We start from the raw sequence: 124,565 nt of genomic DNA on the forward strand, positions 1-124,565 counted from the left end.
ATCTTGCTCTATTAGCTTTACTTACTTATTTAATTGACCTTGTCAATACTCACCGACTGAAGAAGACAGTCCTATTGGACTTAGCAAAATTGGTTGAACAATGTATTTTTCAAAAAATTGCACTTATACCATATAAATGGTTGTCTACTGAAAGTTCATGGATCACACCACAACTTGTAGTTGAATTTTAGACGCTTTCACAAGATTGGTTTATAGTAGGGCTGGATCAAAGCTCCAACTGTCCCACTCTTTTGTGCAAAAACTTGGCTTGAAAAGCAGCTCACTCTCGGTATTTGGGAAGAAATTCACACCACTAAACACTTCTCTGTGTGAGGTCACTAATAAGATGTCCAAGATACCAAACTTAGCTATTCTCTTCAAGATACCAAACTTCCAGTACTTTTATCCACCTATAAACTGCACAAGTATAAATTCAAATGGATATCTGATGCCTCGAATGATATTTTTACTAACATTACCAAAGATATCACCCTTTGCCTTGATCTTGTAATTTTAGAACTTGAATCTGTCAGTGCATCTAAAAAAAAACTGCTCTAACTTTCTCCAAATACACCACAACCCTTTTTGGCTAGTAAAAAACTCCACTAAAGTTACTCTGAACCTCCCCAAACAGATTTTCCATCTCTTCACAGTTGATATTACTCAATGCTATGAGAATATACCTTTGGAAGGAGTAAGAGCTGAAAGATGTTCTACTACAAATGATTAAGTTAGCCATTAAACATGCTAGGAAGAATGGTTTTTTCTACATTTCTCTCTTTAAAAAACCTACCTGGATTAAGAAATCACAATCTTCTCATCCTTTACACTTCGAAGAGGAAAAACTATTTAAATATATATCTTAGGTCCTTGATAATTACACTTTTCTCTTCAGAGGATCATGCTTTAACCAACACCTAGGCATTCCCATGGGATTTTCCTGCTCAGCTCTTATGTGTAATTTATACTTAACCTTCTTTGAATACAAATGGTTTCTCAAAACCATGGGTGACAAAATCAAATATCATAAACTTTTACTATTCAAACACACTTATAGATATATGGATGACATATTAAGCCTCAACCATAAAACATTCTCAAAAGAAATTAATCATATTTACCCTAACTGCCTAAAAATTGAACCAACTTATGGCCAAGGGTTTACTACATCATCTGGCTTCTTTTCTACTTTGGTAAATTCCTTAACTTTACAATCACACTTCATAACCCATGTAATGGTGGCTATGACCAACAATTTACTTGGAAGAGAGACCTATTAGATATCCCTCCCATAGAATTCATAAAAAAGAACAGTAATCGACCTCATAAAGCTGCTCTTAGTACTTGCATCAACCTCCTATATTTGATCTTATATTCTTCTTCTAACTGCTTCTTAGCATGGGAAGATATCAAGATACTTATTCACAAATTTTGCCTTGTTGGATTCAAGAGAAGTGACATAGTTAACAAAATCACAAAAACTCTTTCTCAAAATGTCTAGCCTGGATTACAATTCAACCATACTAACCTCATCTCTCAAATTAGCTAGTAGACCCATTCACAATGGGCCTACTATTGACCCATTGTGTATGGTGCCTGGGACAGGGCGAGCACACACACACACAGACACTCACACTCACATTGTAGTACCTTTTTCTCTCTATCTTTTACCTAAAACCACTATGCTCTACATCACACCTAGGTAGCTTTTACATATAGTGCCCTACTCTAATAAAAACCACCCCATACTGTTTTCTTTTTTGTATATAATTCCACTTAAGCTATAGTTAAAATATTTTTTTTAAATGCCAATTTTCTAGGCTACATTAGGATAGAATCCACTATTGTTGGAATTAGGGTTGCAGAGAAACACACACAGCTTGGAGAAGACGAAGGAAGCTCAAGGTACACAATAGAGAGTGTATTCCTTAGTGTGCAATGGAAAGATAGATAGCCCTAGAGTGATGGGCGTATATATCAATGCACGGGGGAAAAAACCTCCTAAAGAGGGAAAAAATGCCCCGGCGGTCCTAGTGTGTTCACACACATCACTACCACATGTATATGGTAACAAATCCCCCCTGGAGTGATGCGGTGAACGAGAGCTGGCACATGAGTAAAGGGAAGTGCCATGCCCTGAGGACAGGATCAGTCCACAAAGGGGAGTAAGCCCAAAGCTTTGCGGAAAGCTTCAAGCTTCTCACGAGACAATGCCTTTGTGAAAAGATTTGCAAGGTTGTCCTGTGTTGGCACATAAGCCAAGCTGATCTCTCCTGCTGAGAGCCTCTCCCTGACATAGTGGTAATGCACCTCAATGTGCTTTGTGCGAGCATGAAAAACTGGGTTCCTCGCAACTGCCAATGCGCTCTGACTGTCAGTGTAGATAGTGTTGGCAGTGTCCTGTCCAACACCCAAGTCAGCCATAAGGCGTCTGAGCCATACACACTCAACCGTAGCTGTGAAGACTGCCCTGTACTCAGCCTCACAACTCGAAGTGGCCACAGTAGGTTGCTTCTTGCTCAACCATGATATACATGAACTGCCAAGCATGAAACAAAAACCACTTGTGGACACTCGCGTGTCAAAACAACCAGCCCAATCTGAGTCCGAAAAAGCATGTAAGTCTGGCGGCAATGATCCCCCCTTGGGATAAAACAAGCCAAGATGTAAAGTGCCACTAAGGTAGCGGAAAATCCTCTTGACAGCCTGCCAATGCTTAGACCCTGGGCTATGCATAAATCTGCTGACCTGCGAGACTGCAAACTGAATATCTGGCCTCGTGTTGCATACATAAATGAGGCAGCCAACAGCAGTTTGGTAAAGAGTGACATCAGCAGGATCGCCAGCATCATGTAGACTCAACTTCAAACCTGTTTCCATGGGAGTGGCAATAGGTTTGCAATCCTCAAGTCCAAACTTACATAGCAATGTCTCTATGTAACTTTTCTGACACAAGGCAATACCACCATCACACTGCTTAAACTGTATACCCAAGTAATGATGCAACAGCCCCAAATCTTTCATCTTGAAAGTAGCATTCAAATCAGCCTTAAATTCAGCAATATGTCTCTCATTTGGTCCAGTGATCAGCAAATCATCAACATAAAGAACCACAATGAGAAATACATCATCCTCACGCTTTACATACAATGTGCTTTCTGTTGGACTGTTACGAAAGCCTCGTTTAACCAAATGAGTGTCAGCTTTCTCATACCAAGCACGAGGAGATTGCTTCAACCCATACAAAGCCTTCTTACATTTGCACACTTTGTCCTCTTGTCCTTTTATGACAAAACCGCGAGGCTGCGTTACATAAACTTCCTCAAATATGTCACCATTCAAGAAAGCAGTAACAATGTCTGATTGATGTACATCCCAACCAAAATGAGCTGCCAATGCACATAGAAAACGCACAGTAGTCATACGACAAGTGGGAGCAAAAGTCTCTTCATAATCTATGCCTTTTTGTTGTGCATAACCCTTTGCAACAAGTCGAGCCTTATGGCGATCGATCTCACCATCCGGCTTGCGTTTCAACTTGTAAACCCACTTCGTACCAATGGCCTTTTTGCCAGGAGGCAAATCACATAAAGTCCATGTGTCATTCTCTATAAGTGCATCATATTCTGATTTCATGGCAGCAATCCAATTTTCTGAATTCTGTGCTTCATCAAAAGAAAGAGGCTCCTCAACATCATGTAAACTAGACACAGCCAAAGCATAACAATCTGATGCATAAGATGCATGGCGAGAGCCTGAACGAGTACGACTAGATAAAGGTGCATCCAATTTACTGTCACGCAAAGTGTGCACCAGCCATTTTGGCATACCTCTAGCCTGCTCATTTTCAGCCCTTTCCTCATCAAGTACATCATGTACATCTGCATCAGTAATAGGCTGTTCTAAAACATTTTCAGAAACCCCCATAGGCTGTACATTTGCCTCATTGGAACTTACATTCGTATTTCCACCACTGAAAAGAGGCAACAAAGTGTCATAAATGTCCTGTGAGCTTACATTACTGTCTCTAGTACATGACAGCAAGGGTTGAACAGAATCTTCCACAAACACTACATCCCGTGAAACCAAAATACGTTTTGTTTGCGGATGATACAACCTGTAACCTTTGCTTTCAGCACTATAACCAACAAAAATACATTTGACAGCCTTATCATCCAATTTTCTGCGCTGCACTTGTGGCACCAAAGCATATGCCAAACAACCAAAAACACGCATGTGCTCAATAGAAGGTTTTCTATCATGCCATGCTTCATATGGAGTAATAGACTGCAAAGCTTTCGTAGGACACCTGTTAAGTACATAAGTGGCACACATGATGGCCTCAAGCCAAAAAGAATGCGGCAAAGCTTGACTTTTGACCATACATCGTGCCATTTCCGTTAGTGACCTGTTTTTCCTCTCAGCAACACCATTTTGCTGAGGTGTATAAGGCACTGTACATTGGTGTTTTATCCCACGACTAGCCAGAAATGCATTAAATTCATGAGACATATACTCCCCCCCTCGATCGGAACGGAGGGTGCCCATAGTACATTTTGAGACATTTTCAGCCATAGCCAAAAATTGTTTGAAGCACATAAAAACTTCGGACTTCGCTTTAAGCGGAAATACCCACGCATGCCTGGAGTAATCATCAATGAAAGTCACGAAGTACAGGTAATTGCCCAAGGACGGAGTTTGCATGGGCCCACAAACGTCACTATGCACAAGCTGCAACCTGCATGTGGCCCTAAATGAACCATCCTTTGGAAACTTAGAACGCTGCATTTTACCCAGAATACAGCCTTCACAAACATGTTTGATAGGTGCTTCAAGAGGCGGCAAAGAAGCAACCATATCAGATTTCTGCAAACGCAGCAAACTGGCAAAATTCAGATGACCAAAACGTGCATGCCAAAGTTTTGCATCTGAAATAGCCCTTGAATCTGCAACAGCATTTGCAAAATTTTGTCCACACTTGTCATACAAAGTGAGCTTATACAGCCCACGGCACAAAAGCCCAGATGCAACAATTTCATCACCAAAACTGAGATCATGAACTGTACATCTGTCATCCACAAATTTGACTACAAGTCCAAGTCTAGCAAGTGCGGATACAGACAATAGATTCTTCTTGATCCCAGGTACATAAAGTGCATCAACAAGTGTGAAGGAACTGCCATTAGCAGCAGTGAGCACAATCTTTCCAACTCCCTGAACTGGATAAGAGGCGTTGTTGGCACAAGTGACTGAATTCCCATGAGGGACAGACTCGAGAGAGGTAAACAATTCACGATGTGAGGTAATGTGCTTTGTAGCACCACTGTCGAAATACCACACATGTGAATCTGCAGCAACTGACAAGCATGCATCATGGACAGCAGGATTGTAAGTGCACTCTGCGCTAAAAGCCCATTCTGCATCAACATCAGCATCACAATCTCCTTTCACAGAAGACTCAACAATGGGTGCATTTGTAGTGGAACCAGCATTTGCAGTGGAACCACCCTCTTTCTTCTTAGCCTCTTTGGCCTTCAACTTAGGACACGACTTGATCAAGTGATCATTGGCTTTACAATAATGGCAACGCATCTTCTTTTTGCCCTTATCACCAGAATTGCCAGACGAAGTGCTACCAGCAGAAGCATTAGGAACAGAATTTTTGCCACTCGCAGCAGAACCATAAGAAGTGGCTGCATTACTGTTACCACCCTTTCTTTGAGAAGCAATAAAAGCCTGTTCAACTGCACGCTGCCTAGTCCTATTTTTTCTAGAAAGTGACTCTTGCAACAGCAATGTGCATAATGCATCAAACTTGACAACTTCAGGATTTCCTTGGGTCATCAGTCTCCAAGTACTAGCAAAAGTCTGGTAGGAATCTGGTAAGGCATCAAGAACAGTCTGCACAAGGGAACTGTCAGAAAGGACTTCACCTGCAGAAATGAGTTGCTCATTGATATCCTTGACACTAGCAAGGAAAGTGTCCATATCATCTTCCTCATGCATAATCTTCGACTCTAGCTCTTTACGCAGCAAAGCAATTTTAGCCTCATTGCGGCTTGCATAAAGACCTGCTAGAATATCCCAAGCCTGTTTTGCAGATTTTGCTGAACGGATGTGAGGAATAATGGTGCGCTTCACAGACAACGCAATCAATGCATGAGCCTGCGCATCCTTAACATCCCAACGAGCTTGTTCTGCTGTAGGCAAAACAACTCTAACAGCTGCAATCCTTGCAGCAAGACCTGCAACATCCTCAATATCGCCTACATCTTCAGAACCAGGACGTACATCAATGCCCTGCACAATGTTCCAGACACCTTTTGACACAAGAACATGTTGCATCATATAAGCCCACATAGGGTAGTTGTCCCCATCCAACCTGTCCTCAGCAGCAAACATCTTGAACACATCTGTGTTGTTGTTGTCAGCCATGGTAAATGCTGCACCTGATGTGAAAACTGCCCGAAAATAGGAGAAATGGAGCGGGAACAACTTGTGCTATATAGCACAAACCGTAGAAGACTATAAGGCACCTGTTATGCAGAAAACGGCACTGACAGAAAATCTGCACAAAATGACGAAATAACCTGTGCAGTACTGCCCGTAGTGGAAACGGAGGCCGAAATGAGCCCAAATCAAAATTCTGAGCAGACCGAGCTCTTCGAGCTTTCCCAAAATATTTGTCGACCTGCGAACGCTTGCCAAAGCTCACTGAAATCGGAGAAAGTGAGCAGGCGTGTGCTGGAGCAGCTGGCGACTAAGCCCGGGAGGACGTGACCTGCTCTGATACCAATTGTTGGAATTAGGGTTGCAGAGAAACACACACAGCTTGGAGAAGACGAAGGAAGCTCAAGGTACACAATAGAGAGTGTATTCCTTAGTGTGCAATGGAAAGATAGATAGCCCTAGAGTGATGGGCGTATATATCAATGCACGGGGGAAAAAACCTCCTAAAGAGGGAAAAAATGCCCCGGCGGTCCTAGTGTGTTCACACACATCACTACCACATGTATATGGTAACAACTATGAGATGTTACCCCTAAAAGGTTATAATTATAATAATTACACCGTGGGCAGTTAAGTCGGCTGCAATAAACGAGGCTTAAACTCGCACTCTATAGTTGTGCCACACACATTGTCTCTTCCCTGCCATGCTAATGGCACGTAGATTACTCTGCTCTACAAAATCGAGCCTCATCAAAGGCAGCTGCTTTTGTTTTCCTAGTTGAAATAGCACCTGGCATACTCAGTGCTTGGAATGATGATGGATATTGCCTTCTACACGCCATGAGTGCTGGGGATCAACCTTCTTCTATTTAAAGAGGTGAGGGGGCATTCCACCTCTCACTTAGCCTTGTGTGTGTTTTATTTGCATTAAGAGAGGACTGTGTGTATTCGTTCTGTGTTGTGTCATTATGGAACTGGATGTGCAACCTACATAGGTCGGTTACTTTATATTCTCTTGGTAATATGGTTATCTCTCCTTGGTATGTATATGTCTAAAGGTGATGTAAACACCTTTGCTTATAGGCATGTGTACCATGTGACTTAGCTTGGTAAGGCCCACTGTGTGGGTGTCTAAGTTAGACTGCGTTTGACACTTGAAAAAAACTTGGTGTGGGAGATTATGGTTTAAGGATCTCGTTATTGTTTCTGTTTATATTTTTGGTTCTATGAGCTTTGCTTAAACAGTTTACTGCATAAAAAATGGGGCACCTAAAGCAGTGGGAATATGGGAAATTGGTTGATTAGTTTGCTTTACAACAATCCTCACAAAAGAGGATACCACCTGGCTTATTGAGCATAACTTAGGAGCATCATGTTTTGGTGAGGTGACCTGCCGCGGATGCTTATTGTTCATATTTTCTCTTGTTATCTCTTTGAAGTAGGTATAGACTTATAAAATGTTCTAGAAACTCTGGTTTTTTGCATATTCAATGAAAAAGGTTTTTTTTGTTTTTTCTCCCTAAACAATCTCATTAGGGCTATCATCCCCGTTGGATTCTTCTACATGGGTTATGGTTTTTATATCGTTCACTTATTCTGACTGAATATCGATGATATGTTGAGGTGTAAGCATCATAAAAACTACGAAAGAATATTGTAGCATTAAGAATGATAATACTGATCCAACTATCAAGCTTAAAATTGGTTATTTTTTGGAGGGTTTAGTAGTACTTCCATCCTAGCCCTAAAAAACTGGAAGGACTGTTTTCCTGAACACAAATGGTACGTTGGATGCTATATCTTGATGGCATAGCTTTGGCTATCTTTGCTCTTGGGCAAAGTAAAGTCTGCCATGATGTTTTACTGGTCTTAAGTCATAAAAGGTTGGATTGGACACTTTGCATAGGATATTGAAGGTCCGGATCTTTTATGCTGATGTGGGTATTAAGACACTTGGATCAGAAGGGGTGGTGGCCTTCTAATCAAAATGATATGTATAATAAATATCTGTTAAGGTCTTTTAAAAAATGGGGCTATATAGAAACCATATGTATAACTATCTCCTTAAATTTTTATTTTTACTTTTACATTAGCACTTTTTGGACATATGTTTTTAGTTAAAAAAGTTGTAAGTTGGACATGGATAACAACTGATATAGTCCATTGACACTTATAAAACACATCCAAGGCTAACATATCTGTTGTTTTGTTTGAATGGATGCAGGTGAGGACTCTATCTTTTCTTGTGTTTTTTTTGGCATAAAACTGATTTTTGTACATGATTACACATACACTTGCCACTCGGGAAGTACTTATGCTATCAGTGTATACTGGAATGAGGCGTCATTCTCATAAACTCTGTACAAAGATAATTCTGACACTGAGTTGTTTTTGTACTTATCATTGATTTTTCTCTAAAGCCAGCTATTTTTTTTTAATGTTAAAATTCAATTATGTCTTATTATTTAAGTAAAAATAACTACCGACACACACACACCTAAGTACTTATAAAACTAATATTAACCTAGTATAAAGGCCGAGTCTATACCTGGTCTGGTTTAGGGTTGGACTTTTTAAATATTTAAACCCCCCCCCCCAACCCCTTATAACAAACTCCCCCCCCTCTTCCCTTGGGAATGGTCCCTCCTACACCACTTTGATCAGTTTTTTTTTGGCCTCTCAAGCATACATGGTCCTTACCCTTCATAGGGTGCATGAAATATGGGACACTACCCCAAAATAGGGTAACTGGTGTTTGTTTTTGAGATATCGGATTAATTGTATTAAGTGACTGTAGTACACATCGAGTATAAGTAGTTCACACTTGTCCTCTTACCCTCTCTACCTCACGAACCCTGTTGCCGAATGATCTCTGTGCACCTACACGTAGCATGATGATATTTTTCTCCCCTCTTCTCTCCCACTCTATCCCCTATGTAGAGGGCCATGGCGGTGTCTGTTTGTAGCCAGCTGTTTGTAGCCAGGCGCTTTGGGAGCCGAGCAGAATTCAAATGGAATCATACACGCAGGTCTTTCTCATCACTCCTTCCACTGATGGAATACTATATAAGGTGAGGATGGCCCTGAGCCCCTTACTTAGTCTTGTCTTTTGCATGGTGTTTTTGTTTGAGTAAAGAGAGATTTGCGGGCTTTCTTGGCGGCTTGCCTACTTTTTATAACCATGGAACTGGTAGAAAAGGATGGTGCTTCTCAAGTCCGCATTCTATTAAAAAAAAATAACTCTTTTACTGGTTTTTTTGCACCAGACATTCTTTTTTTTTAATGCAACCCAATATGATTGATGTTTTATAAAAACTCTTAGCCTTGGTTGCTCACATTATAGGTTGCAAAGTACGGTAATCTTTGTGTAAACATATGTTTCTTGTTGCGAGTATAAATCTCCTTCAAAAAGCATGGTATATGACTCTAATGGGCATTCTTTGCCGAAACTCTGAGGTTGTTGTGTTTGATAATTTGGCTCGGATATTCTCTCATCAATGTGTTGAGACACTTGGGGTGGGTTACCACATCGTGCTCTGATTTTTAAAAGGTATTATCCGAGGCGGACATGGATATGGTAAGAATGAATACTGGTTATGATGATACTGCACTGGCCGAGTTTTTTGTTATAAAAGGGGGGCCAGGATGGTTGGAAGGATGTCTTGCCCTACTTTGGGTGATACTTCTATCAAAAATGCGCCAGTCAAGTGTATTTTTTAGAGTTTGTACATATTTTAGGTATCAATTCTCCATACCCCGCTAGCTCTGACCATCTTCGAAGGTGTGTGAGGTCTTGGGTCTGAGATCGTGAGGGAATTGATGTTGTGTTTAATAAGTGTTTGATTAGTGCTTGAAGCTTCCATCTTCATTGCACTAGCTAGTTATTGAAGGAACACAAAGAATTGTATTGCGAAATGTCTCCCTTGATGGGGGAAACCTATAATACAAAGCCTTTTGGAGGGGGAACCGGCTCCATGTAAATTCGGTCCTCAACTCTTGTCAATAACTTAATTTATCTCTCTTTTGAAGTATTGCTCATGCCTATCTAACTAGGTGTTATGTTTTTTGTTGCTCTCTCCAGCCAAGCAATCTTGTTATGCTAATTAGGAATCTATTCTAATGAAATGCTCACTATATTCATGCTATTTTTCGCTACACACGAGTTACTAGGCCATTAAATGTTACATTGGTATCAGAACACAAGGTTTCTCTTTTCTTGCTCAAGAAAGGAGGTCCTCAAGCTAGCTATAAATGGTTGTTATTATTAATTGCAATTGAGTAAGTAGAATAGGGATTTTTTAGCCTTGCAGTGCACTTGCCTTCGTGCAGATAACAGGGCATCACTGTGGAGAGCTATGGTCTTAATAATGGAGTCCTACGGGGCTTGCCTACGGTTTAACCACTATTGAGCTATTAGAAGCTTGACAAGAGCCGGTGTTGTTTTGGTGTTGAAAGACCCTCTCTTCTATTCCTTGCAATTAATGATATTCGAGCCACGGGTACAGTAGCTTGAGTGCTTTTCTAAAGGGGTAAAGAGGAGTAGCAACTAGGGCTTGAAGTGCTTTTAGGTGTAAACTTTTTTAGTACACCTAAAAAAGTTTACACCTAAAAGTTGTTACAATGGCTAACAATAGTAAAGAGAGTGAAATTAATGTTGATAGCTTTAATTTTGCTAATGAGCAGGCTACTAATGATGCCCCTATGCTTGTTAACTACCTTGTTTCTAGGCTTCAACAAGCCATGGGCAATCCATACCTCCAAACTGAAGTGCAACGGCAGCTTCGTGCTCATGGGATTCTCCAAGCTCCCCGCCATGATGAGAGAGTACCTAGGAAGCCTCCTTGCGAGACTCCCAAAAGAGGCCTCTCTTCGATTCGAGAATAAGAAGACGATCCATACGAAGGGCTCAAAAATTTTCTTCTTGATGATGCATCTCCTTCTCAAAGGAGAACTCAAGAGCCCCCAGTGAAGGAACGAGAAAGAAGTGAGTCTCCTGCCACCTTGGCAGAGATGGCTCCACGAAGACACCGGGCAAAAAGCTCTACATCACCTCCTAAACGGAGATGACCATTGCACACTTCTCCACACCATAATTCAAAGAGGGTGACAAAAAGCAAGAGAAGAAAAAGGCGAGAAAGAGTTCACACTCTTCTCCATCTTCTTCATCCTCTTCCTCTTATGAAGGAAGTGATGGTGCGGACAAAGAGAACCAAGGCAAGAAAAAGGCGAGAAAGAGGTCACCCTCTTCTCCATCTTCCTCAAATTCTTCATCTTCTGAAGAAAGCGATGGTGCAACTTTTGAACCATCAACAAGAAGAGGCCATAGGAAATCCTATGCCGTGGTCTAGCCTACGGGCCAACGATGAAGCTCCACGAACATGGAAAGCTTGAAGAGCTTCCATCATGAAGCAGTTTTTGGCCACCGATGCCAAAGACAAAGTACTCATTGAATAATGAAGCCTGAAGCTCTCTCCCTACGAATCCATTCATAAATATGTAGACAAGTTTTGGGACTTACATCTCAAAGCCACTGTCTTCAAAAAGATGGATTTTGGAGAGCAAAAACAACAATTTTGTGCGGAGTATGTCAACTCCCAAAGGCCATGCACCATATCGATGGTTATACACCATACTCTGGTGGCTTCTCGAATCGACTTCCAAACAGGGGCTAAGAGAAATTCTAAGCCCACGAAAAACAAGGGTTCCAATGAGCCTAAGGGGAAGGACAATGTCCAAAAATCTCCTAAGGGCAATTCCAATAACAACAAAGCTAAGGAGAAGGGAGTTTACAAAGGCAAAAACAAACTCTCTCCTGAAGAGCTTGAGCGTTATCGCAAGGATAACCGTTGTTTCAAGTGCGGCAAGCAAGGGCACGCGTACCACGATTGTCCCCAAAACAACACCCACCATGAGCCTCCTAGAGCTACCTTGGTTGAAATCCAATAAGAATAAGCTCATCACAAAGGATCTCCTCTATGCCATGCTTGGGGAAAGATAAGAGAACATGATGCTTTTATTCTCTTTGACCGTGGTTCTACTCACAATTTCATATCCACAGAGTTGGCCACCAAGCTAAGCATCCAAGACTATGAGATGGGAGATGTCCTACCCGCAAATGGTGCTTTCAAGGGGCAAGGAGCTTCAGTCACTCCCTTAATCGAGAAATTGAGGCTCCATGTCCAAAGCTATGTGGACAAAGAGGATTTCTTATCTCTCCTCTCAAGCATGAGGATGTAATCCTAGGGGCACCATGGTTTGATTGCATGGCTGCCAATGTTAAATTCCCTGAAAGGAGAATATACTTTAGGTTCAGGGAAAAAGATATGTACATAGATGCTAAGGAAATGGGTAACACCATACCCATTGTACATACGCAACCTTTCAATAAGTCAATAAAGAGCTCTATTTTTGTGCACATGATTTTTGTTAAAGATTCTCAAAATGAACCTAATGCTTTAGCAAAAGAAAATATAAACAGCCACAAGGAATTAGAGTTATCCAATTTTCTCAAGGGGTTTCAAGATGTCTTTATTGATGACATCCCTTGTGAACTACCTCCTAAACGAGGCAACGATGACCATGCAATTGAACTCCTTCCATGAAGTTCACCGCCTAATAAACCTCCTTATAGAGTTTCTCAAGCTCAACAAGGTTAGAGGTAATAAAAGAATGGCCTAAACCAAGGAATCATAGAAAAGTTCTCACTAATAGCAGGACCATTACATGGCCTAACAAAGAAAAACGTTAGGTATACATGGTCTGCCAAGGAGAATAATGCTTTCAAAAAGCTTAAAGAAAAGCTTATCTCTCAACATGTGCTTACACTGTCGAATCTCTCAAAGCCATTTGAGGTCCAATGTGATGCTTGTGGTGATTGCCTTGGAGGTGTTTTGCTCCAAGAAGGGTACGCCATAGCCCATGAAAGTCGAAGGCTTGACCCTATTGAGCAAGCTCTAGGCATATATGAAAAGGAACTCCTCGCAATTCTACATGCCTTAGACTCATGGAAGCACTATTTATTGGGGACTCCTTTCATTATGTGGACGGATCACCAAAACCTTAAGTACTTCATGAGACAGACCAACTCTCCGACAAACAAATGAGGTGGGCAAGTTTCCTTTCACAATTTCATTTTCATATTGCTCACATTGCTGCCAAGCATAATCAAATAGCTGATGCACTCTCGAGACGACCGAGAGTGAATGTAGCAACTCACAATGATCTATCTTCTATGATAGATGAGTATGCTATTGATCCCGATTTTAGAGATGTGATTTCAGCCCTTGCACTAGGGAAGAAAGAGGAACCATTTACTTTACAATATGGTTATCTTCTCTATCGCAATAGACTATGTGTTACTAGCTCACTATGTGAGAAAGTAATGTATGAATCTCATGCTCCTCCTTATGCGGGGCATAGAGGGATTTAGTTTACCCTAAAAGGGATTGAAACATATTTCTATTGGCCTACCATGAAAGCAAACATACAAGAGTATGTTTCTAAATGCGGGGTATGCCAAAAGACAAAGTTTGATAGAGGGAAGTAACCTGGATTTCTTCAACCCTTGCCAATACCTAATTCGCCATGGGAGTGCATATCCATGGATTTTATCTTTGGATTGCCTAAGTCTATCCATGGCAATACAGGAATATGGACGATAATAAAGAGGTTCAGTAAACAAGCTCATTTTATACCTGTCAAAAAGACTATCAAAGCCCATCAAATGGCAACCCTCTTCATTTCACAAATTTTGAAGTACCATGGCTTGCCAACGTCCATAGTGTCGGATAGAGATCCTAGAATGACCAGTAATTTCTAGAAGGGTCTCTTTGAGAATTTAGGGACAAGGTAAATTTCTCTTCGGCCTATCACCCGCAAACGGATGGCCAAAGTGAAATAGCTAACCTAACAATTCTTGATCTACTAAAAGCCTATGTAACGGAAGTAGATCAAGGGTCCCAATAGGAGAAGTACTTACCCTCAGTGGAGTATGCCTACAATAACATTGTACATACTTCCACGGGAAAAGCACCTTTCGAGGTAATTGAGGGAAGATCAAAAGTCCCCTGCTACTTAAGGTGTACGGGAAGATCTTTGTTGCAGATGAGTATAGCCAAGACCTACAAGATCTTTTCAAAATATTAAGGATGCTATCTCTATCTCACAGCAAAGGAAAAAGGCTGATGCTGATAAGCACAGAAGATTCCAAGCCTTTAAAGAAAATGATGGGTCTTACTTAAATTTCCCAAGGCTTGATTAAGGTACACGACGGGCAAGAATCCTACGAGACACCAAAAGTACTATGCTAAGTTAGCAAAAAGGTACTATGGTCCCTTCCAGATTCTTAGACCAATCAATGAGATGGCCTATCAACTCAGGTTGCCCAGCCATTGGCTCATACAGAATGCTTTCCATGTGAGCCTACTAAAGCCTTACAAAGGAGACCCACCTCAAGAACCAACTATTGAAGACCCATTGGAAATCGAGGACCAAGAAGAGGTGTTGCAACCCGAGTCCATTCTCCAACATGAAGACAAGGTATTAAGAGGCGGTAAGACTATCCGACGATATCTTATTAAGTTTAAGAATTATCCTTTTGAAGATGCTAGATGGATGCAAGGCATACAATTAAAGGATAACCTAAACCTTGTCAATGCTTACAATGCTTCCCTAGAGTAAGAAAATGTACACATGTTTAAAATGAACAAAGTTTTTGTCTTATAAGACTCTCTTTTTCTTTATTGTACACAAATCTGAAGTAGTATGCATGCTTAGAATCAAGTTTGCCGAGATGACGTCTCCCAAACACCAAGTAGAGCTTGTCACTCTAATAAGAGGTAATGTCATAATAACTAATATCTAATTCTCCTAAATGATTTTCTCGTGTTAAACTATCATTTAATATGGGGAAGAGCTAGGGGAGAAAAAGCTAGAATAGTGGTTAAGCTGGCAGACCGGCCACAGTAGGGATCCAAAGGAAGGAAAATAGGGATCCAAAGGGGGGCCCATCTGCAAAAGAGCAATGTGCAACAATGGGCTTTAAAGACCCTAAGGTTCAGCCCATTAAGACTTCCAAAATTCTAAGGTTCCAAAAATCAAAGGTTGTGTCCAATGGTCAAGCTTATAAAAATTGGATGCTTTGTGTGTGTACAAAAATGTCTTCATGCTTCCTACATAGGAGGGGGCAAGCCCTGTAAGTAGGGGATGAGAGAGAAACACACACACACACACTCACAAGCTTTCTTTACACAAAGGGAATGAGGGACACATGTCAGGTCCCTAGCCCAGATGCCCACAAGGTGCACTCAAATCCTATCCAATGAGAATTAGGCTAGAGTAAATCTAGTTTAATTCATTTAAAAACAGTTAATAAAAAAACAAATAAGAATTAAGCTCTCTAGAAGACTATTGGATAGTCTCCCAAGGGGTCCAATGAGCATTCAGTAGCCCAATGGCTTGCTTGATTCCTATTGGCCAGAAGACAAAGGGGTCCAATGAGAGTTTAGTTGCATTAATTAATTACCTAAAGCTCTCACAAAAGGGGAAAGGGGGACACATGTCAGAAGGCTATCACTTATGCTACTTAATTCTTATTGGCTAAGCTTGGAGAGGTCCAATGGGGTGTCAGCATGCGTAATTTGCATGAGGGGTCGCGACCAAGAGAGAGAGGGGGCTGAATTTCTAAAGGTATTGTTCCACACACACTCACACTAGCTCATATGTGAAGCAAGAAGACTCTCTCTCTCTCCTTCTGAAGCTTTAATGGAAAGCTTATCACCTACTCCAAGCTTGTGAGAAGGGAGGCCTACAACAACTCTTGGCTTTGTGATGCAAATCCAACCAAGAGCCAAGCTTCAATGCATGCTCATCTCCTCTACCATTCTAATTACTAAGCTATGTTATGCTATGCTAATATGAGTGATTATGTGAGGAGATGTACATCTTTCTCGTATGACTACTCCTTCTTCCTCTCAATCTAATCTCATACCCCTCTAGCTCTCACCATCTTCGAAGGTGTGTGAGGTCTTGGGTCTGACACCATGAGGGAATTGATGTTGTGTTTTATAAGTGTTTGTTTAGTGCTTGAAGCTTCCATTTTCATTGCACTAGCTAGTTATTGAAGGAACACAAAGAATTGTATTGTAAAATGTCTCCCTTGATAGCGGAAACCTATAATACAAACCCTTTTGGAGGGGGGACCGGCTCCATGTAAATCTGGTCCTCAACTATTTTCAATAGCTTAATTTATCCCTCTTTTGAAGTATTGTTCATGCCTATCTAACTAGGTGTTATGTTTTTTGTTGCTCTCTCCACCCAAGCACTCTTGTTATGCTCATTAGGAATCTATTATAATCAAATGCTAACTATGTTCATGCTATTTTCCGCTACACACAAGTTACTAGGCCATTAAAGGTTACAACCACCCTCCCCTCTGCTAACCATCTTCATACTTCTTTACCTATCATCTTTCTTCATCCCACCCTCTATTGATGAAAACCAGTTGGAATCGCAAGAAGTAGAATAAGGTACCTTGATTTTTTCGAATATCAATCATGTACTTAATCAAAGTGTTCGATAACAGACCACCCCTAGCCTATTTATAAGCAACCAACCTCATCTCTGCTAACATGCTTGACTACTTTCACCCTAACTCTCTTCCTTCTTCCCTCTCTCTCTCCCTCGCATCCCAGATGTGAGCGCTAGTGCTCACTTTCTAGGAGCATGAAGGAGAGAGTGAGGGAGGTAGAGAGTTAGAGTGAGTAAGAGAGAAAGAGCAAATTAATAAAATAAATTTAATTTTTTTAGTAGCACTAGCTTCAATGGAAAGCTTACCTTGATAGGTCCAAACCTTCAAAATCAATTTCAAGTTTAATAAAAAATCTCCCCCCTCAACAAATTTTTATAGGCACCTATAGTTTAAATAAATTCATCTCTTTCTCTCACACTCTCCGTGACTCTCTCCCTTCTTCCCTCTCTCCCTCTCTCTCTTTATCAAGTTCAAGAGTTGGGTTAGTGCTAGCACTCACCAGCTCTCAAGAGCGAAGGAGAGAGAGAGAGGGAGAGAGGAAGGGAGGGTGAGTGAGGGATGGTTAATATGACCCATATAGTTGGTAGAGCTCTTACATGATGAGTTATTTTAACACTTTGAACATGAGAACATGAGAACTTTTTGCTCTTCCTTCCTCTCTCCCTCACTCTCTTTCTCTCGCCCTCCTTCTCTACCTTGTGCTAGTATTAAACTAAGCGCTAGCACTCTTCCCTCATCAATGCAATTGAAAGTTTCAACTTTAAAGCCATGACATTTATCAGCACAATTCTCTCTCTCTCTCTCTCTCTCTCTCTCTCTCACACACACACACACACTCCCTTCTTTCCCCCCTCTCCCTCTCTCTCTCCCTCTCTACCTTGTGCTAAGTTAAACATGAGTGCTAGCGCTCTCTGGTCATCAAAGCAATCAAAGCATTATCTTTCTTTTCCATCAAGTCTCTCCCTCACACTAACTCTCTCCCACCCTCCTCCCTCTCTCCCTCACGCACATAGAAGGGTGAGTGCTAGCGAGGGAGAGAGGGAGGGTGGGTGGCAGAGAGTTAGTGTGAGGGAGAGAGAGATGGAAAAAGAGATGAAAAACGTGTATGTTGATTAGCAACAATTTGTGAGCGAGATGTACATACCTTTGAAGCTTGATATCTTTGCAAAATCAAACTCTAACAATGATAAAAACTTAACACCAATTGCCTTTTTATAGGCATCTTCTCTCACAATAACTCTTCAACTCCCTCTCACTCACCTTCCAATACGAAAGGAAGTGATGCTCGGTATTTTAAGTTTTCAAAAAGCTTTAAAGCATGATTTTTAGCCCAAAAATCATCTATTTCTTGCTTTTCACTCCCTCTCACACTAGCTCTCTGCCTCCCTCTCTCCCTTGCGCTCATAGTAGGGTGAGAGGGAAATATATGACTTTTTATCCAAAAAGCATGCTTTAAAGTAGTTTTTGAAAACTAAAATACCAAGACTCTATATTCCTCTTTTAATCAACCCCATTCTTATAGCAAGTGATTTTTGATATATTTGTATTTTGAAAACCTTGCTACGAATGCTTTTTAGGTAAAAATCTAACCTACATATTGCTTTTCTACATATCTATGAGCACGAGGGAGAGAGGGTGGGAAGGAGGGTTAGAGTTAGTGCGAGATGGATAGATACATAGAAAAACAATTAAGAGAGGGATTGAGCATAAAATTTGGAACTTACATGTGCCAACATTGCCCAAAATCTGCAAGAACAATCCCTAGAACCCCCACATGTACACCTAGGAAGTAGTCTCTCAAGGAGAGTATGGAAAAATGAGAGATGTATCGATTGAAAGAAGAGAGTCTTCGACAAACCCACAACATTGTGGATAGAATGGGTTTGCAAAACTATTTTGAGCTACTTCCCTACGAAGTGGATTATAGAAGGACTCATGAGCTACTCTTTATCATCATAGAAGAGGCATGGCCAATTCAAATTTAGAAAAGATAGAAGTAAGAATCAAGCAAGATGTGACTGCAAAATCTATAAAGCTAGCACCTATAGGAGAAGCTATGAGGACTTGGAAAAATTTCAATGTTGAAGCACTGAAAATAACGAGAGCAGGTTCTACTTTCAATGGTTTGACAAGTCCAGGTTTTCAACTACCTCAAAGGCTATACCCAAAACACCGAATGAAATACACTACACCTATTCATAATGTTGCAAATATCTTCACTCAATGGAAATAGGCTCCAAGACACAGGTGAACTATGCCAAATATATTCGTGGAAGAATGACCAAAATTCAAAATTTGAGAGGAGACAAGGTGAATTATAGAGGTTGCTGGGAGGCATTAGCAAATTGCAATCTCTCATCATCTCATGCATACCACTGTGTCGAGAGATAGAAGAGATAGGAGAGAGAGAGAGAGAGAGAGAGAGAGAGAGAGAGTTATGGAGAGGATGGCACTGAGAGAGAAAGGAGAAGAGATAGAAAGAAAACTCTAGGAAGAGGGAGGGGAAATGATCCCTCGGAAAAGAGACAAAGATAAAAAGAGAGTAGAGTGAGGGGGGTAGAGAGAGAGAGAGAGAGAGAGAGAGAGAGAGAGAGAGAGAGAGAGAGAGAGAGAGAGAGAAATAGAGAGAGGGGGTAGAGAGAGAGAGAGAGAGAAATAGAAAGAGGGGTAGATAGACAAAGAGATCTAGAGTTAGGAATAAAGAAATATTTGTTAGTGGGAGCAAGATATAGAGAGAAATTGCAGTGGAAGGGAGATAGAGGGAGAAGACAGAAAGATAATGAGCGATAGGAATGGAAAAATGATAGATAAAGGGAGAAATATTTTGGACTAGATGGACATGGATAGAGAGAATGAAGCAAAATGACATGGTGGGAGAATGAAAGAGAGAAGATTTTGGGAGAGAGATATAGCCATGAAAATAGGAAGAGAGTGAACGAGAGAGGGATGAATATAGCTAAAGAGAGGAAAGCAAGGGTTATAGAGATGGGAATGGAGGGAGATGTATGTATAGAGAGAGAGGAGGGAGGGAGGGAGGGAGGGAGGGAGAGTCTTGGAATCAACAGAGAGAGGTCTAAATCTCACCTTTAACCAAAACCCAAACGCGATGGTTGACTTTAAGTGGATCATATTTCTATAAATGTAGGCATTGATATCAACTAAAATATATCTCGATAATCGATAATCTCTAGAAGAATCACAAAGTGATGGCTTTCTCATCGACATGCAAGGTTAGCTTCTTCTTGAATACTCCTAGCGATGACCTTGTGATGTTGGATTGCTCGGCAAAATTTGCTATGGTGTATACTGGGGATTATGGGGGTAGTAGAAACAACGAAATATTTGCCATCAACGAAATGGATGGGAACACATCTTGGCTACTATGGACGTGCGCGCCGTGGAGGATGCCCCCACAACAAAGTTTTGTGATGAAAATGGCTATGATGTCGTTCCTTATTTTGCAGTGAGTGTAATCCAGGAAAACGAAGAGAACCAGACATCAACAAGCTCTCGAAATAAGGAGGAAACAAAGAAATGTGGAGAATCAAAAGATGAAGAAGACAACGAGTTCTATGACTCTGTAGAACACTTCGAGCTTCCAAAAGATCAACGACCCTGGAATCAATGTCATCGCTACACGAATAAAGTGCATCAAAAGTGGATTCCAAAGTCCTCGGTGAAGACACAGCCACCACAAGCATCCTCATACATGGCTCCTAATAAGGAGGCAAAGACTCAGCTGGGAGGAAGACGACCAGAGCAACGAGCTAACAATGCTCTAATCAATGGGCTAGAAAAGTCCTCCAAGAAACTACCACCCACGAGCAAACAGAGAGTAACTTTCCACTACCAGCCAAAAAATCAAGGAAAAGTACAAGAAGTCAACCTTGCTAAGGATAGTAGCGATACTGATGAATCTTACGACATCCCCTATCATCAACTCAGGCCATCGCTATCACCAACCCCTTCAGCAACAACCATGACAATTCAAAAGAACAGTACAACAAGTCAAAGCCAAAAAGCTCGACAAATCTGGATACCAAAAAGCCAGATCGGCCAAAAACAGATATGGATCAAGAAGACAAAGATCTCTAATGACAAATCACAAGATCCAACACCAAAACAAAAACAAGGAAAGCGTGCACAAACGGGTAAGAATATCACAAAGTCGCAAGCTTTCACAACTCAGGTTTGGGCTCCAAAGAAGTTGATTCAAGCACAAAAAAATCAGGAATTCATTTGGATTCCAAAACAACCATAGTATCAACTTTCAAAGCCTGAATCCCGTCACCAACCAAGCGTACAAGGGCTGAAGCAAAGACCACTGTCGACTCACACAACAAAAAGGTGGATCCCAAAGAAGTCTCTTCAAACACAAATGAAGCACGGGCAAGTATGGGTTCCCAAACGAGCGTCAGCAACAAAACAGCCAATAATCGCAAAGAAATGGGTCCCAAAGAAGAACAACAAAACTGCCGTCAGTGCATCGCCGCTTGAATTCTTACAATTCTTCCTACGATTACAGTACAGTTAGAAGAGAGCAAGTCGCTTCAATCAAGCAACGATGCAGGAGCTTCAAAGACCATTACATTGCTTAATATAGGAAGCCTCGCCAACAAATGCCAATAAGCAAATTGCTTATACCCACATCTTGCACAACATAAATCTTTTCCATGCATTGATTGTGTATGCATAATAGGGCTACATTACAAGGCCTGCATAGGCACAACTTTTAATTGCCCAAGCACAACACATACCCTTTGCGATACCCTGTCGTAAAGGATGACTCCAAATAGGAAGGGGGGAGGCATTCTGAATGCGGCCCTAACATTATGACTATTAGAGGGCAATGTTTTGTGAGATGCATTGAATTTTTGCATTTTATTGTGATAAATTTTTTGACGAAATTTAGAGTATATGCCCTCATAGTAGTGTTACAGAGGAGTATGGGGACAAAATCCATATATGAGCCCCTAGGGACATGTGTACAGTGTACATAGCATTTAGATTTCTATTTGAATGATTTTTCTTTTGTTGAGTTTTTTTTAGGATTTTCTTTGTTTATTATTAAGAAAAAATATAACAAATCCATAATCCACATGAAGAAAAGACTGACGAGAGGCCTGAGCACTACAAAGAGAAGAAGGTACAGGAAAACGATGAAACTTCACGAAGTATGTCTCAGCAGCCACTACAACAGCCGAAGAACTTGTCACAAAGCAGTGTCAACATGCAATCGACAAGTCATACAAGTCAGAGTCGAGTAGCTAAGCCACAAACTGAGTGAGGTGTTAGTCCCAAAGCTTCAAGTAATATTCTCTGTGGTCTAAGCGTCTTAGCTATTCTAGGTACTACTCAAGCTGGAAGAGTTGAGCATATTTACGTTGTGTCGCTCATGCTGGTATAGGTGAGCAAAAGAGTCGAAGTCTAAGTACTTAAGTCTGGTGAAGTGAAGGAGAAGGTCCAAAAGACACTCACGTACTGAGCACAGTGAGATACGAGTGGAGAAACTTCTACATCAAAAACCCTTCTTGGAAAGGTGGAAGCTATTGAGACATCTTTTGATGTCACATGTGCTACATTTATTCCTCGAAACACCCATCAACTCCTTCTTTCACATTGCATGCTTTTGTTGACAAATTTCTCATATGCATATAGAGTATCCCATAATTGGCACTTGCATCAGGCACTCTTTCCGTGTTTCACCCAAGCACTCACCTTTCATGAACATGTACTTCACGTTCAATTGCTCGACTCCAATAAGAGCGTATACCAAACGCATTTTTTTCCCACCAGGTTTTTTCCCTTTGGTCATCCAGGTTTTAGACCCTAATCTAAAGACACCTATCACCATCCTCTTGTACATATTCCTTCTACATCAACAATAAGGAAATGCTACTCAAATCAATTGACAAATGAATTGGAGCACCAATTTCAGATCATAGCATACTTCTCCTCAATGGCGAGTCGAAGAATGGCCTACAATGACAAAGCTGCAGACAACACTAACAACATGATTGCATGGGAACAAAGAAGTTACCAATGAAGAAGAGCATATACAAAAGTAATAAGAGGATCTCAAAAGATGAATGGTTACGATGATAGACGTCCTCTCTAATGGCTCATAGTTCTTGCTGTGGTTCGACAAAGTTACAAGTAGTGCAACAGATGAAGCCAAAATGAAAGCAAAGACCACATTGCCATCGACAATCAGGTCATGTCGGGGACGACATGAACGCGGAAGGGGGGAATGTTGACCGCTGGGTCAACAACACGACATAACTCAAGTTTTGTACCAAAGTCTTATCTTTTGCGAGTTATGAAATGTTGCGGATTATGGCTATAAATGTCATTTGTAATGAGTAGTTATTCTATTTTCAGAAGCCGGGGTGCAATGGCACTTCCAAATTGTAAATACAAAGCCATTTGACCCTTTCCACCCCATTTTTGGTTAAACCTAAGGTAGCCTTAGTATATAAGGTACCTAGGTCATTTTGTAAAGGAGGACTTTTTATCATAATCAAAACTTAGCGCTGCCGTCTATTGTGTGGGAGAGAGAAAGAGAGTGAGTGTGAGCTTTATCCTCCCGCTACGCCCGGCTCGCTCAACACATTGGAGATCCAACTGCACCATTGTTGTAGGCTCGAGGAGAGCTATGCGACAACGCCAAGCATTCCACGCGAGACGAAGCGCACACGCTGACGCATCTACGAGCTATTTGTGGTCGTAAGTGTATCAAACGATGTCTGTTTTCTGTGTGCTAGTAGTCTATAGAATCTTGGCGACATAAGCTATGCATAGGTACTCATAAATTTCAGTTTTGGGCACTTTCAAAATTTGGCTCTGTCATCCTACGCGTTTTCCGCAGATGGGTTTAGAGTAATGGTTTTGAGTGTAGAAGCTTAGGGACAGGTGTATCCTAGTGAGGGGATGGTGTTCCTTAAGTTTCGTACGAATCTGGCATGATTAGGTGAGTTACCTTCCGTATGTGTGTATGTAGCTAGTTGGTGTAGTTGGGAGTAGTGAGGTTCTTGATTGTGGTTTAGTTGGCCTTCCTGAGTGTTGTATGTGTAGGATGGTCTCAGCCTGACAAGCTTAAGAGATTTCCTTCGTGTGCCTATCGTGCCATCTGTGTCCTCGATTGACATTATGTTGATCTAGGTAGTGTTTGCATGCACTTCATGGGTGTGTGAGTCGCTTCCTGTCCAACATTGGCGCCGCTGCCGGGGACACAAGGACCTAAGTAGGTTTCCTACTAACACTCGTGTGATGGTTGCTTGATTTAGTTTCGGCTAAAGAGAGCGTTTTTCTTAATTGGATCCGGAAGAGGATATTCCGTGATCAAGTGGATAGCCAGGAAGCGTGTGTCTTGCCGAGGGTCTGCGACTAGATAGGTTTAGTTAGGATCTGTGAATTAGAGTACTTGTTGGTGGTCGAGCGATTTGTGGGTGATAAAAGCGTTTACTAGTCCGTGTGTGGCAGTGAAGCGTTTTTCTACTCATAGATGCAAAACCCCATATGATTTGTAGGAGCAGCTTTAGGTAAGTGATTTGATTCTGATCTAGAGCTATTCAGCACTGAATTATTTGCTAACGTACTTGATTGCATTTGAAATCACGGAAAAGTGTGCTTTTGAGGGTAAAAATGCATTAAAAAAGCTTTTGTGGATATTTTTTTATGACTGACTCATGCTGTGCATTTAAAAGAGCATTTACAAGGGTTCTGTGAAGAAAACCTATAATTCTGTAAACATAGACATCCTACGTGTAGGATGTCTCAAGGGGGTTCTGGAGACCAAATTTGAAAATTCTGACTGCACCAGTGGGTCAGAGAGTAGGTTTTACCCTAGTAACATATTGACTTGGGTGTTTTTCCCTATTTTTGTTGACCAAAAGCCAAAAGGCGGAGTCAGAAAACGTAAAATTTCAGAAAAGGCTTAAATTGAGTGATTTTTGCATGTTTTTGCAATTGTGAAGCATACTTGCACTTGCTGAGAGCATAAGGAAGCATCAGGGACACTTTATTTTGAAAAAATCACCAGTAGACATCCTACGCGTAGTATGTCTACAGGGTGATCTTGGCATTTTTTTGAAATTCTGAGTTGACCAGTGTGTTTAGAAGGTAGTTTTTACCCTATTTTCACCTGGAAAGTGGAAATTTGATCAAATTTTGACAGATCAAAGCCAAAAGATGAGAATTGCCAGACATCCTACCCAAATTGTGTCCAAGGCATAATTTTTGAGACCAAACCATAGGGTGACTTCATGTGCATGTTATACATGATGTTTTGAGTGCATGTGATAAATTTCATTTCAGTTGGGTCAGTGGGAAGATTGAACAGACTTTAGCACTTTTGACTGAAAAAGGCTAGAATAGCTAGTTTTGGGGTCTTTTGACATCCAAACCAAAATCTAAGAATACCACTGGGTTACTGACATCAAGGGGAAGCTGTGGGACAAGTCTGGGGTCAAACAGGCCAAAAAGACATCCTACGCGTAGGACGTCATATGTGTGATTTTGCACTCCAAACTTAATTTTGAGCATACCACAGTGATCAGCACCTTAAGGAGAGTCTGTGGTTCAAATTTGAGGCAATTCTGAGCAGTTAGACATCCTACGCGTAGGATGTCTAAGGCATGATTTAGAGGCCAATTTCAAATTGTGGAGATAGCAGGGTGTTGTATAGCCTTAGGCAAGCCTCCTAGTCAATTTTGGTCCAATTTGGAGTTGATTTGACTGAGGAATTCATCAGAACAGACATCAGGCTTTTGGAACAGATTCTTGATCATTTGACCAACCTATAGGTGTCAGAATCAAAAAGTAAAAATAGCAGTGAGCTTAGCACATCAAGGGGAAGCTACAGTGCAAGTTTGAGCTGAAACAAAGCAAAAAGACATCCTACGCATAGGATGTCTCGAGGCCATTTTTAGGTCCAAAGGAAATTCTGAGCATACCATTGTGTTGCTGGACTCAAGGGGAGTCTCTAGACCAAATTTTGTTAAATTCTGAGCATATAGACATACTATGCGTAGGATGTCTCTAGGCCAGTTTTAGGATCCAACTGTAATGTTGACCATACAGAAGTGTTCACAGTGTCATAGAGATCCCAAATCTTCTTTTAAAATTGAATTTGGACTCATTTTGACCAGTCTAAACTGCAATTCATTGTTTTGGCCATAACTTTCACAAACAGTATCGGATTGGAAAAGTTTTCATATCAAAACGTAGCCTGAGAGCGGCTCTACAGATCTTAGAGCAAAACTTGAACTAAATGATGCCTAGTTCAATTTTGAAAAAAACATATTTTAAGGCCTCAAAATTCATCCGCAAGTTAGGGGTGTCTAAAAGCGACAATTTGCGAGAATTGTGACGAAACGGTTGCAGTTTTGGACATAGTTTCAACTTTTCCCTAACCAAAGCACTTGAGCACAGTGGACTAAGTCTACTTGAACCAAGCCAAAGCTATGAAGCCGAGAAATCATGTCTACCCTAGATTCAAACGCAGCTTACACAAGCTTGGAGATCCCAACGATGGAGGAATATCCTTCCACAATGGATCTTCCAAACTTGCAATTGATAAAGACCCATCTTGTTGAGAGAGTTTGGATGATTGGTCATGAGAGTGAAGGACTATATAGATACATTGACGACAATGAGGTCAATCTTTATAGGTGCTCAGATCCATACCTAGAAGAGATAACGGATTACAAGCTCTTATATGTCTACACATACGGAGTCGACTGTCAATGGAGATCTATAGTTGTCGACAAGTATACACGAGAATACAAAGTTGTAGAAAGCACAAATCCACAGACTGTACTAGAAAGAGGTGGATATTTGGTCAATGAAGGACCACAAATGCCTCCACCAAACACGAGAATTCCTATAGGAATTCCAAGAAGAGAGCCACCAGGATTCCCTTCAAGAGCGATAATGAGAGAAGGATTGGGAGAGTCTCTGGTTAGACTTGTAGACAATCGACGAGTTAGACCATCCCAAGTCCAAAAATGGGTAAACAGAAAATACTCCGGAGATAAAGATCCGAGCGATCACGTAACGGCTTTTAGAAGAGTGATTAGAGCAGAGGAAGTTTCAGATTTTGCGACACAGTTTGCGGGATTTGGATTGACTCTAGAAGATGATGCAGCTACATGGTTCGACTCGGTGGAAAATGGGATTTTGAGACCCTAGATGAGTTGTTTGAGGAGTTTATTGAAGAATTATCACCAAAAGGCATTGCTCACAACACAGTCTCGCAAATCCATAGATTCAAACAGAAAGAGAATGAATCAGTACGCAAAGCATCATTACGGCTCAAGAGATATGTTAAGCTCTGTCCGAGAGCGGAAGTACCTACGCAAGCACGACTGATGCTGATCTTTATCCAGGGAATGAGAGATGCGGGCCTTCAGAAGGATCTGCATATGATAAGGAGGATGACGCTAAACGAGTTGATCAAAGAAGCTCTTTATCTAGTGGATAATTGTGAGGCATACAAAGAAAAGGACTTAAAGAGTCAAGGAGATGACACATCCTCTCAGCACAGTGTTTCACAGATAAGTGAGTCCATTGCCAAGCCAACGGCACCGATTAATCAAGAAAAGCTTATCGACGACTTGGTCAAGAGGTTGATTCCTCTTGTAAGGAGAGCCGAAGTGGTGTGAAATTGAGAGAAAATGGACGAACCCTACGGGGGAAGAGTGCTATTATAGCATGGAAAATGCTAGGGAGAGGTGTGTACAACCTGTTCTAGAAGCACCTACTCCACCTAGATACATTACGGGGAATGCGCCAAGACCAGTAGGAGTTTTAAGGCCACAGCTTGTCTTAGGACAACCTCCTCCGCTGCCAGGTGCTAGAATGTAGGTAGACATGAGATACATGCCAATGATGGAAGCAACAAATAAACCAACGCCAGTACCAGCTACAATGTGGTATAGCAACCAAAGTGAGTACTACCCTTCGGAGCAACAAAATGTGAGAGAAACACATGGAGTGGTGAGGCCGGTACAACCTCCACCTCCTGGGTTTCAGTCGAAAGAAAGAAGGTATGAAATGGACAAAAGGACATTGCGATTCATTGCAAATAGCGGCTTATCTAGGTCAAATCTTGCTTATAGCCAAGAGGAAATGCTAAAAGAATCTCCTCAACCAGAGACAGATTGTCACAAAAGTCGTGACAACCACTTGGTCAAACAATGTCCTCATACGGAGATCACTGAAGTAAATGCCTATTGTCTTGAGTGTGGCATCACTCACTTGATCCCCAATTGCCCGAAAAAACCAAACCAAATCAGGAAAATCACGACAAATGTATCAGGGATTGTTCAGCTCCCTAGTAGCTCAGAAAATGAAAATGTCGTACCAGTTCAAGTGGTTACGAGAGCACAAGCTCAAAAGAAAGCTGATGAGAATCCAGAGACAAAGAACACGGAAAGTGACACGAGTCCAAAGACAGATGATGGACCAAAGACAGACGCACCTAGTCAGAAAACCAAGAGCAAATGAAATAGTTGGAAAGCTAGAAAGACTAGGATGAAAGCACGAAGGGAACGAGAGCAAAAATCCCTAGCTGAGAAGCTTACCGAAGCTGAGGAGAAGATAAAACAACATGAGGAAAAGGAGGCACCTTCTCTTACACAGATGGTTAAACCTCTAGAAGAACCATCCACGGATGAGAAATCGAGAATTGCTAGTTCGGGAGGATCTGTGTTGGCAGAGAAGGTTAATGAGACATTAGATGCCCTCTTGAAAGCCTATGATGTGAGGCTCAAAAACAACCAAACCCAAGAACACAGGTGGATGACATATCCCTATGTGGAACTAGAAAAGCAAAGGTCTGAAATGTGCCAAAAAATGATTCAAACAGCCCAAGCTTTACTAGAACCACCAGTTGCAAAACCTGAGGATGTGATCCGTGTCATGCCTACACACGTAATCCCACCAAACCAGGAACTAAAAGAGCCAGATTCTAGTCATAAGCACATACCAAACCTCAAAGACCCAGCATTAGAACCAAGGATAGTACTGAATACCACGGATAACTCTTCCGAAGGATTTCACCAAGCTATACCTGAGGATTGTAAAGAGATAGATGGTTTTGACGAATTGTGGAAACAAGTTAGAGAAGCCAATGAAGCCGATGACCCAAGAAGATGAGTAGACAAGACTGGTGATGAACGAGGAGTGTTTCTATCACCAATAAAGGAATTTGAGACTGGATCTCAAATGAATCTAGACGTGCAATCGTGTTGGGGCGACAAAGGATCTGTACAATCTATGGATAGTCAACCCCATTCGCTAAGAACACTACCGTCCTACATGGGAGAGTACGAGACCAAGTCAGATGTGGTTGCAGTCCCATCACAGAGACTGTCTCCCAACAAGGCCATCGATTCAAAGGGGCTAGTAGATATTCTATCTACCCCAGTCACCTGTACAATAATGTTAGCCGAGTTGCTCAGAATAAGACCAAACATGTGGGCTAATGTGGGTAAATGTCTAGAGAAATTTGGTGTAAAAACCCCAATGACTCAAATCGAGGAAGGCATCAAAGAGCTTGAAATGCCTCAACTAAATACTAGGCCAGTGCCATTAAACAAGGTAGGCGAGTATTATGAAGGAGAAGACGGAACCACCACCCTTCGTCTAGAATTCAATAATGTAAAAACCATGGCAATCCTTGACAGTGGAGCTGGTGTGGCCATTGCAACCAAAGAGGTTTGGAAAAAATGGGGAAAACCTGCCTTGATATCCACACGAATCACTACAAGAGGTTGTGTACTCTTGTGACGCTGTTAGCGACGAAAATACACTGGGTTTTTATAACCCCCGGCGTCGCTAAAATCGTCGCTAATAGCGTCGCTACGAGAGCATCGCTATATGCATCGCTATATAGCGACGGTCATAGCGACGTTTACACAGAAGTCTATAGCGACGCTCCAGAGCCATAAATAGCGACGGTTATAGCGACGCCCGAGAGAATTTTTTTTTGGTGACAGGGCATTAAATGCCCTGCCACCCATCAACCATATTGTACTTGATTCACTTTTTTAAAAAAGTGCAAGGGTAGATAATAGACCCAAAATAGTCACCCACAAGACGCATTGTTTGCAAAATTGACAAGCCTAAAATTGACAATTGTACACATCATAGGCAAAATGAATTGATTGGTAAATGTAATAATGACAATTGTACAACATCATAGGCATAAAGAATTGATTGGCAAAATGAACTGCGGTGACAAATGTAATAATATACATGGTTCAAAAAGACGTATAAAATCCGTCTCATGATACATAAGCTATGAGAAACCCTAAACTAATGCTATCTAGCTACGGCTAAACTGACGTCGTCTAGTCAGACGTCTCATCGCGTCCAAGCGGCGCATCTGTCGGATTCTGCAAAAAAAGACAATAAGACAGCTTTCAGTAAGTATAAACATATAACGACATTTATAAAACAATACAAAAAATAGAAAAGAGTAAACCCTAATACTAACCATGCCGCCGCGAGAACTGAGAATGTCCATCAGGGCGTTTAAGCCCTTCCTGCCTGCGTACTCGCGCTCGTACGGTGTGGGATCACGTCCTGTCATCGACCACTGTCAAAACATACAAAGATTTCATTATGTTAGAATTACAAAACTCATAAACCCTAAACTATCGAACATAAAGAGCAATGCGAAAACACTTACAAAATCGGCCTCAAATGATGCCCATCCACCGCTCCCCAAGTGGTGCAAGCTCCCTGCCTCTACTCGCGCTTTGGCTGCATCCTTTTGTTGCTTCCACTTGTCGGGATTCTCGCGCGCTGCTTTCTTCGCATTCTTCCAATCTTCTTTGGCCAGCCAATCTGGCATGTTCCACCCATGCTTGATTGCTTTTTGCACTTCGGAACGCTTGTGTTTGCAGTATTCGCGCATTCGAATCTTCATCAGGTCTTCATTGAAGCGTTGATCCCGTGTTGGAACGGGAAACTCATCATGAAGTATGCTGATGACTCTGTTTTTTAAATCACTTGGTGCTTCACTCCATTTGTTTAGTATGTAGTGTCTAAACAGCTGAGAGCAAAGACCACGCATGCGCGAGATCACCTTCTTGCCATCATCATCCATGATGATGACTCCGCTGAAGTCGACGGAGTAAGGCAAGCCCTCTGGCCGGTGACGCGTGAACCTGGGTGTCCCGGCAGGGGTCTCTAGCGGCGTGTCGATGGGGGTACGGACGTGAGGTGTCTCCACCGGCGTCTGGGCCCCGAAGCGAGGAGTGTCGAGTGGGGTGGCTCCTGGCGGAGTAGGTAGAGGTGTGTAGCTGCTAGGAACAGTCAGCCGTGCAAAACCTGGCGTAGATGGCGATGATGTGGCTGGTGTGGGGGCGGGCAAAGAAGGGGAGGGTAAAGAGCCTCGTCGAACACGAGGCGGTGTGGAGGCATCGGTGGCGGAATCCCCACAACAAACGCCACCGCCACCACTAGAGTGCCGGTGTCTAGACGAGTGTGAAGATCGTCTCGTCGACGCTGAAGCTTCGGAGCGCGCCGAATGCTCCGAAAGAGACGGAGATGCGGATGGAGTAGGAACGCGCGATAATGCGCCAGAGCGATGACGCTCCACGTACCATTGTCTCTGCTGCGGTGACAAAGAAGAAAGAAACTCCTCATCATCCATACCTGCATTAAACACACGAATATTTAAACTTAATATTGAATGAATAGAGTAGACAATGACGCAAAGACCATTAAATACAATGACGTAATGACGCATATAAATACAATGACACAATGAATTGAGTGATAGAAGAGGCAAGTCGAAAACTCAGAATTTTCAATCAAAAGATGTGAGCGCGAGTAGAAAAGAGCGTTATACACCATGGAAGGTACTTAGAGAGCCAGAGCTTTTGCAACACGGAGCAAAATTGTTCAAATACAATATTTGTGGCTTTAAGAGATCTCTCTCTCATCCTCGCATAACTCAACATAACTTCCTATATCTATATAGAGCTCTCCGTTTAAACACATATCCTCTGTTTCATTTTGTAGCTCCTCTGCATGCACCCCATATAGAGTAGTAGCATCTTGATGCTCGTCTGGCACCACCGCAGCGGCTTCTGAGTGAGCATCTTCTCTGATCTCCTCCATTGATGCCGTTGTGATTGGCACATGGTAGCCTTCATACGTCCTTGCACTACGAGGGGCTACCTCTATGACGTACCACCAGTTTGATGTAGACTTTGTAGGATGAAATATTACCTGCCAGAGCCACATAACTTACATGAGAGCTTTCAAGCACATAACTTGTAAAAGGGGGATGTTAACTATTTACATACTTACTTTTTCACAATGCTCGGATAGTACCAAAGTGTCTCTTAGGTCAGTCCATTTCTTAGTAGAATCCACCTCAAGAAAACCAGACTCTCCTCTACGCATAGTAGCGTTGCGACCCTCCATGATTATCTTGAACCATTGCACGTCGAACAAGTCGACAAAAAATCCTCTGTAATCGATCCTCAAAATCTCTTGTAGCGTGCCGAAGTAAGTGAGTTCCGCCACCACAGGATCTGCATCAGAGGAACGTCGTCGACTAGACTGTTCAAATTTTGCCATGATTCCACAATCTTGAGTAAAATGCTTTTTGTCGATCCGTTCCACCCTAAAATGTCGACCTTTACACCATGCTGCTGTGTATGACTTATACTACAACGAACAAAGATTATGAGTGGCCGTTCAAACGTTTAGAAATAAAGTCACTAGCTAGTCGTACATTGCAAACTTACCTTGGTCGCGCAACCTCGAGAGTACTCCCACTCTTCCTCAGTCACTTCGTCACCGCATTGTTGTGCGCTTTTCAATTGGTTGTGCAACCATCTTAAGCTCATGAATGTTGGTAGGCTCTCCAGAACCGTCGGATAGTGCATCGGTGGTCGTCTTCCCCGTCTCCACTCGATTCGTGCCCTTTGTCGCTCTTGCTTTGCATCCTCATATTGTGAAATCCACTTTTGCATCGCTGGATTGTGAAGCATGCAAAATCGGTTGATTTTAGCCTCTAGATCTTCCGTCATCTTCTTCTCAACACCGAGATTGCACATGACAATCCCAGATATGCGCTCATTATCTATGGTTCGCCATAGCGTGTCCCGGGCTTTATCAAATCCGTCTAGCCACTCTCCAATGTACACTAGGGACTCTGATACCAACCAACCTTCTGCCATGCTACCCTCCGGACGTGCCTTTTGACGCACATATTCCTTAAGCGTTTTCATGAAACGTTCTAAGAAGAACATCCATCTGGAATGAACTGTGCCAGGTATTTCCACCTCATCAACTATGTGAACAAGAAGATGCACCTGAATGGTTAGCATGGTAGTAGGAAAATGTTTCTCAAACATGCACACAAGCTCCGCAGCATTTAGTTTGGTGAATGGTATGGAGTCTACATTAATCTCCTTTTGTGAGATCCATTGCACCAGCTTTGCAAGTTTGTAGATTGTGTTACGGATGTCGAGAGACAAACATCCCTCAATGGCAACCGGTAAAATAAACTGTAAAGTATGTGCAGCAATGATATTAAAGTCCACATTTTATGCAATGATATTAAAGTCCACTATGAACGTACCTGACACATTTTATGCCAATCGTGTGACTTCAAACCGGTAAGCTTTCCTTCTTTAGTAAAACACGTTCGGAGCGAGTGCATTACGCCAATGGGGGTCCGCAAAGATCGAATGGTCTCTTTTACTTTGCGTTCTTGGGCTCCTGTGAAAATCCATGGTGCTTTAGGGAGTTTTATCGATCCATCAGACGCTGTTTGCGGCCAATATTGCTCCATACGATCCACATTTCTAAGGTCAACTCTGGCTCCCAAAGTATCTTTCTTGCCGGTCAGATGGTCACATAGTAGATTACCCACATTCTTGAATATGTGCATTGGATCGAGCAAGTGATTGATCATGAGTCGGGGCCAGTATGGTAACTCGTACCATAGAGATAGTCTCTTCATCCCTGGAGGCAATCCGTCATCGCACATCTCCTTCTGCTCTAACCATGCTTGTGCAGACATCCTTGGTGGCTCTCTTCCCAAAAAGCCGTCGCGTAACACATGATTCTCTGGAAGATACGCTTGATGACCTTCGTAGATTTGCTTCTTCAGTGAGGGCGCCCTACGTGCATTCAGTCTAGGTCCACATGTGACACATGCTCTATATCCGCTTGTTTGAAGCCCTGCATGTGAGGGGGATCGGGGAGCACCACAGACGGAGAGTGAGAGAGAGAGAAGGAGACACACACACGATGTGGGTGGGGAGACTCCAAAGAGTGAGCAGCCCCCTATACACTTATGCTATGTATAAGGTATACAAGTCAGTGGGCGCCCAGACTCTGGGCGGCCGGGCAAGGCACAGGCGCCTATACCCCAACAACCTCCCACTTAAAGGCGACTGTGCCTTTAAGCAAGGGAACCTAGTCTAAAGACTAAAAAAGGCGAGAGAAAACCGCTCTCAACCGATGCCCACTGGCTGGCTGTGATCGTGTGCATCCGGCTGTCCTGCTCCCGTGTAAGTCCATACACCACCAGACGTACCGCACACGTACTGCAAGTATGTACGCAATACCTGCATATCTCCCTCGTGCATCCCATCATCAGTCAACAAACGACTGACAATCCCAACTACATATGCTCCCACTGTAGCTGCGATATCCGGTCTCAAGATCAGCATCTCATACATGAGACCACCGAATGCCGATGCAATGCTAGCGGGCCCTGCTAGCTCTACGGAGCATGCATCAACATATATATCCCTGGCAATAGGCATCTCTGACTGACAAGGCGTGTCAGCCACATGCATCTCCTGACTGTCCACAAAAGACGCATCAACTTGTCGTGCAACCTCAGAGCAAACCAGCTGCTCTAGGTGTTTGCTGGAAGACATATCCTGCACAACTATATCCCCATGCTCACTGTCGAGCATAGAAAGGAATGACTGCATAATCGCTGACATCTCAGCCTCCTCTGCAATCATCCACTGCAAACATGACCACTCAATCTGTTGTGACTCACTAGAGCTCTCATGCTCTAACTCCGTATGCATAGACTCTTGCACAACGTCCTCCTGTCGTGACTCACTAGAGCAAGACCGCTCTACCTGTCTATCTTGCATAGAAGTATCTCGCACAACTGACTCTCTGCTTTGCTCAGTCACTAGCAAAGCATGCATGTCTGACTCTGTCACCTCTCTGTGTGACTGCTCAAGTCGTGCCCCAACTGTGTGCACAACGAGCTCACTACTTTGCACTCCATGCAAAGTATCCTGCAACCCACAAGCAAAAGAGACTCGCCTGCTCTCTCGCTGTCTACCTGGCTGCATGATCATAGAGACAACACCGTCTCTCTCGTGATCCACATGCAATGGGTAACCTGTACCACTCCTGGCACCTCTCGCAATCACTAGCGAACCCAAATGCAACGCAAAAGATCGCTCAAGCAGCGATACCCGACATCCACTATCCCGTAACTGTCTGACTGAGATCAAATCCCGTCTCAGATCTGGCACATAACGCACATGACGCAGGGTAAATCTCATACCACTGGGCAAGGACAAACATACGTCTCCTGTACCCTCAATGTCATACATAGCACCATCAGCCATGTGCACACAACCAAGTCTCCCACTAGAAAACGTGCTAAACCACTCACGATGCGACGTGACATGGAAAGTAGCATCTGAATCTAGTAACCAATGTGAAGACAATGTGCAATCCGATATGCAATCCGTAGACATAAGATCGTCTGAAGACAAGCTAGATGTAAATGTGACATCGCCATCACAAGCATACTCAGTAACCACCGTACTGATCTCACTAGCATCTGTCATGCCCAAATCTGCATCACGCATATGTCGCCTCCGTTGTCTCAAACGCCTGAAACATCGACGCCTAATGTGCCCTCTATGTCCACAATGCCAACATGTCAAGTCTCTATGCCGTCGAGACTTGCGTGTGGGACCAATCTCTCCCATGGACATAGAAGTGGGACTAGACTCCCCTGTAGACATGGATGTCGCATACATAGCATGTAAACTCTGCCATAAAGCATGAGTTGTAGTCTCCCTCGAGACCCGCCAGTAAACAGACTCAACCAGATGCAAATGAATTGTAGACATGGCTAACTCATCAAGATCCTGCCAATCATCATCACGCATAGACTTGGGCTTCGCCGATAAACCACGCAAGGGTTTATCCTGCCCCAAATCCGCCAATGCAACAAGCATATGCTCCTTCCAAGCAACAAAATCTGCACCATCAAACTGTGTCAGACCATAACGCTGGAAGTCAAATGAAAAATCAGCCATAATGCTCGCAAAAGAGCAACCAACAATGAGTAGCAAATGTCAACCAAATCAGCCCTAAACTGGCTCGAATTGCATCAACAAAAGTCTGCAAATATGGCTGCAAATCAGCCCCAAAACAGCCCCAAAATTCAGCTCTTAAACAACTGCATAAACAAGTCACAAACGTGTCCCAGATCAGCCTACAACTGAGTCATACATGGACACCTGCAAAGAGGAAACAATGGCTGAAAATTCAGCGCCCAAATAAGCCCTCAAACCTGCCTGTAAACTTGTAAACCTGTAGCTGAAACCTGCTGAAAAACCTCAAGCCATTAGTGCTCGAATCCGGCTACCTAGCTCGTAGCCACACAAGCATACATCACAATACTCACTCCTGTGAGTGTGCCAAGATAACTGTATGCCTGTCAAACCCGTGAGCTAATCACCAAGCCCGCACTGTGCGGTATCGATGCATACACACGCACAAATCTCCCACCTGCAGAGAACACCGCACGCAAATGTTGAGTGCAACCCGCAATCTCTACCTAGATCGCATAAATGATGCGCATAAAACTCCTGGGAAAATTTCGCCAGAGTTTCGTCAATAAAACGGCCACAAAATCAGTAACCAAACTGACTGCACGCTCAAAACCATGAGCAACCAAAGCGCGTCAAATCACACTCCAAATGCATGCACCAATCTCCACATTTTGCATACATCATTGCAAACACCTGCAAATCTAGTACACAAATATCTGCTCTACCTGTGACTGCCAAAAAACATGCTCGAGGCATACATTGCCGAGCTCAAAATGCAATCACATTAGTCTCCCTGAGCATCAAACCACATAAGGCATACATCGTATCCTCCCACCTGTGAGGAAACTTGCAGCAAATATCACTCTCACATCTGAGAGCAAACCATGTGTGGAATCCTCGACACACAATAAACAACTGCTGCTACAGAAAATTCAGCATTCAGAATTTTACAATTCTGATATGACAAGTGCGTCCGGAGCGTGCCAAAACCCCAAGGTAGACTCCTGGATCATATGTATCCGAGTCCGGGTGTGAAAGCTATGCCAAAAACAGTGTTTTTGGGACCCGAAAGTGCATAAATAAACTTGCTGCTGTACCTGCTGTAATTCAAAGCATAATTTCAGCAAATAGACATCACCATCGCGTCCGGAGCGTGCCAAAACCCTGACCTAAACTCCTGGATCATGTAGATCTGACTCTGTATGACGGAGCTACTCAAAAAACTGCGTTTTAGAGCCCGAAAATGGCAAAAACGAGCTGCACACAGTCTTGAACCTGCTCCTGCTCCACTCTGCGTGATGCAATGTCCTTTCAATGCAAGCTCCAACACAAGAGCTCTGCCACAACAGCATCCAAGCACTCGAATGTCAAGCTCTCCTCCGCCGAGCACTTCTCTAACGAGCTCCACTGAGCTCAAAAGCTCCTCTCACCAAGGAAGCTGCAACCGCCTCCTCGACCAAGCTTGACCACACCAAGCTCCTAAGCTCCAAAGACAATGCTCCTCAAGCTAAAATCGCTCTCCGTGAAACTCCGCGATCGAACTCCACCGTCGAGAGCGAGCGAGCTATCGCCTCGAAGCTCTCAAAGCCGTCGTGCTCTCCGCGGTCACCATAGCTCTGATACCAATTGAGGGGGATCGGGGAGCACCACAGACGGAGAGTGAGAGAGAGAGAAGGAGACACACACACGATGTGGGTGGGAAGACTCCAAAGAGTGAGCAGCCCCCTATACACTTATGCTATGTATAAGGTATACAAGTCAGTGGGCGCCCAGACTCTGGGCGGTCGGGCAAGGCACAGGCGCCTATACCCCAACAGCATGTATACACATGATAATAGATCAACTATGGGAAAAAACAAGATTTACAGTGTCTGAGTGAGGAGTGTCAATAGATCACCTGAGCATTCTGTTAGCCCGGGATAGTCATGCATGGTCCACATTAGAATGCCTCTGATCAAAGCATTCCGTCGTCCTGTGTGTCGGCTCATATCCACCACCTCTATGCCAATCCACAATTGTTGTAGCTCTTCCAATAGTGGACGAAGATACACATCCATATTCTCCACTTTATATCGCCCTGGCACAATCAAGCTTAGCCATAGGTGCCCCTTCTTCGTAGTCAACCACGGGGGAATGTTGTAGTTGACGATGACAACGGGCCATACACTGTAAGATGTTGATCTTTGACCAAATGGATTTACGCCATCCATAGCCAGGCCTAAGCGCAAATTTCGAGCTTCCCTGGCAAAATCCGACCATGTTCCATCTATATGTTTCCAGGCTGCGCAATCTGCAGGAATTCGTAGCACACCATCCGAAGATTTATTCTCCTCATGCCATGATGCTAGGGCAGCCATGGACTTACATTCGAAGAAATGCTTGATGCGAGGAAGCAGAGGAAAATTTCGTAAAACCTTTTGTGGAATTTTTGTCCCGTGGAGATCTACTCGATATCTTTCGGAATCACATTTCGGACACTTCTCCATGTCTATGTATTCCCCTCTGAAAAGAATGCAGTCATTAGGACAAGCGTGGATAGAATTGTAATCCATCCCCAAGTTTCGCAAAATCTTTCTTGCTTCATCTCGGGAATCTGGCATCACATTGTCAGCTGGTAGTATGTGCTCTTTAAGCAATCTACACAACATAAAAATACGATATAGTCGTGTAAAAATCTATCAGATCATTATACATTTAGAGTTTTATTAAAGTAAACTAATTGTAATAGATCACCTGAAAAGCGCTGTGACGCTAGTGTCATTCCATCCAAACTTTGCCTGCATGTTGAGAAGAACCAGGAGTGCTTTCAATCTAGACATACGTGCTCCATTATACAATGGCGTATCGGCTTCACTTTTCATATCATCATAGATAAGCCTTTCTGAATCCATGATCGTCTCGATCATTTCATCAATCTCGGGCTCAAACATTGCCTCGTTGGGAATGTGCTCTGCATGATCATCCCCCGAGCTGTCAGAGGCTACATCTTGTGGCCTCACATATGCTGCTTGACCAAAGCGCCTGCGAACACGTCTATTGGGTTGCAAGATTGCTGCTTGTTGGCCAGCGTCAGAGTCCGACGAGTTATAATTGGCAACAACTCGATCTATAATAGATGGATTGAACTCGCCAAATTCGCGAACGTGCTGCAAAGAAACACGTATTGTCAGTCGCACAGCATGCTTGCATTGATTACAAGGACATAAGACCCTCGTTGAGAGATAGGTGTTTCGGTTGGACGGTCCCACATCCTCGTCACTACTCATAATGAGGATAAAAATCTTATAACCTGGACAACAAATTTAATATTCTATTGGCATTCTTCGTCTTATCTCTCTCTCTCTCTCTCTCTCTCTCTCTCTCTCTCTCTCTCTCTCTCTCTCCTTCCTCTCTCTCTCTCTCTCTCTCTCTCTCTCTCACATTCTCTAGTCATGTCCAATCCCCACACACCTCGGTCTAGAGGTGCACGGAGATCAGAACCACCAGGTTATAATATCGTCTTTATTGGTCAATACCTATATTTGTGGGTACAAGAAATCTACACACCCACGTCTACATGATACTGCATGTAGTGGACAAAACCCCTTTGCCTCTTCTCTAGCTGTAGCACTTCACAGCATCTTAACATCTTTTCACAGTAGATCTTTTCACTGTTCGTCTGACTCTAAACCCTAAACCGTAAGTAATTCTTGCGTGGATTCGATCTAACGTAAATAAACGTAAATCTAACTAAAAATAAACCTAAATCTAATTTAACGTAAGTCTACATCTAACATAATCTTTAACGTCTTTTGGGATAGTTTCCTACAACGTTAAAACTCTCTTCTTCTTGTGTGTGTGTGTGTGTGTGTGTGTGTGTGTGTGTGTGGGTAAACCTAAATAAACCTAAGTCTAATCTAATATAACATAAATCTAAATCTAACATAAATTATGTTATATTAAAAACAAAGAACTAAACTAACAGGGATTATAAGAACCTTAAAACTGATTTAACACATAATTTTTCACATAACTCGGCAAGAGTTGGCATTCTCATCACTAAAGATGTGAGAGTTTACTTCCGGCGGTGACGCTGCCTCATCTCCATCCACATCTGATGACAGCAATTGGCCCTTTGGACCGTTCTTGCTCTTGTTACTAACTTTGAAGTTGCTGTTGAATGACTAGAGGTTGTCTAGATGGTCATTGTCGAGGATGTAGTGACTCTTACCGCCCTGAAGATCCACCTTCTTCCCTATCTTCTGAAGACATTTCACCAGCACTTTTGGATCGACGGAGCCCACCATGAGTGAAGGCAGCAATACCCTATATTCCATTGAGGGCTTTCTTCACCCACTTCATGCAGGCATCGCAGTCTATGGAGACCTAAATCTAATCTAATATAACGTAAATATAAATCTAGCGTAAATAAACGTAAATCTAACTAAAAATAAACCTAAATCTAATCTAATTTAACTTAAATAAACCTAAATCTAATTTAACGTAAGTCTATATCCAACCTAATCTTTAACGTCTTTTAGGATAGTTTCCTACGACGTTATAACTCTCTTCTTCTTGTGTGTGTGCGCGTGTGTGGATGTGTGTGCCAATAAAAAGAGATAAATGGTATAACCTTTCTATCACCCATGCCAAGTATGATAGATTGGTTATGCCATTTCCCTCTTGAATAATAGGTCTTGAGCTCAACTCCTCGTCGGTTAGATCTTTAGGTCTTTTTATTTTAATTAGTTTCCTACGACGTTAAATTAGTTTCTCTCTCTTTCTCTCTCAATGTGTGTGCGTTTTTTTGTTTATGCATGTTTTCTCTCTCTTTTCCTCTCTCAATGTGTGCATTTTTTGTTTATGCATGTTCTCTCTCTCTCTTTTCCTCTCTCAATGTGTGCGTTTTTTGTTTATGCATGCTCTCTCTCTCTCTTCCTCTCTCAATGTGTGTGTGCATTCTTTGTTTATGTATGTGTGTGTGCGTTTTTGTTTATGTTTGTACTCTTTCTCTCTCTCTCTCTCCCTCTCTCTCTCTCTCTCTCTCTCTCTCTCTCTCTCTCCCTCTCTCTCTCTCTCTCTCTCTCTAAAAAAAACACTATGTGTGTGTGTGTGAGAGAGAGAGAGAGAGAGGGAGAGAGAAAGAGACGAAGGGAACATGAGAGTGAGGAGAGGGAAGGAGCATACCTGGCTCTCCTTTCTCTCCTCGTGTGTGTGTGTGTGTGTGTGTGTGTGTGTGTGTGTGGAGAAGAAAGAGAGAGAGAGAGAGAGAGAGAGAGAGAGAGGGAGAACGTTACCTGCTCCTTGCTTGAGGGCGCCGAAAAACTCAGATCTGAGATCTGAGTTTTTGGGCGCTCTCTGTTATTTTTTTTAGCCCAGCTGGCGTCGCTATGAGCGTCACAAATTTACTTGTAAATTTGCGACGCTCATAGCGACGCCGGGAAAAAAAAAATTGAGCGTCGCTGTGTGAGCGTCGCTAATATGAATAGCCTCTTGTAGTGAATGACCCTGCAGCTTGCAGACGGACACAAGGAAAAGCCCCTAGGACTGCTAGAAAAAGTACTTGTTACTTCTTGTGGCATTGAATATGAACACACTTTTGCTGTTGTCGACTTTGGCAAGAAGAACAACTATGAAATCATTCTGAGAAGACCATTCATGCGACAATTGAAAATGGGTTATGACCATATATACCTGAGACATATGGAGACCATAACAAAGATAAACTTGAGAGACCATAGCTATAGGGATGTGACGAGAACACCGGTTGAGGAGTTTGATTCCGCCACAGTAGCAGGATCATAACTTCCAGCTTGGTTAGGTAAGCCTAAAGAATTGTGGATGTGTGGAGCTTCACAATGTGGTAGCTTGAAACGTGAGGAATGTATCCTAGAGCGGATTATAGAGGATAAGGACTATATCCCAGAACCATTTCTTGAAGAAGAGTTAGAGCCTTTTAGATGGGAACACATCTTGGCTACTCTGGACGTGTGCACCTTGGAGGATGCTCCCACAACAAAGTTTTGTGATGAAAATGGCTATGATGTCGTTCCTTATTTTGCAGTGAGTGTAATCCAGGAAAACGAAGAGAACCAGACATCAACAAGCTCTCGAAATAAGGAGGAAACAAAGAAATGTGGAGAATCAAAAGATGAAGAAGACAACGAGTTCTATGACTCTGTAGAACACTTCGAGCTTCCAAAAGATCAACGACCCTGGAATCAATGTCATCGCTACACGAATAAAGTGCATCAAAAGTGGATTCCAAAGTCCTCGGTGAAGACACAGCCACCACAAGCATCCTCATACATGGCTCCTAATAAGGAGGCAAAGACTCAGCTGGGAGGAAGACGACCAGAGCAACGAGCTAACTATGCTCTAATCAATGGGCTAGAAAAGTCCTCCAAGAAACTACCACCCACGAGCAAACAGAGAGTAACTTTTCACTACCAGCCAAAAAATCAAGGAAAAGTACAAGAAGTCAACCTTGCTGAGGATAGTAGCGATACTGATGAATCTTACGACATCCCCTATCATCAACTCAGGCCATCGCTATCACCAATCCCTTCAGCAACAACCATGACAATTCAAAAGAACAGTACAACAAGTCAAAGCCAAAAAGCTCGACAAATCTGGATACCAAAAAGCCAGATCGGCCAAAAACAGATATGGATCAAGAAGACAAAGATCTCTAATGACAAATCACAAGATCCAACATCAAAACAAAAACAAGGAAAGCATGCACAAACGGGTAAGAATATCACAAAGTCGCAAGCTTTCACAACTCAGGTTTGGGCTCCAAAGAAGTTGATTCAAGCACAAAAAAATCAGGAATTCATTTGGATTCCAAAACAACCATAGTATCAACTTTCAAAGCCTGAATCCCGTCACCAACCAAGCATACAAGGGCTGAAGCAAAGACCACTGTCGACTCACACAACAAAAAGGTGGATCCCAAAGAAGTCTCTTCAAACACAAACGAAGCACGAGCAAGTATGGGTTCCCAAACGAGCGTCAGCAACAAAACAGCCAATAATCGCAAAGAAATGGGTCCCAAAGAAGAACAACAAAACTGTCGTCAGTGCATCGCCGCTTGAATTCTTACAATTCTTCCTACGATTACAGTACAGTTAGAAGAGACCAAGTCGCTTCAATCAAGCAACGATGCAGGAGCTTCAAAGACCATTACATTGCTTAGAATAGGAAGCCTCGCCAACAAATGCCAATAAGAAAATTGCTTATACCCACATCTTGCACAACATAAATCTTTTCCATGCATTGACTGTGTATGCATAATAGGGCTACATTACAAGGCCTGCATAGGCACAACTTTTAATTGCCCAAGCACAACACATACCCTTTGCGATACCCTGTCGTAAAGGATGACTCCAAATAGGAAGGGGGGAGGCATTCTGAATGCGGACCTAACATTATCACTATCAGAGGGCAATGTTCTGTGAGATGCATTGAATTTTTGCATTTTATTGTGATAAATTTTTTGACGAAATTTAGAGTATATGCCCTCATAGTAGTGTTACAGAGGAGTATGGGGACAAAATCCATATATGAGCCCCTAGGGACATGTGTACAGTGTACATAGCATTTAGATTTCTATTTGAATGATTTTTCTTTTGTTGAGTTCTTTTTAGGATTTTCTTTGTTTATTATTAAGAAAAAATAAAACAAATCCATAATCCACGTGAAGAAAAGACTGACGAGAGGCCTGAGCACTACAAAGAGAAGAAGGTACAGGAAAATGATGAAACTTCACGAAGTATGTCTCAGCAGCCACTACAACAGCCGAAGAACTTGTCACAAAGCAGTGTCAACATGCAATCGACAAGTCATACAAGTCAGAGTCGAGTAGCTAAGCCACAAACTGAGTGAGGTGTTAGTCCCAAAGCTTTAAGTAATATTCTCTGTGGTCTAAGCGTCTTAGCTATTCTAGGTACTGCTCAAGCTGGAAGAGTTGAGCATATTTACGTTGTGTCGCTCATGCTGGTATAGGTGAGCAAAAGAGTCGAAGTCTAAGTACTTAAGTTTGGTGAAGTGAAGGAGAAGGTCCAAAAGACACTCACGTACTGAGCACAGTGAGATACGAGTGGAGAAACTTCTACATCGAAAACCCTTCTTGGAAAGGTGGAAGCTATTGAGACATCTTTTGATGTCACATGTGCTACATTTATTCCTCGAAACACCCATCAACTCCTTCTTTCACATTGCATGCTTTTGTTGACAAATTTCTCATATGCATATAGAGTGTCCCATAATTGGCACTTACATCAGGCACTCTTTCCGTGTTTCACCCAAGCACTCACCTTTCATGAACATGTACTTCACGTTCAATTGCTCGACTCCAATAAGAGCATATACCAAATGCATTTTTTCCCACCAGGTTTTTTCCCTTTGGTCATCCAGGTTTTAGACCCTAATCTAAAGACACCTATCACCATCCTCTTGTACATATTCCTTCTACATCAACAATAAGGAAATGCTACTCAAATCAATTGACAAATGAATTGGAGCACCAATTTCATATCATAGCATACTTCTCCTCAATGGCGAGTCGAAGAATGGCCTACAATGACAAAGCTGCAGACAACACTAACAACATGATTGCATGGGAACAAAGAAGTTACCAATGAAGAAGCGCAGATACAAAAGTAATCAGAGGATCTCAAAAGATGAATGGTTACAATGATAGACGTCCGCTCTAATGGCTCATAGTTCTTGTTGTGGTTCGACAAAGTTACAAGTAGTGCAACAGATGAAGCCAAAATGAAAGCAAAGACCACATTGCCATCGACAATCAGGTCATCTCGGGGACGACATGAACGCGGAAGGGGGGAATGTTGACCGCTGGGTCAACAACACGACATAACTCAAGTTTTGTACCAAAGTCTTATCTTTTGCGAGTTATGAAATGTTGCGGATTATGGCTATAAATGTCATTTGTAATGAGTAGTTATTCTAGTTTCAGAAGCCGGGGTGCAATGGCACTTCCAGATTGTAAATACAAAGCCATTTGACCCTTTCCACCCCATTTTTGGTTAAACCTAAGGTAGCCTTAGTATATAAGGTACCTAGGTCATTTTGTAAAGGAGGACTTTTTATCATAATCAAAACTTAGCGCTGCCGTCTATTGTGTGGGAGAGAGAAAGAGAGTGAGTGTGAGCTTTATCCTCCCGCTACGCCCGGCTCGCTCAACACATTGGAGATCCAACTGCACCATTGCTGTAGGCTCGAGGAGAGCTATGCGACAACGCCAAGCATTCTACGCGAGACGAAGCGCACACGCTGACGCATCTACGAGCTATTTGTGGTCGTAAGTGTATCAAACGATGTCTGTTTTCTGTGTGCTAGTAGTCTATAGAATCGTGGCGACATAAGCTATGCATAGGTACTCATAAATTTCAGTTTTGGGCACTTTCAAAATTTGGCTCTGTCATCCTACGCGTTTTCCGCAGATGGGTTTAGAGTAATGGTTTTGAGTGTAGAAGCTTAGGGACAGGTGTATCCTAGTGAGGGGATGGTGTTCCTTAAGTTTCGTACGAATCTGGCATGATTAGGTGAGTTACCTTCCGTATGTGTGTATGTAGCTAGTTGGTGTAGTTGGGAGTAGTGAGGTTCTTGATTGTGGTTTAGTTGGCCTTCCTGAGTGTTGTATGTGTAGGATGGTCTCAGCCTGACAAGCTTAAGAGATTTCCTTCGTGTGCCTATCGTGCCATCTGTGTCCTCGATTGACATTATGTTGATCTAGGTAGTGTTTGCATGCACTTCATGGGTGTGTGAGTCGCTTCCCGTCTAACAACAACACTCCACCATGATTAAGTTAATAGCCTTTGACTCTTATGCTCACCTCATCCAGCATGAGCGACACAGCGTAAGCCTAATAACTACGACTCTTAGCATAGAGTTTATTATGACTTGAAGCTTTGGGACTAATGCTTTGCTCATTTTATGGCTCACAGCCCGATTCTGACTATGCCAAGGAGTGTTTTTTGCACCCTAGAAACTTGAGTTTTTACAATCTTGTGCTTACTACAAACATTTCTTCAGGTAAAAGTAAGCTTGAATCCTCCAAAAGAGGATTAGTGAAGGACCAAGTTGGCATTGAAGGTTTATTTTGCCAAACCTATTTTATCATATTTGAATCTGCATTCGCATTGGTTGGGTTGTCCTTCTTTGACTGTGAAGACTCCATTATCTGTTTGATTCTCCAATTAGGCCTATTGATGGGAGTCTTTGATGTTGTTGTAGGCCTCTGTTCACTGTTGGAATTTGGCTTTTGACTAGGAGCATTGGAAGACTTAGAAATCCAAATCTCTTGATGACCTTTGTATCTCCTTTGTTGACTTTGCTTCGCTCTAGGTCTTGTTGAGTTCTTGAGATCTTCATGCAGGTTTGGGGTAGCTGCAGTTGGCTTGTGGTAGACTGGTAGCCAAATCTATGTATAACCTGTGTAGAATCCTTGTCTAAGAGGAAGATTCTTTGAGATTTGTCTTTGTTCTGTATCCTCTTGAGAGTTGTGGTAGACTTTAGCATCTTTTGATGTTGTTTTGTTGTATACCTGCTTCTTAAGTATCGTAGGATATTGTCGAGGTTGATACCTGGTGGGCCTTCTTTCTTGGGAGGGATTTGATGTTACTTCATATTGCCTAACATGCGGTTTTGGTACCCATATCTGTCTATTCCCTTGTTCCTTTAAGCTCCATTGTGAATGCTATCCATCCCATGTGTTTGTTTTTTTGTACTGATTTCCTGTCTTTAATCCAAACCGGATCATTGACTTTGACTAAACTGCTCGGAACAAACACTTGCTTGATTATCTTTATCTTTCTTGAGTACTTTGGCTGAAATATCTTGCTTTTCTGGGTGTCTTCTTAGAGGTTTCAGTTGGATCAGCAATTGACTTGAAGTTTTGAAAGCCTGACTTGCTAGAAGTATCTGATCCATGGGGGTTCTTTGATGTAGAGGCATATGCTGTCACACCTTCTTTGGTAATCGGTGGAGGGTCCACTTTAGCTTTACCTTTGTCTGCAAGATTTGTCTTCGATTCTTGTGACTTTTACAACTCTGAATCTAGCATTAACGATACTCGTAAATGTTGTTGGCTACCTCTTGGAAAAGAGAGTATTAGCATTTTATCTTTTTTGAAGTCCTTGTTTTGGTCTAACCACTAATGTCCAATGATGACATCTGCAAGCATTTCCTTTGAAGGATTCACCTGCTCTTCATGATTTTGGATGCTAAAGGTAGCAACCATTTCTTCTTCACTCGCAGCCTTACCTAGCATTGCCTTATTGTTCTATTTTCCTAAAGTGATCTTGAGTATTCTTTGGATGCTATCTACAACCATATTGCACTTTGCTTCTTTATCCACTAAAGCATTGCATCTCGCACTTGCTCCTTTTGTATTGCTGAGAACTACAACTATTATCATTGTTGGTTCTATTAAAGATCTCTGTCCTACTTTTGCCATGGTCTCATCTTGATCTAGCTGTGTCTCTATGGAAGGCGACTTGAGATGTTGTGTTCCACTCTGACTTACATAGGTTGATTCGACTGGAAATGTCTGGATCTTTGGACTTTCTATTGCTTCCTGGTTGTTTGCAATCCCATTCTTCTTAACTTCTTATCTTGGTGGCATTCTCTTCTCAATAGCTATCGTGGTTGCTCTTTGCTCTGTTTGATCAGCACTTGCTATTGCCTAATTTGCTTTAAGCTCTTTTGAAGTTCTGTTCAATGGAGATAAATCATCTTCAATAAGATCTTCCATTTGACTTGTGCTTGAGGACTTTGTGCTATCGTCCGTAAGTGACCAATGTTGGTCTTCATTCTTTGTTCTCTGAAGACTGCATCCTGTTTACATTTTGTATCTCTAACATCTTCACGGCCATTGGTATTCCCATTATGATGTCGTCTGGCATAGCTTTTGCTGTGATCATGTGAAAATGAGCTATGATGATCTGTGGACCTATTTGAATGGCGATGGAGATGATTCCCCAACATTCTGCTCGTTTGTCTCTAGATATACTCACAAATTTAGGAGCATCTTCTAGCTGTGGTTGGCTACATTTTTTCTAAGTGCAAAAATAGTATAACCGAAAATCTAGCTTTACTTCACTTGACAGCTTTTCTTCATTTTCACCGGCAATGTTGCACTTGATCTTCTCAAGATTTCTTTCTGTATTGATTGATTCTGTTGTGGCAATGTCCTTGGGTTGAGCTTTTTCTACATTGGCTTTGTCTTGAGCACCTGCTTTCGTTGATGTTGGCTCGTTTTGTTGTAATATTGCACCTTTTTCTTGCAACTATTGAGCATTGTGTGCCTGCATTTGAGTAACTTTTGATCTTAGAAGGTGCATTGTACTTTTTGGCAGAATCTGTCTCTTCGGAGGAGATTTTGGTGGTGACCTTTGTGTAGCCTTCTGGACTTTAGCTTTCATTGGTTTTGCCTTTTCTGTCACCTGTTCTAGCAGCTTGAGGCTTTGCATCATCTTCAGATAGTCCTTGAATTCAGCTTTAGCATCCATAGGGGCTTGTACAAGGTCGCGAACCTCCTAAGAATCATTGCCATTTGCATCCCGATATACATATGCAAGCTTGGTCTCATGCAATTGCTTGAGCACTATGAGATTTGTCGGCTTTTGGCTTTTGCTTGTGGAGATCATCTGAAACTTTTGCCCTTAATGATCTTCATATAATAATTTTTTTGCTTATTTTGATGGGATCTGGGTTAGTAGGAAACTTCCAACAACCATATGATCTTTCAATGGTTTTTTCTTTGAAGGGTTCTGCTGGCTAGAAGTTCTTGAGCTCATAACCAGTGTAGCATTTTTTGGTGCTAGAGCCGAGCTTGATAGATTTAGAGCTCCCTCCCTCCTAGGGTGATCACTACAGCTTACTTCATTATGAGATTTTTTGGCTCTGGTTTAATCTCACCTTCTGGGACTGTGAAGGTACACTTTGGGTAGCATTGTTGATGTTTGGCATCTGTAAACCTTTTGCATAGTTTCCTATGTGTCTTCTTGAAACATGAAAATTATTCCCCAAGTCAAGCTATAGATAGCATTATCTTTGCCCTGATATTGTCTATCACATGGGTCTCCTATGATATGAGCTTATGTGGTTTCAGGATCCAAGGCATCATAGATGCTTATCTCTCGTCTATATCTACGATTGTTTCGGTCAAAGTATGTGCTTGTTTGGTCACAACGTCGAAGCTTGATTTCCGATGGAGGAGAGTTTGGCTCTGAACAGATTTTTGGGTTCACTCGGGTAATATCCTTCAGCTTTAGAGAGGATGGGCTATAATAGATTCTTTCCTCTAAAATGAACCATCCTTTCTTATCTATCACTGGATGCACTTCTATGAGCTAGTATGTGGGCCATTCAAACACTGGTTGATCCTTTTTGTATAGTTGCCCTTTTTTGTCTACATAGTGTGCATATGAATTATGTGTGCCATACAATACTAACAGCATTCTGTTTGATGTGTCCCTTAGACTCGTGAATGATTGCACACTTTTGGCATTGGATGCAAAATCATTTGCAAATCTAACGGTCTTTTCAACATTCGGTGGTATCTGGACACCTTGACCAAATTCATGCAGGAATTTGTTGTTCAAAGGATCAATTTTAAGATTTTCAGGTGCATGTGCATCTTTATGCTGACTTTGAACTTGTAGTGTTTTTATTGGTGCTTCTAATGGTAATGCAGAATCATCTGATTGCATTAAAAGTGATGAGTTAAATGCACTTACATCGAAATTCGCATTTTCAATTTTCTATGTACCTTGCTTGGCGGTTTATGTGTCCTTATTGTCTAGATCTCTTGGACAATCTTCAAAAAAATGTCCACCTTTTCGTCCACAATCTGAGCAATACACCATGACTGCTGGTATTTCATTTGGTTCTGTCAATTCAAGCTCATGCTGAGAAGTTTCTGTTTCTATGCTTGCCAAATTGTCGGCATTTTCTTTTAAAACACTGAGCATCAAGTTGTACACTGCTCTGTCTTGACCTTTGTACTGTCTTTGGCTCGGTTCTCCAATTAGATTGGCTTCAATTGGTTGATCTGTTGGATCTTGCAATTCTGGCTCTCGACAATAGATCTGACCACTGTAATCCATGTACAATGACCCTGATTGCATATGCACTAAATGGATGCTAAGATGGCTTGTGTTGGTTGTTGGATAACCACTTGGATCAATCTTTTGCACTTCTATATGCACTTCATTTTTTAGCTTGCAATACTTGGCTCCACTGAGATCTGTGAACATCTGGGAGTTCTCTGAATCTGACTTTATTCTGATCAATAGGATCGTGGCTCTTGTGTTGCTTTTGCCACTCATAAGATACCTATGGCCTTCCGAATTTGTATACAAAACCTTATCTCCAATGTAGCCATATAGCTGTAACATTCGCTCTGTTGCAGTTGTGCATGTGTTGCTACTACTACTGGTTAGCTTTAATTCTCGTGCATTTGAACTCTCGGCTCAACTTGACTCCATGTTGTCTTGGTCTCTAAGAACTATCTCTTAGCAGATCTTGGTATTGATTAGCAGAATTACTCCTACTCAAGTTTGATAAGACTGCTTAAATTATATCCTTGCAAGGAGCTAAAGGACTAACCGGCAACTTGAAAACCGAGTTATCATGTATTAATGTGGAATCGATTGAACCCAAACTTGATCACTGGCCTTGTATTATGTTGTTCTAACACTGTACAAGCTCAAAAGTCCATGTCTTTTCTAGGCCCCAATAGTAAATAATCGCGATTATTTACTTTTCTCAGTTTCTACACTTTTTAGGCTTGTTTTTGCCAAGTAATCACCTATTTGTTGTCTCTGGACAAGTTTGGTTGAGTTTGAACAAGATTTGTCCAAGTTATCAACTGTTTATTGTCCGCAGACTCTGATTACAAGAATTTGGCTTAAGTCTCAATTTTGTGATCCAGATTTCACCAAATTTTATTTATGGAGTCTACTTGATATGCTTGACCTTGTGGTATACTCAATTGTATAAAATTTCTCAATTCTGGAGCAGATGTAAATAATCGTGATTATTTACTTCTGGCATTTTTTTAACAACTTTTTGGCAAAATGTTGATACCAATCGATTAAGCAACTCAACTTAAGCTCCCTAGCAAAGTTTCACCAAGTTTGGATAATCCCTGTTCAAATGGTCAACAGTTTTGTGTATGCAGTCTGACTTTACAAATTTGGCTATAATTTTCACTCCAATGATCCAAATCTTACCAAATTTGATTGTGGGCTTCATATAACATGTCTAAAACTTGTGGTATGCTTAGTTGGTCAAAAAAGTTGAAAAATAGGGCAAAAGTAAATAATCGCGATTATTTACCAAAAGTAAATAGTAGCAATTATTTACTTTTGGTAAATTTTTGCTTTTCTTTTTGTCATCTGAGCATATACACTTATTTAACACTTCAATCTAAGCCTCTAAGTCAAGTTTCACTAAATTTGAGCAAGATTTACCAAGTCACACTCAAGTTTTTGACAAGCAGCACAGATTTCAGTTTTTACCAAGTTTTTGACATGTTTTGTGCTCCAAACTCTATGAGCCTTCACAAAAGAAATGATGCATAGAGTTTGTGGTATCAACCTTGATCCATTTTGAGCCAAATATAAGAAATGCGATTATTTACTTTTGACCTAAAATGAACATTTTTTACAATTTTTTCACTGGGCAGTCTTTTTATGACCTGGTTTAAGCTTCTGAGTCAAGTCTCACAGAATTTGAACAATATTCATCAAGTCAGACACAATTTCTCAACAATTACTACGGATTTCAGTTTTTGCCAAGTTTTTGGTCTGTTTTGTGATCCAAACTCTATGAGCCTTCACAGAAGATGTTTGTAATCATGCATAGAGTCTATGGTATCAACCTTGATCCATTTTGAGCCAAATGCAAAAAATACGATTATTTACTTTTGACTTAAAATAAACACTTTTTGCAATTTTTCACTGGACAGTCTTTTTATGACCTGTTTTAAGCCTTTGAGTCAAGTCTCACAGAATTTGAATAAGATTCATCAAGTTAGACACAATTTCTCAACAATTAGTACGGATTTCAGTTTTTGCCAAGTTTTTGGTCTGTTTTGCAATCCAAACTCTATGAGCCTTCACAAAAGATGTTTGTAATCATGCATACAAGAGTCTGTGGTATCAACCTTGATCAATTTTGAGCCAAATGCAAAAAATACAATTATTTACTTTTGACCTAAAATGAACACTTTTTTCAAATTTTTTCACTGGACAGTCTTTTTATGACCTGTTTTAAGCCTTTGAGTCAAGTCAAAACTTAATTTGGTAAAAAATCTCAAGAAAACGTAGATAATCTAAGTTTTTGCAAACTCTTGAAAATTTACCTCAAATGCATCCTCAAGCTTACCCAGTGGTTCATACAACTTTTATGAGCATAATCCCCATCCGGTTCAGTGGTTGACAATCTTTTGGTGTTGTTTCAAGCCGTAGACCTGAAATTCTGTAACTTCACATAAACAACTCACAGATGATTCCGTTGGAGTGAGCAATGAATTGAGATCTCACCTCGGATTCTACTTACCCTACTCCTAGGTTCTGGGGTTGTGGAAAAGCGTCCACAAACACTTGTTTTCTTTTTTTTTTTAATGGTTTTTTGAGTTTTGATCTTAAGACTTGTCTTGTCCATTAATCATTCTCAAAATCGTAATCTAATCCTACAATCCTACAAGGTACTTAGCAAGTACATTCTACTCCCAAGCTACCTCTACACAACAAAAGACAACACTCTTAAGCTATGCGATTTTAAAGAGAAAGTTTTAACTCTCGGTGAACCTAGAGGAAGTTAATGGACAACTACACAAGACGCTCGTGTTTTCCCTAGTTTAGGTCTATTCGTCCCCGGCAACGGCTCCAAATGTGGGACGGGTGTTTAACCTCACTCCTATCTTATTGCAGACATAGCGAGAACCACGAATATAATTGTCAATCCATGGGACAAAGCTGAGTCAACTAGTGCATAGAGGCTACAAGAGGTTGTCAATCTCTTGGAAAACAACAAACAACTCGCATCTAACTCGAGCTACACTAAAATGACAAAAATCACCAAAAGCTAGTCGCTTATCGACAAACAAGTCACAACCGTTACAGCATCAAACGACATCCAAATGTTACGAAACTTCTAGGACATGTTTATAAGACCTAAGCACACATGCTTATGGTCTCAAATTTCACTTTAGGTCTAAGTGCAAAAATCGTGATTATTAACAGTAGTGAGTTTTTGACCTAGTTGTTGTCGACCCAAAATGCATCTAAATGCTTAGCAATGATGCCCCAATACCCTGCCTATACTTATTTTATGATTTTGAAGTTTAAATTCCTACTGAAATTAGGTTGCGGGTGGCGATGCAAAAGCTATGGATTACCATGAAATGCTTACGTCAATGCGTAGAGCTCTTACCTGCGGTTGCAACGCAACAGACGGCAATGCAATGTGACAACCGGGAAGGGAGTAGGAAGTGCGAGAAGGAGAGAAGTGGGCGCCAGTAGCTCATGCTGTGTTTCTATTATCCAAAACTTAATAAAATCTTTACAAAGTTGGCTTTTATACCTTAGCCAAGGTCTAAAATGTGTAATGTCCGGCGCCCAAGACCTTTAAAAGTCGACACTTATTGTATCTGCAACCTAAGTACACTAACTTTCCTATGCTTTACATCTTGGAACTCTTATTGAGCCCATACTAGGTTACAATTATCACAATGGATAAATAAATTGGGAAATTACAATACATGGCCATTTTGGAAAAATGTGAAAAGTGTGTAACTCCAATCTTCACTGCTTCTTCATATTCATCTTCGATGTGCATTCATAAGGTTTCGATCTTTAGCAGCTCCTTTTAACTGACATCGCCTTAGTTTGCTTTCCAACAATCAACAAAAGATGCTAGTTGGGATGAAAAAAGGGAAAACAAAGAAAAGCGTTTAGGTTCATACCATGTGGAGAAAACCCAAAGTACACGAGAGTACATTGCACTGAATAGCCACAAGTACCCCAAGTTAAACCAAATGATTTTCTAGGTGCTTGATTAAGAAAAAGGTGGACAAAGTTCCACACGTATACAATGGGGACTACGTTTATGAGCTTGACGGTGTACCAGATGGGGTCCCTAAAATGTTAGGAATGGATCAAAAGTACGATGGCCATTGTTGGGTTAAGCTTGTTCATTCTAGAATGAGGTATCCAACTTTGATCGAGAGAAGTAAATGTGCCGGAGATCTCGTCTGCAAAAACATATCTTACTCAATCGATGCAATGAGCCAAAGCCAAATGGGACTACTTGGACGGGGAAGTTGCTAACTACAATTACATCAATTGGTATGTTGAGCTCCAACAATGGAACACTACAATGCTTCCATTGTGGTCAGATTCCGATCTTGATTTGGGAGTGTTCTTGTGTTGTCTATTACGTGCTAGCCTAATATAACTGAACCAAGCTGTTTATCCACATCAAAAGCCATAATCATCCCATCGGAAAGGGAGTTTTACGTTGTGCAATTCAACATACAAGAGAACTTGCATCTCATGTGGTGTCAGAATCAACAACGACTGGGCCAAGGCATTTACAGTTGAGTCTTGCCAAGTAGATGGTAATGGGAGTGGTGGTTGGAGATATTAGAGAGCAACTTAATAGCAAAGAGTGCCTTTCCATATTGGAAGAGATGCAACCATTGATCCATACTCAAAGGTGCAACTTTAATGCCTTTTCTTTGAATTTGTTGTCTCTACCACATTATCAATGTGCATGTATGTAATATTTGTCTCAGGTTTAAGCACTCGATAAGAGAGGCAACTACTACACAGATTGAAGTCAATGCGGAGTCCCGATTGATTCGGTTGAAGAACAGCTATGGCTATAGGTTTTTCCATGATATGTTATTTCCACAACAATTGACAGATCGCAACAAAACTTGCCATGTGTTCAAAATGTCGATCGATGGCCTTGGATCTTGTGTTGAGTTGGAAAATAGAATGCGACAAGACGACAATGGAGACTTACAAAAAAGTTGGGGTTGCTTCAATCACGTGCGTAGAGTGGTAGGGTGGACAACAATGGCAGCACATGTCTACGATCTTACGTGAGGCAGGCTAATGAGAACTTACTACTACTTTATTCTTTCATAGCATTGAATGATCATTTTTATGTTCAGGATTCAAGAAATGCAAACAATTGCCATCTGTGAGATGAAAGAAGAAGACACTCAAGCGAAGATCCTCTTCAGGGAAATGATGAATTCGGTGCTATTGGAGAGTGGACACCGTCCAACCGATTTTAGAGGATTCATGGCAAATGATGCTGGAGCAAATTTGAAAGCTATTCGAACTGTATTCAACGGAGGACTTGACAATGTTGAAAGGGAACACTCCTGTTTGTGTCATTGGGAGCAAAGATTGCACATTCACACCATGCAATACATGCATTAAAAAATTCAAGAAAAACACATGCGTATGTGTGAATTATGGCGTTGTGCAAGGAGCGAAGAAGAGGCAACAAGCTTGTACACAAATATACAAGCTTGGTGGGCTTCTGGAAAAGTATCTGACTATAACTTATCGCAAATGGATTGTTGGCTAAATTGGTGGCATGTGCGGTACCGCGTTGGAGAAAACACTTCATTGGGGTAAGTATGGCCAACCAATTTTTGAACAGAAGTCAAAAATATAATGTGCAAGTGCAATCCCTTAATTCAAGAGGAAACTGCATGAAGTGGATGATCTGTCGTTCATTCCGACTACAAACCTTGCAAAAATGAAGCACGCGAACTGGCTTGCCGGCGAGGAAAACAGAGAAATTATAATCTTGTACGATGCATGTGTGTCTGATCTATCAAACACTTTGCTTCAAAGTGTCAAGATGCTTACTTTTTTTGAGGGTAGATATCACGTCGTTGGGCCTTCTACTGAAAAACTTGCACGTCGAGCACAACAAGGTCGAGCACCTGGGCTGGCTACTATTGCTAGAGAGATTGAGGATGGGCTCGGCGGTACCCCACTCTATCAGCAACCGACAGTGGAGGGAGATAATATTACAATTGCCAGAAAGCAAAAGCAAGCTGCAACAATGAGCTATGAGGAGGAGAATGCTTCGCATCGACCAGAGTCTATCACACAAAACATCCCACAAAATTGTAAAGGTTTCCAAGCATCTGCTAGAGAGATCAATCACGTGGTCAAGGAACACAAGGACGAACTAGTGATTGTGGAGCGTAACATTCATAAGACAATGTGGGCAATCCATCGAATACCAAAGGGAAGCAGGGTTCAATGTCAAGGGTGGTTAGGATCCATAGTCGATAAATGTAAAAAATATAAAGAACATGGGAGCAAGTGTTGTTGCGCCATTCTTTTGGGGTATTCGAACATGGGAGAGAGGGAATGATAGTGGTCACGAAGACGGTTCAAAGGCACAATATATGTGGTTCTGCAATGATAGTGTAGATCACACATGTCAAATATGTAGCAGTATCACTCAATGCCCATCAAGAATCCCAAGTATGTGGCCACTGGAAAAGGAAACTAACATAAGTACTTCAAAGCTGCTAGCATTGTAGACAGAAGGCTTCACAATAGAGAAGACTATAGTAAAGGAGCACAACAATGTGCTTTATCGGCCAGGAGTATCTATTCAAGCCTCCAAGAGAATTGAGTCAGCAGTTTACATGGAAGTTCGTATTGTGCAGCACACGGTTGTAAAGGCTAGCGTACATGAAAAATTCATGGTGGAGACATCTACTTCCCAAGTATGAGGTGACAAGTACGAGGTTCATATTGCAAGTATCCCGATGTGTACATGTGGGGACTTTGCAAAACTAGTGGCACAAAGCAAACCATATTTGGCCTGCAAGCATATTTACTACATCTTCCTCTGCTATTTGGCTTGGATTTAAACCACAATATGTTTATCTATCAAAGCAAGCTAAGAAGTGAGGATCTACTACGTGTCTTCAATTGTCGCCGCATGCAACATGAAACAGAGTTGTAATTAACTTGTATTGATCACATCCCCTGGTACCAAATGCAAATGCGTGCACAATTTGTAATTGCTAGTTTTATATTGTAATTTGTTTTAACATACTTCATTATTGGAGATGGTGGATTGAGTCTTTCTGTCCTCGCACTGGTAATGTGCAGACCATATTTTATAGCTACAACACGTTACATGCTGAATTAATATTGTAATTTTTAGGGAGAATTTCATGTTGTGGTAAGGCAACTTGTATCTACATGTGCTTCCACTAAGTTCGAAGCATACTATTTTCTAATGGGCACGTTGTCTTGAAGGATGAAATGTATTGTTAGAAAATAATAAAAAATCTCCCTCCAAATTGCTCTCTCCTTCGGAAGTGTTGAGAGCTTTTTCATTGCAAATATTGCTCCATAGTAAGGCTGGGGAAAAGCTCCCTCCAAAGGCTCTCTCGATTCCCATCCCCACTGGTTTGACTTGAGGTACTGCTCTAGGAGACCACAGGTAGCATGTATGTTGTTTGATTTGCCCACGGTGTTTCGTACTTTATGCAGTGCTTTTTAGGGTTAGCATAGCTCCAACATACTAAGCTATCAAATTACATGCCTTTTTGTGTTCGGATCCTCGAAATAGCCTTGTTTTTTACAAAGAGATAAGTGACCTCGTAGTGACTAGATTTCAATGTAATCTTTCTCGAAATTCGGATCTATGGTTACTCCCTTCTCTTACAATGGGGCTAAAAACCCTTGCGTTTGATCTTGGTAGTGACTTGGATACTTACAAAGGGCATGATTACATACAATATCATTGTTTTACTATTTTTATTTGCTTGGCTTATGCTCATAGTGACTTAATTTCAATGTTATCTTTTCTGGCATTTGGATCTACAATTACTCCCTTGCTCTTACAATGGGGCTAAAAACCCCTATGTTCGATCTTGGTAGCGGCTTAAGTACTTACAATGGGCAATATTACATACAATATCATTGTTTTATTATTAGTGTTTGCTTGGCTTATGGTTTAGGGTAAGTGCTTGACCATGTTGTATTTGCTTGATTGCATTGTTGCAAGTCACAATGTATCACATTAGCTTATAAGTTATCATCATGTTAATGAAAAATATTCTGTAACCATCTATTGCTTACTTTTTCCTAGAGTTATGACTTTGTGAATGATGCACATTTGATATAGGTACTCCATACATCAGCTCCTTGATTGCATTATTGCAAGTCACAATGGATCCCATTAGCTTATAAGTTGTCATCACATTAATGAAAAATATTTTGTAACCAAGAGGAGGAGTTCATATGCTTGCAACTTCGTTATGCTCAAGAGGATAATCTCTAGAGCTTATTTGAGGCCTTGGGATTCAAGCCCTTTGTTGATGCCTTATGCCAAGATGCATACAATGCTTTGGTTTAGATAAATGGAAAAGCATCTAGTGGCATAGACATTTTGATAGGAGGGTAGCTAGAAAATGGGGCCTCATCAATTTTTCGCCAAGTAGTGAGGATTGTTGACTCTCTTGATCCGGTAACGAAGACTGAACTAGGTTTTATGGATCGCTTTGTTGATGCCTTATGCCAAGATGCATACAATGATTTGGTTTAGATAAATGGAAAAGCATCTAGTGGCATAGACATTTTGATAGGAGGGTAGCTAGAAAATGAGGCCTCACCAATTTTTGGCCAAGTAGTGAGGATTGTTGACTCTCTTGTGTTACCATATACATGTGGTAGTGATGTGTGTGAACACACTAGGACCGCCGGGGCATTTTTTCCCTCTTTAGGAGGTTTTTTCCCCCGTGCATTGATATATACGCCCATCACTCTAGGGCTATCTATCTTTCCATTGCACACTAAGGAATACACTCTCTATTGTGTACCTTGAGCTTCCTTCGTCTTCTCCAAGCTGTGTGTGTTTCTCTGCAACCCTAATTCCAACAATTGGTATCAGAGCAGGTCACGTCCTCCCGGGCTTAGTCGCCAGCTGCTCCAGCACACGCCTGCTCACTTTCTCCGATTTCAGTGAGCTTTGGCAAGCGTTCACAGGTCGACAAATATTTTGGGAAAGCTCGAAGAGCTTGGTCTGCTCAGAATTTTGATTTGGGCTCATTTCGGCCTCCGTTTCCACTACGGGCAGTACTGCACAGGTTATTTCGTCATTTTGTGCAGATTTTCTGTCAGTGCCATTTTCTGCATAACAGGTGCCTTATAGTCTTCTACGGTTTGTGCTATATAGCACAAGTTGTTCCCGCTCCATTTCTCCTATTTTCGGGCAGTTTTCACATCAGGTGCAGCATTTACCATGGCTGACAACAACAACACAGATGTGTTCAAGATGTTTGCTGCTGAGGACAGGTTGGATGGGGACAACTACCCTATGTGGGCTTATATGATGCAACATGTTCTTGTGTCAAAAGGTGTCTGGAACATTGTGCAGGGCATTGATGTACGTCCTGGTTCTGAAGATGTAGGCGATATTGAGGATGTTGCAGGTCTTGCTGCAAGGATTGCAGCTGTTAGAGTTGTTTTGCCTACAGCAGAACAAGCTCGTTGGGATGTTAAGGATGCGCAGGCTCATGCATTGATTGCGTTGTCTGTGAAGCGCACCATTATTCCTCACATCCGTTCAGCAAAATCTGCAAAACAGGCTTGGGATATTCTAGCAGGTCTTTATGCAAGCCGCAATGAGGCTAAAATTGCTTTGCTGCGTAAAGAGCTAGAGTCGAAGATTATGCATGAGGAAGATGATATGGACACTTTCCTTGCTAGTGTCAAGGATATCAATGAGCAACTCATTTCTGCAGGTGAAGTCATTTCTGACAGTTCCCTTGTGCAGACTGTTCTTGATGCCTTACCAGATTCCTACCAGACTTTTGCTAGTACTTGGAGACTGATGACCCAAGGAAATCCTGAAGTTGTCAAGTTTGATGCATTATGCACATTGCTGTTGCAAGAGTCACTTTCTAGAAAAAATAGGACTAGGCAGCGTGCAGTTGAACAGGCTTTTATTGCTTCTCAAAGAAAGGGTGGTAACAGTAATGCAGCCACTTCTTATGGTTCTGCTGCGAGTGGCAAAAATTCTGTTCCTAATGCTTCTGCTGGCAGCACTTCGTCTGGCAATTCTGGTGATAAGGGCAAAAAGAAGATGCGTTGCCATTATTGTAAAGCCAATGATCACTTGATCAAGTCGTGTCCTAAGTTGAAGGCCAAAGAGGCTAAGAAGAAAGAGGGTGGTTCCACTGCAAATGCTGGTTCCACTACAAATGCACCCATTGTTGAGTCTTCTGTGAAAGGAGATTGTGATGCTGATGTTGATGCAGAATGGGCTTTTAGCGCAGAGTGCACTTACAATCCTGCTGTCCATGATGCATGCTTGTCAGTTGCTGCAGATTCACATGTGTGGTATTTCGACAGTGGTGCTACAAAGCACATTACCTCACATCGTGAATTGTTTACCTCTCTCGAGTCTGTCCCTCATGGGAATTCAGTCACTTGTGCCAACAACGCCTCTTATCCAGTTCAGGGAGTTGGAAAGATTGTGCTCACTGCTGCTAATGGCAGTTCCTTCACACTTGTTGATGCACTTTATGTACCTGGGATCAAGAAGAATCTATTGTCTGTATCCGCACTTGCTAGACTTGGACTTGTAGTCAAATTTGTGGATGACAGATGTACAGTTCATGATCTCAGTTTTGGTGATGAAATTGTTGCATCTGGGCTTTTGTGCCGTGGGCTGTATAAGCTCACTTTGTATGACAAGTGTGGACAAAATTTTGCAAATGCTGTTGCAGATTCAAGGGCTATTTCAGATGCAAAACTTTGGCATGCACGTTTTGGTCATCTGAATTTTGCCAGTTTGCTGCGTTTGCAGAAATCTGATATGGTTGCTTCTTTGCCGCCTCTTGAAGCACCTATCAAACATGTTTGTGAAGGCTGTATTCTGGGTAAAATGCAGCGTTCTAAGTTTCCAAAGGATGGTTCAGTTAGGGCCACATGCAGGTTGCAGCTTGTGCATAGTGACGTTTGTGGGCCCATGCAAACTCCGTCCTTGGGCAATTACCTGTACTTCGTGACTTTCATTGATGATTACTCCAGGCATGCGTGGGTATTTCCGCTTAAAGCGAAGTCCGAAGTTTTTATGTGCTTCAAACAATTTTTGGCTATGGCTGAAAATGTCTCAAAATGTACTATGGGCACCCTCCGTTCCGATCGAGGGGGGGAGTATATGTCTCATGAATTTAATGCATTTCTGGCTAGTCGTGGGATAAAACACCAATGTACAGTGCCTTATACACCTCAGCAAAATGGTGTTGCTGAGAGGAAAAACAGGTCACTAACGGAAATGGCACGATGTATGGTCAAAAGTCAAGCTTTGCCGCATTCTTTTTGGCTTGAGGCCATCATGTGTGCCACTTATGTACTTAACAGGTGTCCTACGAAAGCTTTGCAGTCTATTACTCCATATGAAGCATGGCATGATAGAAAACCTTCTATTGAGCACATGCGTGTTTTTGGTTGTTTGGCATATGCTTTGGTGCCACAAGTGCAGCGCATAAAATTGGATGATAAGGCTGTCAAATGTATTTTTGTTGGTTATAGTGCTGAAAGCAAAGGTTACAGGTTGTATCATCCGCAAACAAAACGTATTTTGGTTTCACGGGATGTAGTGTTTGTGGAAGATTCTGTTCAACCCTTGCTGTCATGTACTAGAGACAGTAATGTAAGCTCACAGGACATTTATGACACTTTGTTGCCTCTTTTCAGTGGTGGAAATACGAATGTAAGTTCCAATGAGGCAAATGTACAGCCTATGGGGGTTTCTGAAAATGTTTTAGAACAGCCTATTACTGATGCAGATGTACATGATGTACTTGATGAGGAAAGGGCTGAAAATGAGCAGGCTAGAGGTATGCCAAAATGGCTGGTGCACACTTTGCGTGACAGTAAATTGGATGCACCTTTATCTAGTCGTACTCGTTCAGGCTCTCGCCATGCATCTTATGCATCAGATTGTTATGCTTTGGCTGTGTCTAGTTTACATGATGTTGAGGAGCCTCTTTCTTTTGATGAAGCACAGAATTCAGAAAATTGGATTGCTGCCATGAAATCAGAATATGATGCACTTATAGAGAATGACACATGGACTTTATGTGATTTGCCTCCTGGCAAAAAGGCCATTGGTACGAAGTGGGTTTACAAGTTGAAACGCAAGCCGGATGGTGAGATCGATCGCCATAAGGCTCGACTTGTTGCAAAGGGTTATGCACAACAAAAAGGCATAGATTATGAAGAGACTTTTGCTCCCACTTGTCGTATGACTACTGTGCGTTTTCTATGTGCATTGGCAGCTCATTTTGGTTGGGATGTACATCAATCAGACATTGTTACTGCTTTCTTGAATGGTGACATATTTGAGGAAGTTTATGTAACGCAGCCTCGCGGTTTTGTCATAAAAGGACAAGAGGACAAAGTGTGCAAATGTAAGAAGGCTTTGTATGGGTTGAAGCAATCTCCTCGTGCTTGGTATGAGAAAGCTGACACTCATTTGGTTAAACGAGGCTTTCGTAACAGTCCAACAGAAAGCACATTGTATGTAAAGCGTGAGGATGATGTATTTCTCATTGTGGTTCTTTATGTTGATGATTTGCTGATCACTGGACCAAATGAGAGACATATTGCTGAATTTAAGGCTGATTTGAATGCTACTTTCAAGATGAAAGATTTGGGGCTGTTGCATCATTACTTGGGTATACAGTTTAAGCAGTGTGATGGTGGTATTGCCTTGTGTCAGAAAAGTTACATAGAGACATTGCTATGTAAGTTTGGACTTGAGGATTGCAAACCTATTGCCACTCCCATGGAAACAGGTTTGAAGTTGAGTCTACATGATGCTGGCGATCCTGCTGATGTCACTCTTTACCAAACTGCTGTTGGCTGCCTCATTTATGTATGCAACACGAGGCCAGATATTCAGTTTGCAGTCTCGCAGGTCAGCAGATTTATGCATAGCCCAGGGTCTAAGCATTGGCAGGCTGTCAAGAGGATTTTCCGCTACCTTAGTGGCACTTTACATCTTGGCTTGTTTTATCCCAAGGGGGGATCATTGCCGCCAGACTTACATGCTTTTTCGGACTCAGATTGGGCTGGTTGTTTTGACACGCGAGTGTCCACAAGTGGTTTTTGTTTCATGCTTGGCAGTTCATGTATATCATGGTTGAGCAAGAAGCAACCTACTGTGGCCACTTCGAGTTGTGAGGCTGAGTACAGGGCAGTCTTCACAGCTACGGTTGAGTGTGTATGGCTCAGACGCCTTATGGCTGACTTGGGTGTTGGACAGGACACTGCCAACACTATCTACACTGACAGTCAGAGCGCATTGGCAGTTGCGAGGAACCCAGTTTTTCATGCTCGCACAAAGCACATTGAGGTGCATTACCACTATGTCAGGGAGAGGCTCTCAGCAGGAGAGATCAGCTTGGCTTATGTGCCAACACAGGACAACCTTGCAAATCTTTTCACAAAGGCATTGTCTCGTGAGAAGCTTGAAGCTTTCCGCAAAGCTTTGGGCTTACTCCCCTTTGTGGACTGATCCTGTCCTCAGGGCATGGCACTTCCCTTTACTCATGTGCCAGCTCTCGTTCACCGCATCACTCCAGGGGGGATTTGTTACCATATACATGTGGTAGTGATGTGTGTGAACACACTAGGACCGCCGGGGCATTTTTTCCCTCTTTAGGAGGTTTTTTCCCCCGTGCATTGATATATACGCCCATCACTCTAGGGCTATCTATCTTTCCATTGCACACTAAGGAATACACTCTCTATTGTGTACCTTGAGCTTCCTTCGTCTTCTCCAAGCTGTGTGTGTTTCTCTGCAACCCTAATTCCAACATCTTGATCCAATAATGAAGATTGAACTAGGTTTTATGGATCGCTTAAAGCTAGTTGAATCTCTCTATGGCAAATGAAGAAGAAGGGCAAGCATCCATGCATTGGTGGTGAGCATTACGCCATGCCTACATCAAGTACTTGGGAGCTACCAATGTTCACAAGGATAGATTCAACATCATTGTTAAGGTCAAGGTGTGTGAAGATGGATTTAGAGATGACGTCTATGTAGAAAAGATTGTAAAAGGACACTTAAATGATGTGTTTAAGCTTATTGCCTACCATGAGGAAAATATTGTGCATGTCACGCATGTAGGCATCATTTCAGCAATAGGGATTGCCCCCACCCCTCATGCCCACCTCTTTTGGTATTTCACTTTTGGAATGGAGGCACCCTCAATGGATGGCTAGAGAGATTCCGCGACAAGGGAAAGAACCTACAATACAAGGCCCTGAAAGATGTCAAGGAAAATATGATCAAGTCAAAGCCAACATTTGGTGCAATGTCCATGGATTGCTACAAACCATCGCCCTTTTGCATGCACACAACTACACACCTAATGACATCCATGAAATAACAACATGCTTCACTTTGGATGGAATGGCATTTATGTGGGCTTCTACAATTGGGGGCAAGCTACCCTCTATTTAACTGAGAAAATGTTTCCTACTTTGACAAACCTACTGCCATCCAGATGTGAGATGAGTGGAAAAATAGGTACGGGTGTGCACCTGAATGGATATATACAAACCCATGACTTTATACCAAATCACAAGATGTAGATGCACTGGTGAAGTATATACTAGAATTTCTGAAGTACTCGCTCAAGGATGAAGACACCAATTAACTCTAGCGTGTCTCTATGGATAAGCAATGCCTTGGCTTGGCCTAGGCCCCAATTATTGTAAATCACAAGATGCACAACATCTCTTGTTAGGCTTGGATGGCCTAAAGTGGATAGGCGATGGATTATGGCCCATAATAGAATTATGACAATATAATGATTGATAGCCATTGTGACTTCATCACATCAAAAACCCCATTTTTGTAAACCTCAAGAATCATTCATGATAGTCACAATATAATGATTGATAGCCATTGTGGCTTCATCACATCACAAACCCCTTTTTTGTAACCCTCAAGAATCTTTCATGGATACAAATCTATTTTGCATCTTTCAATTGTAGTCCATCTTTATGATGATCCTTAAATGGTTTAAATTGTTTGTGTTGAGTATTAGTCTTCTTTGTCTACTAATTTTGTTTAGTCTTCTCTGGCTACTAATTTTGTTGAGTATTAGTCTTCTCTGTCTACTACATTTTTGTTGCTTGGATTAAGTACTTAAAGTTAATGGAACATATTTTTTTCTTGTCTTGGAGTTGAATCATCACCTAATGTTTGATATGTTTTTCCTTGACAAGAAATGGCCACAAACATTATCCCTACTGTTGGGACTGAGATTGACTTTGTTGAAGCACAAGGCATACTAGGGACCGTGGACATGGAGCTAGAGGGTCTCCTGGTGAGGCTCTTACCACAAGCTATGCAAGGAGATTTTTCCTTCAAGGTGGGTCGAGAATACTCTTTTCAGAGCGTTTGGACACACAAAGATAAAATCGCCTCATGACCACAAGCAATGCAAAGAGATTTTTACTTCATGGTGGGTCAAGAATACTATTTTTAGAGTGTATAGACACACAAAGAGCAACTCACCATTGAAGCTTTTAGACCTACATCATAAGGGTTGTGCAAGGTGGTTTTTGTGCTTCATCCAAAAAAAACTCACAACAACGAACACTAAACAACAATCAAATTGCAATGTACTTCATACAACACATTTTTGTACAAGATATCTCGGGAGTTGGGACGAAGGGTGAATTGGGCATACAAACCACACAATGTAGGTGTTGTCTTAGGAAGGGCCACGGAAATGTCCCCCCCCCCCCCCCCCCCCCCCCCCCAACACACACACACACACAATGAAAGAGGCCTACTATGATCTTGTCAGATGAGGGTGATAGCTTATTATAAATGATAGCTTATCAAACATGAATAACTTATTGCCTTCCCCCAATAGTTTATCTCTTCCCTTGAGAACTTATCACTTCTTTTGATAGCTTATGACTTCATCTTATGGAGGCCTTGAAAGCTTATCAAAGTTGTAGATATATTATTAGAGTTGTAGATAGCTTATGGACACTTGATATCTTATCACAAGCTTCAATAATTTATCACTTTTGTGGAGGGCTTATCAAGGGAACATCCAACTATAAACAAGATGCACTGATCAAGATGGTAATCATGGTGTTGTCTTCCTCCACTGCGAGGCATGTGTAAGGCATGAGCGCAGTTTGGATGTTTTTTACTGCTCACTTGATGCCTTGCAGGTTGGACCAAAGCAAGCAAATAACCATTAGCAATGTGCAAGCCCACAATTTTCTATTGTATTTGTTGTGTTGCCTCCCATGAGATTTGACAAGCAGCCCTTGCCAAATTCCTTGTTGACTCACAACATGGCACTCAATTGCCTGCTCATGGCTCTGCTTTCCCTTATGTTGGCAGCTCCTTAGCTTCCCACATGGTGGCCCTCAGGTAAGCATGGCTTCCCGCCTTTCCAAGGCTACGCACTCTACTCTAATACCAGATGTAAAGTACCCAATCTTCATTGCACAACCCTTGCTTCCTTCTCACCCTAGTTTTGGCTATGGCCTGTAGGTTCTTGCCCTCAACTCTCCATTCCTCTCTTTCTTTCCACGATCCACTCAAAATCTCCAGGCATTCAATGGCATGATTCCAACTCTCCATTTCTCTCTTTTTTTCCACGATCCGCTCAAAAGCTCCATGCATTCAATCATATGATTTCAACTCCCCATCCAAACAACTTTTATTCCGCTTAGGCCAAGACCCCTTTCAACTGTGCCACCCTCTTGGGAATAAAACCTGCCAAGCTCCCAACCTCATATGCATCACCCCTTGTCTGCTTCTAGCCTTGGACACATCATTGCTTGCTACCTTCTGGCCTCAGACACCATCCGTGGCCTCATACGCCATCCCTTGTTGGTTCATGCTTGATCCTTCTTGGCTCCTAGGCCATCTCAATCAACCCTCATAGTTGTGACCTCCATTGTCGTCTACCATAACACCACAAAGAAATTCATGCGGACAAGAAATACCTTCTCTACTTGTAGGCATGGAGTCAATCCAAAACAAAAGACCTTGGACTAGAGAAATTGTCATCAACGAGTGTGCAGCTGTAGCTTGAGCTTTAGTCTAGAGAAGCAAGCCCACATAGTTTGCAACCCACAATGAATCTGTAAGTTGGGAAAGGCTAGTAGAGCCTAACAACCCTCCTTTCATCCAAGATAATGTCATTCCACGTGTTATCCTTCCATTGGAGAGAGTGCAAAATGAGGATTTAAGCCCTAGGGTGACTCCACCATTTTACGCAAGTATGGAGCAAACTAAGAAGGGGGGATTATATATGTGAACTTCTCTAAGAATGTCTCCTCCTATGCTAGAATCAAATGCTCAAAGCCAAAGGCCTCCCATTATTCACACTTCTACCCTTATGCCGACAAAGCTAAAGGCCTCCCATTATTCACAATTCTACCCTTATGCCGACAAAGCCAAAGCCTAGTTCAAAAAGCTAGTGCCAAATAGTGTCCACAAAGAACGGCCACAAATGCCCAAGCACATGCTAGAAGGTTACTATCAATTGAATTCCATTACTTCTTTCCATAAGGATTTGCACTTGTATAAATATGAGAAGGGAAAGTAATTCGAGCTTCTCTCTCTCAAGAGTGTTAGCCAATTAGCAACACACAACTTGAAATGGTCCTACAATATATCAAATATTTGCATGTGGTAAAGCTCACTTACAAATACAGGGATGTAGAGGGTAATGAGTAAAAGCATTACTACCCGCAATGTGCTTTAGAAAGTGAATTCAAGTCTAAGAACAAAAAATGGTTCTACCATTCCTATCTTAGGGCAGGGTGTAGTGCAAGCACACAACTCTCAAAATATTGAAAAAATGAGGTTGAAAATGTTAAAGTTGGACCAATTGAGGAGAAACAGAAACCTAGAGCTTCTCCTAAAACAACTCAGCACGAACTACCATAGGTGTCATGGGTGCCCATCAAATTCATGTAGATATACAATGGAGATTTGACAACAAAAGAATGTCACACATCGTGAGGGCTGAGTAATCCCAAGGTACACTTCCCAAAATTGCTTCAGTAAGAATGTATTCTCATGTACCTTAGGTCTATGATACTTCATTATCGCTAGCACCACTTGACATTATTGGGGGCCGTACATCCTAGTATCCCCTCATGCATGTCAAAGTTAAACTTGACTTCAGAAATTTAAGGTTGTGTATCCACTGTCACAGGCATTGTTAATGCATCTTTTTGATTTTTTTACAAGCATGTGGCCCTATGACTCGATTCACATTGATATTTTTTGAGTGGTTGTGTATGATGCATCGCTCCCTCTCCTCCCTTTTCACTAGCGGTGTTATTTCCCTTAGATGCCTTTTTCAATAACCCGCCGCCTAATGCCACATTGCCAGTAGGCGGATATACACCAAATGCATGCCTGCCCATCGCTTTTGGGGATGGGCACGCATGCATTACACACTAGTATAACTATTTTGAAGAGGAGTGTGAACGTACTTGATAGTGGAAGGAGTCCGAACGGGGCCTAATGCCACATTGCCAGTAGGCGGATACACATCAAATAGTTGCCTGCCCATCACTTTTGGGGACGGGCACTCATGCATTACACACTAGTATAATTTTATTTTATTTTTAAAAAGCGAGAGCTGGTTGGAGATCAATCCCCGCCCAAACTTGTACAGGGTGTCCCTTTTCTTGTCCGCTGCGCATTTAGCAGGCCATGTGTAAGTAGCCTTATGCACTCCCGAAGTTCCGAGTCGTACCATGCGGACGCGTTTGCTAGGAACAGCTTAGTATGCCGATAATCTGCTTGTCTGTGAGATTACGGCCTTCGATTAACGTTTTTTCTGCAACAACACACTCGAAGAAGATTTTCTCTGGTCAAATTAGGGTTGCTCGCTGCCATTTTTGCCAGTACTACGCCATTTCTTGCATCACTGGAGGCGAGGAAAATACCATCCTTGACAAGCATGACCATTATGATGAGCTCCAGGCGCTCATCTTATCTGCTCCATATCCGCCTAAGGGGAAATCGGCATCTTCTGCTTTACAAGCTCCCACTTTGCTGGAAAAAGAAGCTCTGGCCATGGAAGGCTTTGCATCAGAATTTTCCCGTCGACAGCAAAGTGACGCAGTAAATGAGCTGTTAGATCTTCTTGAGTACAAAGGTGTACCCGCTGGCTATGCATTTGAGTTCCTTAGACATGCAACTGGACTTATTGACGACCTTGTATTACTTGCCAGCAGAGCGGAAGGCCCTGCAATGGCAAGCACAACCAATGTCTCTTCTTCTCCAGTGCACCTCACCGAGGCTTCTCACAACTCAGAGGGCTCATTGAAAAGAAATCTCCAAGGCTTTCTTCCTCTCCAGTACATATCCAGCAGGTTGCGATTAAAACGCAGTCATGTTCACAAGATTGATGGCTCATTGGCTTCCAAGATAGCTTGTCTTGCTGAACAAGCAGGAATTCCGAGGCTTGTGTATTATTTTTACATGCTTAACGTGAAAGCTTTTGACATACCCAGGCTGCTTCCTTACGTTGGGCAAAGAATCGACACTGTCATGGCTAAGGTAGAGTTTTTAAGAACACTTGGTGTGAAAGCAAGCTACCTACCTAGTGTTCTTGCGAGATGGCCACAGCTCTTTCAGTATGAGTGTGATCAATTAGCTGTGGTGGAAGAGTTCTTGAAAGGTTTAGGCCTTTCTCAGAAAGAAATTGGAGTGTTGGTGCAAAAGCACCCTGAAATTCTTGGCCAAGATGTCGAAAAGGATTTGCGTCTTACAGTGGACTTTCTTGAAGGCCTTGGAGTGCCTCTGGAAGGTGTGAAAATGCTCATCACTAGGCATCCTTTCCTAATTTTGGAGGGTGCCGAGAAAAGCCTTAGTCCCTTAATCTGCTACCTTGAGAGCATTGGAGTAAAGCAAGAACACATTGGTGCCCTACTTGTGCGCAGACCAGTATTGGTTACCAGTGATATCAAGAAAGATTTATGGCCAGTCGGTGATTATTTGAAAAAGCTACATGCAAGTGCCGATGATATTGATAAGATAATCACATCATTTCCACGCCTCTTTCGATATAATCTTGGCCAGGTAAGCATTCTGTAGCTCTTTACGCATCTACAGTTAGCTCTAAAGTGGAATTTTTCTTCGTTATGAAAGCTTTCTGCATAATAATTCAATCATTTACATATTGTGCAGTAGCTATGCATTTCACTTCAGGTTTTGATATTGGGGGCAAGCACTTCATCCTTGGCAGCCCATTCAAGGGTGCTGAGTGTAATTGTTTGTGAAGGCTTAACCTTGTCAACAGCCCAATGTTGACCCTATTTTCTTGTCAGGTTAGCAATATACAGTCTACAAGCTGTAAAAACGTTAACACAGGGGTGGGGTATGCACTGTTGTTTTACACTTGATTGGGAGTGAAGGAATGTTTTTTACACACTCTCTTCCCCTCTTTCAGGACTCTTTAATGACTAGTTGTCAATATTTTTTGACCAGGGGTTAGAGCCATGGGCCATTACTGCCATTGGTTCTCTTAAGGATGTCACCTTTTTATATGCAGGAAACTTCCTCTTCATATGTCACAGCATGTAAGCACACTTGATTATTGTGAAGATTCTTGATGAGGCATTGGCACAATGGAATCTGATGAATTGTCTGCAGTTCTTCCTTTTCTCCAGAGTGCTTCAGTTTGGTGGAGCTGATGTTTTCTTCTGTTATTGTTTCAAGAGAGCAAAATTTTGCTGGTTACATAAGATTCATATGAGGAAATACAGTCCTTGGAAATGGAGTACTTGGATCCTTATAGGGATGGATGGATAAATCTTTCCTTATACTTTGCATAAATTGGATTGTTAAGGAAACGCAGTGGTCATCTTGATCGTGTGTCTGCACAGATTTGGAGCTTATTAGATTTTAACAGATTGTGATGTTGGCTATGTTTGAGTCGAATATTCTTCGTAACCGACAAGATTGCGAAGCTGGGAGATGACTCTATGGGAGCGAGTTGTTGTTACTCAATTTTGGTCCATGATCATTTTGAATTATAGTCCACAAGGTTGACGAATGGTGAGGGGATTTGAGGTTAGCTGCTGGAGAAGGTAACCTCCTCATCAAGAGTGTTTGGAGCATAGTAACAACTGAGGGAGGCTTATATCTCGTCATGGTAGTAGTCGTGTCCCATAGTTTGACTATCAATCACTGTATTCTCCACTGCGAGAAGGCTAGTAGACATCTTTGTGGCCTTAAGCTTAACCAAGGCATTTGTCTAAGGAGACCATAAAAGGGATAGCAGGAGAGTTATTTCACATGCAGGTTGGGAAATTAGGTCGAGTTGAGGGAGTCATCAAGTTCGGGAAGGCTACCTCGTTAACAAGAGCACTTGGAGCTGGATCGATACCATGGGGCCAACGTAGCCCAAATAGTGATCGAGAAGCGCCTAGGGCAACAATGGGAGGTTTGAATTCAACATGGTAGTTGATGTTCCATGGGGAAAGGCAAGTAGACATCCTTGTCCCCTTTTGGCTAAGGCCATGGCATCGATCTGAGGCATAGTCACAAAGAAATGCTGTTGAAAGCTCTTGGAAGGGGGAAACACATTTCATAGAGAGAGTCATTCTCGTTCGTGCTCCAAATGACTTGAGATATTGAAAAAGCAATATTTGCGAGTGGGGTTCATGTAGGACAGACATGCATTTTCATACATCTTCAGAGAATAATGTTGCAAATCCTGGCAAACTTTTCTGGTATAGCTGCAAAAACATTTTCAGGCTATTTTTTTTTGGGCAGGACTTTCAACCAGCTGTGTCCCATTTGGAAAGTCTTGGTGTAGATCCTGTTTTGATGGGAAAGCTTTTTCGTCGGCATCCACAGTTATTGAAGAATCGACTTAACTTTGAATCAAAGACAAGCTTTCTAGTCAATTTGGGACTTGAAAAGAAAGATCTCGGCAAGGTAAGCCTTTACAATGCTCCACATCTAATTTGGATATCATTTACAACTATACACATTTCTATCGAGAAGATGGGTGGTGTTTTGGAAGTGTGAATATGTCGTTTTCTGATCTGTTCAGGTCATTTATAACGCTCCCCAACTTTTAGGTTTAAGTGTGGATGATAAGGTGCAGCCTGCTATTCAGTTTCTCGAGAGTCTAGGAATCACAAGGTCATCGCTGCTCAAGGTCTTACAATTTTTTCAGTCATGCATTGTTCCTCCCCGTTCCCCCCCCCCCCCCCACCCCCCCCCCCCCCCCCCCCCCCCCCCCCCACCACCACCACCACCACCAAAACCCAAAACCCAAAAAGGAAAAAAAGTAGTACCCTCCTTCCTTCCCCTTTTTAATACGCACAATCACTATTCACATACAAGAGCTTTTAACTTCATTATCTTGATGATTGTATTCCTTTTTGAAACTCTTTCAGGTCATCAAGCGCAAACCTATGATTTTGGCTCATAGCATTGAAATGAAACTCCGGCCAAACACGGAGTTTCTCAAAGGATTGGGAATCAATTGCGATGACATTGCTAAGTATGAAATTATCCAGGATTTCGTCACGATTTTACTATGCTCCAAAGTCTAAGAAATTTTTACATTTTCAGACTTGTTACACGTCATCCACAACTGCTTACTCTGAGTGTGGAGAAAAATCTTGAACCCACGGTTGCATACCTAATGCAGCTGAGCTTCCAAAGGTATAGCGTAACAGTAGTTTTGTATCAAGATGCTGAGGAGATTTAGTGTCCTTAGACCTAACTATCTTGATGGCATTTTTTCGTAAAATATACTACTAGCTATACGCAATGATTCTAGATTTGAAAGAAACACCCAAGTTTTTTCAGACAAACAAGCGTCTTTTTTCTTTCCTGTATTTTATACTTGTATCTTTGGAAGGCATTTTAGTTTGGAAACATGCAGCAGGAATTATGGCATATGGTTTAGAGAATCAATGCGACAAACCATCAGGCAAAATCCCAGAATCACTCTTCTTTGTTTTTACTTTACATGAATGCCGTTTTGTCCTATATTGGACTATCTCAGAACTTCAAGAGTATCTTTTGTAAACCACATAAAAGGCCTACAAGCATCCTTTAGTCAGAGGGAGGGATACAATGTGGAGACTTTTAAAAGAGAAAAAAAGACCTTAAAGGAGCCATATCCGCCTGTAGTGCCAGCAAAAGCGCCTCTCTCCAGCATGAAGAAACGCCTTGCTTGCTAGGATTGGTCTGATGCAATTCCCATGCTCTGATAGCCATCCTAAAGCCGGTCATACTTGTCATGTAGCTTGGACCACAAGTCTTGCATAGTTTCAGCAGGAGGCATTGGATGCCACTCTTAGTAACAAAAGCACTGAGCCATCCAGATGAAAGGGAGGTGGGTGTCGGTTCCTGCCGTCCATCTACTCCTTACTTCTAGCCTCTAGAAAGAAAGGAAGAAAGGATCAAAGATTTTTTTTTAACGTCTATTAGAGGCCGATGTCGGCCTATGAGAAAAATCAAATATACATGTGTGCGCCCTCCATTTATCGGGCAAGGACAAAAGTACGAAGTAACAAAATGTGCCATGTGGTAGGGGGGAAGGGGGTGATTCTTGGGATATGAGGGAGGCTAGGATACAAGATACATTTTATATTGAGGGGGGGGGGGGGGGGGGGGGGGGGGAGGGGGGTGGACCAGGGTGGAGCTTTATCTCTAAGGGTATGGGTGCGCATCTATATGCCCAGGGAAGTGCAATCATGAAATGCATTAAGCTGACTAGTTGCATCCTATGTCAAACTGGGGGTGTAATATATCGTGCATGGGTGGTGTGGTGTAAGGGTTGCGTGTATGATGGTGGTTGGGGCTGCCGGCATCTGAGAAAATTTCTCCTGGGCTTCTTACTGTTGGCGAGTCTGGATTTCCTGGATTTGCATGTGATGGAGTCTCGGAGGTCTTTATCTTGAAGCTTCGGGGCATCTCCTAGCTCTGGCCATCTTAGCCTGCTGTAGGGTGGCCCCTCTTCGCGCCTATGTGATGAGTGAGTAGGTTTGTGGTCCTTTGGAAGAAGTGCAGAAAGTTGTGACTATTTGCCACCCTTTGGTGTCGCTACAAGTGCCAACAGTTTCTCTATGTCTGTATCTCCACTAGAAAACAACCAAACTAGCACTGATCTCTAGACTCCGTGATTTGTCGTAGGGTGGGATGGCCTGTAAAAACAGCCTCATCTCTGTTTCTGATACTCCCATATGCTCTACATCTGCAGACAAAGTGCTCCTTGTCCTCAATCAAATTCTCGAATCTCTGTGCAAAGTTGACACAACTTCTCAGCTCGAGGGGTATGAACATCTTTTTCTGTCTCTATCTCTAGCCGGTGTGATGATATTCGGAGCTGACCAATTGCACTCGTGAGCTGTGTTGCATGTATGTGTCCTCGTAGCTTGGTCTTTGAATCAACCCCTCGCCTAGCATGGTCAAGAAGTGCTCACTGTAATTCAACATCTTCGAGGGAAAAGGTTGTCTAGGGGCGATCCATGTCTCTCTGATGTAGAGCTTCCACAGATCTTGTTTGAGTTTTGTGTTCATCTCCTTGTGTGAGAGCTCGATGAAGGGTGAGTCTGGTCATATTGGAAGGGTGGTAATTTATCCATGTCTAGTCTCTGTGTATAACTGGCCTATACAACGTAGAGGGCGGTACTATTTCAATTACCTGTTAACTTTACACAGAGCACTGAGAAGGGAAGAGAACACAGTTGCGTCCAGCGACTAGAATGTCACTGAGCACACAAGGCCGACACCCTGTAGGCCCCAAACACTGGCGCCCCGTTCGGTATTTCTTTATTCAAATTAAGGTAGACGATCCGACCACTTCGCACAAGCTTTCACAAAGCTGTCCAAACCTGGCGAGGGCTGAAAACGCAGGTTTTTAACCTGATTTTGGCAGCATAACGGCGCAAAAACCCCTGTAGGTCAAAAACACCTGTCTAGGACGGATTCCCTCGCTATCTGGAAGCTTTCTGGTGAGCTGTCACAGAAATTCAGCAGGCTGTAATTCCCTGTTTTTCACTGCCGGGTGCCCAAAAGCTTGTACACGCATCCCAAGGCTCTCACGAGGCTCCCCCAGTGTTCCCTTGCACTTTAGGTGCGAAACCCTAAACCTGCAGAAAAACAGGGCAGGCTGTAATTCGCTGTTTCGGATCGTTTTTAGCGGCGCGAACACGCCTATGCGTGTCCCAAGGGCTCCCGCACGCAATGGGACAGTTCCCCTATGAATTGGACGAGTTTTCACACGAGAAAACTCTCCAAACTCGCAATCTTTCGTGATGGAACTGTGCGTACTTGTGGGGGATTAGCAATTAGCTAATCCGGTTCCTGTTCAGAAGGCTCTTGCCTTGGCAAACGCGCATAAACCCCGAGAACTGTACATGTTCATCTGAGTAGCCCAACTAGTGGGGCATTACCATTTGTGCCAAAGGGGGGAGAGAGATGCACGAGAGCAAATCATCGCGCTACATGAGACAGAGGAGAAGGCAAGCTTTCCATTAAAGCTGTAGACCTGCACCCACTACTCACACACACACTGGAGGTCACTTCTGTGTGAAAAATCAGCCCCCTCTCTCTCTTGGGCGCCTCCTCCAGCTGAGGGGTCCTGCAGACTGACCTCCTCCTGCCAAGTGTCCAGTTTGCCCCTTTGAGTTAATTCTCTAGTTTCCACTCACTTATAAAGTTGTAAGTGACTTTCCGAGTGGCCTAGATTTCGTTTGGCGGGCACAGGCTTCCATACTCATCAAAATTCAGTGCTAACTGGCCCAACCAGTCCTAGACTGACCGACCCAGACTCTCACTGTGAGAAACCTATTCGGCCGCAGCCGTTTCACACTGGCCATGCAATGTCCACTTGCACCTTTTCAAGGGTTCCGGGGAAAACAAGTAAAAATAAAATAAATAAAAATATATAGTACTTATTTACGGAAGGCAACAGGAAAAATACCCCTCCTGGTGACACACCCCACCCTTGAAATATTGCAAGCGACTTCGCTTGCATGCCAATAATACATGCAGTATCTCCTGATATCACATATATTCTATGATGGGAATCCAAGATATACATGCTTCCCGAAATGTAGCGTTGGACGATTAAACAATCCCACCAACCTGGCTTCGACACATATATCAAGCATAGAAGTCTTCTAGTGTACTCTCAAGCACAAACTTCTCTAGCTAAATTCTGTATGGAAAGAGTAGATACAATTGCTTAACTACTCTCTTGAGCATCATGAACCATGCTCTTGCCTTGCTCCAGAAAAGGCTACATCAAGTCACTGTGGGTTCCATCTGAAAGGCTTCAAGATACAATTGCAATAGCTGAGGTGAATCAACAAATTCAGACTCTTCCATCCATTTGGCATCCAACGATGGATAGTTCTTGAACTTCACCAAATAGTGTCTTGCAACCTTTCCTCTAATCTTTCTTTCTTTATGTGCCAATATCTGTTCAGGAACAAGGATTTCATCCAATTCTTCCACTTCGGGCTGTTCCTCATCAAACATATTCTCTGGCACATCACCGACAAAGGGTCTTAGAAGGCTGACATGAAAAGCATTATGTATTTTCCAGCCTTCTGGTAGCTTTAACCTGTAAGCTACATTGCTGATCTTTTCTGAAATTTGAAAAGGATCATAATATCGCATACTGAGCTTAGGAAACAAGCATTCCTTGCCTTTCCTTTTCCTTAACCTGGCCTTTTCAAAGCGCAAAAGCACCCAATCACCAAGTGAAAATACAAGTTCACGACGGTGACGATCAACAGCTTTCTTTTGCTTAGCCTGAGTCTTCTCAAGAGCAATCTTTATCTTCCTGTATGTTTCATCCATATCTTGCACATACTTGTCTGCCTCAAAAATCTTGTCCTTAGTCTGCAAAATGGGCGGGACTTTCTTCCCTCCTTGCACTATCTCAAATGGTGCCTTACCTGTTGATGTATGCACAGTGTTATTGTAAGCATATTCAACCAATGGAAGATGGTGTTCCCAAGTTGCCTTGTGCTCTGACACATAACATTTGAGCAGGTCCAGGACAATAGAATTTGCCTCTTCTGACTGTCCATTAGTTTGCGGATGAAACGAAGAAGAGAACTTTAGCGTAGTGCCCATGTTCTCAAACAATGCCTTCCAGAAAAGACTCGTCATACGTGGATCCCTGTCACTGACAATTGACTGAGGCATCCCGTGATATTTAAAGATATTGCTCATAAATATCTTGACCATGTGTTCTGGCTTTATCTTCTTCCTCACAGGAATGAAATGGGCTTGCTTACTGAACCTACAAATGATAGTCCAAATCCCATCATTGCCTGTTTGCGTCCTTGGAAGATCAAAGATAAAGTCCATTACTATGCTTTCCCATGGCCTATCAGGGATCGGCAATGGCTGCAACAATCCCGGTTGCTTTTGTCTGTCAAATTTGACTTTTTGGCAAACTAAGCATGATCTTACAAATGTGTCAACATCTTGACGTAAAGTTGGCCAATAGAAGAATGCCTCAACCCCTTTCACTGTCGCATCAATTCCACGATGCCCAGCATAAGGTGGAGCATGACTTTCCATCAAAATCTTGGGCCGTAACTGTTTGGTAACGCATAACTTTCCATGCATCATGAGAAAGTCATTCTTAAGCATATAGTGCTCATGATGTTGCCCATCAAGAAGCTGGTCATAGATCCTTGCAAAATCTGAATCTTCAGCATATTGTGTCTTCATTTCGTCTAGTTCACAATGGTACGGAATTGACACTGCTGAAATCTGGGGCTTTCGTGACAACGCATCAGCCACCACATTCTTTTTCCCTTGCACATGCACAATATGAAAATGGAACATTGACAAGATGTTTGCCCATCGCATGTGCTTCTCAGACAACTTCGTCTGCGTGAGAAAATATCGCAAGGTTTGATGATCCGTTTGGACAACAAAATCAGCCCCTAGTAGATAGTGTTTCCAACTAGTGAGAGCATGAATTACCGCCAGCAATTCTTTCTCATAGACTTGCAAGTTCCTTTCAGTCTTCAAAAGAATTCTGCTCTCATATGCGACTACTCGGCCATTCTGCATTAGAACTGCACCAAGACTATGGCCACACGCATCACACTGAACGACAAAAGGTTTCGAAAGATCTGGCAAAATGATTACCGGGTCTGAAGTCAGCTTCTCTTTCGAGTGTTTGAACGCTAAAATTTCCTTGGCTGTCCACTTGAAAGTAACTCCTTTTCCTTGTAGTGCATGGAGTGGAGAAGCAATCTCAGCAAAATTTCGGATGAACCTCCTGTAGTAGGAACATAAGCCTAGAAAGCTTCGAATGTCATGTACGGACTTCAAGTCTGGCCATGATCTAATTGCTTCCACTTTAGCGGGATCCATGCGTACCTCATCCTTTGAAACAATGTGCCCAAGGAAGTGAATTTCTTGCAAAAAGAATTCACTGTTCTTCACATTAATGAGTAGCTTGTTCTTACGTAACTCATTGAAAACTGCAGTCAAGTGATCCCTATGCTCCTCTTCAGACTTGGAATAGACAATCATGTCATCAAAGAAGGTACCCACGAAGTTTCTATGTGGTCTAAAAATTCTGTCCATCATTCTATTAAATGTGGCAGGAGCATTTGTGAGACCAAATGGCATGACAAGAAACTCATAGAGACCAAATGTTGTCCTGAACGCAGTCTTATGGACATCTTCTAGCCTAATGTGTATCTGATGATACCCACTCTTTAGGTCTATTCTTGTAAACAATGACGCTCCCTCAAGCCGATCAAGAATGTCATCTATCCTCGGTATGGGGAACCTGTTCTTGATGGTATTCTTATTCAAGGCGCGATAGTCAATGCACATGCGCCATTAACCATCCTTCTGCACTAAGAGTACAGGCGAACAAAAAGGGGATGAACTGGGCTGAATCAGCCCCGTCTTTAAAAGCTCGTTAACCTGACTCATAATCTCTTTCTGCTGGACTGCACTAACCTTGTATGGTGGTCTATTCGGTGGACTAGAAACTGGCACAAGATCTATAGTATGATCCTCAGGTCTCTCAGGAGGTTACTCCCCTGGCAAAGAGTCCGAAAAACAATCATTGAAACCACTCAAAAAAGTTGACCTGTCTTTATCTAAGGTAGACAAATTAGATACAACTTCAGGTACTTCTTTTAGATACAAATTAGATACAACTTCAGGTAGACCACCATAGCATGCAACCTGTAACACCATGGGATACCCAGTAACACATCACAGCCCTCAAGTGGCATAATATGAAATTCTTCCGCATCCACATAGCTCTGAATGTGCAGACGAAGCTTTCCCAAAATGGGAGTAACGGGCTCTGAATGACCTGGGCATGCCAAACCTGCTTCCCCTGTCATACCCATCTCCTCTGCACGAATGCCCAACTTTGATGCCAATTCTGGTGATATGAAATTTGCACGGGCTCCTGGATCAACGAAAACCAGCACTGTCTGGTCTCTAACTTTGCCCCAAGCTCTACACAGCTCCGTGGCATCTGTGTTTGGCTGGTCTCCAACCAAATCTGGAACAAGTCCTGCACTTGGCTTTGGCTTCTTCCCTTTATGGTATGACTTGTTATCCTTATCCTGTGACTTCTTCTGTGGGCATTCATTTGCAAAATGTCCTTCGTGTTCACAAATGTAGCATTTCTTGGCCTCCCTAAGAGCTTTCCGTTCTTCAAAAGTTTTGCCAGAAAAATGCCTCTTTGTCCTTGTCCTCGTCCCGAAGAAGACTTAGACTGCTTCTTGGACGTATCACCTTCTTCAGTGGAGGGCTTCTTTGTGGGAGGCTCAGAAGGCTTTGGTGCAACATTGCCCTTGGCTGAAAACTGTTTGCCCTGGGACCCTTTCTTGTGGCTATTAATTCCATCGGAATCTCCCTTTGACAGATTGTTGGCTACTGAAACATATTCATGACAGTAGTCTTTGTGCAATAGTCCCTGATTTTCTTGGGCAATCCGCAACAGTACTTCTCAATTTGTTCCGACAATGGCACAAACCTGTAAGAGGTGACTGGCAACAATGCGGCCTAAAACTTTTTATTGTACTCTTCCAAGTTCGCACACTGTTTAGCATTCAACTCGTGCCATTCTGTCATCACATCCACTTCAAAAGTGTTCGTCAACCATGCAGGCGCAAAAAGCTGTTTGAATTGGACCCACGTTGTTGGGGCTTGACCCTGGTTCAACAATGCGGTCCACCATTGGAGCTCACGCCGCATTCCCTTTCAAGAAAGTGGCAGCCTTGCGTATCTTTGAAGATTCCGTGAAGTTTCCTCCAGCATAAGGTGCATCGAACTGCTGTATGAAGGTCAAAGCCTTCAATTGATCCTCAGTTCCTCTGAAAGTTTCAAACTTCACTCCCTACCCACCTTCCTTGTAATCCTTAAGCTGACTCAAAGGAGCCACATTATCATAAACAGGTGCCTGTAACAGTGGTGCTCCATGAGTGTTCATTCCAGCACTCGCATCAACTGTTTTCCCTGTCATATCTGCATTTTGTACGTATGGCTGCGAAAAACCAGCCATACCAAATTGTGTTCCAGGCACTCGAAACTGGCCATAGGCACCCTGAAAACCTGGTTGGACACCCATGTTCGCGTACATAGGGTTACCCATGCCTGTTTGCATTGTCCTGAACACATTCCTTGGCATATAACCTGTGGAAGGTCCAGCCATAGCTTGAAACACTGAACCACCTCCAAAATAACCAGGATAAGTAATAGGTAATGGAAGCGTCTGACGCATAGCGTGTTCATTACTTCCTTGACCATTCACAATTGGTTCCTGTCCAGCTAAAGCAAGTTGCTTTGGATCATTGGACACCGCTAGTTGCTCAACCACATGGGCTTTCCCTCGAGCATCATGAGTCCTCTGCGCATTGGAAATCTCCTTTTCCTGCAACGGCTCAGTCGTGCCCTGTGTAGGAGGCTAAAAACCCTGTGTCGGAGCCTGTAAGAACTCGTGCATCCTTGGGTTGTTAGCCAACTGCTGAAACATGTCCATGCAGCAACGCAGTTGAGTTCTAAACAACCTGTCCTCTTCTTGAAGAGTTGAAGGAACTTTCTCCGTGCCATGTGAGGAAGATCCCTCTTCAGGTACTTGGTCTCTCTTCTCTGCCATAACGACAAGCTCTGTGTTGCTTTCACCCACAACAATCCACGCTGCACTTTTTGAAGAAAAAGTGACTATCCCGTCGATGGAACCATATAACCGGCCTGTACAACGTAGAGGGCGGTACTATTTCAATTACCTGTTAACTTTACACAGAGCACTGAGAAGGGAAGAGAACACAGTTGCGTCCAGCGACTAGAATGTCACTGTGCACACGAGACCGACACCCTATAGGCCCCAAAGATTGGCGCCCCTTTCGGTATTTCTTTATTCAAATTAAGGTAGACGATCCGTCCACTTCCCACAAGCTTTCACAAAGCTGTCCAAACCTGGCGAGGGCTGAAAATGCAGGTTTTCGACCTGATTTTGGCAGCATAACGGCGCAAAACCCCCTGTAGGTCAAAAACAGTTGTCTAGGACGGATTCCCTCGCTATCTGGAAGCTTTTTGGTGAGCTGTCACAGAAATTCAGCGGGCTGTAATTCCCTGTTTTTCACTGCTGGGTGCCCAAAAGCCTGTACACGCATCCCAAGGCTCTCACGAGGCTCCCCCGGTGTTCCCTTGCAGTTTAGGTGCCAAACCCTAAACCTGCAGAAAAACACAGCAGGCTGTAATTCGCTGTTTCGGATCGTTTTTAGCGGAGCAAACACACCTACGCGTGTCCCAAGGGCTCCCGCACGCAATGGGACAGTTCCCATGTGAATTGGACGAGTTTTCACATGAGAAAACTCTCCAAACTCGCAATCTTTCGTGATGGAACTGTGCGTACCTGTGGGGAATTAGCAATTAGCTAATCCGGTTCCTGTTCAGAAGGCTCTTGCCTTGGCAAACGTGCATAAACCCCCAGAACTGTACATGTTCATCTGAGTAGCCCAACTAGTGGGGCATTACCATATGTACCAAAGGGGGGAGAGAGATGCACGAGAGAAAATCATTGCGCTACATGAGACAGAGGAGAAGGCAAGCTTTCCATTAAAGCTGTAGACCTGCACCCACTACTCACACACACACTGTAGGTCACTTCTGTGTGAAAAATCAGCCCTCTCTCTCTCTTGGGCGCCTCCTCCAGCTGAGGGGTCCTGCAGACTGACCCCTCCTGCCAAGTGTCCAGTTTGCCCCTTTGAGTTAATTCTCTAGTTTCCACTCACTTATAAAGTTGTAAGTGACTTTCCGAGTGGCCTAGATTTCGTTTGGCGGGCACAAGCTTCCATACTCGTCAGAATTCAGTGCTAATTGGCCCGACTAGTCCCAGACTGACCGACCCAGACTCCCGCTGTGAGAAACCTATTCGGCCGTAGCCGTTTCACTCTGACCATGCAATGTCCACTTGCACCTTTTTAAGGGTTCCGGGGAAAACAAGTAAAAATAAAATAAATAAAAATATCTAGTACTTATTTACGGAAGGCAACAAGAAAAATACACCTCCTGGTGACACTGTGTGCTCCAAACCACTCTCTCATCTATGAGTATCTAGACTCTTGTTGGCTTCACTCTGAAATCTGTGTGGAGGCCTCGAAGGCTCTCCGTGTGAGTCTATCTGATGGCATCTCTTTCTTACAAACTAGTGACGTGGCTGGCCCCCGGACACACACAACCCTTGAAATGCAGCGACAGGTTGACGTGGCAGCAGGCCAGCGGAAAAAGCGTTGACATGCTTACGTGACAGGCCGTATGGATCGCCGCAATTTTCGCTGACATGTTGACGTGGCAGTGTACGGATTGTCCGAAATTACGCTGGCCAGCTTTTGGGCATTATGCTTTAATTTTGAGAAGCTTTTGAGTTTAAGATTTTTGGGGCTCTGCTTTTGGGGCATCCCTTGTAAGAATAAATTAGTCCTTTGTGAACTCGTTACTCGGAGCATATGGACGCAGAGTTTGAGTGTGAGTTCATGCAGTCTCCCTTGTACTTTCCACATAGATTAATATAAAAAGAAATACCGAAAGGGGCGCTAGTCTTTGGGGCCAATACCTCTTGGCATGGAACTACGTTGGGCCGTGTCGACTTTATTGTGAATTGTGAATAAGTTTGAAGTGAATCTCTGCTGTGTCTCGGTAGAATCTTGACTTGGGGTGTCCAAGTTTGTTACAGTGGTATCAAAGCACAGAAAGATTCTTCTTCTACGGAGGATCCGATCCTTTTTGCAGCACATGCATACTTTTATGAAAGAAGATTCGTGGCCCGACCCCGGACTTATTAGCGACTCCCTGTAACAAACTGTTGACGTGTCAACCTACTGAAGAACGGAGCTACCGACCGAGGGGCCTAAACCCTAAGAAGAACAAGTAACAGAAGAAGTGTCACAAAGTGATGACGTGGTTGCTCGAGGGCAGAAACCCTAACCCTAATTTTTGCCAAAAACCCTAACTGTTGAAACCCTAATTCTGAAAGCCCTAATCCTAAAACTTGCAAACCCTAATTTTGTTGCGAGAAACCCTAAAATTGCAAAAACCCTAACCCTAACCCTAAGGACAAATTTCCGCTTTTTGCGTTGGCTGTTGACATGGCAGGCTGTACGGATTTTTGTGATTTACGCTGACAGTTTTTGGCTTTGCTTTTGGACCAGAAGCTTTTGAGTTTTAAAGGCTTTTCACTGTAATTGCTTTTTAGGCCAAGGGCCTTTAAATATGAGGTTAGGACTCATTCTCTGGCATGCTTCCTGGAGAAGGTGTAGAGTCTGGAGTACCGGCTTGTACTTTGATGATGCAATATAAAGAAATACCGAAAGGGGCGCCAAGGTTTGGGGCCAGTGTTCTCTGGGGTGGAATTCCGCCACTCCGTGTCGCGTGTCGTCTCTCTTTCTTTCAGTTCAGTTGTTATTGAAGTGCTAAAAGTCTGTTCAGTCTGTTCTTTTCTATTGGCACGTGGTGCCCGTCTTGTGACAGTGGTATCAGAGCATCAGGCGTGTGCTTTTCTAAAAGCATACCGGTCCTACAAAAGAGCAGACAGAGTTATTGGAATTATTATTCGAGGTATCTTCGCCCTCCAACCCGGACTTATTAGGCACTCCCACCCTTACTTCATCGCGCATCGGGCGCGCTCCCGTCTTCACTGCTCATGTCTTACAAGGCATAAGCCATTTAAGATCACTTGCAAGAAAAGGATCCATATTTGTTTCAAGTCACTATTTTTTCTCAGAAGCAGTGCCATGCAGATGTTGATGTCTACAGCTACCAAGCAGCATACTCCAAGTACTTGCCAAGCTTTCAAGAAAATTTTTGCCCGAAGTTGTATGGTTTCTGACATCTTCCTTCGGAGTGCAACTTCTGGCAGAGTGGGGTATCCTGAAATGCGTGCCATGGAAACCCTAGCAGATCATATTTTGAAATTTCTCGACATCTCTTAGTAGGTGTCTCTTCTCGAGTTGATAACCTTGGAGGTTTGGTGTGATTGCTATCTCTTGGGACTACCATCGCCGCCAAAGAAATACTGTCTGTTTAAGAGCTGATGGACAATGCTTTGCTTGCCTACGACCTCATGGAAGGAACCTAACCCTAATTTTTGGTGCAGGTTTCAAGATGGAAAGTCAGTCGACTTTTCAAGCTCGACTGATGTCGAGATTGCTTTTTAAGTTTGAGTTCTGTTTGATCTTGTTTGGTGATCCTGTTTGGAATCTGTTTGAAATGGATGGTATCTGTTTTGAACCTGTTTTGACGCCAATTTGGATTGTTTGACTCTGGTTTGATATTGGTTTCAATGATTGGTGATTTTACTCCCGGACGGAGAAGTGATAAATACTGTTTTGGTATTGTTTGAACCTTGGAACGACGTAGGCCGATGCCTAGGGAGTGTTTCGTTGTATGTTTGAAAACCTCGGAACGACGCAGGCCGATGTCTGGGGAGCGTTCCGTTGTATGTTTGAAAACCTCGGAACGAGGCAGGCCTATGCTTGGGGAGCGTTTCGTTGTATGCTAGAAAACCTCCGAACGACGCAGGCCGATGCATGGGGAGCGTTTGGTTGTATGCCTGAACCTCCAAGTGACGCAGACTGCAGTTTGGGGAGCGTTTGGTTGTACAATCCTCTGAGCTCATTGCCCGGACCTTTTTAGGTTATTTGCCGGGGCAGTGACCAGGTAGTTGTTGAGTACCTTCATACTGCATATCGTTTGTCTCGGGGGAGTGCTCAACGGCGCCATTTGTTGTGTCTTGTAACATGCATATGTAAGCATTTGTGTTGCATTGTGATGTGCCAATTATTGAATATTCCTAATTGGATGAGATTGCATGGGTATGTAATTTTAGTGCATCAAGACACCTGTGGAAGATCAGTATGGTGTGATTGCGAATTTTACTACGCCGGAACATCAAGAGTTCCGATCTGGACGAAAGTAGAAGCTAACTCCTTGATCAAAACAGCAGAAAGGAGAAGCTAACTCCTTGATCAAAAGAGCAGAAAGGAGAAGCTAACTCCTTGATCAAAACAGCCGAAAGGAGAAGCTAACTCCTTAATAAAAAGAGCAAACTGATTGTCTGTCACCAACGTGTGACTACTATCTATCCTTTTTGTTGATTTCTTTCTTATTATCTATTTACTTTCACTTTTTGGAAACACCCCTCGGGAAATCTAACTGCCTTGCATTGCATAGCTAGTGTGGAAGTGTCCAGAGGGAGTCCAGGCCTGAGGGCAAGAGAGCACTAAGGTTGGACAAGGACTATGGTTAGCCAAGTGGGGTCATTGACTAGCCAAAGTGGAATCCTTTGCTACAGAGGCTACATTTCAGTTCTGGATGTGGCCACAGTGTACAAAGAGGGTCGGATGACCTAGAAAGATACAATGGCAGCATCTCCTAAAATTTAGGGAACTGCTATTTTGGGACTTGAAAATGTGTTGGCGTCATTACCTCCGGAATGACAAGGGGAACATTTTCTTACTCTGCCGTGAAGTCAACTGGGCAGCTGATTGGGAGATTTTTAGGCGGCAACCCCGAAACGGGGAAATGCTTATAAATGTGCCAAGTGTCACCTTCTGGTGCACTTGCCTCATGCAACAAGAAGTGGCGCTGAATTTGAAGGAGGGAGAGCCTCATTTTTCAGATTTGTCATAGGTTAAGAGCTATGGAGTGCTTGCTTTCCCTCCTATGTACAGTGCGGTGCCAGGAGTGATGCCCTGCACGCTACGCACTACCCTCTCTCTCCCCTTTGGCAGTATGTTATGCCTCTCTAGTGGGCTTTTCATTTGAGTTGTGTGGGTTCATGCGCGATTGCCGAGGCAAGAGCCTCTTGCACAGGTACTGGATTAGCTAGCCGCTAATCCCCCCGCAGGTACAGGTGAATTCGGAGAGGTTTCACGCCAGAAATCTCGTCCGATTCAAAGGGCAAGTAGCCCTACAGGTGCGGGAGCTCGAGGACTTGCTACGGATGCGACCGGCACGCGAAACGGAGCCCGAAACAGTGAATTACAGCCTGCTGTGTATTTTTGCAGGTTTAGGGTTTTGGCCCTAAACGGACCCTAATACCCCCAGGAGGTTCGGGGACGCAAGGGGACCGCTGTGCAGGTGATCTGGTGCATTTTCAGGGCTGAAAACAGAGAATTCAGCGTGCTGCAGATTCTCGCCAGGTTTTGCGAAGTGCCCGTATGCGTCGGGAAAGTCATTCAATGCGTGGGAATACTGACTGTGAAGTATCTTAGTACAGGTATGCTGCCGAAATCGGGCTGGAACAGTGGAAATTCAGCCGAGTTTGTGCGGGGCAGCTTGTAGGGATTCACAACGTTTATTCCCTCTTTTGAAGAATAAAGAAATACCGAAAGGGGCGCTTAAGTTAGGGGCCAATCTGGTGTCGGTCTACTCATACAGGTGCAATCTAGCAGCCTGTATCCCTCTCCCCTTTGTTGTGTCTTGAAAGTACAGGTAAAATAGACGACTAATAATGGGTGAAAGCTAAATCAAGGTTTAAAGTAAAGTCTACCGCCCTTTTTGGATTGAACAGGCCGGTTTCATTGTCCCTCGGAACGACCCTCGGAAATTTTTGAGCTAACTTGAGTTGTTTTGCAGATATGCTGTAATTGCGGACGATTACTCTCTTTCAAGAAGGGGAGATGTAACAAACTGCTGACGTGTCGACCTACTGAAGAACGGAGCTACCGGCCGAGGGGCCTAAACCCTAAGAAGAACAAGTAGCAAAAGAAGTGTCACAAAGTAATGACGTGGTTGCCCGAGGGCAGAAACCCTAACCCTAATTTTTTGCCAAAAACCCTAACTGTTGAAACCCTAATTCTGAAAACCCTAACCCTAAAACCAGCAAGCCCTAATTTTGGAAATCCTAACCCTAAAATGTGCAAACCCTAATTTTGTTCCCAAAAACCCAAAAACTGCAAAAACCCTAACCCTAACCCTAAGAGCAGATTTTCGCTTTTTGCGCTGGTTGATGATGTGGCAGGCTGTATTGATTTCCGTGATTTACGTTGGCAGTTTTTTGCTTTGCTTTTGGACCAGAAGCTTTTGAGTTTTAAAGGCTTTTCATTGTAATTTCTTTTTAGGCCAAGGGCCTTTAAATATGATGTTAGCGCTCATTCTTTGGCAAGATTCCTTGAGAAGGTGCAGAGTCTGGAGTACCGGCTTGTACTTTGATGATGCAATATAAAGAAATACCGAAAGGGACGCCAAGGTTTGGGGCCAATACTCTCTAGGGTGGAATTTCGCCACTCCGTGTCGCATGTTGTCTCTCTCTCTTTCAGTTCAGTTGTTATTGAAGCGCTAAAAGTTTGTTCAGTCTGTTCTTTTCTATTGGCACGTGGTGCCCGCCTTGCGACACTCCCACCCTTCATACATCGCGCATCGGGCGCGCTCCCGTCTTCATCGCTTTGTCTTACAAGGCATAAAGCCAAAAAGAATCCCAGATTACACATGGGTTCTCGTGAAGAATCTGACAGAGATGACACCTCTCAGTGGGAAGGCAAAGAAAAGTTGAAAATCCTGCGCGGGAACTGAAGAAAAGAATGAAGATTTGAGCAATTTTTTTTTTCGATGGACAAGTTGCCAGAACAGAGTACAAACATCAACTACAGATTGGCATATCCATACTCATCACCTTCATGCAAAGTATCCATTCCGCCCAGGGTGACGACCATACATTGAGATCTTGGGTACTTAAGTTCGCAAGGAGCTTGGGTTCTTGAGTTCTTTAGCTTGCAATCGGTGTTAGAGAAGGCTTTTCTCTTACCCGAGCTCGACTCTTCCCTGCTGGCGCACCCCTTGGCGGCCTTGCGCTCACACCAATGTTGCTTTTTCCCACCTCACGCCGATTGGCCGGTCGCTAAGTGCACGGTCCGCTCTCAATGAGTGAAAAGAGGAACAAGGGGAGGCCGGACAAGCCCTTCTTTCTTGGGTTACCTGTCACTCTTCAAAAACACGATTAGGAATCGACACGCCCAAGTGGACTTCGACCGCAACAAGCAAAAATTTTTCTGTGGTTCTTTCCTTGAGTGATACAGAACATTGTCAAAGCTCTGATACCAATGTAAGGTGCAACGGAAGTGAATGTTGCGTTTGCTCAAGATGAGTGCTCCGGACTGTGCTCAAGGGTTCCTTTTACTTACGGAAGGGAGAGCCTTCCGTTCCTTTAGTGAGAGAGTGCAATGATCACAAACAAAGTAAATGCTACTGTGAAGGTGGATAGAGAGAGAGAGAGAGAGAGAGAGAGAGAGAGAGAGAGAGAGAGAGAGAGAGAGAGAGAGAGAAGAATACGACACCAGACGGTTCTCATACCCTCCTCCAAGGTCCCCCCTCTCTATGGCGAGAGAGGTCTATGCTATTTATTGCACAAATATGGTACAATGTTCTAGATGCAATGGACTTGCCGACGATGTCGAAGACAATGACGACGACGAAGACGAAGACGGCTGAAATCTGAAAACGCTAGGGTTGAACTGCTGAAATCTGCAGAAACGTTGACTTTCTGTTGATCTCTGACACACTGTCTGCAAGGACGACGATAGCCTTAAAATGAGATGCTGAAAACTGTGGACAACAGGTTGAATCTGAAAACGGTACGGTGAGTATCTGCTGCGGGTAGGTGAGATCCGCGAGGCTAAGGGCTATACAATGTATCTGCTATGGCTAAGTGCTGAAAATTGATAACGTTGAAGTGCTGGGGCTGATCTGACGCTGGAAACTGCAAACACTAGGCTAGGTCTGCAACTAAAAACCGCCAGGTTGATCTGTAGCAAAACGCTAGAGGATTTGCAATCTGAAAATGCTATCTGCTTCTGTTGGCTGGAAACCCTAGGGCCTCTTGCCGGTCTTGCTGAGAAGGTGCACTGCAAGTTGCTGGACTTCTTCTGCCTCTTCTGCCAGAAAGTGCTAGTGCTAGGTTTCTTTTATAGACTTAGCAAATTTGCCCTACTCACTTTTCCAATAAAAGTCACTTATTAATAAATAAGTGAAAAATGGGTAATTGGGGGTTCTTATGCACTGTAAAATGCTCATGATGGGTACTGAATGTCATGCTGATGATCATGCTGTGTGCAACCAGAGGATATGCAACTACTCTAAGTGCTTGTACATGCATGGCCTGCTCACAGGCTCACAAAGGTGCCATAACACTTTCTAAGCTGACTTGAAGTAGCTTGTCCACATGCACATAGGGTTAGATGTGCACGTGACAATTGAATTGATATTAAGAGTGATTATCATCAGATCTGTATTACTTCTGGAGACGTCTACAAGACAGCGTTGAGGACGACTTTTTGGATTTCACAGATAGGTTCTTATGCACTGTAAAATGCTCATGATGGGTACTGAATGTCATGCTGATGATCATGCTGTGTGCAACCAGATGATATGCAACTACTAAGTGCGTGGACATGCACGGCCTACTCACAGGGTCACAAAGGTGCCAAAACACTTCCTAAGCTGACGTGAAGTAGCTCGTTCACATGCACATAGGGTTAGATGTGCACGTGACAATCGAATTGATATGAAGAGTGATTACCATCGGATGTGTATTGCTCCTGGAGACATCTACAAGACAGCTTTCAGGACGACTTTTTGGATTTTCACAGAATACCAATTATTTGTGGGTTTTTCAGATACTGAGTAAGCATAAATTGCTTATAAATGTGAAAGAAAGGGCGAGTTTTTCTTGCTCGAGATACATTTCTCGAGACACATTGTCTCAGTAGAAAGGGTACATATAGACACGGCTATATACAGTTTGACGTCACCTTCTCTGGAGAGTGGCTCTCATAACATTCCAGGGAGCGACAGGTGGCATATTACTTCAAATGAATCAAGGGAACCAGATGATAGCTCATCACAGGATTCTGGAGAATCAGAGGGTTTTGACGAACTAAGGGAACCGGATGCAAGTTCATCAAAGGATTCCAGAGAGAGTGGAATCAGATGATAATGCGTCTTAGGGTTCCAATGATTGACTTGATGTGCCAATGGACAGGGGAAGCGAAAGACGCTACCCGTAGGTCCCATGGCACAAGGAAAGAAAGGATAAAGGGAATCAACTGGTAGATTATAACATTCCCGAGACATAGGATAAGATTGAGACTGTTTCCGATTGGCCAGATTTGAAGAAAGTTCATGAAGTTGGAAGCTTCTTTGGCTTGTGTTCTTACTACTGGCGGTTCATTCGAAAGTTTGCAGAGGTAGCTTCCCCTTTGCACATTCTGACACAAAAGGATTTCATTTCTCGTGGGGACCCACAAAGGTGACTGCCTTTCAGACACCGAAAGAGAAATTAACTATTGGACCAGTGTTGGCTTTGTGGGACTTGCAAAAGCCATTCAAAGTATATTGTGATGCTTGTGGTTGTAGTCTGGGAATGGTCTTAATGCAAGAAGGCCATGTGATTGCCTATGAAAGCCGATTGTTTCCAAGGCTAGAATTGACAACACAGATTTATGAGAAAGAGCTTTTGGCAGTGATCCATGCTCTTACTCAGTGGCGACATTATCTACTTGGAGCCGATTTCATGGTCTTCACTGATTATCAAAGCTTACGCTACTTCTTGTCACAGAAGCAACTTTCAAAAAAGCAGATATGGTGGGCTAACATCTTGTCACAGTTACACTTCCAGATTGTCCGTGTTCAAGGACAGAAGAACTTGGTGGCAGATGCTTTGTCTCGGAAGCTGCTAGTTTTGGCTATTTCCGCGATTCATCATAGAAGTTCGAGGACATGGTTAATCAGTACGCCACAGATCCGGATTTCTCCGATGTATTCACTCGAATACAGAATGGGGAGGTAGTAGCGTGATATTCCATACGGGATGGCTACTTGATGAAAAAAACGATGTTGTTCGTTACACAGCCGCTGAAAGAAAAGGTTCTGAGTGAATGACATTGTCCACCTCTTACGGGTCACCGCGGTATCGACACCACCTTGAAAGGTGTGGAGCATTAGTTCTTTTGGCCGAAACTCAAGAAGGATGTGGATGACTTTGTACGCAGTTGCTTGGTATGCCAAAAGGTCAAGTATGACAGGCATAAAGCACAGGGACTGTTATAGCCTTTACCCATTCCCACCCACCCCTAGGAAAGTATTGCTATGAATTTCATTTTTGATCTCGTGAAGCCACAGAGTGGGCATGATGGCATTTGGACTGTCATCGACAGACTTAGTAAGCACGCTTACTTCATTCTAGTGAAGAACACAGTCAAGCCGGATCATTTAGCAAGACTGTTCATTACACAGATTTTCAGATTACATGGCATGCTTGAGACAATAGTTTCTGATAGAGATCCCCGATTACGAGTTTGTTTGGGAAGGCTATTTGGGAGAACATTGGCACACGGTTGCGGTTCTCGTCATCATTCCACCTGTAGACAGATGGGCAATCTAAGATTGCAAATTCAGTCGTACTGGATTTATTGAAGCCTTACATTTCTGATCAGAAGACTTAATGGGAATTGTTTTTGCCCTTGGTGGAATTTGCCTACAATAACACGATCCACTCTTCGATGGGGAAGGCGCCATTTGAGATCATTGAAGGTGCTCCGAAGGTTCCACCCTTCTTAAGCACGAAAGGTAAGATTTTGGAACCGACCAGTACACGAGGGATTTGGACAGCTTTTGCCAAGGTCTGGGAGGCTTGCAGAAATCTCAGGAAAGACACAAAAAGGGAGCAGATCGACATCGTCGCGATTTGAAGTTAAAGGAGAACGATTGGGTGCTCTTTATGTTTTGAGAAGGTACGCTTGAGAAAGAAAAAGGAAAAGGAGCGGCTTTTTCCAAAGCTTAGCATGAAATACTATGGACCTTTCCAAATAAAAGAAAAGATAAATGATGTCTTTTTTCGACTGAAGCTGCCCGATACTTGGAGGATTCACAATGCTTTTCATGTGAGTCTCCTGAAGCCTTTTAAAGGCGATGTGCCCGATCATGGGGAGCCAGATGAGCAACCTGAAGTGGAGGAAAACGAGGAGATACTCGTTCCAGAACAGATATTGGCACATAAAGATAGAAAGATAAAAGGTAAAGTAATAAGGCGGTTCTTGGTTAAATTCAAGAACTATCCCACACTGGATGCGAAGTAGATGGAGGAGGAGGACCTGGCAGATACTCTTCAGATTGTGAATCTTTACCTTGAAGTTTTCTGTTTAGCATAGCCTACTTCGAGAGAACCCCGACTTCAGCTTGGGCCACTGATGTCCCTTTGGGTTTTAGGGATACTGATGGGCTGACATAATTCTTCTAACAGACTTGGACACTGTAAGTTGAGAATCTACCACGACAACACCAAATAACCACTTCAAAACAATTCATAGTTCACAATTGATTCGACACTGGCCCGACGGAGTTCCGTGCCTAGAGATATTGGCCCCAAAGACTGGCGCCCCTTTCGGTATTTCCTTTTGTATTAATCTAAGTTCAAAGTACAAGAGTGCGGGCAGGCGCTCACACTCAGACTCTGCATCCAGATGCTCTGAGTTGTGAGTGGCTTGCTCACATATTTAAAGGTACAAGGGATGCCAAAAGCAGAGCCCAAAAGCTGAAAAATCAAAAGCTTCTTGAAAAATAAAGCAAAGGTTCTTCCTCTCTCTTGCTTGTAAACAAAAAGCAAAAGGATGCTTTCTCTTTCTCTTTCTCTGTGCAAAGCGTAGGGAAAAGCAGCCAACAAAAAGCGTAAACACATCGCCCAAAAGCTGCCAGCCAAAATCCCGCAATTTGCGCCGCGAATCCCCAAAATTCCGTAGAGCCACGTGTCAGCTTTTCCGTACGCAACAGCTAGTAAATTAGGGTTTCGGGTTTCTGCGAATTAGGATTAGGGTTTCAGCAAATTAGGGTTAGGGTTAGGGTTTCTGCAATTAGGGTTTCCAGCAGCGGGCAATCATGCCCCAAGCTCGGCAAAGTTCTGTACTTTCGTCCAACGTGCTGAGATCGGTACCCACGCAATTTGAAACCAGTCCTGTTTTCATCTTGCCTTTACTTACATGTTCCTCAGATGCTTTCGAACTCTCGGGCCTTTCGTCGTCCTTGTCATTTTGTTCTTTCTGTGCCTTTTTAGGGCACTTCACGGAGATATGTCCAGATTCCCTGCATCCAAAGCACTTCCCCTCCCTGATGAAGCGAGCTCGCTCGTGAGGAGTAAGCTTGGGTCGTGCATCTTTCTTTTCTGAGTTGCTCTTTCTCTTTCGGTGGGGTAAGTCAGACTGCCAAAGTGAATGGCAAAACCCCGTTTCGCATGACTGATCAACTCGTGAATAGAAGCTGACTTCTTTTCCAAGCAGTGATCTCAGATCTCTGTAGGAAGACCCAAGGTAAACCGCTCAATTTGCTCCTTGAACGAGATCTTCTTAAATGAAGAGGCGGGTAGAAAAGAGCTCTAGAATCTCTCGCAATAAGCGTCCACTGTATCTTTCTTCGTCATCCGAAGATGGTTCCAAGCAATTTGGATATCCCGTTCATACTCTCGAGTCAACCAAGAAAAAATAAAAAGCCTCTTGAATTTCAGCCATTTAACTAACACAGTTTTGCTTAATAGAAGCGTGGACCACCAAGTTCGAGCATTCCCCTTAAAGTAAGAGGCAGCTCTCCGAATCTTAGAGTGCTCTGAGTAACGTCCTCTCGTGAAAGCGATGTCAAACTGCTGCACAAAAGACAAAGCCTTCGAAGCATCTCTATATCCTGAAAACGTGTCAAATTTAATTGACTGTCCACCTTCCTTAAACTCTCGGACTTTCTTGCTTTTGTCTTCGAGAAAGTCATACTGGTTGACTTTATAGAAGTTCTTCTTCTTTGCATAAAACTTGCTCTCATTAGAGTCTGAACTGTCTGTAGACGAGTCCTCTGTAGAACTGTCACTCACGGGGCGAGATTTAGACTTCTTTGTCTTTTTCTTGCCCTTCCCGAAGCGTTGTTTCTTGCTTCTCTTTTTACCTTTTCGGTCTTCTTCGCTCGAGTCAGATGAACTAGAAGAACTGTCAGAAGAAGAAGAAGAATTGAGTACTCCTTTGTATCGAACACGCTTCTTCTGTTTCTTTGCCTTTTCAAAAGTCGTCCGACGACCCAAATAGCCCAGGAAGTCAGTGCCTTTCTTTTGCTTTTTGCTGTGCTTTTCAGCTTTGTTTTGCGCGTCAAAAAGCTGAGCAAGTCATGCATTCACCACCTCTTCTAATTCCTTCTCTGTATACTTCTTGGGAACATGAGGTTTCTTGAGAGCGGGTTTTGGGGGTGGTGTTGTGGTTTTTTGTCATTGCGTGTGCACCTCCTCCAAAGAGGTCTTGCTCATATATTTTTCCTTTCGGGTCCTTGGCAAAATTAAGCATCATCTTTGTTGCATCGCCGATCAATTGTCGAAAGCGCTCCATCTCTTGACGCTCCGCCTGAGTAGGCCAAGGCCGGCCATGCTCCTCGCGTGAATCTTCGTTGTGATCCCTTCCCGCATCTCTTGATGTAGAGGGAGTCGACTGATCCTTGCTTGAAGCCATAGGTGTCGCGGGAAATTTTTTTTGGATCGGATTTCTTGTAGAAGAGAAATCGGCTGTGCTGTGTTACCACTGTAACAGACTTTGGCACTCCAAGTCGAGAATCTATCACGACATCACCAAATAATCACTTCAAAACAGTTCACAGTCCACAATTGATTCGACACTAGCCCGTCGATGGAGTTCCGTGCCTAGAGATATTGGCCCCAAAGATTGGTGCCCCTTTCGGTATTTCTTTTTGTATTAATATGAGTTCAAAGTACAAGAGTGCGGGTAGGCGCTCACACTCAGACTCTGCGTCCAGATGCTCTGAGTTGTGAGTGGCTTGCTCACATATTTAAAGGTACAAGGGATGCCAAAAGCAGAGCCCAAAAGCTGAAAAATCAAAAGCTTCAAAAGATTCTTGAAAAATAAAGCAAAGGTTCTTCCTCTCTCTTGCTTGTAAACAAAAAGCGAAAGGATGCTTTTTCTCTCTCTCCAAAGCGTAGGGAAAAGCAGCCAGCAAAAAGCGTAAAAACATCGCCCAAAAGCTGCCAGCCAAAATCCCGCAATATGTGCCACGAATCCCCAAATTCTGTACAGCCACGTGTCAACTTTTCCGTACGCAACAGCCAACAAATTAGGATTTCGGGTTTCAGCAAATTAGGGTTAGGGTTTCAGCAAATTAGGGTTAGGGTTAGGGTTTCTGCAATTAGGGTTTCCAACGGAGGCAGCCACGTCATCACTTTGTGACAATTATGCTGAATGACTTTATGAACTGGAATTCCCGAAAATGAAAATGATTGATTTGTACTTGACTTGTTTGAGTGCAGGAACTGAAAGACAAAATGACCGTAGCATTTTGGTCTCATAAATCTCTATAGACATGATTGCCATAAGGATTAGTTAATCGGGCATCTGTGAGGTCCCGATTGGATCTAGATCCGATTACTAATACGTTGCCGATTAATCACGGTCTGAGATTTGGAATGAATTTGTATGTGATTTGTCATGTGATGTCCGGTAATGCGACTGTCGATTTGTATAAGTGCTAGATGTGTTGTGTCTAGAGCGTCTGTAACAGACTTGGACACTCCAAGTCAAGAATCAATCATGACAACACCAAATAACCACTTCAAAGCAGTTCACAGTTCATAATAGATTTGCATTGGCCCGCCGACGGACTTCCGTGCCTAGAGATATTGGTCCCAAAGACTGGCGCCCCTTTCAGTATTTCTTTTTGTATTAATCAGTGCTCAAAGTACAAGAGTGGTTGGGTCTCACTCTTAGACTCTGCGTCCAGATGCTCTCTAGAGTGGGAGCCCAATCCACTTATTTATTTTACAAGGGTTGCCAAAAGCAGAGCCCCAAAAGCTCAAACTCCAAAAGCCTAAAAAAAATGAAGCAGAGGAATTCTCTCTCTCTCTCTCTCTCTCTCTCTCTCATAATTGTGTAGAGAAAAAGCAACTCAAAAGCTACCGCAATTTTTGGCCGATTGGCGCCGCAAAAAGCGGAATCATGCCGTACGGTGCCATGTCATCATATCTCTGCATTTTCCAGGTTCTGCCTTGCTGTCATTAGGGTTAGGGTTAGGGTTTTTGACAGGTTTTAGGGTTTGCTGGTTCTAGGGTTTGCAGGTTTTCAGAATTAGGGTTTTCAACAGCAGTTAGGGTTAGGGTTTCTGCTCTCGGGCAGCCACGTCATCACTTTGTGACATACCCCCCTCTTGAAAGCATTGTAATCGCCCTTGATTATGCCTGCAAAACAAACAAAGGCCATAAACCTTCTTAGCAGACACTGACTGTTAGTACCTACGTACTAGGAACACACATCTAGCACACGTACCAATCGACAGTCACATCACAGGACATCACTAGACATCACATGACATTCAACATTCATTCGGATCTTAGACCATGATTTATGGGCAATGTAGCTAGCAATCACATCTAGATCCAGTCGGGACCTCATCGATGTCCGATTGACTAACCCCTATTGCAACCATGTCTATTCAAGATCAAGTAGACCAAAATGCTGCAGTCATTTTGTCTATCAGTTCCTGTACTTAAAAAGAAGTCAAGAACAAATAAGTATCATATTGAGGAATTCCATTTCATAAATTCATACAATAGAATACTGTCAGCTTTCAGTATCCTTGAAGCTCAAAGAGACATCAATGACTCTAGTATCAAAATCGAGGCATCTGTTGACAAAGGAGCGGAGTGACTCCCGTCTTGTGCATCCCACTGCAACAGATCTCCGACCAAGCTGAATTTTGGGTTCCATTTGGAGTAGACTATGCTAAACCAAAAGCCTCGAGGTAAAGTTTCACAATTTGAGGAGTATCCGCCAGGTCCTCCTCCTCCATCCACTTCGCATCCAATGCAGGATAGTTCTTGAACTTAACCAAGAACCGCCTTCGGACTTTACCTTTATTCTTCGTATCCTTATGTGCCAAAATCTGTTTAGGAACAAGGGTCTCCTCGTTTTCTTCCACTTCGGGTTGCTCATGGAGCTCCCCATCATCAAGCACATCACCTTTGAAAGGTTTCAAGAGACTCACATGAAATGCATTGTGAATCCTGTAACCGGCCTGTTAACTTCAAAAAGGGCGGTAGACTTTACTTCAAACCTTGATTTAGCTTTCACCCATTATTAGTCGTCTATTCTACATGTGCTATAATGACACAAGAGAGGGGAATGGGATACAGATGCTAGAATGCATCTGTATGTGAGTCAGACACCATATTGGCCCCTAAATAGGCGCCCCTTTCGGTATTTCTTTATTCTTTAAAAGAGGGAATAAAAGCTGTGGTTCCCTACAAGCTGCCCCGCACAATCTGGGCTGAATTTCTTCTGTTTTGGTCCGATTTCGGCAGCATAATTGTACTAGGACCCTTCACAGTCAGTATCCCCACGCATTAGATGACTTTCCCGACGCATACGGACACTTTGCAAAACCTGGCGAGAATATGCAGCACGCTGAATTCTCTGTTTTCTGTCCCGAAAATGCGCCAGATCACCTGTAAGCGGTCCCCTTGCGTCCCCGAACCTCCTGGGGGTATTAGGGTCCATTTAGGGCCAAAACCCTAAACCTGCAAAAATACACAGCAGGCTGTAATTCACTGTTTCGGGCTCCGTTTTGCGTGCCGGTCGCATCCATAGCAAGTCCTCGAGCTCCCACACCTATAGGGCTACTTGCCCTTTGAATCGGACGAGATTTCTCACGTGAAACATCTCCGAATCACCTATACCTGCGGGGGATTAGCCGCTAGCTAATCCAGTACCTGTGCAAGAGGCTCTTGCCTCGGCAATCGCGCATGAACCCACACAATTGTACATTGGTCAATTGAAAAGCCCACTAGAGGGGCATAACATACTGCCATAGGGGAGAGAGAGAGTAGTGAGAGGTATGCAGGTCATGACATCGTGCACTTCACTGTACATAGAGGGTAAGCCAGCACTCCATTGAAGCTCTCCCACCTGTGACAACACTCAAAAACGAGCTCACAGCTGAAAATCACGTTTTTGCCTTCTCTTTAAGTAGTAAACTGGCCTCAGAGTGCCAAGTGTCATTCATTTGTGCATTTTCCTGCTTTAGACCCTCGGGTCTAAAAATATCTCACCTGCAGCCTCTGTTGACTTGGCCATAGAGTAACCAAATGATCCCCATGTCAAACTGCACGTAATGACACGAAGACATTTTGCCGTCCAAAAATAGCAATCCCTAAAATTTAGGAGTTTTTGCCATTACATTCTTCTAGGTCATCTGACCCTCTTTGTACACTGCAGCCACACCCAGAACTGAAATGTAGCCTATCTAGCAAAGGATTCCGCTTTGGCTGGCCAATGACCCCACTTTGGCTAACCAGTTCCACACTGGCTATGCAATGCAGGGCAGTTAGATTTCCAGAGGGGTGTTTCCAAAAGGTGAAACAAACGAAATTCCCCAAAGAAAGAGAAAATAAACAAAAATGGAATATTGCCACTGGCTGGTGACAAATCCTCCAAGTATCAAGAAGTTTCAGTCGGAAGGAGACATCATTTATCTTTTTAGAGATCTAGAAAGGTCCGTAGTATCGTATACTAAGCTTTGGAAAAAGCCTCTCCTTTCCTTTCTTCTTTCTCAGGCGTGCCTTCTCGAAACGTAAGAGCACCCAATCATCCTCCTTCAATTTCAAATCGCGACGATGGCGATCCGTTGCCTTTTTCTCTTCTTCTTGAGATTTCTGCAAAGCCTTGCGAACCTTGGCAAAAGCCGTATCTAAGTCTCACGTATATTCATTTGCTTCAAAAATCTTATCTTTCGTGCTTATGAAGGGTGGAACCTTCGCAACACCTTCAACAATCTCAAATGGCGCCTTCCCCGTCGAAGAGTGTATCGTGTTATTGTAGGCAAATTCCACCAAAGGTAGGTACTTTTCCCATTGAGTCTTTTGATCCGAGATATAAGACTTCAATAAATGTAGAACCCTCTCAGCACTTGGTGCTGAACAAACCGCGTGAAGCCGAAGATGTGAGGCAAATGATGAAGATGTTTGTTGCAATGTCCATTGAAGGACAATACTCCATGAGTGTAGCAGCAGTCTAGGGTGTCCCGACTGCCAAGAAATCTCGGTGGTAAAGTGCCGTCATAAGTAGTGTTGCAAACTGTTGTACTCCGCCGATACAGGGTAAAGATATTGTGTGAAGGTCCCGAACCGAGTGTGAAAACAACTCCTTGTCGTAAACGAAGTGCCGATACACTTGCAAGTGTCCTGCCCAATAGGATCAACATAACAAAAGCGCGAAAAAGGGCTATAGAGTTGGAGGCTCGAGACTTTAATTTAATTGAAAATTGCAGTCAAACTGTCTTGAGAAAATGGGGAAGCCCAGGAACCATCATGTGTGTGGTGATGCCTGATCTCCCGCATCTCGCGGGTAAACTCTCCAAGAGAGTCCAAAGCACTGAAGTCACAGCCTGCTGTCATAAAATTACAACAATGAATTTTTGGTCCTTTTTGCATTGAAATGGCGTCTAATGTGTCTACGAGTGGTGAGTCAAAGTCTCTCCTTGAAATCAAGAGAGTCAAAGTCTCTCCTTGAAATCAAGAGGTTTGACGGCTCTGGCTTTGACTTGTGGAAGGATAGAATGCAGGGAATCTTATTCCTGAAAGATTGTGATGATGTGCTTTTGGAAGTGAAACCTGCAACTTTGTCTGTTGATGATTGGGCCAGGCTCACATCAAGATGGCTGTGTATAATGAGGTGCTCACAAACATTAAGCGTCTTGATACGGCCTATGCTATTTGGAAGAAATTGACAGATACGCATGGGAATACAACTCTTGTGAATCAAGTGCATCTTATGCGTAAGCTTGTAAACATGGAGTTGGATGAGTCTAAGCCTGAATCTGAACACTCGAGTTCTTTCATAGCTATCTTGAGTCAGTTGCAAGACTCTGGTTTGCAGCCAATGGTGATAAGCTAAAGGCTATTTTCTTATTGATGACTTTGCCTGACAGATGGGAAGCTTTAGTTGTCTCTTTGAGCAACAATGTTGCTTTGACATTTGATGGTGTACGAGGTTCTATTCTCAATGAAGAGATTAGAAGAAAGACCAGCGCGGTGGAAGCAGCTATCACAAACTGTTGACGTGTCAAGCCACTGAAGAATGGAGCCAACCTTCAGATCCCGGCCAAGGGGCCAAAACCCTAAGAAGAAGTAGCAAAAGAAGAAGAAGAAGTTTTACAAACTTACAAACTCTTGATGAGTGGCCTATTTTTAATGAAGAATCCCCACCAACTTATGGGACTCCGTCCAATGGGGCCATAAAGGCATTAAAAATAAAGTAGAACACACTCAGAAGGCTTTGCACAACAAAATATGATGATGTGGCACTTGTACAGACGTTTCGCAATTCGCGGCAGATTTTTAGATTTATCCCGAAATTTTAGGAAAGTGTTTTTTTTGGGTCAGCTTTTCATATTTGATGCTTTTAGGCTTTGGGCCTTTAAATATGAGCCTTGGGGGTCCTCTCTGGCACTCTTCAACGTGCAAATTGCAGAGGAGGTGCTCCTTGACTGTTGTACTTTGCGAATCAGCAGTAACATAAAGAAGTACCGAAAGGGGCGCCAAGGTTTGGGGCCAATACTCTCTAGGGTGGAATTAGGCCACTCCGTGCCGCGTGTGCTCTCTCTTTTAGTTTCAGCTGTTATTGAAGTGCTAAAAGTCTGTTCAGTCTGTTCTTTTCCGTTGGCACATGGCGTCTTGTGACAGTGGTATCAGAGCATTAGGCGTGTGCTTTTCTGACAAATGAGCAAATAGAGCAAACCGGCGCTTCCAAAGTCTATTGGAAACTTACTTGAAGTATCTTTGTTTCCCGACCCCGGAGTTATTAGCCACTCCTACCCTTACTTCATCGCTCATCGGGCGTGCTTCCTTCTTCACTGCTCATGTCTTATAGGGCATAAGCCATTAAGATCACTTGCAATAGAAGGATCAAGATTTGTTTCGAGCTGTTGTTTTTCTCAGATGCAGTGGTGGATGTCTATAGCTACCAAGCTGCTCACTCCAAGGACTTGGTAAGCTTTCGAGAAAAGTTTTGCCTGCAGTTATATGGTTTCTGGCAGCTTCGGGCAGAGTGGGGTATTCTGAAATGCTTACCATGGAAACCTACAGATTACGACTTGAAATTTTTGGACATCTCTCACTAGGTGTCTCTTCTTAGCTGATAACCTTGGAGGTCCAATGTGACTGCTATGTCTTGGGACTACTATCACCGCCAGAGAAACACTGTCTGAAATTTTTGGACATCTCTCGCCAGGTGTCTCCTCTTAAGCTGATAACCTTGGAGGTCCAGTGCGACTGCTATGTCTTGGGACTACCATCACCGCCTGTCTGTCTTAGAGCTGATAGACCATGCTGTGGTCGGCTACAACGTTATGGAAGGAATCTCAACCTAATTTTTGGTGCAGGTTTCAGGATGGAAAGTTAGTTGACTTTTTGAGCTCGCCTGATGTCGAGATTGCTTTTTAAGTTTGAATTTTGTTTGAGAAAGTATTGTTTGGAATTTGTTTGAAATGGATGTTATCTTTGAACCTGTCTTGGTGCTGATTTGACTCTAGTTTTAATACTGGTTTCATTCTAATGATGCTTAAAGTGATGCGCATGACTCTTCTTTCAAGGAAGTTTCCAAGGCAAATGTTGCTTCGAGTGTTGTCATTGAAGAAAATGTTTGACACGGATGATGCACTTGTTGTTGACTTATGCTGTCATGATAGTAGTGTGGTTATGGCAAGTGACATGTACATCACAAAACCAGAGGTAATTGATGCATTACTTTCAACACATGATGGTTTGTCATAGTCATGGATGATAGATAGTTGTCTCATTTCAGGCTACTCTATTTTGGAGTCCTTTGCTTCATACACTGTAGGTAGTCTGGGTAAAGTTTACTTGGGTAACAACCATGCATGTGAGATTGAGGGTGTTGGCACTATAGCTTGAAAATGGCCAAGAGTTGATTTTGCATGATGTTAGGTATGTACTTGGCATCAAGTCTACTTCCATTTGGCAGCTAGATGTCAAGGGTTAGTGCACTATGCTTGGTGGTGGCTCTTGGAAAGTGCTTAAAGGCTCAATGCTGATTGTAAAGGGGAGCAAGAAGGGAACTCTTTATTACTTACATTGCAAGGCATTATTTGGCAAGTTTTTGGCTATAGCTGAAGTTCACTCTCACAAGGAGCTGACACAAAAGACTTGGCCATATGAGTGATCAAGGGCTTGATGTTCTCTCCTCTTTGGGGAAATTTGATGTAAAAGGCCCTGGCCTTGATTTTGTATTGATTGTTTCTATGGAAAGCAAGTGAAATTCTCTTATTCTTCTAGTGTCGCTCGCAAATTGCATGTTCTTGATTTAGTACATTTTGATGTTTGCACTATGCTTGTGAATTCACATGGAGGTGCATGGTACTTTGTGTCTTTCATTGATGATCACAAGGGAAAGGCATGGGTGTATATACTAAAGAGTAAGAGTGATGTGCTTGACTCATTTAAGAAATTTCATGCATTTGTGACCACACAAAAGGAACTTAAGCTAAAAGCTATCATGGCGGATAATGGAGGAGAGTATGTATCACGTGAGTTTAACAACTTTTGTGAGATGCATGGCATTAAGCGGGAATTGATAGCCCCTTATAATCCATCATCTAATGGTGTGGTTGAAAGATGTAGTTGCACAATTTGTGAGAGAGTGAGATGCACATCTAATCTCCCTCAAGAGTTTTGGGGATACGCTCTTAAAATTGTAGTTCATATGCACAATTGCTCTCCGAATCGTGCGTTAGATAATGGCATCCCTGAAGAGGTTTGGTCTGGCAAATTGGCTTCATATGACCATTTACGAGTCTTTGGTTGCGATGCATTCGTGCATGTGCCTGTTGATCAGAGGACCAAACTTGACATGAAGTCTATCAAGGGCATCTTCATGGGATATGGAGATGAGGGAGAGATGGGTTATTGAGTTTGGATACCTCATACTGGAGGATAATACGTAGCCGAGATGTAGTTTTCAATGAGGTTAAGTTGCTGATGTTGGGAATAAAAACACTTTGGCCTATTTCCAGTGTCCGACCGTGTGAACGGGGACTTAAATTTAAAAAGTCAAAAAGTCATCTCAATGTGTATAAGACTAAGGGTGCTCCAAAATAAAGAATTGTGGGCTTAAGAAAATTTCTCTCTCTCTCTCTCTCTCAGCACTCCTTCTTCCTCTCTCCTTGCGCTAACAGCCTACAGCCATAGTGCTCTCTTTCTCCTTTCTCTCGCGAGAAGATCACAATAGGACCTCACAATTGGTATCTAAGCTTGGCTTCATCGTGAGAAAAGTAGGAATTGTGCACTTCTACTACGCATGCGTAGTGATCACACACGCGAAAAGAGGTCGAAGGCTGCAGAGCTGAAAACAGGAAATTCAGCGCTGCGGACAGCAGTGAATTAAAGGTCTACCACAATGAAAAACAGCAAATTCAGGTTTCAACACAAGTTCTCACTCAATTCGAGTGGTTTCGGTGCCAATTCGAACTCAAAAATTGGGGCTTTTGCTGAAATTTCAGAAATTCAAAAATTTTGGAATTAATTTTAGCAAATTAAGCGAGTTTGATCTCATTTGCATTTGGGGGTTTTGCTGAATTTTGATAATTCACGCAAAATTGGCCCTGGCAATGCATTAACAAGCAATTTTTGATGCAATTTATGGCACATTGAACTCAAAAATTTGGGGGTTTGGCATGTCGAAGCGAAATTAATGCAATTTTTTATCGTCGAATGAGATATTGATGCTGAGTTTTCAGGATTGTTTCTGAATTGATGTATTGACACTGTGGAATTACCAAATTCATGACATTTTGGGTCTCTTGGCATATGTATGATCAACTGAGGTGCAGAATTTGTGTCATTACAGGTTAATTTCAGCGTTTACTACTTGTATTCGAGTGCTTTATTAGTCTGTCGTGGTAGCACATGGCCTCCAGTAGTGATAGTAGCGGTCTGTTGCACATCAAAAAGTTGGAAGACGTCTATAACTTTGCTATATGAAAGAAGCAGTGCTACAATGTTCTCTTACAGAAGAGGCAGGCATGGATGAGCTTGCCCGCTCCACAATTATGCTTTCTGTGTTAGATTCTTTTTTGTTCAATATCAAGAAAGAAGAGAATGCATGGAATATGTGGAAGAGGCTCGATGAGTTGTATGCTCAACAAAGTGCTGCTAGCAAAGTAAATTGGTTGCAAAGGCTCATGGATCTTCGTATGAAGGAAGACACTTTAATGTTGGTGCATTTGAACGAGTTCAATTCAATTTTCAGCTAGTTGACAAATTTGAATTTCAACATCGATGATGAATTCAAAGCTACATTTTTGCTATGCACGTTACCTAAAAGTTGGGACACTTTTAGGACAGCTTTGAGCAACTCGAATGCCACACTTGCATATGCCGATGTGGAGAGTTCCCTTCTTACGGAAGAGATGAACAGGAAGAATACTGTTGCGAATAGTTCTTCCAGTGCTTTGAATGCAAGAGGTAGGTCCCAACGAAAGGGAAAACCTGAAAATAGAAAGGCACGCAATAGGAACAGGGGTCCTGGGGGGCCGGGGTGGGGGGGGCGGGGGGTGGGGGGGAACTGTGCAACGGGAACGGGGGCTGGAAAGGTGAACCTAAAATATGCCATGGGGGGGCTTGCTTTTGACTCTTGAGAGCTTGAGGGTTTGGATTATCTAGGAGAGGATGGGAAGGATACCCACCTTCCCCTCCCAATGAAGCTTATAAGTTGTGCCATATTGATGGTGCTTGAACCTTGAGGCTTGAGCCATATTGATGGTTGCCTATTTCGCTTGAGCCATATTGATAGCTTTTAAAGAAAAAAGGCCCCTCCCCCCCCGCCCCTCCCTTGTGTGAGTCTTGAGAGGTTTGAAATCTCCCCCAAACTGCCACCTCTCTCTCTCTCTCTCTCTCTCTCTCTCTCTCTCTCTCTCTCTCTCTCTCTCTCTCTCTCTCCAATTTTGCTGCCCATTCCGCCAAGCCATTCCGGATACCCGTTCCGTCCGTTCCGCTATTACATTCCGGATCCGGAACATTTTTCCGTTGCCGACACGTTTCGGTGCACAGAAACGACCGTAATGCCGATTTGGTATGATTACCCCCCATTCCGTCCGTTTGGTGTTACTATGCATCCCAGAAAGGATGTAGAGTGCCATCATTGTGGGAAGAAGGGACATTATAAGCGGGAATGCTATGAATGGAAAAAAGAGAAGAACAAGAACATTGATGACATCAACAAGGATAAAGATAAAGGCAAAAGTAGTGTAATGATAGAGGAAATCAATGTAGTCAGCTATGACAGTGACGCAAATGAGATTCTCTATGCTTCTTCTTTTGATGCACACTTCTTGGTTGCTGATTCTGATGTTGACATGCATACTTGGATACTTGATTTCGGTGCTTCATTTCATGTAACACCTCACAAAGAGCGGTTCTTTGAGTATAGGGGTGGAAAACTTGGCATTGTCTACCTTGGTGACAACTATGCATGTAACATTGATGGAATTAATTGTCCTTTACTGTGGTTCGATGTTTATGTTGCATAATGTATGACATGTACCGCAAATGAGGAAGAGTTTGATTAGCATGGGTCAACTAGATGAAGCGGGCTATCACACAAGTTTTGGTGATCGCAAATGGAAGATATGTTAGGGGTCAAGGATTGTGGCAACAGGGTCTAAATCTGACACCTTATATCTTTTGTATGTATCTAGTTCATGTAATCACGTGGTGACCATAACTGAGCAGCCCAGTGTTCCCTTGTGGCATGGCCAATTAGGATACATGAGTATGAAAGGAATGCAAACTTTGTCTTGTTTTGGTTATGTGCCGTGTTTGAAGTTTTCAGATTTTTCTCATTGTGAACAGTGTGTTTATGGAAAACATGCTCAAACACCGCACAACAAGTCTATGTCTTTGAAGTCATCACCTTTAGATTTGGTACATTCCGATGTATGTGAAATGCCAGAACTATCTTTAGGTGGTAGAAAGTTTTTGTCACTTTTATTGATGATGCATCACGTAAAGTGTGGGTGTATGCAATCCGTTTGAAAAGTGATGTTTTGGCATTGTTCAAAAAGTTTCTTGCATATGCTGAAAATCAGACTGGCAAGACACTTAAATGCTTACGGTCTTACAATGATGGCGAGGACACATTAAACACATTTAATGCATTCTGTGACTCGAAGAGAATTAAGAGAGAGTTGACTGCTTCTCTTAATCCTTCTTAAAACGGTGTTGCAGAGCTCTTGAATCACACTATTCAGGAAAAAGTGTGAAGTATGCTGTCACATGCTGCATTACCCCATGGTTTTTGGGCAGAAGCTGTGTAAACAGTTGTTCACCTTATTAATCGCTCACCAAATAGGGTTTTGGATGGAAAAGTGCCCGAGGAAGTGTGGTCCAGCAAGCCACCTTCATATTTGCACTTGAGAGTGTTTGGTCGCGAAGCTTTATGTGCATGTGCGGCGAGAAGATCGCAACAAACTTGAACCAAAGTCATGCAAATGTATTTTCGTAGGATATGGTGAGGATGGTGATGTTGCTAATTGGACTATTTTCTTGAATATTTTTAATGACTAATCTCTTTTACTAGGATATTTTATTGTGTACACTAAGAACTGTTAAAAGATTGTAGCTACAGGAAGTGCCATCAAGAACGGACAACTCTGACGTGTCATTTGATGGGTGACGGTAAACATCGCCAAGGAGTTTTCGTAAGTTCGGTGGAAAGAGCCGGGTTACGAGTGTCCCTGATGCGTCACATGATGGGTGACGGGTGCATCAGAAAGGGGGCATTCCGTAGGCTAAGGAGGAAATCCGAACTGAGTAAGAAAATACGCGTAAGAACGCAAGCACAAGAATAAAGATGGGTTCAATGAAGCTTTTTACGAAAAGCAAGAACATTTGCGGGAGGGCAGATGTTTTCCCGCGAGGAGTCTGTGTTTGCATTGCATCTGTGCTGTGTTCTACACCCGGGGACGCGTGGAATGTGTTCGTTTTCACTAACTGAGTGAGTTTTTAAAGTTTGAACAGGTTCACACTTTATTTTATAAAGTGGCCGGTCATTTTTAAGTGACCAGCCCTCTTATAATAAAATAAAGCAAGGCTCTTCTAAAAAAGCCTACGTTAAAAAAAAACTCAGCGCTAATAAGCTACGCAGGGCTGTACGGCAGCAGCGTTCTCTCTCTCTCTCTCTCCTCTCTCTAGGGCGCCAATTCTTGCTTTTTGGGGTCGCTATTCCCGTCGGGTGCCAAGGCCTATAAAAGAGGCAGGTAGCGTTCAGTTTTGCAGGAGGGATCGCAACAATCCAGAAGTGCAAGCGCTGGAGAATCTGGTAGCAAGTGTCGGCGACGGATTTCACGAGAGTTCGTGTGCGGATGGAGTGCAGAAGTCGCTTTCTTGAGCGAGGAGCAACATGTATAATTTGTCGTTTACACATCGCGAGTATTGCTTTGTGTGGTTGTTTTTGCAGGAATCCTCCCTCACGGGAAGTCCCTGACGGGAAGTATGACCTTTGCGTCTAGGTCCCTCTTGGGAAGTACGGCTTCACGCCTAAGTCCCTTACGAGAAAGTACGGCTTCGCGCCTAAGTCCCTTACGGGAAAGAACGGCCTTGTGCCCAAGCCCTTTTACGGGAAAGAACGGCCTTCGGGTCTAAGATTACAGAACGGAGGGGTTTCCTCGGGTTCTCGTGCTTGTATATGAACTCTCCCTGAATAAAGAATACTCTTGACGGGGGGGGGGGGGGGGGACCAGCCCATCTTCTGGTCCCCAATACTGTGTCAATCTTCTCCCTTCTCTCACATTTGCAAAGTATTTTATTTTTCAGATTTCTAAGTGCTCGTGTACGCTCCCGTTTTGTGACAGTGGTATCAGAGCTCGGACTCCTCTCTTTCTCTGAAAAGAAGAACGATTTTGGGAAGAACGGGAAGAACCATGTCAAGCCAAGGGAGAAGCGTTGAAGAGGAGCTTCAACAAGTGCGAGCTAAGCTTGCGGATTGGCAACAAGTCTTACTATTGCCAGATGTCCAAAAGCTCTTGGGCGGAATGAAGAGAACGTATGGAACCGATGCAGCCGGGCATCCAGACCACACTGTTGGCGTGAGACCACAGGAGGAAGGAGAAGTACATGCCGAGGTGCCCAAAGGATCATCGGATCGGAATGAATGGCCTACTCAAAGGAAAGGCCAGGAAAAAGCGCTCTCTTTGCTAGACGAGAGCAAGGACATCTCTATCTCATCTCCATCTTACTCTCCTGATTATACTTCTACTTCTCGATCGTCTCGTCAGAAGAAGGAAGCCGCTACTACTACTACCCTACATCAACCTAAAGATAAGCCACGATTCAAGAAGCATGGTCGCAAGTCTCAACATCGCATGAGAGTCTTCAAATCGAGCGACAAGGACATCAAGTTCGAAACCTACAACGGACGGAGAGATATCTCCAAAGCACTGTCCTTCATCAGACAGTTTGAAGTCGCCTTTACCAATGGGCACTTCACAGAAAGATCCAAATTGCGCCATGTGGGGATGCACCTCAAGGAAACGGCCAGTAATTGGTGGTTAGCCAAGATTCTGGAAGGTTCTCAGGCCAGAACTTTGGAGAGATTCAAATCTGAATTTTATGAACAGTTTCTTCCGCCTGACTTCGAGCAGGACATACGGAAGGAACGGGACTGGCTCGCGCAGAAGGAACATGAAAGAGTAATGACCTATGTGGACAAGTACTGGTCGATTCTTCTGAAGGTCACTCCCTTCATGAAGATTGCCGACGAGGAAAAGAAACGAAAGTTCGAAGCGGGTCTCCAACCGCAGCTTCGAAAGAGTATGAAAGTGTATCCGCATGACACTCTTCAGAGGGTGATGGAGTCAGCAATCATTGCTGAGGATTTGCGCTCAACTGGGACGCCCAGAAAAATGGAGCATAGCACTCACCGTGCGAGACAAAGAGGGGTCTACGATGACCAAGGGGGCCAAGGAAGAAAACGTCCTCCATCTAGGGACTGATCATTCTAAGAAGCCAGAGGGCAATGGCAAGCGAACTAAGTATCTTTCTCCTACTCAACTTCAAACCTTCAGAGAGGAAGGAAGATGCTTCTACTGTGGCGAGAAAGGACATATGAAACCGGATTGCCCGCTAAAGCAGCAACGGCAAGAACAGCCTCTACAAGGCAAGAGAAAACAAGGAAGGAACCCGCTCCACCAAGCTCGAACTCAATTCTAGATGTTCAAGGAAACACAGAAACGGAGAAAGGGAAGCGTCAACTTCTGAAGGGCTCGGGGTCTTTGAACAACGAGCGAGTACTGATTCTTTATGATCCAGGATCCACGGATAACTTCATCTCCCTGGATACTGCGGAAGGTTTGTGCCTCACACCGGCTCAGCTTGGCACACCGGTTACATCCGGATCGGCATTCGAGGGGTTGACAACCAATGCAACTCCCGTGCAAGGACAGCTCAATCTTCGGATTGGCGAGTACAAGGACCGTGAATCATTTTTGATGGCACCCATCGAGGGATGTGATATCATCTTGGGTATGGCATGGCACTTCCACATGACACCTATCCCCGATTATGTGGAAAAGACCCTCACTTTTGATCATGGGGGTAAGAAAATAAAGATTCATGCTGATGTAGGAGATTGGCAGTTCTCAATTGTAAGTCATATCTCCATTAAGAAAGAAATGAAGAAGTGTGTTTCTGCTTGCTTGATTTTTGCACGTGAGAAGGATAAAACTAGTGGGGATTCACTCTCTAATCTGGACATTAAGCGTTTCCAATTTATTGAAAAGTACAAAGATTGTTTCACGGAAACACTTCCTGATGAACTCCCTCCGGTACGCCCGGAAGATCACCGCATAGATCTCATTCCGGGTAGCTCGCCTCCCAATGAACCCCCTTTCGGGTGAGTCTTGCTCAGCAAGAGGAAATTTTGAAGCAAGTCAACGAGCTTCTAGAGAAAGGGTTAGTACGGCCAAGTGCTTCACCCTACTGCTCTCCAGTTTTACTGGTGCAGAAGAAAGATGGCACGTTTCGAATGTGCATAGACTACAGGTCTTTAAACAAGATTACGATCAAGAATCGCTTTCCGATCCCTCGGATTGATGATATACTTGATAAGTTGCAGGGTGCAAGTGTCTTTAGTCGCATAGACTTAAAGAGTGGGTATCATCAGATACGGATCGCCCCTGAGGATGTCCATAAGACTGCTTTCCGCACAACCTTTGGACTATATGAATTTTTGGTAATGCCTTTCGGCTTGACCAATGCTCCTGCGACGTTCAATCGCATGATGGACTGCATTTTCAGCCCGTATCGAGCTTTTACGGGAGTATTCTTTGACGACATACTCATCTTCTCTAAGTCACAAGAGGAACACCGGAAGCACTTGGACCTAGTGTTTCAAGAATTGCGAAAGCATGAGTTGCATGTGAATGCAAAGAAGAGCGAGTTCTTTCTCTCAGAGATACACTATCTCGGCCATATAGTCTCTCACAATCAAGTGAGTATGGATCCTTCCAAGATCCGAGTGGTAGAAGATTGGCCTATTTCCACTACGGTACATGATGTACGTAGCTTCCTGGGATTATGTTCGTATTATCGAAGGTTTGTCCGAGGATTTGCCCATGTAGCAGGACCACTTCATGATTTGACAAAGAAGAAGACTCCTTTCAGATGGGGATCGAGACAACAAGGAGCTTTTGATCGGATCCTTTTAACTAAGGATAAGATCTTTGCAGCAGATGAATTTGTCCGAGATTTGGACACAGCCTACGGGCAAGTTAGGAGAGCTGTTCTAAGCTCTCAGGAAAAGCATAAGAAAGCTGCAGACAAGCACAGGAGGAATCTAGACTTAACAGTCGGACAGTTAGTCTTACTCAAGGTTGAGAAGGCAAGACTTAAGAAACAAGCGTCTCATAAGGGGAAGGTGGTAAAACTTTCTACCCGTTATTATGGGCCGTTTAAGATCACTAAGCAAGTGAATGATGTCACATTCCGATTAGAGCTACCGCCTAATTGGAGGATTCATAATGCTTTCCATGTCAGTTTACTCCGGCCGTATGTTGGACCGCCTCCGAGTCAGCCTAGTGCTGAGGAACCTCCTGAGGTTGAGGAAACAGAAGAAATACTCCAACCGGAGCAGATAGTAAGTCATCAGGAGCGGCTCCTTAAGTCCGGAAAAATAACACGGAAGTATTTGGTTAAGTTTAAGAACTATTCGAATCTAGATGCTCAGTGGATGACGCAGGAGGAATTAGCAGCTTATCGCGAGATACTGGAGGTATATGTTCAAGCACTACAGTTGAGGTCAACTGCTTAGAAGCCAGAGGGATGTTGCTAATTGGACTATTTTCTTGAATATTTTTAATGATTAATCTCTTTTTCTAGGATATTTTATTGTGTACACTAAGAATTGTTAAAAGATTGTAGCTACAGGAAGTGCCATCAAGAACGGACAACTCTGATGTGTCATTTGATGGGTGACGGTAAACATCGCGAAGGAGTTTCCGTAAGTTTGGTGGAAAGAGCCGGGTTACGAGTGCCCCTGATGCGTCACATGATGGGTGACGGGTGCATCAAAAAGGGGGCATTCCGTAGGCTAAGGAGGAAATCCGAACCGAGTAAGAAAATACGCGCAAGAACGCAAGCACAAGAATAAAGATGGGTTCAATGAAGCTTTTTACGAAAAGCAGGAACATTCGCGGGAGGGCAGATGTTTTCCCTCGAGGAGTCTGTGTCTGCATTGCATCTGTGCCGTGTTCTGTACCCGGGGACGCCTGGAATGTGTTCGTGTAGCATTGTTTTCACTAACTGAGTGAGTTTTTAAATTTTGAACAGGTTCACTTTATTTTATAAAGTGGCCGGTCATTTTTAAGTGGCCAGCCCTCTTATAATAAAATAAAGCAAGGCTCTTCTAAAAAAGCCTACGTTAAAAAAAAACTCAGCGCTAATAAGCTACGCAGGGCTGTACGGCAGCAGCGTTTTCTCTCTCTCTCTCTCTCTCTCTCTCTCTCTCTCTCTAGGGCGCCAGTTCTTGCTTTTTGGGGTCGCTATTCCCGCTGGGTGCCAAGGCCTATAAAAGAGGTAGGTAGCGTTCAGTTTTGCAAGAGGGATCGAGAAGTGCAAGCGCCAGAGAATTTGGTGGCAAGTGTCGGCGACGGATTTCGCGAGAGTTCGTGTGCCGACGGAGTGCAGAAGTCTCTTTCTCGAGCGAGGAGCAACAGGTATAATTTGTCGTTTACACATCGCGAGTATTGCTTTGTGTGGTTGTTTTTGCAGGAATCCTCCGTCACGGGATGTCCCTGACGGGAAGTACGACCTTTGCGTCTAGGTCCCTCTCGGGAAGTACGGCTTCACGCCTAAGTCCCTTACGGGAAAGTACGGCTTCACGCCTAAGTTCCTTATGGGAAAGAATGGCCTTGTGCCCTAGCCCTTTTACGGGAAAGAACGACCTTCGGGTCTAAGATTACAGAATGGAGGGGTTTCCTCGGGTTCTCGTGCTTGTATATGAACTCTCCGTGAATAAAGAATACTCTTGACGGGGGGGGGGGGGGGGGGGGGACCAGCCCATCTTCTGGTCCCCAATACTGTGTCGATCTTCTCCCTTCTCTCACATTTGCGAAGTATTTTATTTTTCAGATTTCTAAGTGCTCGTGTACGCTCCCGTTTTGTGACAGGTGAAATGGGGTATAGGTTGTGGCGAAAAAAGACAAGTTATTTGCAGCAATGATGTAATCTTCCGTGAGGATCACATGCTCAAACGACCTACTCTTGTTGAGGAAATTAAAAGGGTTGTTTTTAGGGAAGATATACCGATAGGACAGTCGAGAATGCCCGCTGAACAACAGCCTGTTAGAGCTGAAATTGATAACCCAAATGGGGGAAATGAAGTTGCCATTGATGCACCACATGTAGAGGAACATAATGGGCAAGTAGAGCAACCTTTACAGGTGGAAAGAATGGCTGAACAGCCAGCTGTTCATGATGATTTGCAGGCTGAACAGCCTCTAGATGCCACCCGGGTCAATCGACCACTTGACAGGTTTGTTCCAGGCGCGGATTACGTAAAGTTAACTGATTGTGGTGAGCATTCTTGCTATAACGAAGCTATGCAACGCAAAGATAGCAAGAAATGGCATGGAGCCATGGTATTTGAGATGGATTCCTTGGACAAAAATTGCACATGGAAGCTGGTACCATTGCCACCCGGGCAAAAGATGTTGCCATGTAAATGGATATACAAGATGAAAGTCACTTCTAATGCTTCTCCCAAGTACAAAGCATGTTTGGTTGCTAAAGGGTACAAGCGGAGGAAAGGAATTGATTTTGATAAAATCTTCTCTTCGGTTGTGAAATTGACTACGTTGCGACTCCTCCTTGCTTTGGTTGCTTGTGAAGACATGGAACTCATGCAAATGGATGTAAAAACATCGTTCTTACATGGTGATTTGCATGTAACCATTTATATGTAGCAGCCCGAGGGTTTGTGGTTGTCGGAAAAGAGAAGATGGTATGTGAGCTTAACAAAAGCTTGTATGGATTGAAACAAGCATCAGGTGAGTGGTATCATAAGTTTGATGCATTTATGAGGTCTCAAGGTTTCAATAGATGTCATGCAGATCACTGCTTATACACTAGAAAGGCTAAAGATGGGAGTCTTTTGTTGTTGGCTTTGTATGTCAATGATATGCTTCTTGCTGGCCGAAATGTCAATGAGCTGAATATGTTGAAGCAAAGCTTACATAAACGCTTTGAAGTGAAGGATCTTGGTGATGCAAGTCACATTCTTGGTATACGTATCATGTGAGATAGAAGTAAAGGGCTTCTTTATCTATCTCAACAAGAATATGTATCCATGATCTTGCAACGTTTCAATATGGAGGATGGGAAAGCAATTAGCACACCATTGCCTCCACATGTGAAACTGACCGTAGATGACAGCCCTACATCTGATGATAAGCGGGTTGAAATGACCAAGATTCCTTATGCATCAGCCGATGGCAGTTTAATGTATGCTATGGTTGCCACACGTCCAGACACTGCTTTTGCGGTGGGAGTGGTAAGTAGATACATGAGTAATTTCGGCAAGAAACATTGGGAAGCAGTGAAATGTATTCTGAGATACCTTAAGGGCACAAAGGATTTGTGCATATGTTTTGGGGCGCACAAGACATCTGTGGTTGGTTTTATAGATGCAGATTTTGCTGGCAATCCAGATTGCAGGAAGTCTACTTCTGGATATGTGTTTACTTTTAAAGGAGGTGCGGTTTCTTGGATTTCTAGACTGCAAAAGTGTGTTGCACTGAGGCTGAATATGTGGTTGCCACGGAAGCATGTAAGGAAGCTTTATGGCTGAAACGTTTGGTGGGAGAACTTGGTATTGTTGAAGAGGTTTCTATGCTACATTATGATAGCCAGAGTGCTATTGTGCTTGCACGGAATCCGGTCTTTCATGCCAAGACAAAGCACATAGAAGTGAAGTATCATTTTATCCAGAATGTGCTTGATGACAAAGCCATTGAGTTGATCATAGTACATACGGATCACAATCCTGCAGATCTTTGATGAAGAGTTTGCCAGCAGAGAGATTTGCATATTGCCGCCAGATGATGGGCATTGGATGACTAGATGTATGCAATCAGCTTATCAGCTTTTGTACATAGATAGCTGATTCTTTCTTCTATCTTAGAGGCACATTGCCTTTAGGTGGGAGGTTGTAGGGAAAAAAGGCACTTTGGCCTATTTCCAATGTCCGACTGTGTGAACGGGGACTTAAATTAAAAAAGTCAAAAAGTCACCTCAATGTGGATAAGACTATGGCTGCCCTAAAAATAAAGAATTGTGGGCTTGAGAAATTTTCAATGAGCTCTCTCTCTCTCTCATCTCTTGCGCTGCCCTTGTGCAGCCCCTCTCTCTCTCTCTCTCTCTCTCTCTCTCTCTCTCTCTCTCTCTTGGAAAGAGTTTGAGAATGTCCAAAAGCGTTTTCTTACAAACTTTCTCCAAGTGAAGACACAAACACCATATATGCTCTTACTTCTTGAGTCGGGATCTCTTCCAATTGAGGTTATGGGCATGGAAAGGGTTGTGGAGTATATGATAAAGATGGGTCAAAACCCCTCACATCGACTTCCTACAATTGCATGGGAAGCAAGCAAAAAAGTTCAAAAGACGCATAAAAGCAAGATCTTGAGCACGGGATGGATGCAAGACATAAAGAAGTGGTTTGGGAGATGGGATGCATTACACTTGCTACATGATGCTTCAATTGACTCTCAAGTGAATGAAGCTTTTCTACAACGCCAATGTATTACGCCTTGGGAGAAATCCGGTGGGTCACGCTTTATACATTACACCACCTATATTGCCCCCAACTACAAAACCATGTTCTTCGCTGAGAGAGGAAACCGTACTCACACTTACATGCTTGAGCCTATTCCCTTGTCCGCGATACGCACTATCGCAGCAATTCGGCTTAGCTCCCATTTCCTTCGATGCGAGATAGGGCGTTGGGGCAATGGAGAAGAGTCAAATCGATTGTGCACATTATGCTCACTGCAAGTTCGAGAGTTTGAGTACCACACACTACTAGAGTGCTCAGCTTTTGATCACATCCGAACTTGCTTCTCTCACATTTTCAGCCATAACTTAGACGTACACACTTTCCTCTCCCAGCCAAAGTGTGGGCTCTCCATTGCGACTCTCATCACTACAATTTTGGAGCATCGAGAGTCACTCATCAGCCATCCACATACTACATCACATGTAACTTTGGTCCCATAGGTCATATTTGACCTCCGAGGACGATAAAAAAATCTATCTATCTATCTCTCTCTCTCTCTCTCTCTCTCTCTCTCTCTCTCTCTCTCTCTCTCTCTTTGAGCACTCCTTCCTCCTCTCTCCTTGCGCTAATAGCCTACAGCCATGGCGCTCTCTTTCTCCTCTTCCTCTCGCGAGAAGATCACAATAGGACCTCACAGCTGAAACATGCTACACATGTAGACATTGACCAAAAGAAGGGCAAGTTCAACATAATCAGCCAGCCATAAAGCCACCATTGGCTGAAAATTTGATCCCTTTTAATGCTAAAAATGATTAGCAACCCATTGTGCATGAAAATCAGCCGCCAATTGATAGTGTACACATTCCGGATGATATAGACCCATTGCCAGTCAATGTAGATCATTGAGTGAGGTCTACACGTTTTAGAAGGCAACCAGAGACGTTCGAGCGATCTATGGATTGCATTTTGTTGATTGATGAGGGGGAGCCTCTTACATTCAAAGAGGCCTAGTCTTGTGATGATAAAAGTAAGTGGGAGCTTGCTCTGAAATGTGAGATGCAATCATTGTATGCAAATAATACATGGAGCTTGTGCCTTTGCCTAAAGGTAGGAAAGCTATTTGTAACAAGTGGGTTTATAAGGTCAAACATGTAGATGACAAGCCCAAGTACAAAGCGCGTTTGGTTGCTAAGGGTTATGCACAGATGGAAGGCGTAGACTTCCAAGAGATTTTTTCACCTGTGGTGAAGATGACTACGCTCCGTGTTTTGTTTGCTTGATGTGCTATCTTGGATTTGGAGTTTAGATCAAATGGATGTAATCACTACTTTCTTACACGGTGACTTGGATGAGGAGCTGTACATGCAGCAACCTGAGAGCTTTGTCATTCCAGGTAAAGAGCATTTGGTATGCAAACTGAAACGTAGCTTGTATGGGCTGAAACAATCCTCTAGACAGTGGTACAAGAAGTTTGATACTTTTATGCTTAACCATGGGTTCAAACACAGTCATGCAGATCATTGCCTTCACATTAAAAAGGCTCTTGATGGTAGTCTTATTGTGCTAGTTCTATATGTGGATGATATGCTGATTGCAGGCAAGCATAAGGAAACTTTGAATGCTTTGCAAAAGGAGTTGAATTCAGCTTTCTCTATAAAAGATTTGGGTGCAGCTGAACATATTTTGGGTATGCGCAGTGCAAGGGATAGAAAGAAGTGTTTTTAATTCCTTTTTCAAGACAAGTACATCACGAAAGTGCTTGAGAGATTTAATATGGCTGATGCTATGCCTCTTGGTGTGCCGTTACTACCACACACAAAGCTTAGCAAGCATGTATCAGCCTGTGGTTCTTTGATGTATGCCATGGATTCTACATGACCAGATATTGCTTATGCAGTGGGAGTTGTTAGCAGGTTTATGTCTAATCCTAGCAAACCACATTGGGAGGTAGTGAAGAGCATTTTTAGATACTTGAAAGGTACACGTGACACATGCATATGTTATGGAAAGGGTACATTGTCAGTGTGGGGATTGTGTGATTCAGACATGGCAAGAGATCTTGACACTCAGAAGTCTACCAGTGGCTATGTCTTCACATTGGCCGGTGGAGCTATTTCTTGGTGTTCAAGATTGCAAAAGATTGTTGCATTGAGCACTATAGAGGATGAATATATTTCAGTCACAGAAGCTTCGAAAGAAGCCATTTGGCTTGGCCGTCTTGTGAGGACTTTTGATCTTCCAGCTCATGCTGGAGTGCTTGTTTGTGATAGTGAGCTGTATGTGTGGCTAAGAATGCCACATTCCAAGCTCGTACCAAACACATAGATGTTCGATACCATTTTAAATGTTAGGTATTTGCAGACGTTCTCACTAAGTGTCTTGCTAAGACACAACATCAGCATTGCTTGCACTTAGTGGGAGTTACTTAAAGGTACCACATCGGGCCTTTAAGTGGGAGGTTGTTGGGTCTAAAGGCCCGTTGGCCACCTCTATTGTATAGTTTATACCTTCTTATTCTTTGGGTGTGAACCACCCCTAGGGTCACTCAAGTGACCCTTATACTTGTACCCTCATAATAATAAAACATATCTTTGAAAAGCGTGTGATTATTATCACACGACCAAACTCTGCGTTGCGTTCTCTCTCTCACACTCTCTGTCGTCTGCATCAACATTTTGCATTGCCTGCACCTAGAATGGCTTTCGCTCCCTTCACCAACTTATGGGACCTCGTCCGATGGGGCCCAAGTGCCACAAAGACAATAAATAAAGCTGGACCCACACACACACAAAAGTGTTAAAACGTGATGACATGGTAGCTGTACGGACAACTTGGAATTTACATTGACATGATGATGTGGCAGCAGTACAGATTTTTGTGTTTTGTGTTGGCAGGCTCACGAATTTTCATAATTCACGCTGGCAGCTTTTTGGGCTTAACGCTTCTGGGCCTGATGCTTTTCAGTTTGTAGCTTTTCATAGGCCAAGGGCCTTTAAATATGAGCCAAGGGCTCATTCTCTGGTATGCTTTCTGGAGAAGGTGTAGAGTCTAGAGTACCGGCGTTGTACCGAGTTCAAGCAATATAAAGAAATACCGAAAGGGGTGCCAACGTTTGGGGCTAGTGCTCTCTTGGGGTGGAACTCCGCCACTCCTCGTCTCGTGTCGTCTCTCTCTTTCAGTTCAATTGTTATTTGAAGTGCTTAAAGTTGCTCAGTCTGTTCTTTTCCGTTGGCACGTGGTGCCCGCCCTTGCAACAGACATCTTGCCAAAGATTGTTCTAAATTCAGGCACAGACACAAGGTGGTCAGAGGATGCTCAGTCCTCACAGCCTTGCCAATCCAAGCATGGTTCCATTCAGCAAGCACAGTCAGAGGCTCCTCTTACTAGGATGTCAGCAGATAGAGGAGCCTTCCTTCACAGGAGGGAGGCTTTCAGTATCTGTTGGGTTTGCTTCTCCATCAAATGTTCCCTTGTCCTTGTGGCTACCTAGGTATTATTATGCTTCAGGCCTGTGGAGATCTCCTGAGGCATCTTTGAGGGGTGGAGCTTTAGGAATTGTTGCATTCTTTATGCAGTATTGAGAGAGACGTGGTTCTATCTTCCTTGGCAATATGTGTGGCCTTTCTTACATTATAGATTCGAAATGCTACATTACTAGGGTTTGATAGCCTCATCTGTTTAGAGGCTGCTCAAGGTGTCTTCCATTGTGATCGTCCTCGATGGTCGTGTGGTCAGAGAGAGAGAGAGAGTCATCGTGGTACCTTCTCTGGTGTTTGTCTTGCCTCCTTCAGATACATTATAAGTTTGGCCGTGGAGGATTGGTTCCTAATTTTGCGTTCTTATGGATTGGAGGTAGTTCATATTACAGGCATAGTACAAGGGATTCTCTGTCCCTTGGAGTACATGAGATGTCAGTATGAGCTGCACTCTTTCGGTGGGGAAATAGCATTCAGGTTATCCAGTTCATGGATATGCTGTCTCAGTGGGTTATCAGTCTGAGGTACTCCTAGTGGTACCGACACTATAGCCAGTATCTTGAGAGGAGCGAACCTGGAATTGCCTTGAGTCCTCAACTTGTGTGTGCGTGTGTGTTTTGTGAGTAGAATATCTACTTGTAACTTCAAATCTCTTCCCTATGACCACTCCTTTTTAAGGCACGATCCATGACGCTCCTCGTGTTTAAGCAATGGTGCACACACTTGATCAGAGCCTTTCAAGGATGGATGCATGTTTTCCTTCAGATTTTACACCATGGAGCACTAATTGTAACAAAAGTTCGATTGACTCTCTCAAAAATAATGCAAGTTCATTTCATGTTATGCCAAAAAGACACACATATGAATCCTGTAAGGGTACAAGACTAGTGTTGGAGGAGAATTCTGGGTTTTCCTCAGTTTGTCAAGGTTAATGAATTTTTGAAGAAAAGGTAATGTTGTATTCTTTTTCCGCTTTTCCTGTTGTGTTTGTTGTGTGGTGGTCTCTTTAACATCATTATATTATCTTGCAGTTAATCTGTCTTCAAGACTGGAATCTATTCCTTTTTAAAAGCGAACCATGGGCTTTGTTTGGCTCACTCTTTGATTATTTGTAAAAGGGTGGAGGTTGCTGACATGGTGAGGAAGCTACCATCTCTCCTTGGATTCAGCGTTGTCACTGTTCTCGAGCCGAAGTACAACTACCTTGTTCAGATCATGCAAAGGTCTCCGAAAGAGCTCGTAAAATTCCCGCAGTTTTTCAGCTATAGCCTAGAGAAAAGGCTCATACCAAGGCATCAGGTTCTTGGTGATGCTTGCAACTTGCACTCATTAAGCAGTATATATGGATGTAGCGATGTTGAATTTGAGAAGAAGATGTACAGGTGGAAGTTAGTATCCAGAGAGAAAGCGACGTAATTAACCTTTTTTGTTGTTGTATTGTATCCCTTATTTGTAAGATTCCAAGTGTGATCACCACTTTAGCATGCATTGTTGTGGTATCCTGCTCTCGTCTCTTTATTTGAAACGCAATGAAACCTTCATACCTCCATGGCGGGAGGTTGTGAGTGCCTCTCCTTGTTGTGAATGAAGTGAATATAAAACAAGGTCAAGAACTTGTGAGAAACTCCCTATTAAAAGGTTTTTATTTGGGGAAGGAAAGGGGGGGGGGGGGGGGGGGGGGGGGGGGGGGGGGGGGGAAGGGGGATTGGCAAAGAAGGCTACCCCATAGACCCTATAAAAGTACTTCTAAGGGGCCCTGTAGAAAAATAAGGTGTGCCCCACAGACTCCTGAAAAAATAAGGGATCCAAAGGGGCAGCTATATGAGCTATAATTAGTTGAGGAGTGTTTCAACCACCCTCTACATAAAAGGCCAACAAGTCAAAAAGGTATGTAAATATTAGTAGCAATTTTATTTTAATGGGGATATATGGACGCACAAACAAAAATATAAGAGGACCTACATTAAATGGGGCTCTTTTCTTTAATGTTTTTTTAGTGGGTGTATGGGGGAGCCCTCCTAAGGCGAACAAGTACTTGTTGAGGTCAATAGGCAGGGATCGTTGGAGAGTCAGACCAGGGTTGTCATCGTAAGGTTTTGGTAAAGTACGGTATGGTTTTGTATGGGAAAATATAGTGTATTACAATCTATATTATACGGCTTAGATTAGTACGGTGCGTTTTTGAAACAGAAGTATTGAGAATTATGTAATATCGTATGGTGTGGTGTTGAATAGACACGTGATGAAGTGAGCAACCATGGAGGGCTCAACAAGAATACCTTAGGGTTTGCATTGGTGGATATGCATGCTCAACGAGGTGCACTTGCAAAGGTGCAAGAAGTATTTGATGCTCTCCCAACAAGATACATGGCCATATGGAATGTTTTAATTTTTGGATACCTTTAGCAATGGAGGGAACCAGGAAGCTTGGAATTGCTCATGGCAAATGCAAAAGGAGAGGTTTTTACCAAACCTTGTCCATCTTGAAAACTTTTGGCTAATTCCATAAGCTAAAACATATCTGCCTAAGCTAACCTACCCACAAGCTATTGCTAAAGAGGTTGTGCGGTTTCACCTTGTTAGGCAAGATTGTATTATTCTCCGAGTGCTGAAATTGTTTGGCGATTGATTTGGTTTGGGAGCAATTCAAGAAGATATGCCAATGCCCTGGGAACAACCTACAACACCAGGAAAAGATACACAAAATTGTCAGACCGAGTTACACCATCCTGGTTTGAGGTGATTCTAGTACTTATTGTAAAATTCATAATGTGTGTATTGTGGACGTGAGCCCTTGGCTACAACCACACTACAAGCAAACTATCATACATGTAGTACAAGTGGTAACATGAGCTACATGCTTGTGAAACGTTTGTCAGACACATAGGTGCACTACCTCTACAATGTTGCCCAAATGCATCAAATCTTCAACCCAAAACCACAAATACTACTCAAATTTCCTTAAGAAACATTAGGTTAGACAAAGGTAACCTCATGGGGATTTACAAGCAGTCACCCATGCAAGAGACCACTGTGCAAGGAAGAAAAAACTTGTTTAGGCATGGATTTATGATTTTTACTAGCCAATACACTTGTAAACAAAGCATTCGTCTTCATAATGAATTCTATTGAAATCATAATGTGAAAGCACACATCTTTCAAATACATCCAACCCTCCACAACCCTCCCTACATAAAATTGCATATAGATTGTTGTATCTTGCAACTGTAAAACGCAGACCATATATGTGACATCACAACTCAAAATTGGAACTTTAAATATTCAAAAATTCTTTAAAATGAACATTTCTGTGTTCAAATCTACGCAAAAATATGTGTAAAACTAGCGTGAAAAGAGAAGTTGCACTAATAAGACCACATAGAGAGAGCAAGATGAGGGCAAATACCAGCACAGAAGAACAAGAGGGATACCAACCATGAAATATTTGTAGCTTTTGACATCTTTTTAAAGGAAACTTAGTTTTTGTATCTTTTATTGTATGCAAGCTACACTTGTTAAGACACAAAGTAACTCGCCATTAGTAGCTAGTGCTACACAAGTGATTTGCACTGCATGTACATGTGCTTTCTAAAGAAAGCTAAATAACCCTCAAAAGGAAATCCCACATATTCATTTATCACCCTTTGTCTTTCAAGTTTTTACGAATTTATAAAAAATATGGACAGTTGAAAATGCGCCTATAATAGTTCACCAAATCCCAAGTCTACTAGATCATTCATGATCAGTAGTAGAGAAGCAAATGAAGAGGTAGATTCTTCATTTTTTCATGTATCATTACCTTCTATATCAACCTTTGACTCTCAATTGTAAAGTTGGTATATTCACTTCATTAGGAAGCAAAGCCTCCTTACTTAAAAAAGGTGAAAGGTAGAGAAACGAGTACTTGACTTGATGGCACCCTTGTGGGCCCAAAGAACACGTGGGTAATTCTAGATACCAAGTCTTGACATTAATTTGAGTTATCTTTGTGAGCATCTTTATGAATTGTCCATTGAACCTTTCATTCATTCGATTGCATTGAGGACGATAGTGAGTAGCAAACGTGTGGGCACTTGAAGCTTATCACATCAATTCACGAGCTTTCTCCTAAAACGTGTCGCTCTATTGTGATAATGATATCTGCAAACACACTTAGTATTGCTGAGGTACTTTTTTTCATTTCCACAAGTTTTTGCCCTTGGCTTATATATATGCCCATCATTCCAGGACAAGCCTTTTCTTTGTGTTATTATGCTCAGTAACACTACTACTTCCTGTGTTATGTTTCCCTGAGCTTCTTCTTCACCTTCTCCAACTTTTTTTGCATTCTTGTAGTCATATTTCCAACGATTGGTATTAAAGGAGGCTTTGGCATCCCGAAACAACATGCACATTTTATACTTTCATGGATTGTGCTACATTGGTTTTGTACAGTTTTCCCTTTACATAGATAACTTTGCATCAGGTGCAATCACTGGCCATGGTTTACAACAATGGTGTTTTTTTGTGTGTTTTCTTTTGGGGACAAGATGGATGGGGATAACTACCCACTATAGACATACTTGGTACAACATATTATTTTTCCAAAGTTGGAACACTGTGGAAGGTTATGATGTAAGATCAATTTCTATGGATACAGCTCTAGTGGATGATGGTGGAGCCTTTTAACAATTCTACTCCTAGAGTGGTTTTACCTACTACTGAGTAGGCATGTCGGGGTGCTAGAGATGTGCAGGCTTATACATTGGTTGTGATCTCAATCAAGCAATTTTTTAATCCACAAATTTATGCATGGGGGGGAGCTAAATTGTAGGACGAGCTA

At 42.9% G+C, this 124,565-nt stretch overlaps 1 protein-coding gene and 1 long non-coding RNA gene across 3 annotated transcripts; both read left to right on the top strand.

Moving 5' to 3' along the window:
- Window positions 1–69,108: 69,108 nt before the first annotated feature.
- On the top strand, window positions 69,109–121,313 carry LOC147447816 (uncharacterized). Of its 2 annotated transcripts, none has more exons than XM_086523523.1 (6): window positions 69,109–70,512; window positions 72,211–72,375; window positions 72,494–72,601; window positions 72,843–72,949; window positions 73,021–73,113; window positions 120,775–120,911. In XM_086523523.1, exons 1-6 carry the CDS (start codon window positions 69,214–69,216, stop codon window positions 120,776–120,778), a joined length of 1,776 nt encoding a protein of 591 aa, XP_086379649.1. In that variant the 5' UTR covers window positions 69,109–69,213; the 3' UTR covers window positions 120,779–120,911. The 2 variants fall into 2 exon arrangements, with proteins under 2 accessions (XP_086379649.1, XP_086379648.1); XM_086523522.1 differs by having other exon boundaries at window positions 69,111–70,512; window positions 120,862–121,313.
- On the top strand, window positions 70,624–72,204 carry LOC147447817 (uncharacterized). Its single transcript, XR_015189641.1, has 3 exons — window positions 70,624–70,760; window positions 70,921–71,012; window positions 71,086–72,204. It is a non-coding gene; the product is annotated as an uncharacterized LOC147447817 (long non-coding RNA).
- Window positions 121,314–124,565: the final 3,252 nt, after the last annotated feature.

This window comes from Adiantum capillus-veneris, chromosome 11 (assembly GCF_014529385.1).
Source record: "Adiantum capillus-veneris isolate H3 chromosome 11, ASM1452938v2, whole genome shotgun sequence".
Classification (NCBI taxonomy): Eukaryota; Viridiplantae; Streptophyta; class Polypodiopsida; order Polypodiales; family Pteridaceae; genus Adiantum; species Adiantum capillus-veneris.

What these genes read in the sequence shown, in the direction of transcription:
- LOC147447816 (XM_086523522.1), top strand. Translation starts at nt 69,214, where the DNA reads ATGCCGATAATCTGCTTGTCTGTGAGATTACGGCCTTCGATTAACGTT. An exon ending in TTCGATATAATCTTGGCCAG is followed by an intron (nt 70,513 to 72,210) that starts GTAAGCATTCTG and finishes TTTTTTGGGCAG; the next exon opens with GACTTTCAACCAGCTGTGTC. An exon ending in ATGCAGCTGAGCTTCCAAAG is followed by an intron (nt 73,114 to 120,861) that starts GTATAGCGTAAC and finishes TATTTGTAAAAG; the next exon opens with GGTGGAGGTTGCTGACATGG.